This window comes from Natrix helvetica (assembly GCF_964273705.1).
Source record: "Natrix helvetica genome assembly, chromosome: 1".
In the NCBI taxonomy this organism is placed as follows: Eukaryota; Metazoa; Chordata; class Lepidosauria; order Squamata; family Natricidae; genus Natrix; species Natrix helvetica.
The window spans coordinates 197,291,225-197,434,093 of NC_138548.1; the positions used below are offsets into that span (position 1 = coordinate 197,291,225).

General features: G+C 42.5%; 8 protein-coding genes across 15 annotated transcripts in view; 4 read left to right on the forward strand and 4 right to left on the reverse strand.

The window, feature by feature from the left end:
* Nucleotides 1–340: 340 nt before the first annotated feature.
* AVPR2 (arginine vasopressin receptor 2) lies at nt 341–8,092 on the forward strand (the record flags this gene model as incomplete). The annotated part of the gene is made up of 3 exons (XM_081958125.1): nt 341–352; nt 2,861–3,716; nt 7,890–8,092. 3 exons carry the CDS (start codon nt 341–343, stop codon nt 8,090–8,092), a joined length of 1,071 nt encoding a protein of 356 aa, XP_081814251.1.
* A 4,096-nt stretch (nt 8,093–12,188) lies between these two features.
* On the forward strand, nt 12,189–19,051 carry LOC309383659 (caveolin-2-like). Its single transcript, XM_081936456.1, has 3 exons — nt 12,189–12,839; nt 13,504–13,691; nt 17,415–19,051. The coding sequence occupies exons 1-3, from the start codon at nt 12,690–12,692 to the stop codon at nt 17,563–17,565; spliced, it is 489 nt and encodes a 162-aa protein (XP_081792582.1). The 5' UTR covers nt 12,189–12,689; the 3' UTR covers nt 17,566–19,051.
* A 5,315-nt stretch (nt 19,052–24,366) lies between these two features.
* LOC309385001 (caveolin-3-like) lies at nt 24,367–30,192 on the forward strand. Its single transcript, XM_081939023.1, has 2 exons — nt 24,367–24,576; nt 28,510–30,192. Exons 1-2 carry the CDS (start codon nt 24,448–24,450, stop codon nt 28,858–28,860), a joined length of 480 nt encoding a protein of 159 aa, XP_081795149.1. The 5' UTR covers nt 24,367–24,447; the 3' UTR covers nt 28,861–30,192.
* Nucleotides 29,999–76,006, reverse strand: ARHGAP4 (Rho GTPase activating protein 4). The gene is made up of 23 exons (XM_081939022.1): nt 75,327–76,006; nt 58,922–59,117; nt 56,586–56,748; nt 54,023–54,085; nt 52,617–52,808; nt 49,943–50,071; nt 48,706–48,927; nt 48,511–48,612; nt 48,019–48,213; nt 46,195–46,279; nt 45,054–45,081; nt 44,773–44,860; nt 40,430–40,490; nt 40,194–40,271; nt 39,779–39,913; nt 37,869–37,974; nt 37,477–37,707; nt 36,389–36,465; nt 34,829–34,976; nt 32,834–32,920; nt 32,518–32,661; nt 31,560–31,653; nt 29,999–31,470 (listed from the first exon to the last, which is right to left on the reverse strand). Exons 1-23 carry the CDS (start codon nt 75,391–75,393, stop codon nt 31,258–31,260), a joined length of 2,904 nt encoding a protein of 967 aa, XP_081795148.1. The 5' UTR covers nt 75,394–76,006; the 3' UTR covers nt 29,999–31,257.
* A 13,709-nt stretch (nt 76,007–89,715) lies between these two features.
* On the reverse strand, nt 89,716–99,017 carry NUDT16 (nudix hydrolase 16). 4 transcript variants are annotated; one of them, XM_081935888.1, is made up of 4 exons: nt 98,550–99,017; nt 93,106–93,378; nt 91,609–91,653; nt 89,716–90,169 (listed from the first exon to the last, which is right to left on the reverse strand). In XM_081935888.1, the coding sequence occupies exons 1-4, from the start codon at nt 98,688–98,690 to the stop codon at nt 90,077–90,079; spliced, it is 552 nt and encodes a 183-aa protein (XP_081792014.1). In that variant the 5' UTR covers nt 98,691–99,017; the 3' UTR covers nt 89,716–90,076. The 4 variants fall into 4 exon arrangements, 3 of the variants coding, with proteins under 3 accessions (XP_081792014.1, XP_081792015.1, XP_081792013.1); XR_014173834.1 differs by having other exon boundaries at nt 90,065–90,169; nt 91,609–92,575; XM_081935889.1 differs by having other exon boundaries at nt 89,716–92,132.
* Nucleotides 99,018–101,956: 2,939 nt separating this feature from the next.
* NAA10 (N-alpha-acetyltransferase 10, NatA catalytic subunit) lies at nt 101,957–114,427 on the reverse strand. 2 transcript variants are annotated; one of them, XM_081945611.1, is made up of 8 exons: nt 114,264–114,427; nt 113,291–113,389; nt 109,554–109,612; nt 107,738–107,783; nt 106,982–107,097; nt 104,905–104,949; nt 103,961–104,045; nt 101,957–102,316 (listed from the first exon to the last, which is right to left on the reverse strand). In XM_081945611.1, exons 1-8 carry the CDS (start codon nt 114,282–114,284, stop codon nt 102,065–102,067), a joined length of 723 nt encoding a protein of 240 aa, XP_081801737.1. In that variant the 5' UTR covers nt 114,285–114,427; the 3' UTR covers nt 101,957–102,064. The 2 variants fall into 2 exon arrangements, with proteins under 2 accessions (XP_081801737.1, XP_081801738.1); XM_081945612.1 differs by having other exon boundaries at nt 114,315–114,347.
* Nucleotides 114,428–118,850: 4,423 nt separating this feature from the next.
* Nucleotides 118,851–140,583, reverse strand: RENBP (renin binding protein). 3 transcript variants are annotated; one of them, XM_081955011.1, is made up of 12 exons: nt 140,257–140,583; nt 132,043–132,204; nt 131,138–131,213; nt 129,528–129,603; nt 127,183–127,355; nt 126,173–126,397; nt 126,009–126,090; nt 124,463–124,638; nt 124,225–124,356; nt 122,134–122,224; nt 120,548–121,228; nt 118,851–119,297 (listed from the first exon to the last, which is right to left on the reverse strand). In XM_081955011.1, the coding sequence occupies exons 2-11, from the start codon at nt 132,144–132,146 to the stop codon at nt 121,143–121,145; spliced, it is 1,221 nt and encodes a 406-aa protein (XP_081811137.1). In that variant the 5' UTR covers nt 132,147–132,204; nt 140,257–140,583; the 3' UTR covers nt 118,851–119,297; nt 120,548–121,142. The 3 variants fall into 3 exon arrangements, with proteins under 3 accessions (XP_081811137.1, XP_081811138.1, XP_081811136.1); XM_081955012.1 differs by lacking the exon at nt 140,257–140,583 and adding an exon at nt 132,878–132,925; XM_081955010.1 differs by lacking the exon at nt 140,257–140,583 and having other exon boundaries at nt 132,043–132,316.
* LOC309393139 (ras-related protein Rab-7a-like) overlaps nt 135,281–142,869 on the forward strand; it is an 8,937-nt gene continuing 1,348 nt past the window's right edge. The window contains exons 1-4 of one of the 2 annotated variants that reach the window (XM_081955030.1): nt 135,281–135,675; nt 135,865–135,930; nt 139,888–140,014; nt 142,636–142,854. In XM_081955030.1, the coding sequence (XP_081811156.1) occupies nt 135,884–135,930; nt 139,888–140,014; nt 142,636–142,854 (393 nt within the window). In that variant the 5' untranslated portion in view covers nt 135,281–135,675; nt 135,865–135,883. The remainder of the gene's footprint in view (nt 135,676–135,864; nt 135,931–139,887; nt 140,015–142,635; nt 142,855–142,869) is intronic. The other variant, XM_081955029.1, reaches the window with a different exon arrangement.

A 142,869-nucleotide genomic window follows, 5' to 3' on the forward strand; every position in this document is an offset into this window, starting at 1 on the left:
GCATCCAGTCAAGTCAGCAAATTAACTTCTACCAGCAGAGTTGCCTGAAGGTGGGGAAAAGACAGTGTTCTCTTACTCCCACCCCCTTTTTTCCAGGGTCCCTCCTCCTTGATTTTGATTATTGAAAGCTCTACATTTCACTGTATCTCATTAAGAAGAAGGTGAAGCAACTTCTTCACTAAGATCGAGGAGAAAATTCCTGGTTTCCTTCAGATTTCTTCCTTGCCTCTCTGAGCAGGCCAGTTGCTCTCTTTTGCCCTGAGTGCGATCTGCAAGCAAACTGGCAGCTGGTAGAGTAAGGTTTATTGGTTGAAGCCACTTGCCGGCTGATGCTCCAATTATGAATGACAAGGTAAGGGTTTGAGTATGGAAAACCTAATATCAAGGAAGCAGGCTTAAACCTGGACTTTAAATGTTGCCCTCCGCCTGTCTGTTCCCTTCCTGTACCCTTCCTCAAATGCTGACTTAAATTAGCATTAAGTGGCAGTTAGAACAGCTAATCAGACTTGCCTCCGGAAATCGTGGATGGTACAACACTGGAAATTTTTAAGAAGAGATTGGACAACCATTTGTCTGAAATGGTATGGTGCAGTGTTGGCAAAGGGAAGATGATCTTCTGGTTTCTGGCATGCGCACCTGCCAGCTACTCTTCTCGTGCGCATGCTCGCTAGAAACCGGAAGACCAGGTGGCCGGTCTGCATGAATGCGTGGGAAAACAGAAGATTATCTTCCTGGCCAGTGGTGTGTTCTGGCTGCCGCTGCTGCCGGTTCGCTCAGGCACATGCCACGGGCATTGTGCTTGATGCGTGCTGTGAGCGCATGCGCAGTGCAACAAAAATTGCTCTTCGCATGTGCAGAAGGCAAAAACAAGATGGTAGCGCCTATGGTGCCACCAAGAGAACCAGTTCGGGGGCGTGGCAAGCCTGGGTCGCTGCCAGTTCCAGCCACCCAGGTTGCCAAAGTACTACCAGTTCGGCCGAACCAGTCCAAATCTGTAGGAACCCACCTCTGTTTCTGGCGCTCGCATAAGCACCAGGCGGCTGCTCTTCTGATTTCTGGGGCTCCCACACACGTGACAACCAGCTGGCCAGCGCACTGAAACTCAGAAGAGCAACGGGCGACCATTCGCATGCCTGGAGAGATGGCTTTGCTTGCCACTTCCAGCACGCGTGTCATAGGTTCACTATCACAGGTACCGTGTTTTCTCCTTGAGTTGGGTGCTAGACTAGAAGACCTCCAAGGTACCTTCCAACTCTGTTGTTCTGTTATTCTGAGTTTCCTTCTGCTCTTTTTCAATCCTCACAAAGCAACCCAAAATTATTGTGGATCAAAACTGAATGGAGTTCATAGCTTTTCAATATAATAATAATAATAATAATAATAATAATAATAATAATAATAATAATAATAATAATAATAATAATAATAATAATAATAATAATTTTATTTGATTAGCCGCAACCCTCTCCCGAAGGACTCGGGGCGGCGTACAATCAAAACAAATAAAAATACACATAAGACAAACATATATACAAAAAGAACAGAGACATATACATATGTGCATGGAGGAGAGTTGACTTATAAGTGAAAGACAGTTAAAAACACAATTTAAAATCCCCTTAAATAAAATTACTAAATTAAAAAACCCATCAGGAGCGATACGAAGTTATGGTTGAGCCAGGCCAGCTATTTGGAAAAGGTGGGTCTTGAGCTTGACACGGAAGGAGCGGAGGTCAGTAGTGGTCCTAATATCCGGGGGGAGGTCATTCCACAGGGCTGGGCCCGCCACATAGAAGGCTCTGCTCCTAGGCGCCGCCCCATGGCACTGTCTGGTGGACGGCACCTGGAGAAGTCCCTCTCTGTGCGAGCGGATGGGTCGTAGGGATGTATGGGGTATAACATACACTTTGGTTTATCCAGCTCTGCTCCATGCCATTTTCTTCATTTTGGCAGATTTATTCAGGATGGGTGGAGAGATCGTGCTGTTACTGTTGTTAAAAGATCCAACTGTTAGAAATGTACCAAACACCGTAGAAGATTCCTATCTACCTTCTGCCATCTTTGAGATAGATGCTTTGAAAGAAGAGCAGTGAGACTTCAAGGAAACAGCTTAATTCAGAGTTTTTCAAACAGTGTTGTGTATAATGCTACAGTTCGGTGAAAAAGTGATGAGATTTTGTGAGAGACTAAAGGCAGGAAGAAAAAGAAGAGGTTCACTTGAAAACTGCCAATTTTCTGTCACTTTAGCCTTGCCTCTTCATCAGGGGTTCTGAGATTTTTTTCCCTCATTAACAGGTTCCATGGCTTGAAAAAAATCTGAATTCCTTCTCTCCACCCCCCAACAATTCTATCTGTTGCATTTACCTATTTATTATAGCGATGCAAATGGCTAATATAAACCAAATTGCCAAACCTTTGCTATGAAGGACTGAAATCAGTATACCGGCACCAAAACATAATTAATTACAGATGTTGGCCCAAAATCTGAAAATCAAAATTCTTCAAAGGCAATTAAATAATTGTGGTTTCAGCTAATCTGAAAAGATGCCCAGGCAGTTGCCAGACCCCCTACTGTCGAGATGCCACCAATAAGTTACCACAAGTGTAAAAAAAAGGATCTCCTATGCACAGTTCTTTCTGTACTACATTACCATACACATGCTTTTAAAAGCAGAGGATAGCACAGGTAGTTCTCAACTTGCAATTATAATTAAGACCAGAACTTCTGTCAGTAAGCAAGGCAATCATTAAGTCAGCCATACCTGATTTTATGACGTATTTTTCCTGTGGGATTGGAGAAAGTTGGTAAAATGGGGATATACTGATCTGACCGTTTTTTCCCCCCTTGTGCCTTCCATAGGATCAAATGCCAAACGCTTCCTCTGTGCTCCTGGAATCCACTCCCAATGCTTCGTACCCTCCATCCGATGACCGTGATGATGCTTTGGCTCAGGCTGAAATTGCCATTTTGGCTTCTATCTTCCTGCTGGCCACTCTGAGCAATGCCCTGGTGCTTGGAGTTCTGTTCCGCCAGGGTCGCCGGGCCAGCCCAATGCATCGATTCATCCAACACCTCTGCCTGGCCGATATGACGGTGGCCCTCTTCCAAGTCCTCCCTCAGCTCATTTGGGACATCACTGATCGCTTCCAAGGCCCAGATATCTTATGCCGTGCCATCACTTACATGCAGGTGGTCGGCATGTTTGCCTCATCCTACGTTATTGTGGCCATGACCTATGATCGCTACCGTGCCATTTGCCAGCCCATGCTGGCTTTTCGGAGTGGAACAACCTCACGGCATCGACCCGTGCTATTGGCATGGATAGCATCCTTCCTTCTCAGCCTCCCACAGCTTTTCATCTTCTCCAAAACAGAACTGCCTAATGGAGCCCATGAGTGCTGGGCAGTCTTTGCTGAACCCTGGGGAGCCCGGGCCTACATCACCTGGATGTCTCTGATGGTCTTCCTCCTTCCCACCTTCTTCATTGCCACCTGCCAAGGCATGATCTTCTGCGAGGTCTATCACAGCCTGCGTTTGGGGCCAGAAGCAGCCCTGGCTCGTAGGGGGAGCCAACAAGGGGCCTCTCCTATATCTGGTGCTGTAGCTAAGACTCTTAAGATGACACTGGTTATCGTGCTCATCTATGTATTCTGCTGGGCCCCCTTCTTCCTTGTACAACTGTGGGCTGTTTGGGATCCTCAAGCACCCACTGAAGGTAGGTGTGACACAGCATTCAGTAATAGCACTTTAACAAGATTGTAACCCAGATTCCCCCAACCTGGTGGCTTTTGCCCGGTTGATCAGGAGGAATGATGGAACATTGTCCAACTCATTTGCCGGATACTGGATTAAGGAAGGCTCTTTTATCCAATTAAACAGTTTAGGAAAAAAGAGGGCCCTTCTCTTTTTGCTAATTCTCATGGCAGTTGTTATGAACAGGACCTTCCTTCCTCCCTTCCCTTCCCTTCCCTTCCTAGAGTAATGCATCCATTACTTTGATGTTTCCCTCATTTTATTACTACAGTAGTAACAACTTAATGAGAGAGAGAGAGGAAGGCTGACCTAGAGGCATCCAGTCTAATCCAATACTTTAACTACAACTCTCAAACATATTCTGCTGGAATGTTGAGGCTAATGTCTGTCTGTCTGTCTGTCTGTCTGTCTGTCTATGATATTATTTTCACCCCTGATACTATTGTGGTTCCTCTGACATTTTTTTTTTTAGTTTTATAGAAATAAATATATTTTATATCAATATATACATTAGGCAAGAACATCATGAGGTAAATCTTAACAGCATAGAGCAGGGGTGTCAAACTGATGGCCCACGGGCCAAATCCAGCCTGCAGGGTGCTTAGATCTGGCCCGTGGGGCTGGACTGGAAATAGCAAAGGACCAACCCATGATGCCTCTGCTAGCGAAAATGGGGTGTTGCTTGGTCTTTTTTTTTTTTTTGAATATTTTTATTTTTACATAAACACAAACAAACACAACACAAAGAATCCTCTTTCTTTACATACTACAGAAAGTCTGTCAATTGGTTATAAAAAGCTTTTGGGCATCTCTTCCACAGTCATCACCTATAATTCATATCAAATCATATATTTTAAATCAAATATATTTATAGATATCACTATAATCATACCTCAATTTTCATTTGACTATAATTGTTTTAATGTCCTTTTTCATAGAATATTACAAAGTTTAAAACATAACCGCATAATGGCATTTCGTTAGCTATTTCCAATATCATCCAATAACATTAAATCCTTATGACCTATTCTAAATAAAAATCAATAATATTTAGTAACCAAGTTTCTAGTCCTCCTTTCCAAATCCGTTTACAATTTATATCCAATTTCTTTTATTAAGCCAATACATATATATACATTATTATCATTATTATCAATCATTTATTTGACTATGTCCATTATCATAACATTTTTTGACCTAATACTCAGTTTTAGATTTAATTTAATTTTTTATTATTAGCTTTTATGTCATAACAAAATTTCTAATCTTCCTTTCATAGTCACCATTTACCATTCATATCCAATTAATTCTTATCAAACCACTACATATGTTTACATTATCATTGTCAATTATTTATTTAACCATATCCATTATCACTTTATTTTTTACATAATGCTCTAAATTTAACTAATTTTTTGTTATAAACTTTCATATAACAACCTGTATCTTTCCAGTAATAATGCAATCTTACGCCTTTTGCCACTTGTGGAATTAATCTTATGATTATTTCCTTAATATTTGTGCGGATGTCTCTTCGCAGCTCATTGCTTATTACATCTCTTATGTAAACTCGATACCCTCCATCTGTTTCTTTAATCAGCATATCTTTGGTAATCAACAGTGCTTCTGATAAGATTTCTCTCCTTAAATCCATCAATTCTTCTCTTTTTTCTTCTTCTACACCTTGCCATCTGGGGTAGAAATCCTGGCCATCTAGCTCCCCTTTCCATATTCCACTCTCTCCATTTCCAACCACACTCCATTCACCGTAGATGTCAACAAAGTTCTTGTCTTTGTGCTCGTTTTTCTCTTCTGTTTTTAGGACTCTAGCCTCCACTTTTTCCAATTGAAATTCTCCATCATATTTTGCTGTTATATGCTCTATATTTTCCAGTTTCTCCTCAATTCTCTCTGATACTTCTAGTAATTTTTGAATTCCAAACATTATCTCTTGCAATATTAAAGTTTCTTTTTGATGTTGATATTGTGCCATTCTTTCAAATAGTAAACACTGCCACTTTGGCTTTCAAAGCTTTCTATTAGATTAACCACAAATTCATTTATAATCTCTTACAATAAGACCTTGTTTTCACTTTTCTCCAGCTGGCAATAAGGTTCAAAAGAACACCTGCATAAACATTCCGTGCTCTTCTTATCACTCTCTGTAAACAAGCTGCAAGGTCTTAAAGCGCAAAATCGAAATGATCAAAGAAAGAAGTGAAAGTACAATGTTTCCAAGGCTCAAACCTCCAGCCTCCGAGTGGCAGTGTTGCTTCCTTTCCCCATAATGTTACAAACCTCTTTGTACTCCTTTTGTATCTTTTTTGTATTCCAGGTTTAAAAGAAGTAAAATTCTTAAATGAGGCAAAATAGAAAAAAGAAAAAAAATTCATATAGAAATAAAAAAAGAGTTTCAATCCATAGGTTACAAAAATAAAAAAGTAGAAGAAAAACTAATCCGTTCACTTTAAAAAGCTTTGCGCAAATTCTATCCATAAAATAGCATTTAAAAAGAAAGATAACACACTGCCCAATGCAATCCAATGTAGCTTAATTTCGCTGCTTATTTCTTCTTCTTTTTTTTATAACAAAGTTTTATTGGTTTTTTTAATTTTCACAAAGGGAAAAGATACGGGAAAGGTTACAAATTTTGGCAGCTGCGAAATACGGTAGATGCACACCCCCTCCAAACTCATAAATTCAATATTAAGTAATAACATGTAGTCAGTGTGGTAAATTCAATTGGTAATTTCGATCAATTTATATCAAATGACTTTTCTTACTCATTTATGTGATCTGAGCTTTCTTGTTGTCGCCCCATCTCCCCCCGCTGGCAGAGCTCCGGCCCCTCCCGTGTCTTGTATGTCTGTTGAAGAATCATCTGGTTTTTCTAGGAGCAGTTTATTTTTCTCCATAAAGGCTTGCGCCTCTATGGGTGTATTAATCCTAACTCTTGTCTCCTCCCAGAATATTAACATACCTTCAGGCATCAACCATCTAAACCACACCCCCTTCTGGTATAATTTATTCGCCAATTGCGAATATTGTTTTCTTTTTTCCCTCACTTTCTTGGGGATCTGTTTCAGAATGGTTATCTCCTTATCTTTATATGTCAAGATATAAATCCATTCAGGATTTCGTCTCTTTTACTTTTCCTAAGAAATTTAATGTGCACCTCCCTGGGGACATTGTGTGTTCTAGCATAGGCTGAATTTACTCTATAAGCCAGGTCTATTTCCCACCCCAGCTGCTTATTTCTTCTGTTCTCAAATTTAATTTAGCTTTAAGTTTTTGGGGGGCAACTCTTTTAAAACAGTAAAATTTCCTCATCAGCTGTACACACTTTCTCTTTCTGTTTCCTTCCGTTTCAGAGCTGTCCCAACTTCATCAGCCTGTGGCTGCGCTTTTGTCGCTGGCTAGAAGAACTTCTCTTGGATCAATCAGGGACTTTGCGGGGTCCCTGAGATCAGTAAGACATATTGCTCCTGATCACCATCTCTGCAGGAAGATTTAGGTCCATAAGGACCGTCCAGTGGCAAAAGTATCGACTGCGATCTCAGGACTTTGAGATTGCAGGTCGTGTCGTCGTGATGTCAGTTCCTCCTCTCGTTCCTCTGACACTTTGTTTCCTGGTTTGACTACCTACTAGAGATGTTGATATAATTGTCCAGCTCTCCCTTCATAATTTGCTTGCCACTTCCCTGATCCTGTTGTCTTCTTAGTCTACAATCCAATACAATCAAATAATCATGCAAAACTATCTGAATTAATTCAGCAGAACATGGAACCAAGCACCAATCAATCAATGCAACAAATGAATGCAGTGAATCATGCCTTTTACTGTGTGTTTTGACTACATTATTATAATTTATACATTCTATTCTATCATTTATATATTGTTTTATATCAATTCACGTTACATTTCCATATGGAAAGAGCTGAAGTTAAGCAAGAGCTGGGTTGAATGGCCAATTTCGACTAGAGCAAACTCTCATGTGAAGTTCTTCTTTTAACCCCAAGCACAGTTTTTAGTTCCTCAGTGATGCTGGGCCTGCCTTTACTGAATAAGTTGTAAGATAAGTTTTAACGTCTGTTGATAACCCCGGTAGTTCATCATCCCTATTATTTACTCTAGATCCAGCTTTCACCCTCCTGATGCTCGTTGCCAGCCTCAACAGCTGCACAAACCCCTGGGTCTATGCCACATTCAGCAACAGCATCTCAAGTGAACTGCGCCGAATCTTCTGCCCCAGGTGGGCCCACCGGCAAGTCAGCTCCCTGTATGAAGACTCCATTCTCACAGGCAGCTTCTCACTGGGCCGAGACACTGTTTCCTGAGACAACAGCTTGCAGGCAGAAAGGCAGGTGTGAAGGGCACTCCTGCAGAATGGCTGACTCTCAGCAAACAGCAGGTTGCCTAAGGCTGCCTCTCAGTTCAGCAGCACACATTTCTGCCCAACAATGCTAAGTGAAGGGAACCTGTGTCAGAAAGGACTGCAGCACCAGCAAGACACAGCTTCTGAATGGATTATTGTCTGCCAAAGAGTGAATTCCTTGATAATCTGCTACAGGGGCAGCACTGGGAAATTATTTCCTTTTCCAATCTCAAATTTCCTCTGTAATGTTTTGGCTTTGAGGTAGCACGAAGTTTGAATCATTGTAAACATTGGTTTATGGTTTAGTATTACATGCCAACCTGGCTATTGTTATTTGATTAAGAAATCACAGTTTTATCATTGCTTAGTGTATTGTGTGCAGCCAGCAGTATTTGTAAAAAAATGGAGGCTGTGCCCTACCATGAAACAAATTAAGGTGTTTGTTCCAACCTCAGAGCTCCATTGAAGAGGGCAGACAGCCTATATGCCAAATATGCCATTATGGGGATTGCCTTGGCTTCAATATATTTTATGAGAAGTCTTTCCTACTGGCCTATGGCTGTGTTGATTGGAGCTAGCAGATGCCATGGGAATGTATCTGCCTCTTGATATAATTCAATACTAACCAGTGAGTGAGTAAGATCAAAAACTACAATGTCACTGCTTTTATTGTTCTTTGCACTGCTATTATACAGTTGCAGGGGGGATGGTCCATTCATTTTTGCACTGCACCCACACAATGGTAAACAAGGGGTGGGGGGGGGATATAATCAGCTGGTCACAAAGCCTGCTACTGATCAGGGCTAAGAGGGAATGGCTGGCACAAGGCTGGCACCTAAGACTACTTCCATGCCTAAAGAAGAATTATAATCTGGATTCTAATTCCATGTCACCATGCTCAGCGTTGCTATCTGAAATAGAATTTGAACACTTCACAAGCTAAAGTAAAATGATTTGGATTCCAAAATCATAGAACAGATTCAGAGTCATCAATTACATGAGGTGAGATCACTCATGTTAGCCGGAAAGTGTAGGGGCTAAATAAAGAGGTGGTTTTTCGAAATTCTCCATTGTAATTAGGTCACGGAGGTACTTGGAAACAAGTGGGTAGAGCCAATGTTTCATAAATTGCAAGGCTTTTTCAGCTGTTTCTCTTTGAAACCACAACATAGCAGCAAGTATACTATGGGGCATTTTCCATACTTAAAACAGCCTCATCCTCTCATTGGGAGGGAGAACAAGGTAAGAAATGTCCAACTGAAAGTTTTGTAGGCAGTGGCCGCTCCCGAGGGCAGGGCAGCTGCCTTCTGGAGAAAACATGCAAGAAAAACTTCACAGGACAGGTTCAATAAAAAAATCACATGGCTTCCTGCCGAGAAGGAAGGCACCAGGATGAACCTAATGCTCAGAGGGTGCCTGAATGATGGCGCTAGGTCTTTCAAAATAGATTCTCTATAGCAGAGGAACTGTATGGTTTTTTTTCCCATCTTTAGATCCCTTTAGAATAGTTTATTGATCCCTTTAAACCCAAATAAATTATTTTAAAATGTTTTCCTGTAGCCCTTTCTTAAAGAGTTGAGGGATTCTGCAGAATCCATTAAATACTCAATTCCTCCCATGCTGGCCTCAGGGCATAATTTCAGTGTATTGTGTGACTATATGCAGTGGGAATAAATTAAATCTATGTACTTCTCCATTTTCAGTTTATGGCAACTTCAGCCTAGTCTCACAACAGACGTGTGGGTAGAAGATGGGGTCTTAAGCAGCCTCAAGTCACTGCCCCATAACATTTCTTCTCTTCTGAAGCTCTTCTTCAAAAGTTCATTCAAAGGGTGTACCAGTAGTTGAGCAAAGTCAAAGCTTCAAATTAAACACCAAATCAATCCAATTAAAAAAGTCAGTTCAGTTCAGAAAAGTTACATGGTACATGCAATCATATGAACCAATCTGGAAGCATCGGAGTCAATCTGATGCTTTGAATCAAATCACAAATTGCCAAAGCAAATATGCATGTAAGGCTAGAACAAAGCATGATTTGGTTTACTTGATTTCATAACATTGCTAGAGGGAAATAGATCTCCAGAATAGTTTTAAGTCATATGGCAAAAATATTATCATATCCTGATCTTATCATAATATTAATCCTTCCTCCAAGCAGTCCATTAGCTTGCTTAGGAAGTAACTGAACTCAAGTCTATGTTGCGTGCGATTTCATAAATAACATTTCTGCATATTACAAGTGGTAGTGGGGTCCCACATTCCCGCAAGTAAATAAGTGTATTTATTGTCCTTATTTATTTAAAACATTATCTAAGAGTTTAAGCTGACACAGAGGTCTACCCTTATTTTACTGTTATAACAACAACACAGTGAGATAGGTTGTGTTAAAGGAAAACTAACTGGCCCACATTGTAAGAACAAGTACAGGATCAGTCTTTAGATTACAAGAAGTAAATGGTTTATTCAATATAAAATGATGCTTTGTTAAATTTCCAAACTAATAGAAAATCCTGGATGAATTGTTCTGTTTAAAAGTTTATTAATGAAAGAAAGTATCTGGGGTACATTTGTGTGCAGACACATATACACAGACACATGTACACATATACATAGAACGAAAGAGAAAGAGAGACAAGAGATTCATAACCAATCAATGGCTTTGGGAAGCTAATATTGAGAATGCCAAAATGTTATAAATACAATGGATCAATTTTAGAAACTGAAGGTTTAGGTGTATTAATGCTTGCTGTTATGAATAACTGAATACCTATTGTCTTACTTCATGTTTATAGTGTTATTGTCTAAATATTTCTCCTCTTCCTGAATCTCCATTTGTAAGAGGAGTGAAAAATAGTTAATGGCTGATGTGTGGAATTATATATGTATATTTACATTTATTGCAATATATACATAGATTGCATGTATGGGAAATTCCACCCACCAGAAGAATGAAATATTTGGGGAGATATTAAAAAAGCATAATATTTCCCCTGAAGGAAAAATGATAAAATCTTAAGGGAGGCAGAAACCAGCCACAATATCCCTGGTCGAAGCAGAAACTGAGGAGGCCAGCTTTTAGAAATGCAGATTTGGCAATCCGTTCAAAAAGACTGGGTCAGACAGAAATTAAGATAAGCAACAAACAAAAGATTGACAAAATTAGCTCAAACACCTAGGATTTGCATTTCTCCTTTTGCCTATAGAGCCAGTCATGACCCCTACATGACACCATAAGAATCTAGAAGGTATAAAAATCCACCCACTCTCAACTTCATTTTGTCAGCTACCCAGAACCACAATCCCTGGTGGTTCTGTTCATCAATAAATGGATTTTTCTTTCCAACAGCCTCCAGCCTCCATTTTATTTCCAGTGGCTTTCTCCCTTGGAACAGAACCAGATGGATTTTCCTTCCGACACATGTATATACACTAAAGAGCCATAACTAACTACAGCTTCCTTGCACATGAACAACATAGTTTAAACATCATAGTAGCATATTTGTATGTAGCTTAGCACAGGGGTCCCCAACCCCCGGGCTGCAACCCTTTATCAGGTTTTGAACCATTCAGAACCAGGTTGCAAAAGTGGTGGGTGAGTGCGCTTGTACTTGCGTGAACAGTAGACAAGTACATGCACAAGCACTCCATTTGTGTGAGTGGTGAGCGTGCATGCCTTCTGCTCGTGCAAACGGAGCTGCACGCATGTGTGTGCTTGCCCATTGCTTGCATGGAACCATCCCCTCTTCCCCACCCCCTGACCAGGCTGCAAAGCCAGAAAGGTTGGGGAGCTCTGGCTTAGCATATTGTACAGGCCTAAGCATTCTAGCTTTAAGCCATAAAGTATGGTTTAGCACATTCTGTAAACTTGGCCAATTGTAGTTTATTTAATAAACTAAGACTTTGCACCGTGCATGAATCCAGATAATGTGCAAACTACTATATTCCTAATTATTACTATGTGGATTTCAGCAGTTTCTGCATAAAAACATCTTTTTTCACTTCTGCATTACTCTGTAAATCTATGAGGAGTTCAGTGGCCATTAGATGGCGCCCCACATTGATGAAACCACTTGGTTGCATCAGCATAATTATTCTGCCTTGGCGTTCTTCTGCTGTAGTCCATGGAACCCCATCCTAATCCCAGTTGTAAGAATAGCCTGGCTTCGTGTATATTTAGCTGGACTTCTTTCCTCCCCCCATTTCCGTCTCCCAGCAAAGGATCACTGGGACAGTGGCATATTTATAACCCTTGTCCCTATACCCGTGGCTTGCCCCATAGCTGAAAATACCAGGTGGGGGTGTGTAATTGCCAAGATCCACCCTCCTTGACTGGCCTTTCCTTCCAATCTATGTTGGCTGAAGCTGAGAATAGAACTGGAGTCAGATTCCTGTATAGAAATAAAGACAGTGTGAGGAGACACGATAGACCGACAGGGAGGATAATTTCAGAATAAGACATAGTGTTGTAAAAAGGGAAAGTGTTACAGATTCATGTGTTAGGAGGTACTTGACAGCATCCCTGGATCCGATAGATTGAGAAGCCTTGAGCTACTCTCAAGATGATCAGTGATAAATACTTGGTGGAGTATAAATTGGATCCAGAAGATCCTCATTTGCAAGAACCAGGAACTATGCTTCTGCAATCCACTGTCGACATACCACCCAAAACTGATCCCCGAGATCCACATGGGATCAACCAGCATCTAAAGGTAAGAAGGGGAACCAAGGAATAACCATGTTTGGCTGTCCAAGATGTAAGAACACCTCTGGAAAAAGCCATGCCATCCAGCAAGGGAGCTATGTCCTCTTATAATACTCAGTCTCCTCCCACTTTTGAAAGTAAGCAGCCTTACTTATGTTTCCCTACTTCAGTCCCAAATGTTGTGTCTTTCCCCATTGATTTCCTTATAATATGTCTCAAAGTCCATCAGTAGTCAGTCATTCTTTCTCTTCATACACACACACACACACTCCTGCATTTATGGGGAAACCTCAGAAAGGAGGAGGAATATTTGACATAATGAACAGAGAAAGGAATGGAATGTATTAGTAATTTACCTCATAACTAGCAGTCCAGGCTGCTAATGTTCAGGAACAAGAGAGTAAAAGAAATGCCACCATAATGAACTTTTTAATAAATTAGGGCTGGGCTTTTGTATTGCAGTTGCCTAAATGCTCTACTTATTCTTGCATTAAAATTCCTTAATGTCTGTGTATTTCTTGCTTCATGGGTTATCTCCGGCAGAACAGAGCTTGACAATACTGTGTCCACACATAGAGATAACCAGAGTCCAGGTTCTTTGCTCTGCCTAATCTAATTTAATCTGTCCAGTGAGGAAGCCTTACTAACCAGATTCCCATTCTTCTTGTTAGCTGGAATTCTCCGACATCCTTGCAGAACCTTCCTCATTCCGTACCTTTGATCGGATTTGGACCTGGAGTGACATCACCTTTGAGAGCTCCCGCCTTTGGTGCTACCGTATTATCTCACTGCTCTGTGCTGTGCCAGTCTCTTTATGCTCAGGCTTTCTCTTTGCCTGCCTGGGCTGCCTCCATATCTGGTGAGCATCTTCTTTTGGCTTTGTCTCCTAACATCACTTGAACCTACTGGAACTCCCAGCCAACTTGTGCTCCTGGTTGGTTTAAAAACAAAGGAACCTCTTAATCATCAGTAGGAGAACTATCAACCATTGCAATAGGCAATAGGTAGTTTTCAGGTTACTTGCATCCCTATAGGTAATTATCTCTGTATAACTTTCTGGTCCATGATTACCTTGACAATGGCTTACTAAACTAATCCAGTCACCTTGGTTTGTACACGGACAGGCAAACAGCAGAACTGGCTGATTTTGGCTGATCTTTAAAAAAGATAAGCAGGGACAAATCTGGTGACGACTTGAATAGGAGACTTTTAGGAATCCAATGCCGGGAACTCAAATGGGTAGCAAAAAAATAAATCCCTGAAGAAGGTAATAGGAATCTACTTATAAACTGATTTAAAAAAAACAAACAATCTGTATATGTTGATATAATGAAGATGAATTTTTTGTAGACTTTTTATTTTGTCTAGGTTCATATAACACACCAAATCATAAAACAACCTCACTAGGTGCTTATACAACCCAGCAAGCCATCAATAGCCAACCACATCTGCACTGTGTGAACCCAATGCCAAAAAGGGGCCTTGAAAGATCAATTCCTGACTGCCACCAATCTTCCTTCTATCACATGCTACCTTAGAGAATATTTGGTGTATCATAAATGACACGTTGCAATCACAAAGAGGAAAGTTTTGGACTTCATCTACATCAGGGGTGTCAAAGTCCCGACCCACGGGCCACGTGCTCGCCACGCCTATGCCTGGTTTAGCAAAGGGGGAGGGGGAGTCCTGATACATCATGTGACACTGCCATGACTACGTGAGTTTGACACCCCTGATCTACATCATCTTTCCCTAACCCAGTCCATCAAAAGCAGATTATGGATGGCTGATCTACATGCCATGGAAACTCTGAGTCCGATTTTTCTTTTTTTCCTGCATTATTGTATTTCTCTGACCACATCCTCCCCACACCTGAGACCTCATACCAGCAGAGCTGACATAATAGAGCTGCCAGAGTTGGGCTGCAAGATCTAGATGGCCAATAGATGCACCAGAGAAAGCCATACTCATTAGTATCTGGACTTTTGCAGTCTACATCTTGGTAAGAGAGAAAACACATTTTGTATGGGAACAAGTTCTCCTGCAGGTTGTAGAATGAACCTACAATGTGGGAGAGTTTTGCAGCAAAATGGAAAGCACATCTTTTGAATTTTTTCTGAAGAAAATAATTTCAGTTATTGGGGGAGCAGTTAGAAACTTGGCAGGACTCCATTGGCCATAGAAATCTTCACAGCACATGGACATTGTACATTGTGTATGGGGCTCCAAACCTTCTCACTTATAAGCAAACATTATAGTGGCCTTCCCATGTCTCTCTTTGGTAGACGTAAATCCAATGGAAAGCAACAGCAGAACCCAACTATTGACTCCAGTGCCCTCTGTTGGACAGGAGGAGGACATGGGAGAAGGAATATGCCAGGGAGTGGGAGATAAGGCAGCCACTGGACCACTGGGGAGGGTATGCAAATAGGGACTATGGGAGAACAGCAGCAGGGGTTAAAACTACGTCACATACTAGGAGAAAAATCAGTTGGCTAGTTTATGGCTGAGTGTATTGTATGAACCTAGACACCTGGTTAACAAACTATGGTTCAATTAAAGATAGATTACTAAAGTTGGTAAATACAGTGGTGACAAAGAAAGGGGGCCATTCAGGGTGCTGAAGCAAATGAGGAAGCCCAAGATATCCCCACCCCTTTAAAAATGCCTACATTATGCCTTAAAGCTAGCCCCATTCTTTTCCCCATTCTGTGGAGGGAGGGAAGGGAAGAGGGAAAGAGGGAGAGAGAGAGACAACTATTATTTTCAGCTAGGGGTAGTGTTCACTTACCTTCCCTATTGGTTCACAAATGTGAGTGCGCACACGCCACCTCCACGCATATGCTTTTGGCGAAAAAAGGGCCTAAATCCGATGCTGTAGAGCCGGGGCAATGGGCAGAGCCACCTGTGATTTCTGCTACCCGTTCGGGCAAACCAGTCTGAACTGGTAGAATATCACCTCTGCTTTCAGCCCATAGGAATCCATAGCAAGATAAAGATCTCTTCACTGAAAGTTAGGGATCATAATTTACTATGTTGGCCCTGTGCATGGTGGTTGATGGGTGTTTTTTACTCTCCCAGTTTAAGGTTGAAAGCACATGGGTCTTCCTACTACTACTCCAGGAACGTAACTGCTACACCATGCTGGCATGGGCATGCACACAAATATATGTATAACATTATCTTGGACTGAATTGTGAATGCATTTGGTATAAACTTGAAATGTTTGTCACCATTTCCCTTAAGTAGAGGATTTTGTCACTGGAGGGAAGACAAGGAGTAGCTGCTGTGTAATTAAGGCATTCTGAGGAATTAGGCTATTACAAAAGAAGAAATGAGTCAGCAACAGGGCTAATCTCAATGTCTGCTTTGCATTTTTCCAGAATGCTTTACAACTCTTATGGTAGTTGCCATAAGAATAATGCAAACATTCAGAGTATCCAGGGAAAATAGCAACTCCAAAGTTGTCACTAAAGTTAAGTCACAAAAAGAATCATAATCCTGAAACAATTTATATTTAGTAATATAAATTGAGTAATTATGTGGGATAAAATATATCTGTTTGCTCTGGACAGAAAACCCCATTGTATGAAGAAAACAGGAATTTTAGAAGGAAAATTATAAACAAACCTTTATGATAACATAAGCATTTATTAGAATTGAAAAAATATGAAAACGATACAAATCAAAATAAAAATGTTACGGTTGTATGAAGTACAAAATAAATTTAGCACTAGTACTAAATACTAGTACTAAAATGTTATATAATGGAAAAAATGTCCAAAACAATTTAGAGGGTAGCCTTAACTGATCTATTTGGTTAATCTAAGTAGAGTTTGGTAAGAAGACAAGATGGCCCTTCTCGGTTGTCACTCTCAAACTTGAGCATTCTTGTCAAAGGATGTCAGGGCCAGCTCCTTCCTTGTTATCCACTTTTTTATTTTTATTAATCCTGCCTTTGTCTTATAAATAACTGAAGGTGGTGAATATACCTAATACTCCTTTCTCCTCCTATTTTCTCTACAACAATCCTATGGGTTGGCTGAGAGAGAGGCACTGGCCTGAAGTAACCCAGCTGGCTTTCATGGCTAAGGCAGGATTTGAACTCTCTAGCTTGGTGCCTGAACCACTAGATCAGGGGTGTCAAACCTGCAGCCCACGTGCTGGCCATGCCCATGCCCGGTTTAGGAATGGGGGAGAGGAGTTGCAATACATCACATGATGATGCCGTGGTGACGCAAGTTTGATATCCCTGCATTAGATCAAACAAGCTCCATAATGTTAATTGTATGAGTTCATTCATTGAATTACCAACAAATCTTTAAGGATGTTTTCATAGAATTTTCATTGTTTGGACCATATGTCTTATTTTTGTGTTCTCTTTTACATTTTTCATTTTAATGAAAATGAAAATTTTTCATTATAATTGTTGTTAGCTATCTGATACATTGCAGAAAAGCAGGATATAGATTCAGTTAAACAACTGATTGTCTCACTGAAGTGTAAATTAAGGAAGAATAGGGAAGATTTGTCTTGACGGCCAACCTTTTAAAATTATCCCTCCTCCTTCTTCCCACAACAGGTGTGTGATGCCTTGCATCCAGCTGTGTACAATGGCCATGCCTCCAGTTCGTACCCTCTGGGCTAGCATCCTGGATGTTTTGATAGCCCCTCTTTTCACTAGCCTGGGACGCTGCTGCAGTGCCATCTACCTTACAGTAACTCAAAAGTGATACAGGGATATTCTTCCATCGAGATCCATACTGCACTGACTTCTCATTACACAACCAACTGAATACGTTAAATTTCCAGGAGGCCTGACCAAGGAACTTTTTAAATTTTGAAATATGGGACTGGAGTGATGGTGGGGAATGACAGGCAAAAATAATGGAAAGGGAGCTATTGTGTATTCAGCGAAGGTAATAATGACTGAGGCAATCTCCGCAATCAACAGCTTGTTTAATCATTAACAACTTTAGGCAAACAGAACAGAACCTCCCCGGTTTGACAGTTATTTATATGGTAGCTATCAAACCGGCAACCAATTAAAACCTTGCCTTTCTCCCGCCAACTACGCCGGAGCGTCTCAGCCAATGAGGGCAACCATGGGTGTTGATTGACACCTCACAGTTGCCATGGCACAGACACAACAGGAGCCCTTTGGAGAATGAATGGCAGGGTAGACTCCCAAATGTTCCTTTCCCACTTTTCTTCTCCAAACCCCTCTTACTTTGCCCAGATTTGCAAACAGGACTTCAGAACGAGGCTTTCTTTACTCTTTCCATGTGGAGATTAAAATGGGCGAGCCCTTTCTCCAAGCCCACATGCATGTCCTTTTGTAAGACAGAAGTAGGCTATGTGGTTCTTATGGCATAAAAACTCTTTGTACTGTATATCTGAGAAATCCTCCCTTAGCAATCACCTTATTTTGTCAACAACAACCCCGCCCCCATTCTTCTAATTCAAAAAATGGGAATGGGAAGTGGGCAAAGCAAAGCACCTCCCTTAGCACTGCCTTTATTCCTCCAGGACTCACACAGGCATTGTGAGAAAGTAAATATAGCGAGAGCTTTCAGGCCACATCTTTCTTTGAAGTATGCCCCTTCCCCCCCTCCAAAAAAAAGTCAAAATCCAACAGGTATGGGAAACAATATTTTGTGAAGCTAGAGAAGATGATTAGGAAATAGCTTCCCCAGTTTGCTCTCTGATAAAATGGTATTTTGTGCTACAGTACAGTATGCCAACAATAGCAGCCATTTTGTGGCCAGCCAAAGCCTTCTCTGCTCCACGTTCCACTATTTCTCAGTGTCCAAAAATTCTTTCTAAATTCTCCCAAGATTTGACTTGTATCCAATCCTCAGTTCTTATCCCTCAGTGACTCTCCATGTCACACATATCCACAATTAGGAAAAGATCAGGATAGCAGATAGGCAATAGCTCTCCAACTGTTAGGCCATTCTGAACCTAATGTCCTCTTACCAGTTGTCATCCCACCACTTCTGGAGGCCATCAGATGGGGTAAATTCCACTAATGAGACGTATTATAGGAGTGGGGTTTGCAAAGGAAATGCCTCCAAACCCAGGATGCCTCCGACAGAACAAATTGTCATGGAAAAATGATTCACTTCAGCCCTCTCCTACTAGAAATAACTGAAATTAATATTATGTGAAACCCCCACCCTTGTAGAATGAACAACAATAAACTGTTGCTTAGTTTCCCTTCTGCCTGCTTTGTCTTGTGGTAAACACTCATATTCCATGGCACAAAGACACCTCATTAACTGTTGCTACAATTCATCTACACAGGGGCAGCTTATATTCCCATTTCACTGTTTTGGTTCAAAGTAATATTTTTCCTTTTCTCCTTTCGTTATTGTGGGAACAGCCTATCACTTGTGGGCACTGGGCCTTGCCTTTCATGGTCATTTGGCTTGGGGCTAGTGGAGAGATCAGGTACCCAGTTCCACTGGGACATCCGATAAGACCTTTCAGGCGTTATGTACTTCCCAGATGGACCTGAGCCTTGCGTTCTTCTGGAACAGTATTTGACCTGTTTGTATACAATATACTTAGTGATCTTTCAAAAGAGCAATAGATCTAAGTCAGGGGTGGGTTCCTGCCAGTTCTAACCTCTTCTATAGAAGAGGTTACACAAATCTACAGCGCCGTTTAGAACCGGTTCCAGCTCGCTCCCCCTGCCCGTCTGCATATCATCAAGATGAAGAGTGAGAGGAGGAATTCTGGGAGTTGAAGTCCACAAGTCTTAAAGCTGTCAAGTTCGAACACCCCTGGGGTTTTTTTTCTAAAGGGTTAGGGGTGCAAGGGTCTTCTAACTTGATAGCTTTAAGACTTGCGTGCTTCAAATGCCAGAGTTTCTGAGCCAACATTTTGGTTGCTAAGCAAGAGTGTTGTTAAGTGAGTTTCACCACATTTTACAAGTTGGCCACGCCCACCCAGTCACATGGCTGGCAAGCCACGCCCACCCAGTCACATGGCCAGCAAGCCACTCCCACCCAGTCACATGGCCAGCAAACCACTCCCACGAAGCAGGCCACGCTTACAGAAGAGGTTCTAAAAAATTTGACTTTAAAACACAAAATTAACTCTCTCTTCATGGAGGTCAATGTACCGAGAAAGAGTTGAGTTTTGCCAACTGTGCAAGATAAATGCTTTCTACAGGCAGTCCTCACTTACCAACCACTCATTCAGTGACCAAAGTTACGACGGGGCTGAAAATTGAGACTTATGACTAATCATTGAAGTCACAGCCATTGCAGTATCTTCATGGCCAGGTGATTGTGATTCAGACGCTTGGTGACTGGCTCACGTTTATAACAGTCAGCGCATCCCACAGCCATGCGATCACCATCTGAAACCTTCACAGCTGGATTCCGACAAAGTCAATAGAGAAACCAGCAAGAAGCTGCAAGCTGAAGGCATATAACATTGCACTTAATGACCCGTGGTGATTCACTTAACAACTGCAGGCAGAATTGACAGGACCAACTAAATTGGTGTGGTCGCATATCATCATGTTTAACAACTGCACCGCCTAACAACAGAGTTGTCAGTTTCTATTCTGGTCAGTCAGTGACTACCATCACTACTGCTTTTATTACCTGGGGGACACCCTCTTGCCTATGCCAGCAGCATTTCTACTGTTCACCAGAATACTTCTGGAAACTGCTGGTGGCAGCTGCACGTTGCTTAGCTGCCATTCATTTACATAAAACAACTACCTACAGTATTTGAGATCTAGGGTGAAACTGACCAGAATCCTGCCAATTTCCTGTCATAGCTTAAATGACAGATCACAGATGCAGTGAAAGGGAGAGGTCTGGATGGGACAATCCTCAGTGCTCCTGGCAGCCCCTGTGCTGTGCCTGGGACCTGTCACTCAGTTGTTTCTGAATGCACTTCTACTAAATGTATAGCCAACAATAGCCCGGCTGACAAATTAGGAAGAATGGAGTGAGTTTTCCTGATATACCATATAATCAATTTTTGTTTCAGTCTGAACTCCACCTCTGCACACCACAATTTGCCTGCCAAGTAATTGGGACATAGGTTTCCTGGACTTCCAAGATAAGCCATGTAACCATGTTGAGATACAGTTCAGTGACCCAACTCAGGACACCTTCACTTCAGCAACCGATCATTCAGGCAACCTGAAAGGGGCTAAATCCCTCAGACCAGGTATCCCTCCTCTCCACACCAAGACCACATCATCACACATTAAGTAATACAGTTAAGGCTAGTTATTCCATGGGCTGACAACTAAGGGAGGAAGAGGAAATGAAGCCAGGATAGTCCTCAAATTTTTGCCCTTAGATTGTCCTGCAATGCAGCTGCCAAGAATTTTTCTTCACAGGTAGTCCTCAATTTATAACCATTCTTTCAGCTACCATTTGACATTGTTATAGCACTGAAAAAAGTGAGTTACAACTGGTCCTTGAAGTTATGACCATTGAAGCGCCACAAGCACACACACCTCCACATTCACATGATCAAAATTTGGGTGCCTGGGCCGCCACGTACAACTGCTGAGGCACTTCAGCTCCCCTCACTCACCTATCTTCCCCCCATTTGTGGCTTTTTGGCCGCCCTGCACATTCCTTTAAAGTAGAATAAAATATGAATTAAAATATAAGAATGAAGACGTGGCATAAAAGGGACAGTTAGAAGCTTGCTTAAAGGGACAGGGAAATGTCATCAGCCTCTAACCACAAGACGTTCCAGCCAACGTCCCTATGTCAAAAGTCCAAAACCACAAGGTTCAAATAAAGACACGTAATCCATACCTGTGTCCCAAGAACAAAAGGAGAAGTAAGACCCCCATCTACTTATAAGGCTTTTCTCCCAAAATAACCAATAAGAAATGAGTTAAGTATTTCCGTGTTGTGCTGCTTTTGAGAATGTATAAGAACGCGTGCTTCGATAATGAAGGTTGTTCAGAATTTCCAATGCTAGCTACGTGTTAGCTTTCTGAACCTGGCTGCCAAATAAACTTTTCCTGTATCCTGAGAAGTCTAAGCCTGTCTTTTTCTGCAACAATTCGGCAGCAGTGACAGGGCTGGGGCTGAAATAGTTCATGGCAGTAGAATTATTTATGCAAAATGCAGGAGGGTACTTGCCCATTTACATGTGCCTTAGATTTAGTGACTGCCTCTGTTCTTTGCCTAATACCAGCCAATCTGACAGAAACATACAAATACATCTGATACATGATAAGACCACTCCTTAACATGTCCCATTTCTTCTGCCTACTGCCCTGGGGATGGTACAGCCTACAGCTGCTGGTGCCCATCACGACAGTGTCTCCTAAAGCTCTGGCTGGCAGCAAAGTAGCTGTGTGCACTCATGCAGCAGAGATTATGTTACAGGCACATATTTCTCTTTCTCAAGCATGGCACTAGGCTGGCAGGAGGCCATAGTGGTGCTGATGCCAGAGTCAGCTGCACACGGGGGACACCCAGCTGGGATTTTTCTCTTGCCACCCTGACAGAGGAGTCCTGTACCCTCTCTAGAAATGACCAGTGGCTGCTAAACGTAACTACAGTACATAGGGATGTAAGTTACAGCTGTACTTATTTAAAGTGCCAATGCTTTATTTAATGTGGGTGTCAGGGATTGTATCATCTCTTCACACCTAAGAGACTTTTTAAACAAATGGCAGGGCTAGGTGAGGGGAAAGGCTTTGACAATTATCTGTTGTGTTTGTAATTAGCTGTTGTGTTTGTTTCTCACTGTACCTATTCTAAGTGAAATTAGTCTGTTTGAAAGTTCCTTACCTTAACCTCTCCCTTCTACTCTCTCCCCCTTCAAGAAGTATTTAAAACATTGCCTTTTATGTGTTTCTTCAAAAATCTAGCTTTTGCTTCAAATATACTGTATCTGTTAGCATTCATTTATGGCTGAGCTAAGCTCATACTCCAAGATAATTATATCATGATATGTACTAGCTGTTTCTATAACAACAAGCCTATCTAATTATCACCAGAGGGTGCATATTGTTAATGCTTCTACTAACAGGGATGATTTGTGAATGATCATCCAGCAGGAATGCTTGTGGCTGTCAGTCAGCTCTCTGCACACTACTCTATATTGCTTCCCAGGGGAGGGGAGGGGTTCTGTCTACAACTATAGAGGCTGCATTCATACAACTTATTTCAACCGTCACCCTTTTCTTAGTTTGCATCCAACACTGATCCATAAAGTAACCATATTGGTTGGATTCACACAATCCACTGAAACAGAAACCTATACTAATCAATGTTAACATTAATCAAATTTGACATGTTGTATCAGTGCAGCTACAAGGTATTTACCAGACCTGGCTAAACAAGTGATGTAAGCAATTAATGAATGCCTGGAGGAGGAAGGGGTTAAATAACTTACTCCATCATATTCACCCAATTTTGTGAGGTTTGATTGAAGCCTAAGCCTCCCTCAACTGGATGCTACACTTTCTTATGAACCATGAGTACAATCCTTATGAAAATCTTATAGCAATAGTTGGGCTGAATAAACTTCTTCACATCCTTCCATTTTTCATTTACTCACTTGTAAGTAAGTAATAGCTAAGGAATGTTTCTTCAACTTGAACTGAATCCATTTATGAAGGACAGTATCACTGAACTCACAGGGTACTTTTTACTAATGAAGGAGAGTATCCGTAGCTCAGGGTTGAAATGAGGGGTTAGCACTCATGGTGATATCTAGCTTGTGAAATGGAACACCTGCAAGAAAACAACCATGGCCAGAGAGCACCAAGGACCTCTGAGAGAACTCCACCCCCCATTACAACACCCAGATGATGATCTAAATGCTTTTGCTATTTATCTTCAGCCTGTAGAAATGGAAAATATTTAAACAGAACTTCTGGATAGAGATATCCCATTTTCAGCTATTGTTATCTTTTTGTCATTTTGATCTCCAAACAGAATCTGCCCTAGGGCTGGTGTAAAAAGAGCCTTTTTTGGAAACAAAGCCGTAACATAGTACACATTAATAAGACATGTATTGATGCCTGCCTTGGTGCCTGTGCTTATCTTGCTCTTATCTCAAGTCACTGAATATTGTTTGTTGCAGATTTGTGCAGAGCTTCAGAAACCCCTTTGAGTAGTGACAATAGCGCTGCAACACAAATACATTCGTGTCTTTGAAAAAAATGAATTTATATTCCCAATTTCATCTCTGAAAATCTGTTTGTGTCCTTTCAAAGAACCTAATTATTTTTCCTCCAGCTGACTATTATTTATTAATGAGATGTACACAATCCAGACTGCGAGACAGGTAAACCAATTCATTTACATTTCATTTCAAAAAATCTGATTTATCTACCAAGTTCTATAATTATATGTAGTGAGCTGATTACCTAGACTGTTAATTATTCAACTAGCTAAAAAACAACGGAGTCTTGATTGAAAGGGAGGTGTATTCTGGTTCCAATGGGGACTATTTCTATCTATGAACTGCTGTCAAGAGTTATCAAGAGGGAAAAGGGAGGGGGGCAGCAATAGGGGAGAGGCCATTCTTCCCTGACGGTCAGAGACAACTGGTGGCTGCTTTACAGAGAGAAAGACAGATCCTGAATAGGAAACAGGCCCAGAGCTATGGCCCAACAAGAAGAACAAGAAGTAGTAGATGTGATTCTGGAGAAGATCGACTCCCGGGACCCTCTCACCAAAGAGATTGATTTGGTGGAAAGAGACCCCAAGCAGATCAACCAAGAGGTGGTCAAGGTGAGCAAATCTCCCAGGGCAGGGGACAAAAAAATGCTGGTGGCAGCAGCATAGAACGATTATTTTCGCAAAGTTCCCTTCAGATTGAAAAGAAGCAAGGAGTCAGCCTCACTAGATAGACCAGATCAGGAAATCAATCAGTTCCACGGGGAGGCTAACACTTCTGTATTTTTGTTGAGACTGGGTATAATCACAGAATCTGGCAAGTTTGATTGTGCTGTGCCTCCTCCTCCTCCTCCTTGTACTTCAGTGAATCAGAGACAGGTCTGCCTGAGCCCCTTCCTAAATGTTATCTTGTGGGTCTGGATTTAACAAAGAATAACAGAATAAATACTTGGCCCCCTTTCCCTGGATAATAGGGGTTCCTGCATATTTTCTCCCAACTCGTCTTCCCTACCCTCCTTCAACAAAAATATAAACTACATAAGGTGAATGCATGGTATAGAGAGAACGTTCCTGGAAAGGTTGTTGGGATTGTTGTTGGGATTGATTGCATATATCACTCTAGATACAGAGGAAATAAACAGAGGGGTGCTTCCACTCCTCCAAGCTAAGAATTGTATCCTTCACACATTGAACTGCATAAATCTATGCTCTCTCCCTTCCCCCCCCCACCTCCAAAAAGAGTGGTTGCTTCCCAAGGAATGCATTATTTTTAAAAGCTAGTTTGTGGTTTAGTTTTACGGTTTTAATTCATTGCTTTTAGAATTTAGCACATTGTATGAACTCTGGGTATTGAGCTGTATTATAATCATATTGAGTAAAATCAAGCTGGCCACAGTGAAATGGAGGAATAGGAAAAGTAGCAATGACAAAGGTAGCAAGGGATGAAAGGTAATCAGGAGCAGCCACATTGAGTCCTCAGGGCTTCCTAGGTGGGCTTCAGACTTTTTTTTTTAATGGAAACATTTTCTTGAAAGCCAAGTCACAAAGGAACTTGCTTGCCAGGCAATGTCTGATTTTGGAAATGTTAGAAATATTTGAGGGGGGGGGGGAGTAGAAAAGATAGTGTTTGGAATGGAACCGAGAGAGAAAAGAGGATGAGATGTCTAGGCAAAAAGGTGTGGGTTTTGCACTTTTGGCTGGGGCTCTCACAAGAATGTCTCTGAAGAGCCCAGCTTGCTTCAGATCAACTCCAAGGTCCGGCACTCTTCACTCAACTTGGACGCTTGGAGGAAGCCCAGAAACAAAACAGTGCAATAGCCCCCTCTAGTGGCAGATGACAAAGGCAGTCTTGTGGAAAAGGAAACATCCAATTTATATGTTAGTGGCTAAGTAGAACGGCATTATTTTTCTTGCAATCCTTAATAAAAGGCATTATTAATAAATACAGGCATGAATAATTAAAAAAACAACGAATAAAATCACAAGAAGGGCAACTTTTTAAAAAGAAATTCGTACTCAACTGCATTTCCCCCAGCATTTCTTCCAAGCATCACAGAAGCAGGACCTTTAGCAATTGGTAGCAATCAATGCCATTGAGAAGCAAGAATGGAGCAGAGGGAATGGCCTTCACTATGTTTAGCATGTTTAACTGAGGGTCACCATTCCACTCTCCACTAACATAATTACTGTAATTAGTTTTAAGAAAAAACTGGGTCCTTGATCTCTTCCTCTTTTTAGGGAATATATTTATTGCCATTATACTGAAAACTGAATTAGATTCACATCTTTATACAGATAATGCTATAATTTCTGTGTGTTTCTCATTAGGCCAAGATAATGTGGCTTACCCCAAATTGATCTTCAAAGTAGCTTCTTTTAGAGAAGCTGGGCTATGACTTTATTATCCCCCAGCCCCCAGAGTACTTGCTCTATCCTAGTCTCAGTGTAAGGCAGCGGTTCTCAATCTTAGCAACTGTAAGGTATGCAGACTTCGCTTCCCAGAATTAGCCAGCCAGCCAGCCATGCTGAATTCTGGGAGTTTAAGTCCACACATCTAAAAGTCACTAGGTTGAGAAAACCTGGTGTAAGGTATCTTTTTCATTGGTTGGGCTACAGTCCAAGCTCTTCAAATGAAGGATTTCAAAAACACTCCGTCAGGCATAAACATCTGATCATGCCACGCTGAAAAATAAGCTGGCCAATATTCCATCTCTATTAGTGCCTTTGGGCTTATATAGGCATTTTTAGAAAATAGAAACAGCTGGTCTCTGTAATTTACTGGGTTTTTTTTTGTCCAAAAAGAAAAAAGAAATAACAACCAACCCATTATGATCAACTACGAGTGACAATGGGAAGTTTATTAGGATCTAGAGAAAGATGCATAGTAATCCCAGGCTCCTTGTTTCTTAGGAACAATTGTTACATTTCACACCTACAAAATCACCATTTTGTGAATAGGCAACAGTCCTGTGGCAGCCATTTTGTGAGGCGGACAAAAACATGCTCTCAAAATACCAAACAGGTTCAAACAGACTGGTTTCCTTTTAGACCATTCTCTCCTTGAAATTTTTTTAAGGAGCCTGTAAAAGTAGCTCCCACTGCAAATAAAAGCTTAAACACAAGAATTCTTGTAGTATTATATGCAACAATTACCTTTTTAATGATTAATGTTCTGCAAGCACACTAAATAGCTAAAGGGGGGGGGGGAGAGAAACAGGACCTTCGTCCCCATACCTTCCTTTTTCTCTGGGTATCAAATGGCAGTTTTTTACTTCCTAAAGTTAATCAAGGCCAAAGGAAAAGAATGTAGTTCTCTCTAATTCAATGTTTTGCTGATTAGCTCACTTTGCAAGAAAGCTAACAAGGTTCTAAAAAGGATTATGGAGTAAAGATAACATTAAAAAATGACACTTGGGAAGGGATAATCAACCTAAGACTAATCATATACCATAGCAGTGTTCTAATTCAGTGTTTCTCAACCTCAGCAATTTTTAAGCTGTGTGGATTTCAACTCCCCATGCTGGCCGAGGTAATTCTGGGAGTTTAAATCTACATAGTTTAAAGCTACTGAGGTTGGGAAATTCTGTTCTAATCCTCTGCACACTGGGAGAAGAGTTGAACTCTGCTCCTAGAAGCTTTTAACTTGGATTTTTTGCTTATAATGCAAAACCACTTCTAGCCCATCCTTCTTGATAAAACCAGGATATTCACCAACAATTAAAAACAATGCATAATTTAAACCATCACAGTGACTCCAATTTGTCCTTGATCATGCTTAATTTCCAAAGAATTAAATATTTTGGTTCTTGAGACAAATAATGAATCCATCCCCTGCCTGCCCTGATTTTGCAATTCTTTCAGTGAGGCCTGTTCTGGAAAACTTTCTTGAGACATGGTGCTCCTGGGAAATCACCCCCTGCTGAGGCCGTCACTCACCTGCTCTTTACTCCAGAAGGGGCAATTCCAAAATTCATATTTCAATAGTGACAGCTCCAAAAGGCGAGGAGGTTGCTCTGAAGATTGGAGGCTGGGATTGTCTAAATATAGTGTGTAAGAAAGTTATGCAAATTAACTGCTTTCTTCCTGGTAATTTTTCCCTGTTTATTAGTTATGGAAATGTGTAGAATCCTAGTAATGATATACGCCCCCCCCTTAAATGCATGATTGCAATTTGAATACCAGGTGGTATTCCATCCATTCAAGAATTACAGACTGCAAGTAAACACATATAGCAGAACTGGAGCAGACGTTTTCATAAGGAAAATAATTCTTTGAAAGCTCAGCTCAGTACAGAGAAAAGCAGACAAAGTGGAGGTTAACTCTTTCTTCAATCACAGCAACCTTTCGCCAACAAGTTTAATACAGGTTTTCACCAGACGTAAATTCTGAATATGTTTAGGAACTCAGATTCAGGGAAAAGAGTAACAGCCCCCACCCCGTGAAATCTTTGTTCCAAATCGTACCCACTAGATTTGTTTACGCACACACACACTCCTGACTGAAACAAAAGCTTTGGCCAACTCACAACCTCTCTTCCTACCTTACCAGGTAGACTTTGAAGATGTGATCGCTGAGCCAGAGGGAACCCACAGCTTTGATGGAGTGTGGAAGGCCAGCAACACTACCTTTACTGTCAGCAAGTACTGGTGCTACCGGATTCTATCGGGGGTGCTGGGCCTGCCCCTTGCCTTGCTCTGGGGCTTCCTCTTTGCCTGTGTTTCTTTCTGCCACATCTGGGGGGCCATGCCTTGCATCAAGAGCTACTTCATAGAGGTGCAGTGCTGCGGGCGCTGCTATGCCTTGTGCATACGTACCTTCTGCGACCCTCTCTTTGAAGCAGTAGGAAAAGTTTGCAGTGATGTCCGCGTGGCCCTGCGCAAGGAACATGCAAAGGACTGAGGCCTCTCCTTTGGATCAGGACAGGATTCTGGCTTCATTTTCCCTCCGCTTGACCCATTCAGATGGGACAGTAGCTCAGCTGGAATCCTGAGTCAGTTGACTGATGGGCGGAAACAATCTGGCTGATGGATCTTTACCTTGAATTCCTTGCCCCTAAGAAATTACTCCATCTCTTTTTGATTAAGGTGGGAAAATCAAACAAACAAACAAAAAAAACCCTGTACTCAAAATCAGTGTTCCTCAACCTTGGCAGCTTTAAGGTGTCTGGACTTCAGTTCCCAGAATTCCCCAGCCAGCCGGCCATACTCCAACTCCAAGAAGTCCACACATCTTAAAGTTGCAAGCTTGAGAAACGCTGCTCTAAATTCCCCCCTCCCCATCCACCTCTCTCTCTCTCCCTCCCTCTCTCACATACCCACATACACGTATCACAACATAGTGGCAAGTTCTTCTATACAAGTCCACTTGTGAAATAAGTAACTGTGCAGGAGAACTGCTGTAAAAGTTTTGTACAGCAAGGCTTTCTAGCAGCAGAAGAGGACAATTTGCCACGGCCAACTTACTGCAGCCAACTTGCCATGCCATGACTTGTGGGTCATTTCAGCATCATAGCCCCCACATTCTGGCACATGCTAAATATGCCACAATTACAGTGTCCAGAATCTCCCAGCAGCCTGGCTGCAGGATGTTTTGAGTTGCTATTCCCACAGTACATTGAGGCAGCCAATGGGATTAGAGCCATCATATCCGGGATACAAAATTCTAATACTGCCTTAAATTGGAACAAGATGATATATTGTCCTAGGAAGCCATTTCAGAGATGCTCTGAGTACAGCACTAAAGCCTTACATCTCAATCTCTCTCTCTTTTGACACTCACTACATTACGGTTTCAGCCAACCCATTTCATGTCATCACTATGGTAGCTTTCTTTGAAATCAGTTTGTGGACACAACATTACTCAATCAGTGCTGCTCTTTCTTAAACCTTAATGCCAATTGCTACTTTGAAACAAAAACGGACAATTTTCTAAAATTATAAAAGATATTTTGCATTTTATGACAATAAAACCCAAGCAAATCCTTCAGTGTCTTGTTTATTCTTTATAAAATCCTGACTGGCAGGCGCTTTCTGTGGAGAGTTTATAAATCCAGTTTATTGCAAGAGACAGAAATCAACAGACTGTATAGAAAGATCATAGTACAGTCATTTTTGTTAATGATAAGCTAATACCAGGGCTGTACATATGCTGTAATTCGCAAGAAAGTCACAGGATGCGGCATTGGGCACAGAATTCTGCTTCCTGAGAATGTGAAAAAAATTGTATATATAATTTTATATATATATATATAAAAGAGCAGGTTTCTAGCCCTTATGTCTATAAAGTGATGCTGAAAAGTGTGGTTTTAATTTCCTGCTGAAAGTTTGGAACCATGAGGGTGCCATAAGTCAGATTTCCAGTTGTCAGATTGGCAACATAAATTATGGAAAAGAATCTCTACAAGTTTAAGTTGCATACTTTACACAGGTTGCAGAATTCAGCTTGACTTTACACAGCATTTTAAAGCACAGAGTACATGCAGCCCTGATTAATACTGAGCAGTAAAGACAAAATATGATGATGAAGTAGAAGGTGGGGGAGGGGGGGCAGACAAACTGGACCTGGGATGATGAGGGAAAAATTGGCACGTGGGTCCCCACCACAAATATGTCCCCTTACCTATTGCCCCAATGTAGGAGGGTGATGCGTGCAGGGTTGGATGAGGCTGTACCAAGTAGCATGTGTGGAAAGTTTTAAATTCAGACAAATGTTTAAAGCAACAAGAGATACATTGCCGGGGTTGAGAGTCGAGGAAGGAAGGAAAGGTGGTGAGGGCTAGTGTGAAGCACGTCAGGAAGAGAATAACACACGTACAAAACAATGCCCGCCCTTTCAACCTCTGGCACCATAACTCACTAGACATGATTCCCTTCCCAAGGCCAAGAACAGAGTCCAGGAATCTTGGCACATTCCCTCCCCCATGCATCCCTTCCACATGAAGATCCAAGTGCAAACTGTGACAAAGGAACAACTGGTCTGGGTGTTGGGTCCAGGACCATCCTGATGGGAGCTGTATGTTTTAGTCCCAGTCACATCCACAACATGAAATCTTTCAGATGCACCTCCAGTGCAGGAAGACGTCCAACAGCAAATGCATCTTCAACATTTGGCTTGGAAGTCGGAACACAAATGCTGATAATCTTACATCACCCCCCCTTCCCACCCCCCACCAGGAGAGAGCAAGACACAACTGCCCTGAGTTGGTATCCGGAACAGAAAGGAAGAGGAGAAGGAGGAGGGTAGCCACAGTATTGGGCAAGTCACACTGGGGGTGCTTTTCCCCATGTTGAGTTTGACTCACTCTCCATTTCCCAAAGACTTGAAGACCCCTTTGCCCCGCAGAAGCGCCCTGTTTGAAGAGGCTGGCTTGGCAGGGGCCATACCCTTCTTAGCCAAAGAATTGCTCTTTGGGGGTTCAGAATGATTGGGAGGGTCACAAATCCCTGTGTGCTTCAGAGTAGTTTTCCCAAGAAGTTCTTTGAACACAGAATCCATATTCCTGGCAACCTCCTATCAATGGAAAAAGAGAAAATATGATGAAGGGAGCAAGACAGGGGGGAAAAATTAGAAAGGGGAGGAAAAAATGAGCAGGCTCTTACCCGGTCTACCTCTACCCGTTTCTCCACTGGTCCCTGTCTCTCAAAATTATTGCCAGCCCAGGTGCGTGGAGAAACTTCGTTCCAGCGGTCTGGCCTTGGGGAACACAAAGAGCACCAAAGAGTTTATGAAACCTAAGACTGCATATGGACTTCTTAATTGTATCATTAATATTTTATCCTGTGTGTTTTTTTCAGTTATCCGTCCCTCTTAATTATCTTAGTTTATATTATGTTAGCACTTTCCAAGTGCTGGTTGAATAGGACATTTGATAGAGGAGAAAATGCCCTGCGGAGAGCTTTGCTAACTATCAAGCACCTGTTGGGAAAGACTATGGAAAGCACACATTTCAGTAACAGAGCAGTGATCAACATCAGGCATCATGTCCATTTGTTCTCTCCATTCCTCTGCCAACCCTATTCTGTCTGTATTGACAACATTCTCTTGCAATGCCACTTCAGCTAATGTTTTTTCTAGCCAGACTATGTATCATGAAAAACACTCAGCTGCATTAACAAGAACATATCACCTGCCTCTGCTTTATAATGCTTGTCTTGCTTGCTTTCTTATTTATTTATTTATTTACTTATTATAAGGGAGCGTTCCGAATTGGATGCTCTGCTTCCTTGCAGTCATATCTACCTACCTACCCACCTATCTATTATTTTCAAAGCATTTGAAATGGGAGTCCTGTGATTTGTTATAACAGAGCACTCAAAATTAGAATCTCCGCATTTAAGTATATCCCAAACCACAAAGATATTGTCTATTTTTCTCCTGTCCCATCTAATGCAGATGCTTCTTTTGGACTCTACCAAAGCAGAAATGAAATACTTCCCAAATATTATTTGGCATTGTCTAGGACTAGGTAATATAAGAGCCACCTCTAAATGTGCCTCCCACCTAATTAATCCAGCACATGCCAACGCACATTTGTGCCCTCCCCTTCAACACTCTCACCGCTCAACAGGATGAAAAGTTTTGGCCTGGGTTGCTTGTAGGATGGGAAAGGGCAGGCGGCCCCCATCCATGAACGGTGATGCCAACTTGCGAATGGGGCTGCTTCCTCCACGCTGGCGACTCACATCTGAATTGACACGCAGTCTAAAATATGAGAAGGGGGGGGGGGGGAAGAGAGAGAACATCTGCTTAAGAGACAGATCCAGTCCCAAGACAAGCCCTCTTTGCAGCAGGCAACAAATCATAAAGGTAGTATCAGTGACCATCACACAGCGCTGAGAATTTGGATGAGATCTACCTGCCACACTTCTCCTACCTGCTGGTGGGTTCAGGGAGCGGTTCCTCCAGAGATGGTCCAGTATCAATCTCTAACCTGGAACTGCGGGTATTAGATTGTTTTTCACTGCAAAAGAAGCAACCAAGGAACCAAGAAAGTTGTTAGAGGGGTTGATGTCTCCTCCCTCACACCTTCTTCCACAGTCTTCTTTTGAAAAGATCTTGGAGGACACTTAATCATTTGACATAAAAAGGCAGTCCCCGAAAGTGTTTCCCCAAAAATATGACATGTACTGAAACTAAGGCTATGCCACATTTTTCGGGTGGGCAAAAATATAAGCCCTCCCCTGAAAATAAGCCCCCTGGACAACCCCACCCCCTCCGGACAGGCAGAGCAATGCTCACCAACCTAGCGGTATCCCGAAGGCGCCAAGCCATGGGAGCTGGGGGGGCAAAGGTGCTCACGTTGCTTGGCGCCTTCGGGATAACACTAGGTTGGGAAGTGGTGCTCTGCCTGGCCGGAGGGCGGAGTTGCCAAGCTGTTGCGCTCTTGTGAGCGGGCTCCCGAAGAGCCAGGCACAGCCTCAGGGGCGAACGGCTGTGTTGAGCTGTCGCAGCAGCGCAACACAGCAGGCATGAGGTGACCACGCTCATGAGCAGCCGCCCGGCAAACCCCCTATCCAGCCGGGCAGAGAGCCATTCACTGACCTAGGGGGTATCCCTACGGCACCAAGCCACGTGGCACTCTGCCCGCCCCCCAGCTCCCGCGGCTTGGCACATTCGGGATACCGCCTAGGTCAGTGCATGGCGCTCTGCCAGCTGGAGAGGGGGTTGCCAGGTGGCTGTTCGTGAGTATGGTCACCTCATGGCTGCTGTGTTGTGCTGCTGCGACAGCGTAACACAGCTGTTCGCCCCTGAGGCTGTGCCTGGCTCTTCGGGAGCCCGCACGCAAGAGAGCAACCCCCCAGCCACCCCAAAACAATTAGCCCTCCTCTGAAAATAAGGCCCAAGCCATATTTTGTGGGTCAAAAGAAAATAAGACCCTGTGTTATTTTCAGGGAAACACAGTATCATTTGAATTTTTAAACTACAAAAGGTGAAAGAGAATGTTAGTGTAAAAAAAAAGTGAATAGATTGGCCTCTAAGAATGACCTTTCTCAGACTTTGCTATATGGAAGAGAACTGAGATGGTAGGAGAAACCTACAGCATAAACAAGTTAAATACAGTAGGAAGTGCATTGTTAGTGTGAAAGAACCCTGAAATGGTTAGGGCATATATAGAGAAAGAATAAAAATCAAATCACCAGACAAATATATGAAGAACCATGAACAGTTTGAGAGGATGTGGAATAAATTTATGGTAGATGACGTGTTGAGCTCTTCAGAAAAGAGCGACAAGAATTTTAAAGAACAAAAGGCAAAGGGTGCATAAAGAGGTGAATCAACAGGAGACAAGAACAGTTTGCAAGAATAAAAACATATGAATTATAGTATGAACTGTGTTTCTGTAAGCTATAATTAGTTCCATTTCTTTTCCTTCTCTCTTTTCTGTCACTTTAATTTCCTTCTCTGTTCTCCTGTAGTTGTGCTTTGCAAATTGTTACTTACCTGAAAGGGAATATCATGTAGAATTTATAAATCAAATGCATTCCCACGACCACTTCCACTGCAATTGTCTTTAGCAATCTTTTCTCCAGACCCCAAGAAGACCCCTAAACATATCCACATCAACACAAATCCACAATCCTTGGTCACTCACATGTATGGAAGCATTTGGTTTCTATTTAACTGACACTGTTGGGTTAGTTCTATCTCCTCCTCTCAGTCCAGATTGGGAACGGGGCTTCTTGGACATTATTTTACTTTCATTCTGGGATAGTTTCAACTAAAGCATGCAATATGCAGCAAAGCCTCCCTTTTATGTGCTAAATATGAAGATTTCCCCAGCAATCTTGCATCTTTCCAAAACTACCCTGGTCTGCTTGCATTCATGACTACTACTTTCCCCTTGACTGGCAATACAATGGCCACTCACCTGTCTGGTAAGACAATGGGTGGTACTAATCCTCGGTTACCACCACGTTCACCTCGTCGCCAGCCAACTGGGATTCCTCGCACAAACCGCTCTTCAGGTTGAGCTATGGGACCAGAGCGGGGCACAGCTTCCGATTGGGAATCGCCTTCTGAGAGGGCAAGAAAATGAATAATTCGTAAGTCAACAAGCCCTTCCCCAACCCACCTGCAGAACAACACCTCAAATGTCAGTCAGAAAACATGTTTCTGCAACTCCACAGGGGAAAAGGTAATGAAGGTTTATTTTCAGCAGTGTCTACATGAGTAGTTGTATCCTATCTTAAGGATGTCCACACTCTGTTCTTGTTGGAATCATTGGATCTAGCATATAAAGGATGCTTGTGTGTGGAGACGATGGACAGAAACATGCAGGTAGTCCCCAATTTACGATGGCTGCTTGGAGACCATTCAAAGTTATGATGGACATGAAAAAGGGGAGTTATGTCCCAAATCCAAAGTTTCAATGGTCGCCAACCTCTGCAATCATATGACTGCACATTAGAGGTTGTCAATACAGCTACAGCTGCCGTAGCAAACAATAGGTTTGCTTAATGAATTCATTTGATAACCACTGCATTAACGACTGCTTAAAAAAAAAGCTCATAAAATCAGGTCGGTCACAAGACTGACCTGTTTTACAATCGTTAAAACAGCTTGCGAAGCTGAAGCACCATCTGCATTTAAATATTGTATTGTCAAATAGAAGACTGAAGCTTATTGAAAAAGCTTGTAAAATGGTCATCATTATCATAAGTAGGGAATGGAATTCATAGGAAAATCATTATTTTTATGAATATCAATGTCACACTATTGACGCAGCCAGGGGACGGTTGGGCCACGATGCATATTTTTCTTCTCTGGAGGATCTATGGGATGAGTGTGCCAGCCAAGTTCATTAGGGCATGGGAGGAGCAGGAACAACTTTTGTCTCCTAAAATAAAGTGCAGACTGTGACATGCTTGTTCCATAAAAAGAAACAGATATGAACCAACATCCCAAAGTATCTAGTCATACTTATTCTTGCACAGACTGTCTTTAATTCTACTGCATGGCCAGATGATACTCCAATAAAAATATGGAGCCCAGAAACCCAATTTGTATATATCAGAAATCCATAGCATGTCCGCTAAGAGTCACATTTAAAGCATATCTAAAGGAGAAAGTTCAGTGTTGCTCCCAGCATCCCTCACCATTTACCATGTTTAACTAATCAGGGACTAATCAGTTCCAACAGTGAAAAACAGACCCTGATCCAGGACACAGACTCATGTACTCCACTTTAATTCATGTCTGTATTTAGATAGATGGCTTCTTATATCGTCTTCCTCCAAGAAGCTCCACTACAGACTCCCTACCACTGCTTCCCTTCTTCCTTTAGCACTGAAAAGAAACAGTGCTATGGCCCTTAATCTAACTATTCTTGCAATCCCCCCACCCCCATGTGGAGGGTAGTATCATGTAGGACAAGCAGGACAAGACAAAAGAGGTCTCAGAACTTCCTCTTACATACACACACACTCACCATCCTCACTTGCTGGAGTTTCTGGGGTCCCCTCAGTCTCAGGCTCTTCTGCTGTAGTCTCCAGGGGCAAGACATCACTGTCGAAAGAGAGACAAGAGACAAAGAATGAGAGCCAAGGATTGTTTTCACATGGCAGCCTTAAATAAGTGACTTCCAGGTTGCTCGGAGGGTCGTTTTAAGCGCTCCGAAGGCGTCAGGGAAGCCTCCAGATGGTCCCTGAAGCCTTCGGAATGCTTAAAACGACCCTCCGAGCAACCTGGAAGTCACTTCCGGTTTGCTTGGAGGGTGGTTTTAAGCGTTCCGAAGGCTTCAGGGAAGCCTCCGGACAGTCCCTGAAGCCTCCGGGGGGGGCCGGGGGGGGGCTCTTTTTGCCCTCCCCAGGCTCCTATAAAGCCTCTGGAGCCTGGGGAAGGTGAAAAATAGCTTTTAAAAAGGTGAACTCAGCTGGCCAGCGCGCGCATGCGCGCTGGCAAGCTGACAGGGCAGCGCCTCGCGTGCCCTGACAAATGGCTCCGCGTGCCACTTGTGGCACGCATGCCATAGGTTCGCTATCACTGTTCTAAGCCATTCATAGCAAGCAAACCCCCTGATTTCTAACTTCAATCAAAGAGAACACAATTTCATCTATTGCAGTGGCTCTACTAGACTGATCTCTTAGTAGAAAGAACACAATTTCAGACTGAGGCCAGCCCAAGCATCTGATGAAAGGTTCAGGTATAACACGGGGTGGGCAACTCAGCAGGACAAGCACATGTCATCCAAACAGATGCGAAGGCATTCTTGAATGGGAATATGATGCCTCTCTGTTACCTTTGAACAAAGGGCATCAAATCTTGCCAGAGTGAGTACCCTTGGGGCAGACAGCGCACTTTGGACCAAAGTTGAACTAAGCAAGCTTAACATACTGATGTAGATGCAGATCTTTAACTAACTTGGTTCAGCATGGATGTGATCCCAGCTGCCGCACCGCCATGGAAGACTGACAGGCACGATATGCAAAACCAGCACTGCATAAGCAATATCTGCACACACCCCTGGCTGCTTTGTCCCCAGTTTAGAGAATCCTCCTCCTCTACTCCTTCTCATACCAGTATTCCTCTTCGGCCAGAGCCATGACTTTTTCATATTGGGGCCCAGGCAGCTGATTAGCTCCAGGAAAGATGGCTTCATGATGGATGATCAGGCACTTTACCACCTCATTGATGTGAGGCTGCACCGACACGGCATCCTGGCCTGCAGGTACCGTCACCAGAGTGGGGCCGAAGCAGACAGCTAGGTTGTGGGGGTCCATCATATTCTCATCACTGTACTGAGATAAACTGCAGGAAGAACAGGGGTGGGGGAAGGCAATGGAGTTCCCTTAGCCCAGGGGTGTCCAAAAGTTCCCAAGTTTGGACACCCCTGCCTTAGCCAAAGAAAGCTCTCCCCATGGAAATCCTAAGGAGCGGGTTTACTTGCCACACCGTGCCCGAATACTCACTGGTTGAGGAAAGCAAAAAGGTACCGCAGAACCACCAACACTACAGATGGAAGCTGGGAAATGAGAGCCCGGAGGTGTGAGATGCGATCAGCTAAAGGCTCCAGATCTGGAAAGCAACGGATGGCAGTGTGAGATAGAGGACCATGCATTGGATGGATCAGTGCTTCTGCATCCCCACAACTAGTTAATTCTCATCTTTGGGTATTATAATTCATAACCACTTTGTGCTCAAAAGGAACAGTGGAAAATGATTTATACAGTTAGTGCATTATTGGTGCATGAAGCATTCAACATGTTATTCATTTGTTTATGTTTCATATTTTTAAATCACCCATCTTCCTCTGTGTTAAGCCATACTACTCTTCAGAAGTTGACTGTTTCAGTTAATAAATCAACAACAGTTGTCATTTAGCAATTGAGAATAGTGACTTCTCCATCTTGCCCTGCAAGAGTTTTAGCAGCACCTAAATCTCCCCTTGTCAGTTCCCATACCTGTTGCCCCCAAATAAACTCTAACCTGCACAAGGGTCAAGGATCTGTATTTTGCTGGCATTTCCTGTTCTGAGAAATACACGAACAGAAATCAGCCCAATTAAGTTACCTGGCTGCTCCCTCTGCTTGGAAAACCAGAAAACCAGATGCAAACAGTCTGGGAGCTGTGGGGGAAGTGGTGTGTGGAGACCCTCTAAACTTCCAGAAAAATAAGGGAAGGGATGAAAATATCAGCCTTACTCCACTCCTAAAGGACAGGGCTTCTTGATTCCTTGCCAGCTAGGGATAGGTAGAAACAACTGAGCTGGGGAAATGTGACGAATGAAACATGTCTTTAGATCTCTTTCCTAGTGACATTCCTAATGACAGATCATTTTACCAATGATTTCCTCTTTGCTATAGAAAGTGGACCATAAAAATAACTTACATATTACAGGCTATCCCTTCTCTAAGCCTAATACACCCCTTTAAAACGTCACGGGAGTGGGGGGAAGGTATCTCATTCTCAATTTTAAATGCCTATAAATTTTTTTTTTTAATGTTTCACTTTTATTCCATTTTTCAATATATGTGGCCTCTACACGACTAGCTGTATAAATACAAGCATACATGCACACTGATACCATTCAAATTCTATAAAGTGTGCATAAAGTTACCGTATATTCAACCAATGGATGAATAAAACAAATTATCAATACATTACTGTAATTATTTAAAATACTGCATTTGTTTCTAATTAGCACAAGATTCTTGCTTTATTACAAGCTGAATAAATGAATTATAGGTAGTGATTACTGACACAATTGGGACCAGCAACCCCACTGCCAAGTGATATAATATGACCCCATTGCACTTATGTCAGTTATTAAGCAAAGTACCCACAGTCACAAAGCACAATATGACATGACCAAGACCTTCTGCCGGCTTCCTCATTTTGTTCGTTAGAAGTCAGTTGTGAAAGTTGCAAATGGTGACCCATTGACCGAGGGACTCTGTGATCGTTGGAAATTTGTGCTGGCTTGCAAAGCACCCAAATTACACTCACATGACCTCAGAGACAAGGTACAGCCACAGGTTCAAGGACCAGTCATGAGTTTACTTTTTTCAGTGCCATCATAACTTCAAAAGGTTGCTAAACAAGGTAGTTGGTAAGTAAGAAGTGTTTGCATTTATATTGAAGCTGGTGGAGATGTCACACTATATCCCATTTTTTCTTACCTCTTGATTCTCTTGTAAAAAAAATAAATGGGTTCTTTTTTTTTAAAAAAAAGGATATATGTAAGAGAGATGGAGAGGAAGTTCACATGTAAAATATTAACTCTTTGATTTTGTAAGAAATGGCTTGTATATATCAATGAATGCATAAACATTTGTATTTGCTGCAACAACAACACGGAGGAAGAGGCAAATATACTTACGGGCTGTGGCCAGCAGCTCAGGAACAATATCATAAGGAAAAAGAGGCTTCTCCAGTCCCCGAAAGTACAATTTCAGCACTCCAGCCACTGAATCCAAGTCATGCTGTACATAGCTATCTGATAAGGGGTCCTCACCTGGTGGAGAAAAATTAAACTTGCAACCACAGGTAAAAGATGGGGTCCAATCCCAGGCTAGCTATGAAAAGGTCTAAACGACTTTGAATGTGTTGGCCGATGCCAACGCTGAAGGCTGCTGCAATGGGATCTGAAGACCAATATCTGTTTTGGTTATAATTTCTGGAATGTCAATGCGTAAGAGGTATTTGATGTACCTCCTGCTTCTACGGCATTCTAGAAATGCCCTGGCAAGCTTAAGAAAACCTTTTAAACGCCCCCCCCCCCCCCGACTGCTCACCTTTCTCAAAGGCATTCCTGATCTCTGCTACTTGTGCTTGAGAGCCAGGCACACGAAAAACACCTTCATGCTGGAGGCCTGAGCAAAGAAGTGGGTGTGGGGGGGGAGAAATACCAAGGGGTATTTTCAGTGAAGAACTCATGGTCTTCACAGTTCAACTCCCAGCAAGGTGACCAAATACGGGCACAAGGGAAGAGGAAGGAAGGAAAGGGGGGATGAGCACAGGCCAGTCTTACCATGGAGATTGATGAAGCGGATGCAACTTTCCACCACAAGGGGCACCGCTTGGCCTGAGGCCTGGAGTTACAGGAAGGAAAGCAGAAGGTCACAAGATAGCATTCTCACAACACACCCAGGACTGCTGGGGACTAGGTTCCTAGCTGTCGTGATTGGGCCTGTTCATTAATTAATGGCATCTTTATTCTGATCTAGCAGATAGAGCAAAATGAAATGCTGCAGCAGTTATAGCTAAAACTCTGATTAGGAAGTTGCCTGCTCATCTTATCTTATAACTCAAATGGGCTACTTGTAGTTAGATGAATCGCTTCCTCAGAGTCAAACTTTTATCTGCACGAGGGGCAAGAATATAGTACCTTAGGACAGTTGTAACAATTGCTGTACTATAATGCAATCTACAGTAACTCACTGCTGTAACTAGTGAATTGCTGTAACGACTGAAATAATGTGGGAAAAGATGAATAAAAATCACTGGGTGCATTTATCAGTAGCTTATTTTATATGTGCCTCTTCTCCACACTGTTGATGCTCTGCAGACATGGGAGGTTTTGGAAACAAGACAAAAAGCTTTGGTTGTCAACAGCAGAAACAGAATGAGTGTGATCACCATTAACAATGATCCCTCTTATTGTTAAACTGGATTTTGGGGCAACTGTTAACTAATTCAGTGGGTACTACTTGGCAAAGAAACGAGGACCTTCCAATGTACAATAGCCAAGCTTGGGCTTTTGAAGAGAAGAGTGTGACTGAGCCCCTGACAATGAATGAGAAGTCCATCTTGGGCAAATAAAACTGAGACAAGAAACTTTTTAAAAGTACATGTCTTTTCTCTTTTTTTTTGTCAGGTGCATCAAATTTTACAGGACAATTGTGAAGGTGAGAGCCACTTTGGGGTAGTGGTTCAGGCATCAGGCTAGAATCCGAGACGCTCTGAATTTTATTCCTGCCTTGCCCATGAAGCAGCTGACCTTGGGTCAGTCCTCCTCTCTCAGCCCTAGGAAAAAGGCAAAGGCAAGCCACTCCTGAAAAATCTTGCCAAGAAAACTTCAGGGGCTTGCCCAGGCAGTCGCCAGGGGTCAAGACTGCCTGGAAAGCAGAAGAAAAAAACATGTGAAGATAAAATGAAGTAGGAAAAGGAGAGGGAAAAAACCGCCAGATACCTTACTCTGGCCATTCTTGGGAAAAGAGTGGATCCTATGCAAGGAATTGCATAATTAGCCCATCACATTTCCATTCTTCAGGAGAGAGCTTCAAAGCTTTAGATAAATCATTTTAATTTCTCCTCTAAAAACTGCAGAACAAACTGTTTGGTCCACATATTCAATTTTACTTAGTATAGAAACCTAAAGCAATCCTAATTTTGCCCTAGCTAAGAAAATTTCTACACATTGTCCAGAATTGCAAAATCAAAAGAAAAAACCCAACTTCCTCTCAGTTTCACTTTTTGCACAAATATGGCAATGAGTGAGGGGGAAGGGGGGCAAAAAAGAAATTAGAGAGAGAACCTGGACTTTCCCTAGTTAGACAAGCATTGTAGATCATAAAGAAAGTAAAAGCATCTTGAAGAGAGCTCACCCCACCCTACCCTACTTCCGGTACCTACATTTATACATTTTTCTCAGTACTATTATGAAAGCAGTTTTCTACCATCTCTTTCTAGGCTGATGTCTTGATTTCCCAGCGTAGCCTGTATGCTTGAACTGAGTCTCCTTCTACAGCAGGAGTGACAACTCCTGATGACTGTGCCGGTGTGTCATTTTGTCTCTGTGCCTCATTTGGGGATCAAAAGAGATGTGACTGTAGGGTCATTACCACATCATCAGAGATGAAGGGACAAAATGTCCACTTCTCTTCCCCATGTTTTTTTTTTTACTAATAAGCAACAAAATTGCTAGAGAGACTTTCAACAACTTTCAACATCTCACTCCTTAAAACTTCTGCAAATGAGGGGAAATATACAATCATTGCAGATGGAATTTTAAAAACGGGGTGCCTTTATCATAGGGAAGCTTTAAAATGCTTATTTAAAGCCTGAAACACCTCCAACTTCATCAAACTGGGGAAACCCATTTGAAGGTTTTGGCTCCAGGCACTTGGGAAACAAAACCGAAGAGCTAGAAAGGCATGGGGATTCCACATGTGGCTTGCAAAATGCTCAGCCCTATCTTCTCATGTATACAATGGAAAAAGCAGTCTACCTTTATGAGCAAAATGACTCAGGGTGTTAAATATTAAGGCACATTCACAGAAAAAAATATTAAGGCACATAGCACAGAAAAAAATGGGCAGGGGGAATAATGGGCAAAGTCTCTCTTTTTTGCGGTTTTAATACAGTAATATCCAACAATGAAACAGCAAAATAAGACATCTAGTATAGTCTAGAAGTAGAAAGTGTCTCATTTTAGCACTGAAAACCACCCCTTCACCCACATACATACCCTCTCTGTGTGCTGTGTATGACTGCAAAAAAACCTGGTAAAGCCCAGTGATTTCCTGTTGCATGCTGGGGTTTGAGTTTACCACATTTCTAACACGTGAATAAATTGTGGGTGGAATCCAAATGTAATATGGTGAGAGTGGATCCATTGAAACCAAAGAAATATTAAATTAATTGAGAAGAATTCAAATCTCTATGAATTCAACAGATCACTTTCAGCATGATGTATGTCTAGAACAAACCCCAAATCTCTCTCTTCAATCTGTTTATGAAAACTAAAGTGTAAACCATAAACCATAAAATTAAACAAATCTGCATAAGCTATTAGTGGTGTGCGAATGAAACAATTCTGATCGTCTGTAGGCAAATGGTTAGAAGAGGTATTGCCTACAAAAAGAAGCAAAAAGGAACAACTAGTTTTTCTTAGCTAGGATCTGTTACCTACAGTTATCAAATAAATTCCTGTAAAGAGTGAATGAATTAATTTGCTTAATTATGGACAAATTTGAAGCAATCAAAAGCTTTTAGTCCAATCGCATTAGCATATTTTAATATCCTTATTCTAATGATATAAAACAGGTGTGTCAAACTCACTACGTCGTCGTGTGACATTTCGCAACTTTTTTCCCCTTCGCTAAAACGGGGGTGGATGTAGCCAGCACGTGACACATTTGGTTTGCAGGCCACAAGTTTGACACCCCTGCTATAAAACAAATTCTGCAGAACCTTTTTTCACACATCGTTTGACTGGAAAGGTATCATTTCTTTTCAAATGTAATCAATACTCTATTTTATTGTTAACTTATGGGTGTAGCTCCTGGTCACTGACTGGCTGGCTAGGCAGGAAATTTTGGTTCAACTTACTTGGCTCAGGTCCCCAGAGTTATCCCTAAATTATCATCTTAAAATTCAAAAGAAGCAAAGGACTCCAGGCTGTGATCCACAGGGTCCACAAGAAGTTATGATGACAGCAAAATGATGACACACACATGACAAATGCTGCAATGATATTTGTTGTCAACACGCATGTGTGTTGTAAGATCTGTGTGATTATGTCATCATGCTCTATCTGCCCCTTTGCCCCTATGGAGGCTCATGCCAGAGCACTATTTCTTGGAAGATAATGTTGCAACCATACAGCAAAAGCAACGAGCACTTCCCAGAAAGTAGCCGGGACACAAATTCAAAGCTTTCCTATACAGAACTAAATTTTTATAGCCTTTTAATGGATTGAAAGAGACCATCAGACAATGCATAGTATATGGCTAAAACATGCAATCATGTCTTATTTCGAGAACACATCAAGATCTCCCAGTGACAAGTGAACATTTTTAAAAAAAAGATGGAATAGTGCATGTGCAGAAATACAAACAAGATAGCACTGCATGCACACATAGGCAGGTACATACAGAAATGTAGTATTAAATATTCTGATGTGCAAAGCATGCTTCATGCAAGGTTAGCACTTTATAATCCCACAAAGACTTGCAGACACACTCATACATAAATATATATATATAAGTGAGTGAGTACACAAACACTCAAAATCATGGTGTGTGTGTTTTTTTTAATGAGAAAGTACAGTCCATCACACAAGCAGTCTATGTACCCTTCCATGCCCCTTAGGTTGGCAGGCCTCCCCACCCACCGAGTCAGGCTACCGTTTCCCACCGCCAGTCCTGTACCTGCTTCCGTGCCTGCAGCCTCCGCCTCCTTGGGCAGCAGGGACAGGAGAGACAGAGTGAGCAGACATGTTACAAGCAAAGGGAGCAGCAAAAGCCATTGGGGAGAGCCAGAGGCAAAAGCTGGGCCAGAACAGTGCAGAGTAATCACACTAGGCAAAGGGCAAGAAAGCAAGACTAGGAGCTGGGCAGGAGGGGAGCAGCTGAGGGCAGCAGCCGGTACCTCCAAGAAGGCCTGTAGGTCACCCTCGAAGAGCTGGTGATGACAGCGCGAGGGAGGGCGGGACCGCCGGATGCGCTGGGACTGTGGCCTGGAACCAACATTTTTGTGGTGTGGGGAGGAAGGCAGATGTCAGAGCGTCCCCCACCCAAACTGGAACGGTGTCCTCCCCAGAATTCTGCTTGGATTCTCCACTGCAGAGTAGGCCTGAGGAATTCTTACAAGGGAACCACCACCACCAACTGAATCTGCAATTTTCATTAATCCCAGGATTCCTTTTTTACCTGGCTAATTCTCTATCCACCGCAGCACCTGGGAAAGCAAGAAGAAAGAACAAAAGGAGACAAAGAAGTTAAATTTGGAGTCTTAATGGCTTTATTCATGCCTCTGATTTAGAGTAAAATCAGAGAGCTTGTTGCTTGTTGAAGATCAGCTTGTTGCTTCCACAATAAGAATCTCATTGGAATGAACTCACTGATACAGATTGCTTTCTCACTGGGCCCAAGCTTAGCAAGAATCTGGTTTTGGCCAGAAACCAGAGTTGCATCAATTGACAGAAATTGTGAAACTTCTTTCCCTGCTTTCCAAGAAGAAGGTTCAATTGGCAAGCACTTGTCCTTTATTTATTTATTTATTTATTTATTTATTTATTTTTAATTGCTTTTAAAATAATGCCCCCCCCAAAAAAGGGGGGAGTACATAGATGCTTTTTGAGAAAATGTAAAAAATACAACAAAGGGAAAAAGAAAAAAAATGTGTATCATTTTAATAGTGAATTCTATATATACTTAATTTACTGCAGATATTAATATATATTTCAAACACATTTATATAATTTTCCGCTCTTATCCTACTCACCAAACCAATTTCATCTCTCTCAATATATATATAAGGTTTTAAAAATAATAGTTTCAATAAAGAACATAACTTATATTTGATCAAGTAAATATGACAAAGGAAAGCCATACAGGAGAGAATCACAGACTTTGTCACTCAAAGAGCTATCAGTATTCAGGATTCAAAACAAACACTGTGTGTCTGTAAGAGTGTGTGTGTGTGTGTGTGTAATACAGAAGGGAATGCAACTCCCCAATAGACTGTTGCTTCTTCCCTTAAGTGAAAACAACTAAACAATTCTCACCACAGAGAACCTTGGGATCAGAAATTCTCTCAAAAGAGTACCAAGGCAAACTTTTTCAGCAACCTGTAATTTTGAGGGTGTTCTGGGAGAAAGCATGGCAAAGTGATTTATTCTTTTAGATATTATGAGGTGTTTCTCAAGTCCTTAGAAGCTGGATGGATAGATGGGTGCGTGAGTGAGTGGGTGGGTGGATGGATGGATGGACGGACGGACAAATATAATAAATACCAATAATAGGCTCCCAATCAAAGAGTACAGATATTGTCTATTCCTTCACACCTCACCTTTCTCTATCGCTTCCTTCATCTGGTCATGCTTTGCTTGCAGTTTTGTTTGAATGCTTCGTCCAGAGAGATATTCTTTGAATTTCTGTGCAAGAGATAGCATAAAATCTGTTATCAAAGATTGGGCTGAGTGGGACAAGTTTCTCTATTTACTGATCAAATCCAAGACATCTTATTGAAGCTTTCAACAAACTGGAACCATACCAGGAAGACTGAATGGGAGAGAACCTATCTTTCATCCTTCACAAATGTTTAGTGTCTTGTTGCATCTAGCCAGCTATTTAAAATCCAAGAAAGCGACCTGGTCACTTTTCTACTTTACTTCGATAATTGGGAAGACTAAATCATCAAGTTCAAAAGTAGGAGGCATTCCACTATTGAACAAGAGTCAGAAACTGGTTTTTTTCTCAAATCAATCTTCTATCACTTTATTTTTAAACTCCAGGTCTCTATAGTATCTAATCAGGTCGGAGGTTCTCATTCTACAGCAGATTCATATTTTGTGTTTCTCCACTTTGAGAGTCAAAATGCAAAGCCACTGTCAGATCCCTAAAAGCGATACTGCCCTTCCATTGGGAGGAGGGGGATCTTGGAGTCGATTTATTAACATTGCCTGTGACAACTGAGATTTCACAACTGGTTTCCTGGTGCCGAAGCGCCTTGAGATCCCCTCACCTTTTGGGGAATGTTTATGATGGCCATGTGGGACAGTTCACTTTAATGTCTAAAGGAAGATAGCCATGGGAATGTATGCTTATCCAGTTCTCAGGGCAGCCTGGTAAAGCAACCACCTTCACACTTGTGTATTGGCTAAAATCTGCATTCTGACTAATGGGAGGGGTCTCTACCACTTTAATTCTAGTTGTCTTGCCTCGGGGGATTCAGATGTTGCTTTGCACTGATCGTTTTCACTTCTACTTAGTAAAAGGTTCCATTTGAAATACTTTATTTCAAGAGTCTTCACTTTCTTAAGCTAGAAGGAGAGGCAATCCTTACAGCCACCTTCTTTTTGTCTAGGTTTCTAAAATGGGGCTGAAGGAAGGGTCTCTGGCAAAAGGTCTTGCTCAGAACAATGCTGAAGCAGGGATTAGTTCAGAGCAGTGACGTGCGGTGAGGTTCATGGCTGGTGAGGCTGGTGACGTCATCAGGAAGGCGGGGAATGGGACCACGTGTGCTGGAGGCTCAGGCTGCCTCAGCCTCCAGCACACATGATCCCATTCCCCGCCTTCCTGAGCGTGCTCCACCGGTTCGCGCTCCACAGTCCTCGAAAGCGCCTGGGGAACGACGAGAACCTTCCTGCCTCTGTTGGACTTTGCGCGCTCCTCGAGGAGCGCGCGAAATCCAGCAGAGGCAGGAAGGTTCTCATCGTTCCCCAGGCGCTTTCGTGCCTTCGTCATCCGGGAGCGCCGACATTTCTGCCTCCGCCCTCCGCAGCTCCCGGGCGCGCCCGGACGGATGTATATAATATTATAATATTATATATATATAGTATATAATATTATATACTATTATTTCATGAAGAGAGGTGAGGCTTTGCCTCCCCTGCCTCCCCTGACCGTACATCCCTGGTTCAGAGTAACATTCTATCAGTGATTTCATAGAGAAATTGTTGTAAAGAAGAGACCTACCAATAGCGAAGGTGACCTCATGCTGTCTTATATAAATAGGAGGAGGGTGAGTTATCATAAACAAGTTCTAGTGAAATCTAAATTAATTAAAATAAAAAATAACTATCTAAATGTATTGGGTTATGGTATCCTCGTCTTTATGACCGCATATTAAGGGTGCATCAAGTTTAATTCTTTTAGGTATCTAGGATACTACCATGATATAGAAGCTTTCTGTATCCTGCTGGTTGGCCCGGCGTTTTGCCAAAGCCTGCTTCCCACCAGCATCAGAACCTGTGGACTTGAGTGACTCTGTAGACTGGCAGCCTTGAAAGGCATCGAGTGCTTCTGGCTCCTCTGCTGTCAAAAGATCTATCAGGCTTTGCAGGGTGGCCTTCAGAGTCTTGTTGACCTGTGAAAGAAAATAGAAATTTCTATACCAAGAGATCTCTGCAGTAGAAAGGTCTTCCTAAGAGCCCAGCTAGATTCTGATGAATCCTAGGAATTCCTCTCTAGCACTAAGGGAATGGGGAAGGCATCTGCAGGACAGTCAGTGGCAGGAAGAAGTGCCAGAATCCCCACCCCACCCCCAGCACTTCTCCTTTGCAGTTCCTAAAATTAACGAAACTGATTTTTGAAATTGAAATTAATTCCTGCCCATCCCCCCCCCCCCCCCCTCAATTGCACCTCACCCTCTATTGGTACCTACTTCATCTGTCTCCAGGGTGATGGAATTGAGGCGAGACTGGATGTGCTGGAAACGGGAAACTAGTTCATTTCTCAATGGACCCTCAGCCCGGACTTCAGATACCTGAAGATAAGAAAAATTACAGAAAAGAAATAATAAGGGCCAGCCTGAGCAGAGAGCAAAAAATGTAGAAGAAGCAGCCAGGAATCCTCTCACCTCATCACCTTCATGAGGCTGGTAGTCAAAAGACAGAGGAGGGCAATAGGCTGCAGGGTTGGCCTCCATCATCCTGGACTTATCTCCCAGGGGATCCAAAGCATCAACCACCCCTTCAATGGCGCACAAGCCCTGTTGCCAAGATGCTTGGGCCCGTGATTCTGCAGCTAGGTAGGTCCTCAGTACTTTGCCCAGCGACAGGTGGAAGCCAAGGTCAAAACACTGGAATCATATGATAAAGATATCATTAGTTATCAGATGAGCCTGATGGGGTTCCACGGTTGACCGATCCCCACTATCTTTTCCAATAGCTGCACAATGACCCAACAATCACAACTTTTGTTGTTGGTGCATCTTTTCTATGACATGCAAATGACCATCTGCTATAAATGCAGGTCAAATTAGGAAATTGGTAATAGTGTAGAAAGAAAGCCACGATAAAAGTGTGCAGTAGATTCTGCAAGAAAGGAAATAAATTCTGCAGGATTTGGAATTTTGTGATTGTTAAGGTTAGAAATTTATAACGTTTCATGGTTTAGGAACACAGGAAAAAAGACACCCAAGTAGAATGCCCTTGAAGCTTCATAGCAGAAATTTACATTTTAATTAGGACAATTATATCCTTGTGCAGCGAAGAGTTACGCAAAACTCCAACTCTTTGTTGTCACCTAACAGTCATCTAAAATGTTATAACTGAGATATGGTAAACTTATTTCAGTTGGTTAGCAGAAATTACTCCAGTATCTTTTTCAAGGTTTTCATTCTCATGGAGGGCTAAACTTATATCATTTTTAAATGGAGAATGCCCCCATTAAAAATAGCTGTTAAAATATGGCAGGCACGGTCTTTTAAAAAAAATATCAAGTTACAGGAAACTAGCTAACTTCTCTGCACTGTATCTTTTAAAACAGTGGTCTCCAAACTTTCTGGCACAGAGTCTTGATTCCAGTTTTAATACTGATGCGTACTCTCTCCTTTTCCCAAAATTTTTTGGAACTATAGTTCTGTGAAAAGAGTGAATGAAACCTATGAGCAATTTCAACATTCCCACCATACAGAAGGTCGCAGGATACTTTAGACAAGCCATGAAGATGCACTGGAAGACCAGTATACATTTGATATATACATGGACTCGTGCCCTTACATAAACAGTGACAGAAGGAATTCATATAGGCAACCATTGACATTTTAGTGCAAACCCCTATGTTGCTGATGGGCATGGAGAGAATTGACTCACATCTAGCAGGTCGGCAACATCGCGTACGTAGTAGTTGCTCATGGCAGAGTTAGCGGTATGTAGATTCAACAAATAATCATTCCGAGCCTTGGCACATTTCAGCTTGCTTTCCAGGAATTTAGACTGTCTCTGTGAAGATCAAGAAATCGTTATGTTAAAATTCCAGACTGTCCTTCCTTCTTCCCTCCATTTCCCTCCGCTTAGTACTTTTGCAAACATCTTTTTTCCTGATAAATAATGGCAACAATTGCTCATAAAGGGAACAACCTCCTTCCTAGCCTGATTCCAGTAGACGTTGTATGATAAATCACTGAGCAAGAAGGAAGAAGAAAATCATCTCTGAAATCATTGAAGAAAACAGCCGAAGGAACTGTTCAGCAACTTTATTCGATAGGCAGCTGGGGAGTGACAGCTAACTATTTCTTCCTTCCCATTAATCCCCTTGATTATACTTTTTTTCTCCTAGCATTTTACTTTCCCATAACTTTTGCATAACAAGAAAAATCTGGTAGGTTCAGAATAAAATTCTATTGCAGGGGATCTTCCCTAAGCATTTTTTAAACCGATGGATATATTTGAAATATTGAGGATACACCGGAGGCACCAGAGTTGTCATTTAGTAAGGAAATTATATAAATTGATTGAAAAAATGTGGGAAGAGCGGTATTCACAAGTATCCTGCTGGGGTTCCAGATCTGCTATATATAGTTCATACAGTTTGACTTACAACCACAATGGAGGCCAAAATTTTGACTGCAAGGCATTGTGATCGTAAGTCAAGGCACTACGTAACTTGATTTTATGATTGTTTTATGATCATTAGAGAGACACTGCAATCGTTAAGCAAATCTAACATATCCAATGCGTGGGTTTTTTTGCCATTTTCTGCTGGTTTCACACGACTGCAGGATGCCACCGCCGGTTGTAAATGCAAGGCGGATGTCAAATGCCTGAAATAGCACTTAGCAATAGAAATAGCAGTTAGATTTATATACCGCTTCGTAGTGCTTTACAGCCCTCTCTAAGCGGTTTACAGAGTCAGCATATTGCACCCCAACAATCTGGGTCCTCATTTTACCCACTTCGGAAGGATGAGTCAACCTAGAGCCTGGTGAGATTCAATCTGCCAAACTGCTGGAAGCTGGTGATCAGCAGAAGTAGCCTGCGGTAGTGCACTCTAACCACTGTGCCACCACGGCTCTTGCAGTCCCATGACCACAGAAAGGAGTGTGTGGCAGTCATAACTTCAAGGACAGTTCATAGGTAGCTTTTTTGAAATCTATCTTCAAATGGTTGTTAAGCAACTGGTTGCAAGTTGAGGAATACCTATCCTATTTCCTGCAATGCAGGACTCCTCTCTGAGTAGGAACAGTGCAAACACCCTGTCTGCCTTGCACTACCCCAACAATTCCATTGTTTCCATTGTTAAAAGGGCAAGTTTTGAGGCCTAAAAATCAGACCAAGATAAATCACTTCAGAATTTTTTCTATCTACAACATTTAAGCTGTACAATTCAATTGAAAAACAAACTGAAACATTTTGGGGGGAAATAACAATAAAAAACATACAATAGGAACTAAAGATAGTAAGTGCTATCTAAATGGATTCAAGGAATATAATCTAGGCCAATCTGTAATCAGCTCAAGAAGGAAAGCTACAAAGATACAACGAGAACTTCATTTAGATGCAAGACATTAAGACTGATATATTCTCCATGACTACAAGGAAGACGAACCTTTAGGATTTTCTTCCAGATTTCTAAGGGGCATAAAGGGAATTCTGGCAAACTCAATAGGCTGGTATCTGTGTGAGCTCAGTTTGACATTCTAAAACGATTAATGGATTTACGTGAATGTTAGAACAACAGTGTGTTTAGGAGGGGAGCCTTGTAACCTATGCTAGTGTTCCTTAAAGACAATTGCTTTCGGTTTTATTGTTTAGAAACAGCCTTGTCAGATGGAACCAACCTGCCTCCACCAAGGTCACAAAAGTTTCATATCAGCCCACCAGCAGCAAAAAAAAAAAAAAAGAACCAAAAAAAAGGAAGTGGTTTGTGGTCTGAACTTACTGGCTCAAATCATTGCAAGGTAATAAATGGTCATAGATTTTGGTTGTCCTCAACTGCCAGCCAATCTGTGTTCTCTCAAAACCTTCCCCCTTCTGTGGGGAGATTCTCTGATGCACCTTTGAAAAGGAGCCTCTGGTCATCTCTTGCTCCCTACACCTGCTCCAAATCTGAAGCTGGAATGAAAAGCTCCATGAGCTGCCTCTTCCAAAGGACAATACACTGAAGACCTCTCTTCCCCAAACCTCTCCAGCTCAAAATGGGAAGGGAAGATTAGGATTTATGGGCTGCACTCATATTTCCACATTTCTCACCCAATATACTGAGCCAAAAAGAAACCGAATGTGTTCATAAAACACACAAACCCACAAAAAAACCTGAAGAGTCAATAGAAACAAGTTTATGTTATGCAAATGGCTTTTGTCCTGACCCAATTAAGCATGCTGTGTGAACAGGATGATAGCCCCACAGCTTTAAACCAAACGTATTTACTCCAATATAAGTCCTTCTATATTCAGTGAACAGTACTAGCATCTTTACCAAAAGACCCAGCCACATTTTGATCTATGATCAAAATTTCCAACACTCCCACCCCCATCTTCTAGCTACCTTTTCCAGGAGGCGCTCCACCTTCCGAAGTGAAGCGCGACGAGGGGTTTTGTCAAGTCCAGCCCCACCCGGGGATCCACTAGGATCTGAATGTTTTCCGCCACTGCGCTTCTCCTCTTGCCGTTCAGCCTCGCGCAGCTTCGCCTCGGCATTCAGGCAATCAACGCGGTACGTCTGGTATGACTTCATAGCCTAACAAATAGACAAAAGCTGATCGGCTCAAAGTTGCCAAACTTTGTTAAGAAAGAAGGACAAATCTTAATCATTAGAGGATTAAATAAGCAGAATTTTAGCCAAATAATAAAATGTAGCTACAAAAAAGGCAAAGATGGTTTTAGATGACCTCTTCAGAAGTATACATTTCAAATCATGAGAAGAAACTATTCAGCTCTATTGAATTCTGCTTTCATCTGACCCCATTTCAAGTACTGTGTCCATTTTGGGGCACCACAAATAAAGAAGATTCATAAAAATTGAAACTGGCTCAAAGAAAGGCAATCAAGGTGATTGGGGACTAGAAACTAAGCATTGAGAAGAAAGATTTAAGGAGGTTCGGTCTTTTAGTCTCCAGAAAAAACAAGGGAGGGTGGATATAACAGCACTCTTTAAAAGTATGAAAGGAGGCCACAAAGAAGGAGGCCAGGCTTGTACTTTCTCATTCCAGAAAACAGAATATGAAATTATGGGTTTAAATGTCAAGAAAACTGATTTTCCAACTAAATTATCAGAAAATCCTTCCTGAGCACTTGGACAGGAACATCAGTTGCCTAGAGAGATGGCGGTGTTCAAGCCAACACTAAACAGCCATCTGTTGGGAATACTTCGAGTATATCTGCTCTGAGCAAAGAGTTGGACTTGATGGCCCCTTCCATCCCCAATGCATAGTCTGAGAAAAGGGGCATGTCAGTCTTAGAATAAACACAAAGACTCTTCTAAGTCTACTATTGTAAAATGACTGAGTCATTATATTATTGCCATTTGCCCTATCCTGTTAGAGCAGGGGTGTCAAACTCGATTTCATTGAGGGTCACATCAAAGTTGTGTTTGATCTCAGTGGGGCTGGGGAGGGGGGCGTGGCCAGAGTGGGCATGGTCAGCTCGACGCCACTCGTGTCAGGAGCACCTATGGAGGCCTGAGTAGTCTGTCAGCAAAAATGGGCTTGCGAGCTCCATTTTTGGCTGTGATGGCCTCCTGGAACCCACTGCCAGTGAAAACGATGCTCCATTTTCGCTAGCAGAGGCACCACGGGCTGGTCCTTTGAGGTTTCCAGGGTGGCCCAATGGGCCAGATCTAAGAACCCCACAGGACAGATCTGCCCCCCTCCCCAGCCTTGAGTTTGATACCCCTGTGTTAGAGACTAAATGAGATGACAAATGCAGGTTGGGGACCCTTTCCTTCCCACTTACCATCTGCAACTCTGAAATTGCCTTCAGGAGCTCATCCTGCATCTGCTGTTCCATCTCTTTGCTCTGACCAGGGAGGAAAAGGGAGGAAAGATTAAGATAGGCTGCACATAGTCTACTCAGCTATAGGGGAAAACAGAGATTGTTATTGCAGCAGGCTGAGAATCTCAGATTTGATTTTTAAGAAAAAAAGTATTTAATCCTTGTTGTTACGGAAATATAGTTGCAATCCAGCAAGCAATGCTTAAGAATAATCATAAACATGGCAGTGGTTAACAAGGATTTCCAGTGACCAAAGGATAGGGCTTCAAATGCTCAGGCAGTTCTTGGCTTCCATCCAATGACACAAAGGATTTGCATAAGCAGCCTACACATGCTTTAAAAAAAAAACATAAAGGCCAATTCAGACTCTCACTGCATAAAATTACAGACTATCCTGGCAAGAAATGGTTGAATTCAAGTGAATTCAGATGTAATAGGAAAACATTATTTCCTGTTTTGTGATGGTGCATGTCTAACATAAAAGAAGTAAGGTCTTAAAAAACACCGTATTTTGGGGACTATAAGACGCACTGGACTGACTATAAGATGCACCTAAATTTACAGGAGGAAAACAAGAAAAAATAGTTTTTGGCCTTTGCGCATCGCATTTTCAACCTCCCCGGCCCCCAGAGGCACTCTGCAGTGCTCCGCCTGCCCCATTTTCACCAAAAATGCGCAGAGGGCTTGGGAGCCCAAAACTGGGTCCATTTTTGGGCTCCCAAGCCCTCCCTGCATCGTGTTTTTGCCTTCCCAGGCCCCCAGAAGCACTCTGCAGTGCTCCACATGGGTTGTTTTTTTTTTTTTTTTTTTGCCAAAAATGGGCCCGTTTTTGGCCTGCAGAGTGCTTCTGGGGGCCAGGTAGGGTAAAAACGTAACACATGGAGGGCTTGGGAGCCCCAAAACGGGCATGTTTTTTGGCAGAAATGAGACGTGCAGAGCCTTGCAGAGTGCTTCTGGGGGCCGGGGAGGGTGAAAATGTGACGCACCATAAAGACCTGTATTCGGTCTATAAGATGCACCTAAATTTTCACCCACGTTTAGGGAGAGGAGGGGGGAAGGTGCGTCTTATACTACAAAAAATACGGTAACTTAGCACCACCCCCACCCCCACCAAACCTTTGGTTTTGCATACTTCCTATGGTCAGAGAACTGTAAATTGTTGACAACGGAAGGTAAAATGTCCAATGTCCTCCTTACAGTTCTTCGAGTCAATTTTTAACTCCTGGTAACTGCCTGCACAAGTCCTTGCAGTTTATTTGGCAAGATTTTGGAAGTGGTTCGCCATTGCCTACTTCTGAGGGAGAGTAAAAGTCAAAAGCTGGTTTTGAACCTCAGGTGGGAATGGAACACTCAGTTTCCCGGTTTCTAAGCTAATGCCTTAACCACTACATCAAACTGGTTCTGTTTTCACAGCACCTGTATCTGTAAAATAGAATTCTAGTATCTCTTGTATAAAGCATTTGTAACTTCCAGGATAAATTGTTGAATATAATGTAGGGCCACACAAATCGGTTTTCTGGCCTGATTTACCTAGCAGGGCTAATGCCTTCTTAACAATCCCACTAGATCGACCCAGGATTGCAGATAGACATAACTGAATCATGTAAGAGGACAGATCTCTTTTGTGGTACACTTGATGGGAGCATTTGAGCCTGGCCTCTCAATTTTCTTCTCTTTGAGTGTTCTTAATTATAATGTTCTCATATAGGGAGGCAAATATTTGGCTTAAGGCCGCAAGTGCTGAACCACCTTATACTTTTTAAATGGCAAATGTTCATTTACTGTCCTTCTCACCTTCTTTGCCTTGTAGGTAAGACTTAAATAATTAAAAAAATCATGAGACCTTGACAAAGGGAAGGCTTGCAAACTGTGAATTTGTGAGCACATTGTTTTCAGATCAGGATCATTCTAGAAGGTAGTTTAGTGTAAGAGCTCCAAATAAAAACTTGGTAATTATTGTGCATGACTTTTAACCTTTGGTGAGCAAGATATAAAACTCAGAGGAAATTACAAGTAGAATGGAGGCTGCATACAGAGATCACAAGGAGATACTAAATAGAAATAGCACATTGGGTTCAGAGTATAGAATTAGAGCCCATTCTTCATGCCTCTCATACACAACACCCATCACACTTGGTGCTGGTAATTCACAACCATATTCCCGCTCACCAAGCACTGCTCTGCCAGGTAAGAACTGGATCTAAGAAAGCATTTCCCATGATTACGTAGCAGTCACAGAAACATTAGCCAACTTCTGAACTGATCAGGAGACGACTAGGGAAAATATTCTTATACAGATGCTAGAGAGCCATAAAAACTCTTCATTTTGTCCATTTTCCCTTTTCAATCAGGAATAATAACTGGCTGATGGCAAAGGGTGATTCCAGCAAGGGCAAGGCAAAAGGACAGTATAGGCTACAAAGAAGAGGCCTTTGTTCAAGCCCTGTACAAAGTCTAACTTTGATAGACACATCAAGGTGACGTGAGGATAGAATCCACCTTGGTCTTACTCCAAAGCACTTACTTTCCGGGCCAATCGCCCGACATCCTCGCTGATGTGCACCAACCGAAGCACCAAATGCCCTGTGTAGATTTCACTCAGTGCTCCATGATCCCGGCTTGCCTGCCGCGTCTGATTGAGGATTGTATACCAGCAATTCAAAGGTGAAGGGAGATTCTGGTCCTTCCTGCATGTAAAGAAGGAAGCCCTTTAATCTTTGACTGCAGGAGCAACACACTTAGCGTCTGCATCCTTAGCTTTTATCATCTTTTATCGCTCTTCCTTATTTGCGATATGTTGGTTTTATTGTTCTCCACCATTTTACTCCAAGGAAGTAATGAGTACCTGAAACTGGTCTTGGCCAAGTCTGGTAATGTGCTGGATGAAGGCCAACTGTCTTAAGTTAACTATCACCACCCACAAGGTGGAAAAACTGCAGGAAGTAACTCAGCTCTGGAATTGTGATTAGCCTATTCTAGATCAGTTTGCATTGCCTCTGAAAGAGGAGGTCTGCGGGGTGAGGGAAATCCAAAGCTGCCTCTCCTTGGTGGTAACACTGGCAAGGAGTTTGTTTGCACAACCACATTTAGTGTGCCAACTGCGACCATTCCTAAGCCATTTGGACCTAGTTCGCAGCATGGTTATAGCCTAACATGACTGCTATGTTGTGTTCCACCCATTTACACCACAGATACCTTAAGATGAAAGTACTGCATACACACAAAAAATCAAACATGGCTGATAATTGTTACTAAACTTAGTAACAAAATTTAGGGATTTTTCACTTTTCCTGCTGCTCAACTTCTATGTTCAAATCAATTATCAGAACTCTGCATCTACATGTTTTTTCCTCACAAGAAGGAGAGCTGCTGTTTGTGTGCTGACATTGCACTGGTACATCAAACCAAGCATTGCTGGTGAGGTAACCTACTCATTCCCCCCCCCCCCTTTCTATTCAATTGTGTCTGATTCGTGGAGACTTCCTGGATCAGTCCCTGCAGTTTTCTTAGCAAGATTTTTCAGGAGTGGTTTGCCATTGCCTGCTTCCTAGAGATGAGAGAAAGTGACTGGCCCAAGGCCATCCAGGTGGCTTTTATACCTAAGGCAGGAATAGAACTCAAGATCTCTCTGTTTCTATCCTGGTGCCTTAACACTAGACCAAACTGCCTTTCAACCTAGACATAACATAAAGCATTTATATCCTCCAGGATAAATTGTTGAATATAATATAGGGTCAGTGTCACACAATTTAGTTGCAGATGATGTCATCAACCATCCTGATATATTCAGACTTAACTCCCAGCATCAGACCTTCCATCAGTAACCCACCTTTCCTTCATCTGCCATCCCACCAGTTGTTTTCTCCACTGCTGGCCACCTCCAGAAATATTTTTTAAAAAATAAAGTGTCACTCACCGGGCTTTCTTGCCTAAGGTAGGCAAATGAATACAGATTAATATTATATAATGTGGACCTTTCCATTTGGAAATCCTTCTTATATATTATGATGTTCCAATCAATTATACCATCCTTATGTTAAAGTATTAATCAATGTTTTATTCTGTATTTGTACTGCCCTTAGCTACAAGCATCTGCTTCAATCTGTTCTCCTGAATAGTACCCTTCAAGGATCCAGGGATATTTTTGTAGGGTTTTTTTAAAATAAATCTTTGCTTTCATATGCTGTTACATAAAATATAAGTCAATGTTGTTGTACTTTCAATTTTCTTTATGAAATATTCCTAACAGAAGGGTCCACAATACCTGATAGAATAAAAGTCAACCCCAGGAGTTTTCTATCAGTAGTATGACACTGATTCACAGGATATGAAACATGCTCCACTAAAACTGAGCTGCGGTATTGACTGAAGAATGGGTAAAAGGTCAAAGGGATTATGTGCATCCCATATCTCTAGCTCTCCCAAGAGATTGGAAGGCTGGGAAAGATTAATCAGTTTTCTAACAAAAAGGAGAAGGGGTGGGGATGAGGCACTGAGAGGAAACTGGGCTAATAAAGAACATTCCAACAGCGGTTGCCTCCAAGTGCAGGATTACTGGTTACCAACGGATGAACTTTCTACTTCTTCCTGTATAGTTACTTGCTGTAATGCCTCTTAGATATAATAAGATATATATATATAATCGCCACTGCACTGACTTACACACAAAATGGACGCCAGTAAAAACCTTGCCAGGAAAGCTCCCAGGGTCAAACTCTTGACACTTACTGTTCAATAATGTCTCTAACCCTTTTTTTTCAGCTTCTTCCCACGCAATCATCACCCTCAAGTTATCTCTGTGGAAGGTCCCTTCTCAACACCCGTTCACCCTTCCCCACTGAAGAATTAAAAGACTCTAACCTGAAATTCTGATGCTCCTTGGAGCCACGTATCTTAGCCGAGAAACGTTCCGACAATTTCTCCAGTCCTCTGGAATATTCTTGTTCCACTTCAGCCTTCCGGCGCAGGAAGTCAGCCACATCTTGGAGCAACTGTTGTCGACTCTCTGCCTGAGAGTCAAGACCTCGGACTTGCTCCCCCATTTGCCAGCGCATTTCTGAAAGAGAAGCACAGATTATAGTAGAGAGGAAGGTTTGGAGAAAAAAAATCATCTCCGGTGGAACCGGTAGTAAAAAAAATTGGCAACCCACCACTGTCAGGGGAGGCAGTTTTCGCCCTCCCAGAGGCTCGAGGAAAGCCTCCGAAGCCTGGAAAAGGCGAAAATGGTCCCCCCCACCCCAGGGTCCAGGAGGCAACTAGCCCACGCCCACCATGGCAACCTACCACCCAACAATCAGGCAGAGAACCTGTTGCTGAAATTTTTGAAGCCCATCCCTGCCTCAGGCAATGCCTAGCTAGAACAAAATCTTTCCTCCTGACTCAGACACGCAGAGAAGATCTGTTAAAGATTTCTCCTTCAAGAGACATAACTGAGAAAGCAGACCTTCTCTTTCACAGCCTCATTCTTTGGTACCTTCTCGCCATGGAGTTATGTGATTCTTGAAATGTTTGCATTTCACAGAGAGATGATGAACTCTATTTCTGCAAGCCATTATTCCAAACTGATTGTAAGACCAGAATTATGTGATTATGACTTGATCATTTTATTATAAGTTTGTATTATGGTTGGTTGCACAATCAGTCAGATATTGAGACTGGGATCTGGTTATTTTATTTACCTATTGAATTATTATTACTATAATAGCTGCAATTATTTTCCTTGCTTTGTTTTATTATATTCACAAGGTTTTTGCCACCCAGCGTCCACTAGGATAAAGGTTGGATATAAGCACTGCTAAACAAATAATGCTTTTAGGAAAAGCTGAAAGAAGGACCATCGCAACATGATGTCCCATTCAGCTTGTCTCTCTATCAAAGAAGTTATTTGTCTAGTTTCAAAAGCAAAGGATGCATTTATAATCTTGCTTTTAGACTGAGAGTAATCGTCTTTTGTGGTCATACTAAGTAGATATTGAACTACCGTAGTAAATGAACCACTCAGTATTTTTAATACCATGGTGTAAACTTTTAAAATGTATATGATCTGTTCATCAATTTTACTACTTAAAAAGGAAAGGCAATATAAATATAAATAGAAGGGTGAATTTGTAGCACAGAGGGAACACACCATTCAGTATTATTTTCATTCAGCTTCTGTTATAAATTGATATCAGTTTTTACAGCTCAAAGTTACTTATGGCAGGAATAAACACAGGTAGTCCTCGACTCACAATGGTCCATTTTGTGACTGTTCAAAGTACAGTGGCATTGAAAAAAGTGAGTAATGACTGTTTTTCACACTTACAACCATTGTGGCTCCATAGTCACATGACAAAAATTTGGCTGCTTGGCAACTGGTTCATATTTATGATGGTTGCAATATTTCAGGGTCACGTGATCAGCTTTTTCGACTTTCCGATAAGCAAAGTCAATGGGGAAGCCAGGTTCACTTAACAACCATGTCACTAACTTAACAACTGCAGTGATTCACTTAACAACTGTGGCAAGAAAGGAGATAAAATGAAGAACAATTCACTTAACAAATGTCTCACTTAGCAACATAAATTTCGAGCTCAATTGTGGTTGTAAGTTGAGGACTACTTGTACATCTGAAAAAACTATTGTGTGCTTCCGCAATAATTCATTTCCATTCAACTTGACATCTATGTAATATCTATTTGACCAAAAACCAAGAATATATTCATTGATTTTTCAGTCATTTTATTCACTGGAAAGTTAAATAATGAAACACCCCAGATAGGAAATACTTCCAAGTCTGTTAACAAAAATAAACTAAATATAAATCAAACATTTTCACTTTACATCAGTATGCAAACCCAGTTATCTCCTGACAAGTACTCTATAATTAAGATCTTCAAAAACATGACGTAAGAGTCTTAAGACTTTTTAGAGTATATTTTTAGAGACAACATTGAGATATTTTTTTAAAAATGCTGTCAGTTTCACAACTCCCTTCAAGAAGAAAATTCACAAGGAAGCAACAGATTACAGCTGGGAAGAAAAAGAATCAGTGAATAATTGCAAGAAGACCCCCTCCCTCTTTGTTTTGGGGACCCTGATTTCCCAATTGTAGTTTATACCAAGGGATTTATATAAGAGAGGGATTGGGATATATTTCTTAGTAGCATGAAAAATGTTCTCTGGATATACTTAGGGATTCTCTACTATTGTTGTCTTGTATACAAGAAAGAGATAAGTCCTGACGTATGTTATTTCCTGAAGGAGGGTAAAGAACTATAATAAACATTTGATCCATTACAGAAATAATCCTGCATTTCCTATCTGCAAACTGAAGAGATTAACAAAACAGCAGACACCTTACAGCAGAATTGCAGATGCTCTTCTGGCACCCATAAATTCCACAGAGTTTAGCAGTTAGGTAAGAGGAGTCTCTGCCCGCATGTTATGGATCATCAGAGCTCATAAACAGAAGGTCTGATAATGAGAGAGAGAGAGAAATTATACACGACAAGAGTGCTTCTTCGCAGACAGCTATCTTAAAAACTCTCATAAGAAACTACAAGCATAATAAATTAGGCACCGTACCTAACAATACCTTGAGACCTACAGACACAGGTGCCCAAGACCAAATTCTGGCTACCTTCAGGAGTCAAGAGGTATCTGGACACAGCAAACACACAAATAAGGAGAAGGGAAGAACACATTCAGAAATTAGCAAAATTGATCCCTAAGAGAAGCTTCTATTGGTATCTTCCAAGGCATGGGGCTTTCAAAGCCAAGCTGAACCAATTAAGTACCATAGGCTCAATTCCTGCTAGGGAAAAACATGCTGTAGAAATGCTACCAAGTTTCCGCTGGATGGATGAACTATACTGTGTTCTGCCAGACCACATAGAGCAGGTAGATAAGCTAACGTCTGGCAAAGACCAGACAATGTCCAGGAGTCCTTTTACCATAGCACCCACACTCTTTCACAACAACCACAATCAAGTCAGTCTTCTCTACTTCCAGTGAATGGTGAGGCTGGGACATGAGGACTTTCAGGTCATATCATTTCCTCTTTTCTTTGCAAACTTTTCTCAATATTCAGGGACAAATTTTGATACTGGTTGCAGAAACTCGTAGCTGCATTTCCGCAGGCAAGGAATCCATCTCACATCTTTTTTGTCACCAACAGCAATAATCACCAGAACACTCCTAGATTCTTCATCGTCTTTGGCAATTCATTGGTCTAGGAAGTCTCCTCTCCAGAGGTGGTAGTCAGCAGGTTCTCACCAGTTCTGGAGAACTAGTAGCGGAAATTTTGAGTAGTCCGGAGAACTGGTAAATACTACCTCTGACTGGCCCCACCCCCATCTATTCTCTGCCTCCCGAGTCCCAGCTGATCGGGAGGAAATTGGGATTTCACAGTATCCTTCCCCTGCCACGCCCACCACACCATGCCACGCCCACCAAACCACACCCACACACCGGTAGTAAAAAAAAATGAATCCCACCATTGCTCCTCTCCCCTTACATGCTACGAGATAAGCAATTACTCTATTCAAAATACCATGCTTTCCATGGAGCCACTGGGATCGACCCTTAGTTGCTTCATGAGGGAGACAGACTGAAATCTTGACTCATACAGTGCCATATATGATCTCCCTTGAGTTGCCTCAGGAATGGGATTCTGAGTAGGAGAAGAATTAGGATGAAAGTAGGGCATCCTACTCTATTCTTGGTTTATGTGATGATATGAAAGTGGTATAAACACCACTATCAGTCTATGTGAAGCAGTAAATGAGGTGGGGAGCAGTTGAGAGCCAGACTTTTTAGAGCAAAGATTGAAATTATGTCAGCAGCCAAGAACTGCCCAGCTTTTAAGATCAAGCAGCACATGGCAAAGCGTCCATTAAATTGTAGGGCAAGATTAGGACTATTTCACCATGCAAAAACAGAGGATATTAATTTATGCTACATGGGGGAGAATCCTCTCTCCAACTTTCCTAGTGTGGGGCCTTATGCTGGACCTGTAACTGTGAACTACTCTTGGTCTTTTGCCTGGCCATGATGAGTCAGTTTCCTATCTCCTGTTGTATAGAGTTGTTAAACTACTTATGCAAAAGTGAGGGAGGGTATTTCTTTTCTTCCCACTAGTTAGACTTACTCTTCCATTTCTAACCCCTTTGTCCCAACTGGTATTTTGTTTGTTTACAAATGCAGGGTTACTGGAGGGCAATGCTGCATCAAGGGCACATGGTACTTAGCTGACATTGATAGCACCACTTCCCACCAATGGGAAGTTCTGTATGTTTAGAATGATTCGGCAGGCAGGCTGGCATTGATCCCCCCTAAGCTTAGGTATCCTAGGTCAGTGTCTGCTCATCTTTATATTCATCTTTATTCTTTAGGCAACCTTCTCTGGGGAGACGTTTTGTGCCATTGTTACTGTGAAAGTCCGAAATCTGGTGAATGTCGACATTCACCGGTGAATGTCGACATTCACATAGTCGCTTGGTGTATGTCCTTATCCTCTCGACACCCTTACCCTAATACCCTTACCCTAATACCTCGGCTCCTCGCTTCCTTTTAAGCGTCTTCTGTTCGCGGAGTTCTTTTTTTTTTAAACCTGCGATCCTGCGCGGTTAGAACGCCGCGAATTGAAAAGCAAAAGTAAAGCATTACGCTGACTCGTTATATATGTCACAGTGAAAGACCGAAATTGGTATGTGTCGACATTCACCGGTGAATGTCGACATTCACCAACATTCACCGGTGAATGTCGACATTCACCAATTTCGGTCTTTCACGGTGACACCATCAGTCTGTGGTATGATTGTGACAATGCAGAAATGATTCCTATGAAGACTTAGTCTTTGAGAGTGATTTTATATCTAACTTATTTCTAAAAAAATATATCACAATCTCATACAGCATAGACAAACCTCTTAAACGAAACATGTAAATGATTTCATGACATTATGTGCTAAAAGTATTCTAAACATAAAAGTGAACATGATGAATCTTTTTTTCTTGTAGATGATGAGCAATTTATTTGCAAAAAAAAAAAAAAGCCCTCAATTTCCTGCAATCAACCAAGCTGAAATGACAGACTTAATTGGTTGCCTTCCCTTTTGTCATCATAGCAACAAATAAAGCTCTCAAAATAAATGCTTTTTGTCCTTCATTTACTGCAACACACATCTAGGAATCTTTCCTTTAAGTCAAAATCCATGATGTTGTAAGATCATTTCATCTGCTTCCAAAATGAAGAAATGAACTAATGTTATATCAGTTCAAAGAATTCATCCTATTGTAAAGCAGCAATAAATTCTACCAATGCAACTATTACTTAATAAATCAGTCGTGTAGTGTCTTTAGTTTTATGCAACTAACACATGTCTGTTCACAAATTAACCACATCATCTATGACATCTAGAGTAATGGCCCCCAACCTTCTGGGGCACCAGGGACCAGTTCTGTGGGGAGGTTTTCCCACGGACCAGAGGGGACATGGTTTTATATGCTGCCTGCATTTGGTGGATGGGGCTTCACTTGTTTGCGCTGTGGAGAAGAGCCACTCTGTGCAGGAGACTCCTTAGTGCTAGACTCAGGTCAGCACGAGTCACAGTCCCATTCCCCTCCTTCCTGAGCCAACATGAAGGGGACCGTGGCTCACGCTGACCTAAGTCTAGCGCTGAGGAGTCTCCTGCACAGCGTGGCTCTTCTCCACAGCGCAGCGGAAGGAGTTGTTGTCCCCGCCACCATGATCCTAGGGTATTTTGCTTGCATGCGCAAGAAAGAGATGAAAGAGAAAAGGGGAGAAAGAGAGAAAGATAGAGAGAAATGAAAGAGAGCTGGAAGGAGAGAATGTGAGAGATGGAAAAGAGAGGGAAACAAATTAGTGAGAGAAGGGAGAGAGGGAGAGAGAAATGAAAGGGAGCTGAAGGGAGAGAATGAGAGAGAGAGAAAAGAGAGGGAAACAAATCAGCGCTAAAAGCGACCACCGTCCTCCCTCCCTTCCTCTCCACACCTTCCCCCCTGAAAGCTTTTTCCCAAATAATACCAGCAGCCATTTCATCTCCACCAAAGTAGATACATATACGCATGCGTGTAAACAAAAAAATAAAATAAAATAAAAAATGGCAGAAATGGAGAAAGGAGTGAGACTTCCAGAAAATAAAAGAAGCAGGAAGCTGGCTCATCCTGTAAAAAGGGAAATCAATGAAGAGATGAAGGTACATCTCTGCGCTCCCCCTTTATTGTCACTGTATTGCAAGCAAGAAGGGAAGAAAAAGGGAAGAGTTGAGTCACAGGAAGAACGAGCACTCTCTACTATGAGGCAGGAGAACTGCGTGCCTCACCTACCTCAGGACTTTTTAGGCTTTTAACCCTCGCTTAACTCTGCTCGAGCGATCATAAAACACCTAAAAAGTCAGACTAGATGAGGCATGCAGTTCTCCTGCCTCATAGTAGAGGGTGCTTTTTTAGAGGCTTTTTTAAACAGCTAGGCAGTCATTCACGGTGAGGCAGCAGCTAGCTAGCCTCACCTCAGCACTCGCCTTTTCCCTTTTACATTTTTTTTCTTTTCATGATGAGGGCGGTGAGGCTGTGCCTCCCCTGCCTCCCCTGACTGCACGTCAATGATCCAATGCCTTGGAATTTTTTGTATCCTTCTCCTCACTGATACCTTCCAACAATGAGATGGCTTTCATGCTTTGTTAGCTCTTTGCAGACCATGTCTTTTGCTGTAAATGTCAGAAATGTCAGAAAAATCCTACAAGAACAGCTGAACTTTATATGGGCTTGATCAGAGTCACATTAATTGTGTGCTACTATTTAACATCAGTTTGAATGTGATTGGTTAATTCTGAACACAGCTACTTCCCTACTTATAAAAGGATGTGCGCACTGAACCACGTTATTGCATGTTTGTATTGTTATTCTTTCCACTAATGATTTTAGTTTGTTTTTCAACTGACCTGTGCAACCTATATGTTATATTAAATATACAAAAAATTCTGGAGTGATTCATCTTGGTCTGATTTTTTTTATATTTCACAAACCTGCATTTTAACAGGATTGTGTAAACTTTTTATATCTACTGTAAGGTGGACTACAGCCCCCCTTAATCTCATGCCAAGACTATTTCTCATAAATTATTAATAAGATAACTTTCTTAGGAAACATAAGTTTTAATCATTACTATCACATTTCTGCATGTTGCTTTCTATCTATAGCTCTCCCTCCGAATTTGGTATACAGGTAGTCCCTTGAGTTACTACCACAGTTGAGCCCATAATTTTGTTGCTAAGTGAAACATTTGTTAAGTGAGTTTGCCCCATTTTATGACTATGCTTGCCATAGTAGTTAATGAATCACTGTGGTTGTTAAGTTAGTAACATGGCTATTAAGTGAATCTGGCTTCCCCATTGACTTTGCTTGTCCGAAGGTTGCAAAATGTGATCACATGATCCCAGACACTGCAACCGTCATAAATATGAGGCAGTTGCCAATTTTGATTACGTGACCATGGGGACTCTACAACAGTCATAAGTCACTTTTTTCAGTGTTGTTGTGACTTTGAATGGTCACTAAATGAACTATTCTAAGTTGATACTACCTGTGCTAGTATCAGGTAAGAAACCATAAACCTGTACAGTATTCTAATAAGGCTAGTAATTCACTTAATAACATCTATGAAAACAAAATGCAAAGGTAAAATAAAAGCAGAATCAGGCTGGATTTGATGCAGAGAGGCACAACTTGCATTAAGATCTCACTACTGCAATCAAAGCTATCCAAAAGCCACACCTTGGAGCAAAATTGCATATATAGTTATTAAATTACATAACAATGCTGACTGCTGAATACTGCTTCTCAATTATTCTAGCAAGCATGAATGTATAATTAAGTATCATGATAAGAGGCCTAGATCTACATAAAGAGAAACCATGGCTTCAAAACCTATGCAAAAAGGAATCCCATTCTTACTGAACAATCATTCCTATAAATTAGAAAAGAATGTCTATGCCCTTTTCATGTCATGCTCATAGTTTGTCACTGGCATGGGCATATTATTGCAAAAATTAGTATTCTGTGTTCAGATGCCCTTGCATATACTCAACTATCATATATAAGAAAAAGTACTTTAACCATTTCAAAAATCTTCCATTTTGGGGGAGGGGGGCGTTCAAAGAAATTCAGAGAGAGGCATTAAGAGTCCCATAGCCTGTCATGATCTCTTTGACAACTCTACTGGCTGATGAACAGAAGAGAAGGTAAACCAAGTTGCATGCAATGGCACAATGCTAAATGGAGCTCACACTGATTTCATGTATCTTTACACTGAAATAGTCTTGTAAACAATTCATCTGAAGAGCTAGAGTAACAATTAACAGGGAACAGGAGGTAGGCAGATAGGCAGATAGGGATGGAGGGAGAGAGATTAGAAAGAAGATGATAGATAATAGATGATAGATAGGCAGATAGAGATATAAATAGTGTGTGTGTGTGTAATACACCCACACTTCCTTTTTTCACTTGCAAAATATGACCTATACAATATATAGTGAATTCAGAAAATATCCAGATCCCCTTCACTTTTGTCAATTTTGTTGTGCTGCAACCTGATTCTACAGTTGGTGAAATACATTTCCTCTCATTAACTTAGTACCCTACTATGTCAAAGTGAAAATAGAATTTTAGAAATGTCTGTAAATTTATTAAAAAGAAAAAAAACTGAAATATCACATTGGCGTAAGTATTCAGACCTTTCACTCAGTACTTTGTTGAAGCACCTTTGGCAGCAATTACAGCCTCAAGTCTTTTTTGGGTATGACACGATACACTTTGCACACTGGATTGGGGGATTTTATGCCATTCTTCCTTGAAAATCCCCTCAAGCTCACTCAGGTTGGATGGCAACCATCAGTGTATGGCCATTTTCAGGTCCCTCCAGAGATGTTCAATAGGGTTCAAGACAGGGCTCTGGCTGGGCCACTCCAGGACATTCACAGAGTTCTCCCTAACTCACTCCTGTGTAATCTTGGCTGTGTACTTAGGATCATTTGTCATGTTGGAATGTGAACCTTCGGCGAAGTCTGAAGTCCCGAGCACTGTGGAACAGATTTTCATTGTGAATATCCCCTGTATTTACTCTATTCAGCTTTCCCTCCCTTTTTTGCACTGGGGAGAGGCTTCTGTAGCCACTCTGCCACAAAACCCAGATCGGTGAGGGGCTGCAGTGATGGTTGTTCTTCTGGAACTCTGTCCCATCTCCACATAAGATCTCTGGAGTTCGGTCAGAGTGACCATCGGGTTCTTGGTCATTTCTCTTACTCAGGCTCTTCTCCCCCGACTGCTCAGTTTGACCGGGCGACCAACTCTTGGAAGAGTCCTGGTTGTGCCATTTGAGAATTATGGAGGCTTCAGTGCAGTAGAAATTTTACTGTAGCCTTCCCCAGATCTGTGCCTTGCAATAATCCTGTCTCTGAGCTCCTCAGGCAATTTCTTTGACCTCGTGGCTTTTTCTCTGCTACAGTATGCATTGTCAGCTGTGTGGCCTTCTATAGAGAGGTGTGTGCCTTTTCAAATACAATACAATACAATACAATAGCAGAGTTGAAAGGGATCTTGGAGGTCTTCTAGTCCAAACCCCTGCCTAGGCAGGAAACCCTATACCGTTTCAGACAAATGGCTATCCAACATCTTCTTAAAGACTTCCAGTGTTGGGGCATTCACAACTTCTGAAGGCAAGCTGTTCCACTGATTAAGACTCCCTCTTCTTTGAAATATTGGAACACTGCTATCATGTCTCCCGTAGTCCTTTTTTTCATTAAACTAGACATACCCAGTTCCTGCAACCGTTCTTCATATGTTTTAGCCTCCAGTCCCCTAATCATCTTTGTTGCTCTTCTCTGCACTCTTTCTAGAGTCTCCACATCTTTTTTACATTGTGGCGACCAAAACTGAATGCAGTATTCCAAGTGTGCCCAATCAAATAATGTCCAATCAATTTAATTTACCACAGATCGACTCCAATCAAGCTATAGAAACATGTCAGCAACAATCAAGAGAAATGTGGGGGCACTGGAGCTAAATTTCAAGTGTACTTATGCCAATGTAATATTTCAGTTTTTCCTTTTTAATACATTTACAGCCATTTCTAGAATTCTGTTTTCACTGTGTCATTATGGGGTACTGAGTGTAGATTAATGAGAAAAAAATGAATTTCAACAACTATAGAATCAGGCTGCAGTATAACAAAATTTACAAAAGTGAAGGGGTCTGAATACTTTCTGAATGCACTGGACATGTGGAAGCATCAGCAGGCAGAGTGATGGATTGCCCTACAAGAGACATGGTCATATGCTGTAAATATTCCAGAAAAGTGTAGGAACAATGTAAGCAATGGTATTGAGTGCAAAATTCAGCTTCTAGTCCTTTGAAAGTATGAGATTATACTTGAAAATGTGTGAGAAGCCAATGCCTGCTGAAATTGCAGGTCAGCTTAGACGCTAGATATTATCAAATCAGACGTGGGTTGCTACCGGTTCGGCCCGGTTCAGTCGAACCAGTAGTGGCGGCGGTGAGAGGCTCTGCCCACCCGCTCTGACGAGCACGAGCAAACCAGTAGTAAACCAGTTAGCAACCCACCACTCTATCAAATGATATGGGAATTACATTTCTGAGCAATGTGTTTTGCATCTACCCTTGATATCACAAGGTATGTGTGCACATATTGGTTGACTGAATAAATTTATATGTCACCCGTCTCACCCAAATTTATGAAATTTGGAAGGTTGCTGGGTGATATACAGCATTAAAAATACTAGAATCCAAAATAATGGGAAGAGAATAATATATGTCCAGGAAGAAATGTTTCCCGATTCAGCAGGAACAGGTTTCATGTTAACAGAAGATGTAAAAATGAACTTTAAAAAATAAATTAAAATTAAAAATTTCTATTCAAATTAAAATGAATTCCTTCCACCAACACTCAGCCTAGAATTTAAAAAAACATGATCCATATCAGATCCCAGGGTGCTGGAAGTCCATTGCTTAATGGGATGGGGGCATTAAGAAAGGAGCCAGCAAATAAGGAGGCGGGAACGGACGGACGGACACACACACACACACACACACACACACACACACACATGACACATCTGCTTTATCTACCAGCTTTATCAACAGAAACAAGAAGAGTAAAGAGACACAGAAATGGGTAAAGCCCCTCCCCCACCCCTCAGCACAAAAGCCTCTGAAAAATCAGAACTGACAACTTGGAAGCTATACTCAATGGGGAGAGAAAACTCAGTTGGGAACACGGAGAAGGGGGAATTAGTTGACTGGAGAGAAAAAGGAAGTCAGTGATATCAGGCCATTCCCCACCCCCTACCCCCATGCAAAGCCTTGATTCAGCAACAGGGTAAGAGCACAAAGCCAAGGATAAGGGAAAGAAGGACAGAATAAGAAAGCCTCTAAGGAAGTATTTGCTTCAATCCAGTGGGCCTTAGAGAAGGCTATGAAAATAATCTATATTAATCGCACTAACAGATACTAGAGTCAGGCATTCAAGAGTCTATAAATAATCTGATTTATAACATGGCTCAAATCTTCGCCTGAACACAGCTGCAGGAAGTTCTCGGCATATGACTGCAAGTGGGACTGGAATTTCCATTGTAAGTCATTACGATTGTAAGTCAAGTCAGATCCAATTTTATGACAATTTTTCTGCAGTTGTTGTTAAGTGAATTCAGTTTCCCCAAGGGGTGTATTTTGCCAGAAATCAGCAGAAAAGGTAACAAGCTATGATCATGTGACTGAAGGAAGTTGCAGCTGGTAGCAAATGTGAGCCAATTGCCAAGCACCCAAAATGTAATAATGTGACCCCAGGGATCTTGTGACAGCAGGGTGGATTCCTGCCAGTTCTAACCTCTTCTATAGAAGAGGTTCCACAAATCTACAGTGCTGTTTAGAACCGGTTCCAGCTCCCTCCCCCCGCCCATCCTCACATCATCAAGATGAAGAGCGAGAGGAGGAATTCTGGGAGTTGAAGTCTACAAGTCTTTAAGCTGTCAAGTTTGAACACCCCTGGGTTTTTTTTCTAAAGGATTAGGGGTGCAAGGGTCTTGTAACTTGACAACTTTAAGACTTGCGTGCTTCAAATGCCAGAGTTTCTGAGCCAACATTTTGGTTGCTAAGCAAGTGCGTTGTTAAGTGAGTTTCACCCCATTATACAAGTTGGCCATGCCCACCTAGTCACATGGCTGGCAAGCCACTCCCACCCGGTCACATGGCCAGCAAGCCACTCCCCCAAACAGGCCACACCTCCAGAAGAGGTTCTAAAAAAATTTGAAACCCACCACTGTGTGACAGTCATAAGTCACTTTTTCTGAAGTCATCTTACTTTGAACAGACATTAAACGAACAGGCATAAGTCAAGGACTACTTGTAATACTATATTCCTCTCATGCAAACTGTCTTGTTCTTTAGAAAGTAGTTTGCTTAAAAAAGAATGACTTAGTGATGCAATTGCAAGTATCTTATTTATTAAGATATACCTGCCTTCAAATTTGTATGGTGGTTCAAACAGATTATGCTACCCTATTGACTCTCCAGATAATCTGGCATCCAAAACTCATGTCCCTCAGAGCAAATTCTAATTCACTAAAGTTCTCCTTCCACTACCTAACCTCATGCCTTCTAGATGTGTTGCACTACATCTTCCATAATTCCCAGTCAATATGGACAAACATTGTCCTATTAGGAACTGTTGGAGATGTAATCTAGCACACTCAAAGGACAGTATGCCCTACCATTGCAGCTTAGCTAGCTTCATCTTATACCTTGAGTTAACTTGCTTTGGTCCCAACCATTTTACAGTACTGGCAAAAGCAGAAGAGCAAATATGGCCTCTATCCTTAATGAAAGTACAGAACCCCCCCCCCCCCCCCCAGGTGAAGTTATTAAAGCAGAACATTCCACAAGTGCTTCTCCCTCCGGTAGTAAAAGTACCTTTGTAATAATAAATTAAATAACCCTTCTGTTCCTTTCCATTGAATGAATGGCCTGAAACAACAACCTCATTCTACATCATGGGAAAACCAAGCATATCCTACGTTTGGATCTATCTGACATCTGGTCTAAAGCTAAACTACTTGGGTTCAAAGGGTCTGCATTCAATGCGCCACTGCATGAATTTGTATTGCTGTGGCCACTTTTCTAAAATGGCTAAGAAGGAGATTCGTAACCAGACCCAAAGTAGCACATCTAAAATTGAAAAAGTCAGCTTGTATTCAGCCACTGCCTCTAGTTTCCAAGAATGTAAACTAGTAAAGCCCCCTTCTACCACCCCAGCTTCTCTTTTAAAAGAAAAGAAAAAAAGAGCAGCAAAATTGCCACATTTTTAAATAAAGCAGTGGACACCAAACACCTACTTTTTTACTTGTAAAGAATGCTGTTCTTGGAGATAAATATGATATGAGAGCATTTTGTTTTGTCACTACCGTCTCCCACGCAAGAGAACTTTTGAAAATGTCAAGTGAGGTACTAAGCTTGAGGGAACACAATGGAGATGCTCTTTGGCATGTTGGAACCCATGGCCACCACACCGGCTATTCCTACCCCGGGGGCATGCCATCTGTAACACCAAAGTCAACATATCAGCAAAATCCACTGAACTAAGTCCCATGATAAAAGCATCCCCAAAACCTCCTCAGGGGCTATTTTCCACACTCAAAAGCTCCTACACAGATCTTCCTAAGTGCTTCTGAAGTAGATGAATCACCTTTTGCTTCAGGGAAGAATAGATCAGAATCACAGAGTTGGAATGGACATTGGAGGTCATCTAGTCAACCCCCCTGCTCAAGCAGGAGACCCTATACCATTTCAGACAAATAGCTGCCCAGTTTTTTTAAAAAGCCTCCAGTGATGGACCAACAACAACTTCTGAAGGCAACCCATTCCACTGGTTAATAGTTCTCACTATTAGGAAATTTCTCCTAAATTCTAGGTTGCTTTTCTCCTTGATTAGTTTCCATCCATTGCTTCTTGCCTTGCCTTCTGGTGCATTGGAAAATAGGCTGACTTTCCCTTCTTTGTGGCAGCCCCTCAAATGTTGAAACATTGCTATCATGTCATTCAGTCTTTCTTTTCACTAGACTAGACATACCCAATTTCTGCAAATGCTCTTTATATTTCAGCCTCCAGTCACCTAATCATCTTTGTTGCTTTTCTCTGCAATTTTTCCAAAATCTCAACATCTTATTTATATTGTAGTGACCTAAACTGGATGCAGTATTCCAAGTGTGGTCTTACTAAGGCTTTATAAAGTGGTACCAACACTTCACATGATCTTGATTCTATCCCTGTTAATGCAGCCTAGGATTGTATTGGCTTTTTTGGCAGCTGCAGCACATATTTAAGTGATTGTCCATTAGGACTCCGAGATTCTTTTCACAGTTACTGCCATTGCCTTCTTTTAGCAGCAACCCAGGAAAAGGAAAGAAAGCATAAATTCATTTGTGTCTAAATATATTTGTGTTCTATTTCTCCTTTATGCGTAGTAGTGTGTATCTAGTCTTGTATGGCTTAGGAGGAGCATTGTAGTGAGCAAGGTAGTAGGACTTCTGGGAAAGAAAATTAAGCTTAGCAATGGGCAGAGATACCCCAACAATAAAGCAAACCTGTGTGTTTTCAGGTGCCAAGTAATCGAGGCTATACATAGTAAGGTAGCTTAATGGATGTACAGTTTTATAGCCTGTTCCCCTGATGCATAATATATATTACTTATTCAAATCAAAATATGATAAGTCCACCCTGTTGCATTTAGAGGATTTCCTGCTGGAACCCCCTGTTCAGTGGGACCCCAGGTGTCTGCCACAAAGCCCTACCTCAAAGCCATCAATTGTGCTTTGCCACTGATAAGAGAGAGAGGTCTACTTCACAACGTAATATCCATTGAGTAATATCCTATGCAAATTGCATTAAAACGGAACACTATCCTCTCGGAACACTATCCTCTCGTAGAGCTGCTCCTTACTGAAACTGAGCTTATACGCCCATGCACACACCCAGTTGTCTAGATGATGGTGTTCCCCAAGTGGGGCCACTCTCCTTTCTTCCTCAAACATCAAAATGCCTTAGATTTTGTGTGTCGATTGGTTAAATTATAGTAAAGTCTGTGAACCCAGACTGCTGGACCAAAGCCTTCTGGTATTCGGTGGAAGCTTCTGTTATACACAAGCCAAGGCATGTTCAGAAAGATGCCATGAGCTGGGGCGGGGGGGGGGGGGAGGGGGGGGAGGAAGAGGGAGAGGGAGAGAAGCTGCAGATGAATGGGGCAGAGGCAGAATTATTGCTGGTTGATCAGTCACAACAGAGAGGAAGTTGAACAACCGGAACCTTGAAGAGGGGATGTTGCATTATAATCAACAGCTTTGCTGAAGGGTGTCTTCAGATGGGAAGTGGAAATGAATATTTTACAGAGGAGAGGTTGCTGGGAATCAAGACTCCGGGGTTCTTTTCTTTTTCTGTCAATCTGGTGTATTTCTTTTTTTTTTCCCACTAAGGAGCCTCACATTATATCCTGAACCAATAACCACACATCTTTTATCTGTGAGACCATGTTCATGTCCATGCTCCTGGAACATCAAAAAAAAAAAACCCAAAACACCCCAGTATTGTAGCTTTTGCTTCGTTTTTTTTACCACCTCTAGCAATAATATTATCTGGGTTGAAAAATCTGGGTCACATTTTTCTAGGGGCGGGGAGGGGTGGCGGGACAACGCATTCGTCTGCCAGCAATAAAAAACGCAGCCGCAATGGATCCCCGCAAGGAGGATGATCCTTGACAAGGCAGTCATCCCAGTGGGAATGGGGCTCCGGGCTCCAGCAGACGGTGCCCTGAATCACCCGGGCCTACATGCTCACAGGCAGAGGGGGGAAGTGAGAGGGCCACCACGCCGTTGTTACTGCGGTTATCACCTGCAAAAGCATGAAGACATCCAGCTCCGGAGGGCCGCTTCTGCCGCCCCCTCCCCCGCTCCCCATTCCCTGGCTACGATAGCGCAGTGGCGCTCCCGAAGCACGCCCCCCCCCCAGTACCCGTCCACACAGTGCATCCCTATCCCCTCATACGCAACCCGCCCCTTTCGCCCGCTGCAGGCAACTGAGCAGCCCCCCACTTCGTCCTCCGGTCCCCGTGTTCTTGACTCTCCACCTCGTGCAGCCCCACCCACTCCAGCAGCCGCCCCACTGGGCGCCCCCTCCCGTCCCCCCGCAACCCCGAGCTCACCTTTCACTTGGGTCTCGTATTCGGCCAGGCTGCCTCGCTCGCGGCGCGCTTTCCCCGGCGCGTTCATCTCGACGGGTTGTGGCAGGGCGCAGCAGGGCCGCCGCCGCTCGCCTGCAAGATGCGCACGGGAGATGCGGCGCGGTGTGCCGCGCTCCTGGGCGAGGCACCGCCCCCTTCTGGTTGCCTTCCCCACAGGAGAAGCTGGGGCTGGAGCGGATGGATTAACCCGCTGCTTTCCGGCTTCCCCTCCTCTCCTCTCCGTGCCAGCCACTATCAGCCCCCCGGTGCCAGGCGCTATAGTCCAGGGTTGGAGCCAAAGGCTTTGTGTCACTCTCTCCAGCGCTCGGACTGCACAGAAATCAACAGCAACCGAAGAAACGCCAACGGCGACTGTTGCACCACCAGATTGCACCCTCCTCTGCGAATTGCGTTGGCGTAACTACAGTACACCACCTCCTCCTCCTCCTCCTCCTCCTCCTCCTCCTGCGTCGCCCATTTCCAAGCAAATAAGATGGTCGTGAGTTGCCGCTGAGAAATTACACCTTTCCCTTCATCGCTTATTTTTCAAAGAAAAACAACAGCACATTAGTCATACGGAGTTGGGGCTGTAACTTGGGATAAAGCCACATGCTCAATGGAAGATCTTTGGTGCTTCATGTTGCAAGAGGACAGGCACAGACGATTGTATCTGCAAGAGTGAGCAAAACTGTTGTGCTTGTATCAGTGCACTGACCGAACAGGAGGAGTAACAGGAAAAGCATGATATAAGAACTATCTGTTATGGCTCTGCACTATTTGTGAACCAGGCTACCATGGCTTGCTCCATAAATCATAGTGTATCAATCTTGGCTTTTGATGAAAATAAGGCTCAAAGTTATTGCATTCTGTTAAATTTTGCCTTCCCAGGGAAGGGGAACTAAACCACTTAAAACAAGTGTCAAAATAGAATAAGATTCCTTTTTTCACACACACTTTTCTCTCAAGTCTCCTTCTTTTGATTCAAGCTGCATAAATGATTAAATATCTCCAGAAATCCCTTCACTGAATGCAGGGCCGGATTTAGATGAAAAAAGGCCCTAGGCTATTCCACTTATGGGGCCCTTTCACCTCCCATTTTTAAGTTTGTAAATTACATGAGAGATAATAAAATACATCATTACTGTGATATATATCAATATATTAAATGAAACATGTTGTAATTGGTACTAACTTTTATAAAAAATGTGGCACGGATAATAAATAAAAATAAAAGGCCACTCTTGATCTTGAGGCCCTAGGCTGAAGCCTAGTTAGCCTATAGGAAAATCCCGCCCTGACTGAATGCCTTTGTGGCATAGATTAGAGGTGAATGGGGCTGGAGCTGGAAATCAGGCTTCTTTATGTCTGCCCTTTAAATAAACCCATTTCATTGTATTGGAAGATACTGTTTTCTCTCCTGGAAGATAATTTCTCTCTTGGAAAATAAAAGGAATGGGAAGCACATAATGCGTTTTGCCTCAGGCAATGAAATTTCTCCAGCCAACTGAAGGCAGAAGTATTTAGCTGAAGTAGATTATCATTAGGCCAGAGATGGACATCCTGGTGCTCTTGGCCAACATGTGCATGTAGATACTATCTTGGCATTCATCCAGCAATCTCACTCACCTAATTTTTGATAGGCTCCTTGAATCATAAATAAATGAAATGGCAGAATGCCAGACTTCAAATTCATTTTCATTTCTAAGAACATCTCTGGGATCCACATGGGCCTCAAAGGCAATTGGTTAAAATGAGTCATGGCTGCAGCCTTTTTTGAAATTTGCAAATATGTGCAAGGGTGACAGAAGGCATCTAGGAGCCAGGAAGCTAGTTTGGGGTACATCAGTCTTCTGTGACTGATCATGTGGACCGCATCAGAAAAAAGGACATTTTCCAGTAGAGTGGAGGGAGGGGTCACTGAAGGGTTATTACAGCCTGATTGGTCCATTTGACTGAGAGAAAACTTCTTAGCCTTCGGCTTCTCCCGTTGGCTCCCAGTTTCCTCTCAGTCAAGAAGGTCCAAAGACTAAATTTTGGTTCCCAGAGTGATTGTGAGTACAAAATTCGAGATTTATTTGGTCAATTGGATATTCTAAATCAAACTAAAAGTACTAGAATCAAAATAGAGCTGTGCCCAATAGGACAAGCCATCGCGGTCCTAAATAGGCAGGGAGAGCAGCGCGGAGCGTCGCTCTTTCCATCCAACTCCCTGCGGGCCTTTTTTTTTTTCCCTCGACTGATCCTGGTGACTCGGGCGTGCCGGGGGGCTTACAGCTCACAAATCCTCCCCCGAGACGATTTGCTTGCCTTAAAGCCGCAGCGCCGGCGGCCTTTTGCCGCGCGTGAAGACCGGCAGCTTCTAAACGCGACCGCGCCGCCTCTACCGGGTCGGCAGTGCCCTCGGCGGCGGCGCGCGAACGAGACCGGAGCGCCAGCGGCTCTTGCCGGGCGTGAAGACCGGCGGAGATCGTACACGAGCCACGATCCTTTGTTTTAAAAGCGGCAAGCCTAACAAACTGCTGGGGAGACAAGCGGCAAACTCGCGCGCCATTTTAACGGCCGCTTGAGGAGAAAGACATTAATTTCCAACCGGCGGCCATTTTGAACACGTGTCGGGCCTAGCTCTCCAGGCCTAGCCAGCTCCCACCAGCATTCAAGGCCCAAGCTGAGCGCTCCCACCAGCAAGAGGCTTCTGGCTGCGACTACTCTACACTCCTCTTTCATCAAGACACGTGAGTGGGGCGATGGCAGCGAGATCCGAGGCCGCTCAAACGGCGGCTCCCCAGGCCCAAGAAGATAAGTCAGGCCCCACTGCCCCAGCTAGGCCTCGAGTTTCCAGGCCTTCTGCGGAGGATCGACCCTCCAGAGCCCTACAAAGGGACGAGCTTAGGCGTTCCAGGGCGATTGAAAAGGCCATTGAGAGGGCGGAGAAGAAGAAGGCCAGGGATCCCAGGCCTAGATCTAGATCCCCCAGATCTGAGGCCCCGTGTCATTCCCCTTCTGTCAACAGGGGGTTCAGCCCTTCTTCTCCCTCTTCCTCTTCATGCAGATCAGTTAGGAGTGAAGGACGGGGGGCTTCACCCCCACCCCCAACCTCCCCTGGGACAGGGGGCTTGGATAGGGATGACCCATTAGAGGGCCCTTCTGCAGGCACCTCCCAGGGTAGGAGGTCCCACAGGGATTCGATCCCCCACGACTATGATTCTGACTATGATGAGGAGGATCTAGAACACCTCCCTGAGAATCTAAAACGATTAATCTCTGCAGCCATTTCCAGGGGAATAGCTCAAAGAGACAGACCTTCCCGGCATAGTAGGATTACTCCCTTCAGCAGGGCCAGGTCTAGAACTTCTTCTCCTTCCCTCAGGAGCGAGGTCTCCTCTAGGGAGGAGGCCCGTCGTCAAGACGACTGGGGTTTCTCTGAGGAAGAGGATGCGGCCACTGATCAGCCCACCTCCTCCAACCTATTCATCCAGGCCATGTTTAAGCCACTACTGAAAAAGGCTAGGAGAACCACCAAGGTGGGCACGGGGGACCCCACAGTGCCCCCGCCCAGAGACCCGGATATGGTGATGTTTTCAAACACGGCCACCAATAAAGAGGAGATCCCTGCCCCTCCGCTGTTCTTGGAGGTGGCCACCAGTCAGTGGGCGAGGCCTTCAAATTTTTCTCCCCCTGGCAGCAATGACAGGCGGGCTTATAACATGGAAAAGGCCTTCTTACAGGCCATCCAATTACCGGCCATAGATCAACCGATAGCTGCCCTGGTCTCATCTTCCCCGGTGGTCTCGGGGGATGCGGCAGATAAGCTTAAGCCGGGAGATAAGAGGGCGGAGCTCACCTTGCGGAAAAATTACAAGGCTTCCGCATGGGCAATGCGGGCGGCGGCCGCCGCCTCGTATTTTAATCGCACAACCGTTATGTGGCTCCGCCAACTCCAGGATCGTATCCCGATCCAGGATGATCGCATCCATCAGGTTTTAACCAAGATTATGGCGGCCTGCCAGTATTCGGCCGACGCTACCCTGGATGCTATGCGATTCGGCTCCAGCGCCTTAGCTACCTCTGTGGCCGCACGCCGGCTCCTTTGGCTTAGAAATTGGCAGATCGATAATAAAGCCAAATGGGATTTAATAGCTGCCCCTTTTGCGGGTCCCAATCTCTTTGGGTCTGCTCTAGACCCGATCTTGGTGGAGAATAAAGACAAGAAAAAGGTGATGCCCACCTCCACCAAGAAGGCCGAAACACGCAGTCACCCGTATCGCAGGCCTTCCTTCAGGAGTTATGACAGGGACCAGGAGCCCCGTTTCCAGCAGTACAGACAGGATAGGCAATACAACAGACAGAATTTTCAGGATCGCTCCAGGTACCAGTCCCAATCCAAACGGCCCTTTCGTGGGGGGGGCGGCCGCCCCTTCCGCAGAGGGAAATGTCTCGAACCCGAGTCATCCCATAGGCGGCCGCCTGGCACTGTATGCGGACAAGTGGGACCAGATCACATCAGACGGGTGGGTCCGAGCGACCATTCGCCACGGCCTAAGGCTAGAGTTCCTCTCCTATCCTCCGAGACGCTTCAAAGTGTTTTCCCCGTCCCGGGATCCGGAACGCCGTCGTCTCATGGACCTCGCCGTCTCACACCTTCTGGAAATCAGAGCGGTGGAGGTCGTTCCGGAACCGGAGAAGGGGCGGGGCTACTATTCAAATCTATTTGTAGTCCCAAAGACCTTGGGGGGTTGGAGGGCGATCCTCGACCTGAAGCGCCTGAATCAGTATCTAGTCTACAGGCGCTTCAAGATGGCCTCCCTAAAGTCAATCCTGCAGGGCATTCGAAAGGGGGATTACATGGCCTCGGTAGATTTGACGGAGGCCTATCTTCACATCCCCATCCTCCGGGCTCACCGTCAATTCCTGCGATTCTCCCACAAAGGCCGACACTATCAGTACCGGGCCCTCCCATTCGGCCTGGCTTCGGCCCCTCGGACGTTCACCAAGGTCCTGGCGGCACTGGCGGCTTACCTGAGAGCCATTCCGGTGAGACTCCAGTGCTACTTGGACGACATCCTGGTGCAGGCAGGGTCCCTTCCCAGAGCCAAAGCAGACCTCCAGCTGACCATCCAATGGCTCCAGACACTAGGATTCTCAGTAAACTTTCCCAAGAGTCACCTATCCCCGTCCAGACAGATTCTGCATCTAGGGACAGTAATCGATTCCGAGTCAGGGAGGGTTCGCCTATCCCCAGACCGTCTGACCAGTCTGAGACAATTGATCACGTCCATCAGGACAAAAAGGTCCGTTTCCACCCTGACCTTATCCCGACTCCTGGGGAAGATGGTATCCTGTATAGGGATAGTTCCCTGGGCCCGTCTACATCTGCGTCCCCTCCAGTGGGCCTTGATACCAGCCCAAAGGAGAATGTTGAGCAACTCTCTGTGACCGCTTCGCTTAACGCCGGAAGTGAGATGCTCGCTCAAGTGGTGGATGTCCCCGGCATTGCGACAGGGGGCCTCAATTTGGGAGCCAGAGAGAGTACAAGTCACGACGGACGCGAGCCTTTACGGCTGGGGGGCCGTGATGGGGTACGACATGGCCCAGGGACGTTGGACTGCCTCGGACCTCAGACACAATATAAATTGGCTCGAGCTCAAGGCCGCGAGACTGGCCCTCCGGACTTTCCACCGCCATCTGCAGGGGCGACACGTCCTCCTGCTTACGGACAATGTAGCGACGAAAGCTCATGTCAACCGTCAAGGGGGGACTCACTCCCGAGCCCTGTGGCGGGAGGCACAGACATTAGGCCTATGGGCGGAGAGACACTTGGCCTCAATTGCAGCGGAACATATATCGGGGGAATCCAACCACCAGGCAGACTGGTTGAGCCGGGCGACTCTGGACAACGGTGAGTGGCAGCTGGTCCCAGAGTTGTTTCGGAAGATTTGCCTCAGATTCGGCAACCCCCTTGTAGACCTGTTTGCCTCCCCCGGCAACGCACAACTGCCGAGATTTTTCACCAGATTCAAGACTCCAGCAGCAGAAGGAGCGGATGCTCTCAGAGCCCGGTGGCCTCCGGGTCTCCTCTATGCCTTTCCCCCCCTTCCCCTCATCCCCAGAACCATTCGGAAGGTAGTCACAGAGAGGGCTCACGTCATTCTATTAGCCCCATATTGGCCGAGGAGACCATGGTTCGCAGACCTGGTCCAGCTCTCGGTCACAGACCCCTGGAGGATTCCGCCAGAGGAGGTCGTCCTGTGTCAGGGGGTCTTACTTCACCCAGAGCCACAGTGGCTGCATCTGACCGCGTGGCTATTGAGAGGGGATTACTGAAGGGGAGGAAGTTGTCGTCAGGGGTCATAGCCACCTTGGAGGCAGCTAGGAGATCGTCCACAATTAGAATCTATAACGCCACCTGGACGGCTTTCGCGAAGTGGTGTAGCCCCAGGGGGGTGGATCCAGCTAGGGCCACAGTTCCAGACGTGTTAGAGTTTCTCCAAAAAGGGCTAGAGGACGGGTTGTCCCATAATACACTTAGGCGACAGGTAGCGGCCCTGTCCACTATATTGGGAGGAGAGGGCTCCTCTACCCTCTCGCGCTCTCCATTGGTGAAGAGGTTCCTTAAAGGGGCGGCCAACATTCGTCCGCCCCCCGTTCATAGGTTCCCTACCTGGGATCTTACCCTCGTCCTGAAGGCACTGACGGGTTCTCCCTTTGAGCCGCTCAGGTCGGTCCACATGCGTCTCCTCTCACTTAAGGTAGTATTTTTAGTGGCCATTACATCGGCCAGGCGTATTTCTGAATTGGGGGCCCTTTCTGTTCGAAGTGACCTTTGCATGATTCACCAGGACAGGGTGGTCCTGCGTTTGGATCCTTCGTTCATCCCGAAGGTTAACACTCTGTTTCATAGGGCCCAGGAAATTGTCCTACCAAATTTTTGCCCCAATCCAACAAGGGAGAGAGAGCAGGCGTGGCATCGACTGGATGTACGCAGGGCCCTCCGTATTTATCTGAGACGGACGGAGGGCATTCGTAGGACAGAGGCGCTGTTTGTCTCGTTCCATCCGAGTTCCCTAGGGAAAAAGGTCTCGTCTTCAACTATTGGGAGGTGGATCAGGTTAGCCATTGTTGAGGCTTACGGAGCCTCAGGAAAATCCCCCCCTTCGGGGATTACAGCTCACTCCACTCGTAGTGCAGCCTCCTCAGCGGCCTGGGCCACAAGGGCGCCCTTCGAGGACATCTGTCGCGCGGCCACCTGGGCCTCCCCTACTCCCTTCATAAGAAACTATCGCCTGGACACTTATGCCTCGGCTGAGGCGTCCTTTGGGCGGAGGGTTCTCCAGCGGGTGGCGGCCGATCCTCCCCCTGGGACCCAGTCTTCCCTCCCTGGGACGTAGCGTGGGTATGTCCCTTCAGTGACCCCTCCCTCCACTCTACTGGAAAAAGAATGTTGGTCTTACCTGAACGTTTTTTTCTGGAGAGTGGAGGGAGGGGTCACTTTCCCGCCCTAGGTAGATAGACAGGGTCCGGGAGGGGCAGGATCGGGTGGCCCTGGGCGGCTTTCCCTTGTCTTCTTACATCATACAGACGCTGACCGTGACATCGCGGAAACTGGGAGCCAACGGGAGAAGCCGAAGGCTAAGAAGTTTTCTCTCAGTCAAATGGACCAATCAGGCTGTAATAACCCTTCAGTGACCCCTCCCTCCGCTCTCCCGAAAAAAACGTTCAGGTAAGACCAACGTTCTTTTTCCCTCAGCATTTTATGAAAATAGTCGCAAGAGGGTCTCTTAATTCCAACTGTGGCCCCCAAGATTTCCTGTTCTTCATTTAATATGCATATTTTGTGTTACTCCAATGGAAGATGGGACAAACAAAAAAGATCAGGGGATGAATTCCTCTTTATGAAACCATAAAGTTCATCACTCTATTTAGAAATATTTCTGTGTTCACCAAAATAAATGTTCTGGTCAAAATAGAAAATAGAAGTAATAAACTAAATACAGTAAAGAGAAGGGCTGCTATATTTAATATATAACGGCAAAACCAGTAACTATCTTTAAATAGTTAATAGCTAGCCTAGACCAAAACAGGCAGCTTCTCTCTTTCAAAAGCTATTCTGCCTCGATGGAATAAGCAAGATCAGACCAGCCAGAAAGAACATTTATTTATGCAGTCTTGGTACAAGTCATCTTTACCTTAAAGGCTCTGTGCAAAAAAAAAACCCCAGGGCATAAAACAAAGTATAAGTGATATGGTGTCAACACTCAGGAGGGCTTGCATTCACAGGCCACTGCTAATTATATATGGAGTTTGGTGCTTGGAGCCTTCTTGCAGTGTTTTAACTCACACAAGATTCAAATGTACTTAGCTCAGTCACTAAATAATATTTGAAAGGTCAAATATGTAAGGCAAATTATAGTTAGAACATAACTTGTCTTGCCCATTTAAAAGCAGAGTCCTTTTTTCATTCAAAAGTATTTTTTTTTGTAAAAGAACAAGAAGTGCAGAGCTTTGTCTGAATCAGATTCAAATCAAGCATGTAAAGGAAAATTAAAATGAGCTGTGCCAGTAAAATGTTCCACATTTCCTGTCTTGTCTTCTATGACACACACCCCCCCCCTTGATCTCTTTTGCTAGGATCATCTATAGCTAGCAAGAATAAGATTGAAGCTGGTGCCTCCGGTGAAAAAATGGGATTTCCCAGCACAGAAAGCCACTTTGCTTTAAATTCTATACTCTGTGCTGGTCCACTGCAAACACCCCCGCCCACTTGGAGGAAGCTGAACAGGCACTTTCAAAGCTGGGATTATGTGGCCTCCGCTTGCAAAACCACATGCCTAAATAACATTGGGGGGGGGAGACGGAGGGGGGGAGTTCTTGATATATAAAGATGGACAGAAGGACCATTCAGAGAGCCCTATTTTCACACTCCTCAAGGGGCCAGAGCAGAAGGAAGGAAAGGAGAAAAATATGCTGCAGCTGAACTGCAACATCAGGCCTTGGGTTCAGGAACTAAGAGGCATTGCAAACCAACCACAGCCAACGTTTGAGAAAAATGAGGAAGTTGAAAAGAGAGAACACAAGTCAAGTTTGAAATAAGTTTCACTTTTTAGGCTAGATGTTTCCTGTCCCTCTTCCCTGGCATCAGGCACAAGCCCCTTAAGGGGGGTTGCTTAAGAAACATCAGTGCAAGGGGCAAGCAAACAGAACCACTCCTGAAAAGGCCCAAGTAGATACTTTATTGGTGAACACCTGTGTTACAAAAATCTCACCTGACTGTCTGCCTTTTCTTGGAAAGCAGAAGATTTTACCTCAGACTCCAAACTGGGATACCTCTTTAGTCCCTCTAGAGCAGAGGTATCCAAACTTGGGAACTTTTAAGACTTGTGGACTTCAAGTCTTAAAGTTCCCAAGTTTGGATACCTCTGCTCTAGAGGGCCCTCTCTCCTTCAGCCAATGATTCCACCATATCTGGGGAACTGTTCTTATAATCATGACATGAATACAGACTTTCTTCAAAAAAAAAGTAGGATGGGTTGAAACTTTTTTTTTGAACCCTGACCACAAAGGATGAAACCAGAGGAACCCATGGCAAGGTTTCTCAACCTTGGCAACTTTAAGATGTGGGTACTTCAATTTTCAGAGTTCTCTAGCCTGCATGGGAATAAAACACTGCTCAACATTGCTGAATACCCAGCAGTCTAGCTGGCATGTAGAATGCAGTGAGTTGTAACTTGCCTCATCAGGAGGGTCACGGGTGCCTTCCCTGACTCATTTAGAAATTTCTTGCCACCATATTTAATCCAGCAGTGCCAAATACTTAAAATATCAGTAAATACCCAGCTTTATTTTGTCCAGGGCTAATCAAGTTTCCTTCCCCCCCCCCCCCCCATGGCTTGGAAATGTGGGAGAACTAGAGAGAAAGCAGGTTGGAAACAACTTTCCTTACTTTTCGCATCACTGTTCATACTGCAATTGTGATTAATGAATGCATATTTTGGGATAGATGCATTAATCTGGATAGGGGAGCTGCCTAGCAGTAGTGGGATTCCAAAAATTTTAGTACCGGTTCTGTGGCATGGCTTCATGGGCATGGCAGGGGAAGGATACTGTGAAATCTCCATTCCCACCCCACTCCAGGAGAAAGTTACTGCAAAATCCCCATTCCCTCCTGATCAGCTGGGACTCGGGAGGCAGAGAATAGATGGGGGCAGGGACGGTCAGAGGTGGTATTTCCTGGTTCTCTGAACTACTCAAAATTTCCGCTACCGGTTCTCCAGAACTGGTCAGAACATGCCGAATACCATCTCTAAGATGCAGGATCAAATCCTTACTTAATCAAAAAGCTGTCATTTCAGTTAGCTCACATGATTGCAGTGAGTTAAAAGTGGGGGTGGGGGTGGGGGTTTAGCTGTAAGCATCCAGAGGAAATTTAGATTATAAATACTAAGGTAGCTACATTATTATTAACATCCTTATGCCTAATATTCCTTCTTTTTTTACTTTTCTTGTTTTATATTTTTTATTGCTTTTAATCATTTTAATCAGCCGATTATGTAAATTTGATAAATATCAAAACAAACATGGAATTCTTCAAGTACTAGACTTTTATTTCTGAAAGAAAAAGGTTTCTAGAACATACAAAACTACTACTGAAATCCAGCAGCATTTGCACATTCTAGTTCTTGCAACACAAGTTGCATTAAACATTTTGAAAGTGAAATGCAGTCACTGAACAAAACACCAGGGACATGCACTTAAAACCATCATTAGCTGCTGGTTCCACCTGCCCACTTACCCCCTCCAGCAGGAAAGCAGAATAAAAACTAGTGTAAGCAGGGCAAAAAAACCCCATTGAATTGAAAAATGAGTTTTAGTAAACTGATCCCTTTCAGTAATACTCCAGTCAGGACTGTTGAATTGTTCATTTTCAACAATGCCAGAGTTTTGTTGCTGGAGATGTTGTGGGTCCAAAATCAAAGCGTGCAAGCAGCAACTCTATATTCAGCATTAATTATCCACTTAGACATCTGGTAAAATTTTACCTAGCTATTTCAAATGGAAGACAGATGTAAATTAACATTCAAAGGATGATATCCAAAGGCTTAGCTTTGATTATTATATAGTGTTTTGCTAGTCCACAAAATGTCTAGGAATGATGTGTTTATTATAAAATACGTGTATATTTGTTCCCATTTATTTCAATCTCATATTTTAACAAATATTATAAAACAACATGATGAAATAAGGTATCCATTACAAATATAAACCTTTCGGAAAGAAGTCACTCAGAAACACAATGTAAGAAAAAATATTTTTAAAAAGGACTCATTTTTTAAAAAGGAATGATGAAATAAAAGTGAGGCCTTTAGATTCCAAAATTACAAGCCTCGCTTATTCCCTGATGAGATCTAAGCTGGAGATGAAAAAAAGGGATTTTGGCATCATAGAGGGCTGCTTAGTGAAATGTCATCCTAATCTGTAGTTGCTAAAATGGCTAATTTATACCTGCAACAATCAGTATTAATTAGAACTACCAATATAACAATTCTGTCATGTGGCTCTAAGGTGAAATTGTATTTGGGAATAATGTGGATACTTTTGATTATCCCACTTTAAAAATGACATTACAGAGGTTATGATTAGAAGGCTAGAGCACTTCCTCCTCAAGGAACACTTAGGTTTTTAGCTTGGAATGAAGGAGGTTAAGCAGACAGGACAGAAAATCATGCACAATACGCATAATATGGGGAGGAAGTAGGTTCCCCCTCCTTCTCTGACAATGTCAGGTCATCCACTGAAACAAGGTGCAAACAGGTTGAAGACTGGCTGAGGGTCTATTGCACAGTGAAACCAGTGAATTCACTACTGGTAGTTATGGTAATGGCAGTCAGTTTGGATAGTTCGAAAGGGGGACAGGTTCATGGAGAACCAATAACTACTAATATTGCAGGTTATTTGCCAGATCCTAAATCAAAGCCACCATCCATCAACATTGGTCGTTGGGATCAACAATGGAAGGGACTTTCATTCTCCAGTCCAGGTTTGTGAGCCTAATAATAATAATAATAATAATAATAATAATAATAATAATAATAATAATAATAATAATAATAATAATAATAATAATAATAATAATAATAATAATAATAATAATAATAATAATAATAAATTTATTTCTTAGCCGCACCCTCTCCCGAAGGACTCGGGGCGGCGTACAATAAAACACATAAAAAACAATATGGACAATACACACACAGAATAAACGAACACGTGTACATGGAGGAGGTATGAAGATAAGAAAAGACAGTTAAAACATAGTTTAAAATCCCCTAATAAAAGTCTAAAAGTCACAAAAATTAAAAAACCCGTCAGGAGCAGTGTGAACGAACTATGGTTGAGCCAGGCCAGCTACTTGAAATAGGTGCGTCTTGAGCTTTATCCGGAAGGCGCGGAGGTCAGAGGTAGTCCTAATATCCGGGGGAAGGTCATTCCACAGGGCTGGGCCCGCAACAGAGAAGGCTCTACTCCTAGACGCCGCCCCCCGACATTGTCTGGTGGACGGCACCTGGAGGAGTCCCTCTCTGTGCGAGCGAATTGGTCGCAGGGATGTATGGGGCAGGATACGATCCCGCAAGTAGCTAGGTCCTGAGCCATGGAGCGCTTTAAAGATCGTTATCAAGACCTTGAAACGCACCCGGTAGACCACAGGGAGCCAGTGCAGCTCGCGCAGGAAAGGTGTCACATGGGAGTACCTTGTACTCCCCATAATTACCCGCGCGGCCGCGTTCTGGACCAACTGTAGTCTACGAGTGCATTTCAAGGGAAGCCCCATGTAGAGAGCGTTACAGTAGTCCAGGTGAGACATCACCAGCGCATGAGTGACTGTGCGCAAGGCATCCCGGTCCAATAGGGGGCGCAATTGGCGCACCAGGCGAACCTGGTGGAACGCCCCCCTTGCCACGGCTGTCACATGGTCATCCATGGACAGCCAAGCATCAAGGAGGACGCCCAAATTGCGCGCCCGCTCCACCGGGGCAAGTTGAACGCCCCCGATGGCCAGAGATGGAATTAACTGGTTGAACCGGGGGGCCGGAACCCACAGCCACTCCGTCTTGGAGGGGTTTAGCTTGAGTCGGTTGTCATCCATCCAGACCCGTACGGCTTCCACACACCGGGACATCGTTTCGACGGCCTCGTTGGGGTGGTTCGGGGTGGAAATGTACAGCTGAGTATCATCAGCGTACAGATGGTATCCCACCCCGAAACCACGGATGATCTCACCCAGCGGCTTCATATATGTGTTGAACAGGAGCGGCGAGAGGACCGACCCCTGTGGCACCCCACAGGTAAGGGGGCACAGAGTCGACCTCTGCTCCCCTGTCAACACACGTTGCGTCCGGCCGGAAAGGTAGGAGCCGAACCACCGTAAAACGGTGCCCCCGACCCCCAACCCCTCCAGTCGGCGCAACAAGATACCATGGTCGATGGTATCAAAAGCCGCCGAGAGGTCTAATAGGACCAGGATAGAGGAACAACCCCTATCTCTGGCCCTCCAGAGATCATCCACCAACGCGACCAAGGCCGTCTCCGTGCTGTGCCCAGGGCGGAAGCCGGACTGGCGCGGGTCTAGATAATCATTTTCCTCCAGATGTCGTGGAAACTGATAAGCCACCACATTCTCTACAACCTTCGCCAGAAAGGGAAGGTTGGAGACGGGACGATAATTGGCCATCAATTGAGTCAGGTCCATGGCTGTCATGGAGGCCATGAACTCCCGAACCCCCTCGGATGCTTCTCCCACCGATGGCAGGTTAAAGTCCCCCATCACTAAAAGTTTGGGGGTCTCAACCGCCACCGATGCGATCAGCTCGAGGAGTTCGGGCAGGACTGCTGATGTATAGCGAGGAGCCAGGTATACTATCAGCAGGCCCAACTGTCTCCCAGGGCCCCATTTCACAACAAGGGATTCACATCCGGATGTCTGTGGCACAGTGGACTCCCTCGGCTCTAAGTCCTCCCGGATAATCACTGCTACCCCACCGCCCCTTCCCTGGGCCCGGGGCTGGTGAAATGCTCGATAACCTGGCGGGCACATTTCCACGAGGGGTAAACCTCCCTCGTGGCCCAACCAGGTCTCCGTTATTCCCGCGAGGTCCGGCTCCCCCTCCGAGATTAGGTCGTGAATGAGGGGGGCCTTGTTAACAATGGACCTCGCATTGCATAGCACCAGCCTCAGGCCCTGGGTCTGGAGCTCCTGACCACCTAGCATGCGGGGGTTGGTACAAGCGACCGGGTGTAACCAGCACCCACGGTCTCCCAACCGACTGCGAATTTTCAATCTGTCCTCGTATCTGCCCCTCCCTACGACCGTTGGAAGTGCATCCAGCCAGCTACCATGTAACATAGAATCAAAGGTGGGATTCAGCAGGTTCTGACCAGTTCTGGAGAACTGGTAGTGGAAATTTTGAGTAGTTCAGAGAACTGGGAAATGCCACCTCTCACTGGCCCCGCCCCCATTTATTCTCTGCCTCCCGAGTCCCAGCTGATCAGGAAGGAATGGGGATTTTGCAAAAACCTTCCCCTGGAGTAGGGAGGGAATGGAGATTTTACAGTATCCTTCCCCTGCCACACCCACCAAGCCACGCCCACCAAGCCAAACCAAGCCCACCAAGCCACAGCCATAGAACCGGTAGTAAAAAAAATTGAATACCACCACTGCACAGAATGCAAGATTAGATGGGTTAATGACATGATGTATTATGACATGTTTGTGCAGGACAGAAGCCATTGTAGAAAAGAGCCAATTCATTGCCACTGGAGGTGTAGCCTGTATGCTGCAACAGAGAAACCCAGATTCATCATTAAGATCATATGTCTTCAAGGCTAGGATAACTGAAGATTTATTTATTCATTCATTTGATTTATACATCTACCCATCACACGTATATGTACATGATTCTTTAGGCTGCAAAGAATGCAACATTTTGAAGCTGTCCAGCCTTTAAAAAGAAAATTGTGCAAATTGTAAAGAAGTCACAGCATCTATACAATATTAGACTAACATCAGTATCATTAATTCTGTTTCATTTACTCTTTCCACTCATCATAGCAGATAAAGGTGCTGGCCTCTGAACAGAATATCTTTTCTCTCATATACTCCCATCCTGGTTTGAAGATTTCTCCCAATACATACATAAGTAACTGCATCACACTATACCCTGTTGAGGTTCAGTAATAATAGGTAAAGCAAAGAAAAGAACTCAGAAACGGTAAGAAAAAGAAATGAAAAGCACGAGTTAAGAGGAGACAGTTATACCTGATGTTTGCTAACACCATTCGTTATTCCTCACCATATCTCTACAAATTATCATTGCTTCAACCATCTTCATACTCTGCTTCATACAATGCCTTTTGTTCTTTTAAGATTTAGCCGTTTTGAATTGTATTTATTTGACTTGTATCCCATCTCTCAGTCTGGATTTTGGTGACATTAACAGCTCTCTACTCTCAGCTTTCCCAACCATCTTGTGAAGTAAGTCAAGCTGGGAGAAAGTGACTGGCCCTAAACCACCAGTGGCTGAAGTTGGACCAGAAACTGATTATCTCTGCTCCTAGTCCAATGCCATAACCACCACAACACCTCAGCTCTCAAGCCCAGTTTTACCCCCCGAGCATCTCATACTGTTCTGTGTGAAGTAAGATTCCTAGTCTAAAGACTACTTTGAAAGCCAAGATACAGCTGTCCATGTTCTACTGATTAGATGGTACATGCAGAATATAAACATCACTTCCATTTCCCAGGTTCCTTTGCCACGCTGGTCCTTAATGGAATGCTGAGCTCAGCAGAGTGACCAAATCGCCCTCCCACACTCGTTCATGCCTAGGCCTTGAAATCTGTACAGTATCACTGTTTCCAAGCAATAAATTGCATTCCTAATCTGAATACAGATAGTCCTCGATTTACTAGCCATTCATTTAGTAACCATTCAAAGTATCAATGGCACTGAAAAAAGGGATTTATGAAAGTTTTTCCACTTAGGATCATTGCAACATCCCTGTAGTCATGTGATCAAAATTAGGCCCTTTAACTGGCATGTGTTTATGACGGTTAAAGTGTCCCAACATCATGTGATCACCTTTTTCCACCTTTTGACAGACAAAGCCAGATTTATTTACCAACCATGTTGGTAACTTAACAACTCAAATGATTCACTTAACCATGGCAAGAAAGGATGCAAAATGTAGGCAAAATTCACTTAACTGTTTTGCTTACCAATGGAACTTTTGGGTTCAATAGGGGTTGTAATTCAAGGACTACCTCTATAAAAATATAAACAGTACAATGATTTGGATGACGTCACATTTCTGCTTTTCCTAATTTCCACATCTATGTCAGTATATCCCAAGAATTGGAAAAAAGAAGGGGAATGAAACAGAAAACCTGTTTCCAGTGGTGACTTGCCATTTCCTTATGAGCTAATTAAAAATGTATGAGTCAAGAGTCACACAAAAGTGTCACAACCGTTCTTTAAGCACTGATAAAAAAATAAAGGAAATCTGTCAATGAAATAATGAAGTAATGATCCATCAACAGATATGTGCAGTTGGCTTTTACAGAGAAAGTAAATGCAACTTCCATGAAGTTCAGAATGTTCTCAATAACAAAATACATTTAGAGTAAATGTTGGAAAACAGAAGATGAGGTAGATCAGAGACATTTTTGCAAGGCTGTTTTTTGATTGGAAGAACTCTGGATGCCTACAAGCAGGATGTAGGAAGGCAGGTCACAAACGTGTTCTGTGAAGATAAGAATAGTCAAAATGGCTTCAGTCTTTCAGTTACCTACCTCTAGGTGAGAGATGCAATCAACGTGTTTTTAAATACGCAACAACCTGATCCTTGGAATCCACATTCAGACTCCCAACCCTTGCACCAAGCTATTCAGCAACAATGTCTGGGTAGAAGACTGGAGTGAGGACCATATCTTCCTTGCAGTTGCCTGTTCCTAAAGTTTGAAATTATTTCAGGATTACAGCAACCAAAGTCAACGAGGCTCAATGTCTCTTTTGAGAGATCCTGATAGCCTTTTGAAGTTGTTCAGCTGGCATGAGTTGGAGAGTGTCCAAGGCATGAATGAGCTGCTCCCGGGCATTGCCAATAAAAGTATTGCTGAGGAACATTGGGAGGCCCCCAACATCATCACGTAGAATATAGAGGGGGACGCGGATGAGACCCATCACCTGAACCATTAGAGGGTAGAAAAATCAGGTTAAAATAGACAGGGAAGCTTGTCCTCATTCTGCTCCCCCCCCCCCCACTACTTCATTCAAGACACCCAACTTCACAATGTGTGGGTTTACCACAAAGCTACAAAGCTTTGAAAATGCTCGATGTCTAATACTGGTGTTCAATTTTCACTTCATTTGTTTTTGTTCTAAATGTTTTAGCTGATACAACTACCAAAATACGCTCACAGGCATTTGAACAAGACTTGATAAAATCTTAGCAAAGGTCACAATGTTCAGAGTGGGCTTACAAAATACTATTCAGCTTTCTACACACACCCGATTAGTATCACCAGAATATTGTGTAAAAAATAACTTTAAAAATGGGTGTGAATTATTGTTAAGAAATATTAAGATTTTATCAAGAAAAATAGGACAATTTGTCAACTTTGCCCAGAGAGCAATTGTCTGGGAGCAATTGTTTTTATACTGGCTCCCAACAACTCTCTTAATTTCCCGCTTCCCTTGCCTTGCCCCTTACGCACCTCAAATCCATGGTCTTTTGCCTGAATAGCCCCTTCCTCTACCATTCGGAACTCTTCCAAGCTAAGCTGCTTGGCATAGAAATGCATCACCACTCTCTGTGGCTGCTCAGAAGCATGGGAGCTCAAGTAGTCTTTCTCAGCCAGGTGGAGGGAGGCAGCCCCAGGGCCCAACTCTTCACACAGTTCTCGATTTAGTCCCTCTTCCAAGGAAATATCCCGAGGATCCACAAACCCACCTGGAAATCCCAGCCGACCATCAAACCTCATCTGCATCTGGAAGAGAAGAGATTCAGACTGAGAGTGCTATGCAATCACCCTTAGTCTACAGATGTAGGGATCCCTTTGGTTTGGCTCCGGTCTACCCTTCTCACTGTATTCTTTCTATCAGGGGTGGGATCCTACCAGTTTAACAACCAGTTTTCTGAGAGTGCGCTTCTGTCCTCACCTTTCCAAACCCCTTCCTTCAGTTTCCCCCTCCAAAAGTTATGGAGCTGGAGGAAGCAGCCTGCATTGTCTTCCTTTGACTGGCAGTTTCATCACTCAATCAATACAAAGCCTCCTTATTTGTGGGTGGGGAAGCCTCCAAATAAACAATACAATACAATACAATACAATAGTAGAGTTGGAAGGGACCTTGGAGGTCTTCTAGTCCAACCCCCTGCCTAGGCAGGAAACCCTATACCGTTTCAGACAAATAGCTATCCAACATCTTCTTAAAGACTTCCAGTGTTGGGGCATTCACAACTTCTGGAGGCAAGCTGTTCCACTGATTAATTGTTCTCACTGTCAGGAAATTTCTCCTCAGTTCTAAGTTGCTTCTCTCCTTGATTAGTTTCCACCCATTGCTTCTTGTTCTACCCTCAGGTGCCTTGGAGAATAGTTTGACTCCCTCTTCTTTGTGGCAACCCCTGAGATATTGGAACAATGCTATCATGTCTCCCCTAGTCCTTCTTTCTCTTAAGCTAAACATACCCAGTTCCTGCAACCGTTCTTCATATGTTTTAGTCTCCAGTCCTCTAATCATCTTTGTTGCTCTTCTCTGCACTCTTTCTAGAGTCTCCACATCTTTTTTACATCGTGGCGACCAGAACTGAATGCAGTATTCCAAGTGTGGCCTTACCAAGGCATTATAAAGTGGTATTAACACTTCACGTGATCTTGATTCTATCCCTCTGTTGATGCAGCCTAGAACTGTGTTGGCTTTTTTGGCAGCTGCTGCACACTGCTGGCTCATATTTAAATGGTTGTCCACTAGGACTCCAAGATCCCTTTCACAGTTACTACTACTGAGTAAGGTATCACCTATACTGTACCTGTGCATTCCGTTTTTGTTGCCTAAATGTAGAACCTTACTCTTTTCACCATTGAATTTCATTTTATTAGATAGTGCCCAATGTTCAAGTTTGTCAAGATCCTTCTGTATCTTAAGCCTATCTTCTGGAGTGTTGGCTATTCCTGCCAGCTTGGTATCATCTGCAAATTTGATGAGTTCCCCATTTATTCCCTCATCCAAATCATTGATGAAGATGTTGAAGAGTACTGGGCCTAAAACAGAGCCTTGGGGTACTCCACTACATACTTCCCTCCATGTAGATGCAGTTCCATTGAGAACTACACGTTGAGTGCGGTTGGTCAGCCAGTTACCAATCCATCTGGTGGTGATGCTGTCTAACCCACATTCTTCTACTTTATCTAGTATCTATCAGACATATATTTGTTCACTTCTTCTCTATCCCTGCGACCAATCCGCTCTCACAGAGGGTCTCCTCCGGGTACCTTCCGCTAAACAGTGCGGGCAGGCGGTGCCTAGGAGTAGGGCCTTCTCTGTGATGGGCCCAACCCTCTGGAACGACCTCCCCCCCCCCCCCGATATTAGAACCACCTCTGATCTCCGCTCCTTCCGCAAGAAACTCAAGACCCACCTGTTTCGAGTAGCTGGTCTGGCCTAATTATAATTATAATCGTAATTGTATTTAACATCTATTACTAACTTTCCTGGATGGCTTTTTAAATTTTATATTGGGGTTTTAAACGGGTTTTAAAATTGTTTTAAATTATTTAAATTGGTTTTGGGGTTTTATATACAGACAGTATGTGTGTGTTGTTTTTGTTCTATGTCTTATGTTATGTTCTGTTGTTTTGATCATGAACGGTCTGTACACCGCCCTGAGTCCCTACGGGGAGAGGGGGCGGTCTATAAATTAAATAAACCTTAAACCTTAAACCTTATCCAGGGACACCTTCTGCATCATTTTCCTGGGTAAAAACCAAGGGTTAAATCCACTTACCTTTGCTACCGGTTCAGTAGCAATGTGAGCGTGTGCCACCTCCGCACATGGAATGGACCTCTGTGCACATTCACAGAGTGTCAAAATGACATCTGGCAGGTGGGCGGAGCTTGCTACCAAGCGCAGCTGGCAAGCAAGTAAGCGAACAGCGAGGTAAGAGAACAGCGAGGGGGGAGGAATCCTCTGTGCCACATGATTTAGATTTCTAGCTAATATAAATTGCATAGCACAGCTGATCGTCGGAAAAACTGATTCGCCCGAACCGGTAGCATGGTTACTTTTTTTTTTTACTACTGGTTCGGGTGAACAGCTGGCATCTGTCAGGCCTGCATTCATATTCCTTTTAGGATCTTTGGCCTGCCACACTCTCTCTTATTTCTCTCTCTTATTTTACTATGCTGCTTCATTAGTGGGGTAATTGGGAGGGGGAATAGTAAGGAGTAGAATTGTAGAATGTGTTGTTGTCAAAATAAAACATTCCTTTCTAGAAGCCCAAGGTCATCCTTTGTCTCCGCACCTCTGCACCTGACCGGAACTAGATGGGTGGAAATGCCATTGGACGATGTTATGAACTTGTGGGTGTGGGGGCAAGATCTTGAACTTTCAACTGGGTGGAAACCCCAGGAAGCTTTCAGATTCGGGTTTCCCACAGATGTGCCAACATGTCTCTCTTAATAAATTGGAAGTTTGAGGAAAGCTATGCCTTGGACTCTGATTTAATTTTGGATGATATTTGGAACACTAACAGCATCTTTGCTACTGGTTTGGGCGAACCGGTCCAAATCAGTAGCATTTCAACCCTGGTAAAAACATGAACATTGCATTCCCACTACAGCCACATTTTCAGGATTTAGGCGTGGTCAAATTTAGCCAAATACCTACATCAAAAATATAATCCTTGGCGTTAGATATAATAAAACTGCATATACGCATACTGTATATTTATATACTGTTTATGCACACACACACAGTTTCTGAAGCTGAATTAGCATATTTAACTCCAAAATATTTCTAAGGATTTTGGAACTATTGTACAGACTGTAAAAAGCGATAAGGTGTCCTCCCATAATATTACCTACACTTATTGTGAGCCCTTTACAAAAGATAGTATGCCCAAGAGATCCAACAAACATGCCCAAGAGATCCAGAGGCTCACTAACTCCATACTTCAGAAGTGTTATCCCCTTTTAAAATAAAATCTCTCAACCTGAAAAGGGGCTACCAGACCTCTGAGTTTTGGCTACCATGGACTGATACGGTTCTCCTCTTTTCATAACTTCAAACTGTTAAACTACACTACTCTTCCTGAACTAAAAATTAAGATGAATATGAAATAGGCTATGCCAGAAATCTTACACTACAATACCACTTTTGCCAAGAACTTCCTTGGTTAGGATATGCAACTTTTTTCTGGCCAAGTAGATGTTTGACCACTGAAAAGGCCACTGGGGATTATACTATAAGAACTGGGAAAAATTAAGATAAAACCAAACTGAGCTTAATTTTAATGAAAAGTGACAAATAAAGTACAGAATTAATGATAACATACATTCCCTATATTTGACCATGTTCACTTTCAATCACATTAGAATATAACACACAATTTGGAAACCTCTGGGGCTCTGGGGTTTTACCCCTTTGCACCTCTGCCTCATTTCAGCAACATAAGAGTTATCCTCACTTTACCTTACTCTTGAGATAATTACATCCAAACAATGTCCGTGAAACAATTGTTCTAAACTTTGGAAAAGGCAACATAAATTAATTAATATACCTGAACAGTTTTCGATCGGTGTGTGCTACCTGCTCTAACATATGCTGGTGAAACATGGACACTAACCTCACAATCGATAGAAAAGCTATGAGTGTCACAAAGAGCCATGGAAAGATACATGCTCGGCATTACAAGGTAAGATAGAAAGACCTGCACATGGATTAGAGAAGAAATGAAAGTATATGATATCATCAAGAGTGTAAAAGAATAGAAATAGAAATGGGCTGATCACATAGCAAGAAGAACTGATGGCAGGTGGACCAAGAATGGACCCCACTTGATAAAATGCATCCATGAAAAAGACCTAAAACAAGATGGATTGGCAACATCAGCAAGTTTTGCAGGCCCAATTGGCAAAAGAAAGTTCAGGACCACAAGGGTTGGAAGCATGCAGAAGATGCAAAGATGCCTTTACCCTGCAGTGGATAGACAATGGCTAAAATGATGTTGATGATGATGATACCCGAATAGATCAGGCAGGGCTTGACATGGTAAGATATAGGCCCAGAGTTTGTAAAGCTGTCACACCACTTAGCTTCTTCTCAGTACAGGTAGTCTTCGACTCACAACAGTTCGTTTAATGACCGTTCAAAGTTACAGCGGCACTGAAAAAAAGTGACTCATGACTGTTTTTCACACTTACGACCATTGCAGCATCCCCATTGTCACATGATCAAAATTTAGAACGGACAACTGGTTCATATTTATGACCGTTGCAGTGTTCCAGGGTCATGTGATCCCCTTTTGCAAACTTCTGATAAGCAAAATCAATGGGAAAGCCACATTCACTTAACAACCGTGTTATTAATTTATTAAATTAAACAATTTAATAACGCAGTGATTCACTTAACAACTGTGGCAAGAAAAGTCATAAAATGGAGCAAAACTCACTTAAATGACTCACTTAGCAACAGAAATTTTGGGTTCAATTGTGGTTGTTAGTCAAGGGCTACATGTACTACAGTTACAAAAATCAAAACAACCATTAGATGGAAACAAACAAATGTAGAAAATCTCGACTGGTTGCTGCCATCTCCTAATCCTCCGGATTCCTGCAGCCCAGATCTATTAGCAACACAACAGTCAATGCCAAGTGTACACACTCTAGTAAAAACTGTCCATCCCGTTCCAGATTTTCTATATTTTCTCACAACTTATTCAGATCAAGTATTTGTCTTCAGAGCGTTCACATACCTGGAACAGATTTTATCAACAGTTTACCAAGTACTGGTAACAAATACTGGAACAAGTAATCCATTAGAGATAAACATCAATTCCTAACGTTTTAAACCTAATATGCTCTCCCCTTTTTCTTTCCCTACTCAGGAGATTCCAGACCTCCCCCCCCCCGCCCCCCAACGTTGGTTAAAATCAATCCTCACCAACACTGCGAAACGCAACGGGATCTTGCCAAAAAGCCGACCGGGGTTGGGCGCATATAAAAGGGCATGACAAGCGTGCTTCCAGTCGGGTGGCCTGAGGCTCTGCGCTTCGGCCTTAGTTAGAGCCCGAAGTTCAGTCATCTCTCCCGGCTGTAGAGCCCTGAACCGTAAACCTTGAAGTCGCAGCCTTTTTTTTAGGATCCCCCTCCACCAGCGCCAGACGGGGGGAGGGGGGGATCCCGAGCGAGCCGGCTGCCGATAGACTTTAAGAGCGAATCCCCCCTGCAGCCAATCAGATATTGAGAAGGAAGAGCCCGTGGAACGCTGAGCTACCGTTCGGTAGCCTTTCCGGCCGTTTTACATTGTTGGTCAAAAGAGGGCGCGTCAAGCCAACCTTTGGTGCGGCCACACTGGGAGGAGAATCTCGCCGTTTAATTTCCTCCCTCTCGGTTATCTCTGATCCACCATTTTGCCTTGAAGGTGCAAAACCGAAGCGCGCCCTTGATATCTGAGTCAGAGGCGTAACTAAGCAACGTTGGGTTGTTTATGGGTTAGGCTTAACATCAGAAGGGGCATTTCTTTTTTTCAATTCCAGGCCTATTTCGACCTTCTTCTGAAAAATCCCCATGCTCAGCAAGGGTACTCCATGCAAGATCTGGGACTGTTTTGTGCTCCCGAGTTTTCACTGTTAGGAAAATAGATCTCTTGAATTGGAATTTAGGCAGCGATTATTACTAGATTTCCAGGTGTGAAGTGCTCCAAGGCAACTCCATTCAAATGAAATCACACTAGTTTCATCTGTAAACATCCACCTGTTTTGTAAGAAAACCTGGAATTATTTATAAAATAGTTGAGTAGCAAATGTACCCTTACATTTCATGTGAAAATGTATCACTGAAAATAAGAATATTTGCAAATTAGCATTTTTAAAGAATAATCAAGATAAGATTCTCTGGGAAGAAGAGTGAGTTGGAATACAGGGGAATAAGCACCACTGAATTCTGTAGGTAACTATGACTTCCCTGTGTAAAGGATTTCAACACATTATCAAAAAGAATTTGTTCAGATCTCTGGAAAAGATTATACCAGCTATCAATCAACTTTTCTTCAAAGGCCATCTTTGTTCCTCTACAAGTAGCTTAAGGCAGCATGCAGGACCTAGCTTTCCTTTTTTTAAATTTCATTTCATAGAATTTAGGACCTCCAGTAGGCAGAATCTGTTTCATACCTTTCCTGAAGCCTCTGGGCTCTCATGACCTATATATTATTTGGAGTTGTGAGACGGTACAAATGTTTTATGTGCTCCCTTGCCTCTATCGCAATGATTGAACTAAGTTTTGAATGGATTCAATTTCAGCTACTTTCTTTTCCTTTTTCTTATGACATCACTGCTTTTCCAAATTACTGTAAATGCTTAGCATTGTTCCTTTTTCCAAATCTTTGTATCTCTTTTCCAAAGACGAGGCTAATCTCCAAGGTCCTTCTCAAGCATGTATTCCTATCCAGATTTTGAATAGTTATTAGAAAACATGTCTAGCCCTCTCTGCTTTGGGGGAGGGGTGTTCTTTCTTTTTGTTGGTGGTCCTTTTGTCAGTCCTGACTTCTGGAGGCTGTGGACAAATCCTAGAGCAGGGTCCCCAACCCTCCGACCACCTCTGGGCCTTGAAAATTTTGGAACCAGGCCCCAGAAGTCATGGGCGACCGTGCATGCATACCCATTGTGGGTAACACTGGGCAATTGTGGGTGCTCCATTTGCTCGAGTGGCAGGTAGGCTCAAATGAAGCTATGCACACACACACACAACCATCTCCTCCCGCCTCCCGCTCCTCCAGGAACCCAAAAAGGTTCAGGAACTCTGCCCTACAGTTCACTTGCGAGATTTCAGAAGTGGTTTATCATTGCCTACTTCCTAGGGTAATGAGAGAGCGACTGGCTGAAGGTCACTCAGCCGGTTTTGTGTCTTAACAGGACTAGAACTCATGGTCTCCTGGTTTCTAGCCTGATGTTTGAGTAATTTAATGATGTAATATTAATATTTTCTTTCTTCCTGTTTTATATACTCCAAAGCTGTTGTAACAAAGGATTGAGCAGTTAAGGAACGACAATAGCAGAGTCATTACACTTACTTGGATTGGTAAGAGTGAGGACACTGGTATGTACTGAGAATGCAACACAACCCTCCTGAACCCTCACCATGTGCTGAATAGTATGTGACTGGCCCAACTCCATCTCCAGTTTGGTAGCACTAAAGTTTGCTGTAGCTATTTTGTTTAGAAAAAACGGCACATTTGTATTTTCTGGTTCTAAGTTCTTTTCTTTTAAACTGAATGCATGTTTTGGTAATTGATGAATGGGGAAGTCACCTTGATTTCATCTCCCAAAATTAAAGCAAACAGAACATTTCAGGTGAGTACTTCTCAATTTTGTGTGTCCAGTTATTCTTGGCTCGATTTAAACAAAAGCCCTCTTTTGTGTCAAGAAACACATTTAAGTTTACAAACGTTCTATTTCATGTATTGCTTATACAGGTAGTCCTCGACTTACAACAGTTAATTTAGTTACAACAGCACTGAAAGCAGTGACGTACGACCACTTTTCACACTTATGACCATTGTAGCATCCCCAAGATCATGTGATCAAAATGTAGAAGTTTGGCAACTGACTCATATCTATCATGGTTGCAGTGTCGTAGGGGATGTGATCCCCTTTTGCAACCTTCTGATAAGCAAAGTCAATGGGGAAGCCAGATTCATTTAACAAACATGTTACTAACTCAACAACTGCAAGAATTTACTTAACAACTGGAGCAAGAAAAGTCATAAAATGGAGTAAAATTCACTTTAAAATATTTCACTTAGTGACAGAAATTTGGGGTTCAATTGTGGTCGTAAATTGAGGATCACCTGCAGTAAGTTTTAACGTGAACAAGTTTTAGAGATTTATCTTTTGACTGGCTACACTACTTCCAAATCCCATCTGTGGGATGTATACAAAGCTGATCTCCCACTCACCTTACAGTAAGCACTGACCCGTCCTTTAGATTTCTAGTTGCAATATGGGATTAAGCAGACACAGTACCTTTCATCCCATTTCTTGCAATGTTTTTTACCCACTGCCCAGCATGCTGCTGAAATCTTTTCCACTGGTGAAAGGGGCACACACTAAGATGGCAGAAGAATTTGCACAAGTCCTTTTTCACTCACTTCTGCAAGAGTTTCCCAATTTATTACATTTGTTTGCTACCCTCCCGCCATGAAGAGACTCTGGTGATAAATGGCAATAACTTCTATGAAAGGTGGCAACCGTTGACTAGAAGCATCAATTAACTAGAAGGGGATAGAGAATGAGCCAAGACACACCCACAGCTTTCAAGGCAACTTCTTCTCCACAAGACACAACACAGACACCTAGTTCCAAAAGTTTTATTTCCAATCCATCTGTAGCGGTCCAACCCCTGGCCAAGGACAACACAAGTCCAATCGCTGGAAAGTGAAGAGCGCAGCCAAAGACCTTGCTAGGAGGCAGAGTCGGAGGCTTCTGAGCTGTCCTTGACATCTGTGCTCTCTGTAGCCTCACTGACCTCACTGACGTCCTTGCTGTCTCCACTGTCTTCAGCTCCAGGTCCGGTGCCCACAAGGGTCCCTGGGCATCTGTCATCCCGGCAACAGTCACTCACATGGTTAGTCTTGTGATCACTTCCCTTGTTCTCAATGGAGCCCAGCACAGAATGCTTTCCCTTCTCTTTCAATTCCACCTGCCTCCGCAGCTGTGAGGAAGAGAGGCTTGTTTTGAGTATTCTATCCAAGGATGGCATTAGAGAGGTATGATTATACAGTTGTTAGACACATGGAATCAGCAACACAAAATACATCCACATTGTTAATCTCATGTTGCCTCCAAGGGTAATCCTGTTATGGTATACTTCGGGATAAACAGAATGCCAAAACCTAAGCAGCCATGGGGACTGATTTCAATGTTATTTCTCCCTGTTCACAATTCTATAGCCGGTCTTTTCACAGAAAAGTATGGTAAAAGGATTCCAAAGAATTTGATGATGAATGCGCAGATGTGCTGGTCTGAAGTCAATTGTTTGGCCGTAGCCAAATTAAGGAAGGCAAAAGAAACAGGATTCCACCCACCCACCCCTCAAAAACTAAGATGAAACTCTGTGTATGATTCTGCTTGTTTAATTAAGGTACTGTAGACCACAAATGTTTATGCCACAATAATTTTGTTAGCCTTCAAGGTGCCACATGTCTCTTTGTTCTTTTAGGTTCAAAGTCAAGACTAACTTTGCCTGGTATTAAGAAGTATGTTTAAGAAATCCCAAGGCTTTCTAAGCTATACAGCAAAGTTGAAAAAAAAATCCACTAAAAAAGTAGTTCTCGACTTATAGCTATTTGTTTAGTGATCGTTCAAAGTTACAATGGCACTGAAAAAAATGACTTATGACTGTTTTCACACAACCGCTGCAGCATCCCCATGGTCATGTGATCAAAATTCAGACGCTTGACAACTGATTTATGACAGTTGCAGGGTCCTGGCATGATGTGATCACCTTTTGTAACTTTCTGACAAGCAAAGTGAATGAGGAAGCCAGATTTACTTAACAACTGTGTCAGTGTTACAAACTTAATAACTGTAGTGATTCACTTAACAACTCTGGCAAAAAAGTCATAAAATGGGGCAAAACTCATTTAGCAACTGTCTTGTTTAACAACATAAATTTTGGACTCAATTGTGGTCATAAGTCAAGGATCACCTGTACTATTATTAGCAAACAACCTGCACAATTTTTTTCCCTTTAGTCAACAGGAATCAAAATCAATTCAAGAGTGTCTTTATCCATTTTTATAAACCAACAAGGCATTTCCAGAATATATTAATTATTGCCTCAGTTATTAAGTGAATCACTGCACATGATAAGTTAGTAACCCGCTTGTTAAGTGAATCTGGCTTCCCCATTGACTTTGCTTGTCAGAAGGTTGCAAAAGGTGATCACGTGACCATGGGACACAGTAACAGTCATAAACATGAACCACTTGCCAAGCATCTGAATTTTGATCCCATGATTATGGGGATGCTGCAAAGGTCGTAACTGAAAAACAGTCATAAGTCACTTTTTTCAGTGTCGTAACTTTGAACGGTTACTAAACAAACTGTTGTAAGTTGAGGATTACCTGTATTTGGGCTGTCATAACGGCAAATGTAGTTAAGCATTTGTTTTGATTTTTTAATGAAGCTTTTGTTCCTGCCAGGAGGCAGGCAGGCTGGCTACCCATCCGTTTCTGCACAAGTGGTGATTCTGAACTGTGTGGTAGGGCCACAGTAGCTGGCAACGGCAGTTTCAGACTTAAGATAACAAGGTCACGTTCTCCAGCATGTTTCCACCAACAGAATCTCTGCTCACCTCATCTGCCATCTGTGTTAAATCACGCTTCATAGCATATGCATCCTCCCCATCAGCATAGTATTTAGGCTCCACTTCACTGATCCTGTGGGAAAGAACAAGCATGTTTCCTCTTTTGAAAAAATAAAAGCAAGTCTTCACAATCTCCTCTACTCTGCTCACAGCCGGAACAACAGAATACAGAAAAATATAAGCTGCAAAGCCACAGGTTTATACCCATGTACTTAAATACAATGTGATATTCTTACAAGAACTGCTTCTAGTAATAGAACATTCTGGGCTAGACTACAGGATTGTTTTAAGTATTACCGAGAGAAAGCAATTATATGTTTGGAATATTCAAAACAAAAATTATTAGACAATAATCTGAGAAGATTTACAGATGTTCAGAAGGCAAGTATTTTCAGGCAGTGAGAAAAAATATCTGGCAGGTTTTAGGATGATGCTGATTTTAAAAGTTGCTCCTTGTTTGTGTAACATTTTCTTAGTACTAAAAAAAACCCTAGGTTTTAGAAATCCAGGTACCTTAATCCATACAATTCTAGTTAGTAAAGTAGTACAAAACAAACAAAGCTGTGTACTGAGACATACATACAGGAGATCAGTTGCTAGCATATTGCCCAAATAAAATATTCAGCTAGGCAAGACCTTTGCATTGGAACAACCATGTTAAAAACACAGAATATCTCCTATCTGAATATGTACTGGATTACATCTCTTGTAATTCCCATCCCATGTACTCCAACGTACCCTCATTCATTCCAGGGAAAGCAACAAGGAGCTCACAAGCCTGTAAAGTAGTTAGTCTGAGGGACTCTCACCCCTTCAGAGCCACTCAAGTGTCTTTTGCAATCCAGTTAAAAGATCAAAAGATTAATTTCCAACAATGTGATAACATCAAACAACTCTTTCATCATGCCCCCTTCCATCCTTGTGGTACTCACTGAAAATTGAGCGTGTTGGAATAGAGGTGTAATGCAGCTCGGTTACTGAAAGATGGAAGAGAGAAAATGCAAGTTATGTAAATCAAGAGAAATGACAAAATTGTACTGATCCCAGTTTTTGGATTGGGACCATCATGAACCTGAAATCATCCACAGAAACTAAAGGCAAGGACATGCAAGACCCATAAAATGGGTCCTATCCATTATTTCTTTTTACTGCTGTTATTAAAATTGGAAATTGCTGCTCAGATGAGACAACAGTGAAAATGGAGATGGTTTTAAAAGAGAACTAGCATTTACACAGAATTGGTCCAATAGCTACTAGTCATGAAGCTTACTATTTCCTCAATCATAGGAAACATACCTTAAATGTAAGCTGCTTAGAAGCTAACTAGTGCCTTCCTATCCCTGCTATTAAGCTTCCCAGCTTCACCTGCATACAGTGTGTAACCCAAAATGCTGGACTGGATGGGTCCTGGCATAATCCAGCAGAGTTTTACTTATGTAATAGAGGCAAAATTTTCCACATGTCTGTCCACCAATTCCCAACTCTTTTTCCTCTTTTACAGCCACACCTAAGGAGAACAGAGCTCTTTCAATGCATATCAACCTTTTGGTGGCCATTACATTTATATCCAACTTAGGTATCAAGAGCCACAATTGGAAATTCATTGTGAAGCCGATCAGAGCATGCCAAGAATAAGTACTGAACCCATGTAATTCAAATTCTCACTGATAATAGAAACTGCACTGAGTTGAAAACAACACAGTTTTTGTTTGTTTTGTTTGTTTTTATTGGATTTATATGCCGCCCTTCTCCCAAAGGACTCAGGGCAGCGTACAACATTAAAAAACACACATCCCGAAAGTTAAAAAGAAATTAAATATATATCCAAAAAAAAACAAATCGAATTTATAGAACAATACATTTAAAAAATGAGTTAAAACTAACAGGCCAGGCCGGCTTGCTGGAAAAGCCAACTTTTTAGGGCGCGTCGGAAGGACCGGAGGTCAGGGATTATGCAAAGCTCCGGGGGCAGCTCATTCCAGAGGGAAGGCACTCCCAGAGAAGGCTCTCCCCCTGGGGGTCACCAGCCGACACTGTCTGGCCGACGGCACCCTGAGAAGGCCAACTCTGTGGGATCGTACTGAACGGTGGGAGGCTACTGGTGGCAGTAGGTGGTCTCGCAGGCACCCTGGGCCTAAGCCATGGAGCGCTTTAAAGGTCATAATTAATACCTTGAATCGCACCCGGAAACCAACCGGCAACCAGTGCAGGCCGCCTAAAAGGGGTGTAACATGGGAGCACCTAGGTACCCCCATGACAACCCGCGCGACCGCATTCTGGACCAGCTGAAGCCTCCGGGTGCTCTTCAAGGGCAGCCCCATGTAGAGAGCATTGCAGTAGTCCAGGTGAGAAAGGACGAGGGCATGAGTGACTGTGCACAAAGCATCCCGATCCAGGAAGGGGCGCAACTGATGTACCAGGCAAACCTGGTAAAAGGCCCCCCTGGTCACGGCCGTCAGGTGTTCTTCTAAACTAAGCCGCGTATCCAGGAGGACTCCCAGATTGCAAGCCTTCTCTGAGGGGGCTAAAATTTCTCCCCCTATCACCAAAGATGGAACAAGGTGTACAAATCAGGATGACGGAAACCGCAGCCACTCAGTCTTGGAGGGATTGAGCTTGAGCCTGTTCCTCCCCATCCAGATCCGCACAGCCTCCAGTGGTAAAAGACAGCTGTCCCCTGAAGACCATGGATGAGAGACTGCAGACAATGTTACTTACAAAGTTATGCACATTGGTTTGTCCAGACATGTCTCTCCATAAATACTGAATTTGTGTAGATAGCCTTTTCTCACATTATCCAATTTGACAATGTGCAAATGAACAGAATATGTGGATTTTGTGTGAATCATTCATTCTACAATCTTCAGGTGTTGGGAGAGGTGATGAAAAATGGAAGGCCTACCTTTCTTAACATAACCAAGCTTACAATTATATGGTAACAATGGTAAGTTTAGGCTTGCCTTTTTAAAGAAGGATACTGCAAATCTGACATGGGACGGGAAAACTCACCTTTTGCGAACATGCAGTGAGACATACTTAGCACTGAAGTTCTCAATCATGGCTCGGGAAGCCTGGTCCATCAGCTTTTGAGCCAGCCCTAAGCGACGATGGGACCGCTTGACTGCCTATCAAAGAGGGACAGCAATGAATATTATTATTTAATTTTAGATTTTCACGGGTGTAGGTATGCTAGTCTTGTTGTATTCGGGTCTTTTCCCATGTAAGTTTGAGATTGTCTTGGCAATGTTTCGGCGAGGTCCCACTCGCCATCTTCAGGTTGGTGTTTTCGGCTTCGTGTTTGTGCGAGTAAAGCGTGGTCGGAGCTGCCGTCTCCCCCACCAAGATTTATAGAGAGAAGGCAGCTCTGACCACGCTTTACTCGCACAAACACGAAGCCGAAAACACCAACCTGAAGATGGCGAGTGGGACCTCGCCGAAACGTTGCCAAGACACATTATTTACCAAAGTGGTCCAAATGGGTACTAACTTGATTATCAGCAATTAAACAACTTCTTTCTGTGCAATGGTACTCTCAGAATTGCAAAGAAAAATGACCCTCAGTCATTACTCAACAGTGAGTCAAGCCTCAAGTACCAGCTCTCAGGACTATCTCTGCAACTTTTCATAATTTCTTTTGAAGGATCCACCTCCCAATTTGAGTTTGATCGTAACAGGACAATGCAATGCTTTCTATTTAATTTAAATACCTGACCTGTTTTAGGGTTAAAACGCAGAGGGGAGTGGGGGGAGGCAAAGAAACATTACCAGAGATGTGATGTGTCCATGGGGGACATCATCGGGGTCTTCCTCCCTAGAAATAGTAGTAAAAATTAGCTCAGTTTCAACCACAAACAAATTGCAGACATAACTATATGTATCTTTTTAAAACATGTATTTCCCAATCCGGTAGTCTTTTTATTTATAAAACAGTAACCTCCCTCATTATGATGGAAAGTGTAGCACTACACAACTGAAAAACTCCAATTTGGCAAGGCTGCTTTAGATTGTATATGAAACCAAAAATCAAATAACCCCCCATATGGCTGCTGAGAGACAGGCCCCTCAGAACATAAAAGCAGCAATATCGAAGACTCATTTATTTCAGCATTCTGTTTCCACTGTGGCCAAACCACCGTCAATAGGAATCTCTCAAGCAGGCTATGAGGCCACCAGCACCCTTCCATTTGTGGTCTCCAGCAAATGATACTGAAATATATCCTGCCTTTGATGCTAGGGGTCTTATACAGCCAGGTTCACTAGTAAGCCTTGAAAATCTTATCCTCCATGAATCAAACCTCATACTGTATCTTGAAGGAACACAATTCATCGCCTGAATTGTCCTCTTTTTGTACTCATCTGTATCTTTCAGCTCAAAGCACACATAGAAAGAGTCAAACACACACATGGTTTATCAAAGCACAGGTTCAGATGAAGCTAACAGCAATTCCTAGATGCCTGATTCAAGAGCATCTAGGTAAAACAAAGCTGTGTTTAAATTAGAAGCTGGGACCTTACTCTGTACTTTTTTCTGCCTCGGGAGCTTCACATTACAAGAGCAATTATAAGATTTCAGCTATTTCATCTAAAAGGGAGCTCTTAGGATTTTTTTTAACAACTAAGAGCAGCTTCTTTGATTCTTTCATCTCCTAAATTATACCAAAGTTATACTTTTAATTATATCCTATGACAATTCGCTTGTGAAATGAGGATATAGTTCCCTGTAGCTTCTTCCAGTCCTTTGTCAATATAATAATAGAAGATCCAGCATGTCAATCCAAATCTTTATGATTAAAGTTGAAAGAAAGATTGAAATATCTCTAAACAAAGAAGCCAAATACTCCCATACACTTAATCTACTGATTGTATTATTTAAAAAACAAAAACAATCCACAAAATGCAACAAAAAGCTAGAAATTGCATTTGCTTGTATTGTTCCCACAATCCTACACACTGATACTATCTAGCCTGGTAAAGAAACAGCTGCTGGAAAACAACCAAGCCCAAATAATATAAAAACCTAATACAAAAAAAGAAAAAATATTTTCAAATGTAGAAGGGGAAAAAAATCTTCAAAAAGATAGTAAAAAAACATTTCCCCTTTATTCCTAGCAAGTATATTCAACATTTAACAACTTATCAGTGCCTCCTAGAATACAGTCAAATACATTTTCATTTCACATCTCACTCCATTTTCTATAAACTCTATAAATTATTCTCTAAATCTTCAGCTCTCCTTATTAATCAACAAAGATCTAGTAAACTGTAATGAGTGTCGTAGAATACCTGGGGATTGTTTAAAAAACCCACAAATGTAACTGTTTTGTGATCTTCCTGTAATCTACCCTTGCAATCCTGCAATATCTCATTCATTCTTAAAATCCATTCTATCTTCAAGCTCATGACTAATCATCAGTAAGAAGAAAATGAGGTTATGCAGCTTTAGAATTTAAATATACAAACACAAATATACACAATGTATGATAAAATCATAGCTTGAAACCTGCTGCAGCATAAAAGATTGCAAACATGTTTATCTGTAGTGCGCACTCATTAAAATCATCCAATCAGGGCACATACTCACATTTTAGCTAGCACATAGCCCACAATCTTGCCATTCTCATCTTCAGCAATGTAGGAGAGCTGGAGAGAGGAATGAGGAGATTAGACACACAAGGCCTTGGAAAAGAATGCAGAAACCAAAGGGATTCATCCAAATTACTGCTTTTTCCTAGAGAAGTCAAACTAGTCAGCTTAAAATTTGACTTTTTTAGACTACTAGTTAACCTGATAGCAACAGGGAGAAAGCAGAACTATTTAACTCATTGTTTGCATCTGTCTTTACACAAAGGGATAAAACAGTCCAACCTATCAAAAACAGCACCACAAAAATCAGATTAGGAACACAAATTGAAATAGGGAAGAAAATGGTAAGTGAGCATCTGTCTACCCTAGATGAGTTCAAATCACCAGGACCGGACAGATTACACTCCAGGGTTCTGAAGGAACTGGCAGACAAGATCTCTGAACCACTGAACTATATCTTTCAAAGATCCTGGAGCACCGGGGAACTGCCAGAGGACTGGAAAAGAGCTGATGTGGTTCCCATCTTCAAAAAAGGAAAAAAAAATAGATCCAGGAAACTATAGACCTATCAGCCTGATCTCAATACAAGGAAAGATTCTGGAAAAGATAATCAAGCAACGAATTAGAATTTGTTTACCTAGAAGTAAACAAAGTAATAGCCAAAAGCCAACATGGATTTATCAAAAACAGATCATGCCAGACTAAGTAAGGCATTTGATAAGGTAGACCATAACCTACTACTAGACAAAGTAGAAGAATGTGGGTTAGACAGCATCACCACCAGATGGATTCGTAACTGGCTGACCAACCACGCTCAACGTGTAGTCCTCAATGGAACTGCATCTACGTGGAGGGAAGTATGCAGTGGAGTACCCCAAGGCTCTGTTTTAGGCCCAGTACTCTTCAACATCTTCATCAATGATTTGGATGAGGAAATAAATGGAGAACTCATCAAATTTGCAGATGACACCAAGCTGGCAGAAATAGCCAACATTCCAGAAGATAGGCTAAAGATACAAAAGGATCTTGACAAACTTGAACATTGGGCACTATCTAATAAAATGAAATTCAATGGTGAAAAGAGTAAGGTTCTACATTTAGGCAAGAAAAACGAAATGCACAGGTACAGTATAGTTGGTACCTTGCTCAATAGTAGTAACTGTGAGAGGGATCTTGGAGTCCTAGTGGACAACCATTTAAATATGAGCCAGCAGTGTGCCAAAAAAGCCAACACAGTTCTAAGCTACATAAACAGAGGGATAAAATCAAGATCACGTGAAGTGTTAATACCACTTTATAATGCCTTGATAAGGCCACACTTGGAATCTTGCATTCAGTTTTGGTCCCCACGATGTAGAAAAGATGTGGAGACTCTAGAAAGAGGGCAGAGAAGAGCAACAAAGATGATTAGGGGACTGGAGACTAAAACATATGAAGAACGGTTGCAGGAACTGGGTATGTCTAGTTTAATGAAAAGAAGGACTAGGGGAGACATGATAGCAGTATTCCAATATCTCAGGGGTTGCCACAAAGAAGAGGGAGTATTCTCCAAGGCACTTGAGGGTAGAACAAGAAGCAATGGGTGGAAAATGATCAAGGAGAGAAGTAACTTAGAACTGAGGAGAAATTTCCTGACAGTTAGAACAACTAATCAGTGGAACAACTTGCCTCCAGAAGTTGTGAATGCCCCAACACTGGAAGTCTTTAAGAAGATGTTGGATAGACATTTGTCTGAAACGGTATAGGGTTTCCTGCCTAGGCAGGGGGTTGGACTAGAAGACCTTCAAGGTCCCTTCCAACTCTGCTATTGTATTGTATTGATATACTTGCTAAATAATAATATATTTTATGCATATATATTATTACATTTGTAGTCTTTCATAAAATTAGTTCACTTGAAATTCCTTTCTGTCAACTGTTCCCATATCACTAAAGGTACAGCTAGCTAAACAAAAGAACAATTTCCAAGGTTAAAATACGAAGTAATTGTGTTTATGATCAAAGAGCCAAGAGGAATTCTAAGGATTCAGAATGAAGTATTACTATCAATAAAATATGCTACACAGCTTACTGAAAACAATGGCCATCTGAAAATTGGAACAGACATGGCAGATTGAGGCTGAGGGAGGACACATATATACTTGGAAAGCCCGGATCAGACTGGTTTTCTGAAGAGGCATCACCTTGCTACAGGTAGTCCTCAAAATTTATGTTGCTAAGTGAAACAGTTACCGTATTTTTCGGAGTATAAGACACACCTTTTTTCCTCAAAAAAGAGGCTGAAAATCAGGGTGTGTCTTATACATCGAATATAGCATTTTTGCCTCCTGAAGCCCCGCCCCTTCACCAAATTGGCTGTGCATAGCCTTATGAGGCTTTCAGAGAGCTCCTGGGAGCTGAGGAGGGCAGAAATGAGAAGCAAATGGGCCGTTTTTTGCCCCCCCCCCCAGCAGCACTCTATAAGCCTCCATAAGGCTATGCATGCAATTTTTTTGACAAAAAACGGGCCTGTTTTCGCGAAAAACAGGCCGTTTTTCAGAGGTTTGCAGAGTGCAAAACCTTTTTTTTTTTCCTTTTGGAAAGCTCTTTAACTGATGAAAATTACATTGATCAAGAGCTGTGCCAGCAGAAACAAAGTCTTAAGATTTGTCAGTGATTTCCTTCTCCAGCACATGGATAAATAAACCTGGAAACATCTACCTACCTACCTACACACTCTCTCCCTACCTACCTACTACATTTCTCTCTTTCTTTCTCTCTATCCCTCTACTTACCTACCTACCTACACACACTTTTTCTCTATATATATATATATCCCTCTACCTACCTACCTACCTACTCTCTCTCTCCCAACCTTCTGCATTTCTCTCTCTCCCTCTCCCTCCCTCCCTACTCTCTCTCTCTCCCTACCTATCTACTGTATCCCTCTACCTACCTACCTACCTACCTACTTACTCTTATTCTCTCTCCCTTTCTACTATATTTCTCTCTTTCTATTTCTCTGTCTATCCCTCTACCTACATCCCTACACACTCACTCTCCCTCCCTCCCTACTGTATTTCTCTCTCTCTCTCTCTCTCTCTCTATTTCTCTCTCTCTCTATCCCTTTATCTACCTACCTAACTACTCGCTCTACCTACCTACCTACTGTATTTCTCTTTCTTTCTCTCCCTCTCTCTCCCTCTATCTACCTACCTACTTTTTTAAAAAAATTGCCTCTTCAAAACCTTGGTGCATCTTATACTCAGGTGTGTCTTATACTCCGAAAAATACAGTAAGTGAATTTTGCCCCATTTTACAACATTTTTGCTGCAGTTCTTAAGCGAATCACTGCAGTTGTTAAGTGAATCTGGTTCCCCCATTGACTTTGCTGGTCAGAAGATTGCAAGTGATCACATGACCCCAAGATACTGCAACAATCATAAATTTGAGTGAATTGCCACGTATAGGAATTTTGATCATATGATCATGGGGATGCTACAATGGTCATTAAGTGTGAAAAACAATCATAAATCACTTTTTTCAGTGCCATTGTAACTTTGGTCACTAAACAATCTGTTGTAAGTCAAGGACTATCTGTACTGTATCAGTTCCCAATGCCAAATCAAAAAAGACAAGACGAAGGAAAATACGGTGTAGAAGAAACTTGCACCAGACCCCTTTGAGATCAGGCTCAAACCTTAGCTTTCAATATTCTTCACAAATGAGTAGGGATATAAATGTAAAAGGAATCACCTGTGGCCACGAGAGTCCGTGATAAAAATAGTATTTCATCTGATAATTCTCTGGCAAGCAAAGGAGATTGCAATGTTGCATGTTCATCAGGTCCTCGGGCTGATAGTGAAAAAAGGAATAAAAATTGAGACAGGAAAAAAAAGAGGCAGCAATTCATTCCCACAAGAGGAGCCTGCTCATGGTGAAATAAATGACTGGATTTTCTGCAATCAAAGGCAACGTAGGACAGTGCCAAAAAGTGGGCCATTCAGCAAGGTGTGTCTGTCTATTTCAGGCCTTGTTTTTTTAAGCACAACACAGTGCTGACTTTAGGAACAGAAACTTGCCCATTGATTAAAATCATCTTTTTGGATCAAACTGACTTTAATAATGGCTGTCACTAGCTACCAACTGTTAACAGCCAAATAATAATAATAAAAAGAAATGTGCATGCTATATACCAAACACTGCCTATTTTATCCAGCATCTAATTTGGGTCAGGAGATATCCAGGCGCCAGATAACACACATGAGTTGCAGGCAAGTCCTAAATCATGAAGATATACTGCTCCTAACAAGTTTCCACCACACTGATCCTCACAGCTATCACCTCCTCCTGCGGGGCTCATTTTAGGCTCCTTCCCTGAGACCAGATTGTTGGTCACCACCAACGCAGAATCTGGGTAGGCCTACCAAGCAGAAGAACCGACTTTAAAATGTTCAATTAATATCCCACAACAATCTGGAACTGACCGGCTGAAGTCCCTTCAGCAAGAAATGCGCAGCGACCATTAAGAGAAACAAAAGAGCTCCCACTCTTTAATCTTCATTAACTAGGGAGGGGGAAGGATTAAACAATAGCCTTCTCTACGTAGCCTTTACCTCAAAGAAAAAGGCTGACGCCTTTTCCCGCTTTCGCCCCAGAGCACCTCCTGAACAACACCCCACCCCCACACGCCTCCCCACCCCCCCTTCTGCCAGCCCCAGACTCGAACCCGCGCATTCCGGATATTCATAGTGACAGCAGCGACCCTTCCTCGGCTCACGCGCTAGCTACGATCATCAAGGTACGTTGCCCCGAGAAAAAGACGTGAGTAGGTGGGGGGGGGGGAGAGAACGTGCTCATCTCCGCTACTCAGCCAATACCGGGTCAGAGACGGAAAGGCCACTAGCCAATCCCGACAAATAGTCTGATAATTGTACCACCCTCTTCTCCAATTAAGAAAAATCTGACTAGGGAAGGTTTCTTCAGTATCCAATCAGAGCTTGCCTAGAACTGGTCATGCTGACCAATGAGTACTCGGCTTACTTTTCTCTTCTCTCCCTCCACCCCCCCCCCCCGTGGAATCGTTTTTTTAATTCATCTATGATTCTATTCGATTGGTTCTTCGCTCATGACCAGGTTAGGAAGGTCTTGCATTGTCCCCGCCCCTTTGGACTCAAGAAAACAAATGAGGGGGGGGGAGAGAGATTCATTCCTCTCAGAAGTGCTTTCATTGATTATCAGTTCAACCAATCCTTGGCAACCAGAAATTAGGGAAAGTAGCAGTGAAAAAGTGAGGCTATGCATTTGTGAGTGGTTAAATTCAGAAATGAATTTAGAGACGCACTCAATCGACCAAAGAAAGGGGTGTAATCTAAGTAAATGAGAAATCTAAGACATTGCTGCTTTTTAAAAAGAATATGCTTGAAATTATGTCAAGAAGCTCCTTGGTGACTCTGGGCAGACATTACCTTTCTCAGCCCAAGCTGTCTCACAGGGTAGTGGGGGGAAATTGGAGGGGAAAGTAGTGTATACACACCAGGTTGTGTTCTTGAATGAAGGATAGAAGTTGAAATAACTTCACAATTCGAATTCTCTAAAGGTGACAATCTTGAGCCTCAGATCCTTTTGCAAAAAGGATATAATGAGTCTCTCTAGCCCAGCCTCCCTGAGTCTGGCATCTTGTCAATATATTTGCTTGAGCTGCATTGGGTGCTGGTTTGCTTCTGGGTCCAATTCAAGGTTTCGTTATGAGCTTTGAAACTCTGTGTGCAAAGGGCCAGGTTACCTGCAGAGCCTACTTCACTCTATTGCATTGGCCCATCTCAGCTGGTCAGACATCCTGTGGACCCCATCAATTATACAATTTCAGCTGACAGAGTCCAGGAAGAGAGGCTTCTCTGCCATTGCCCCAATCATTTGGAACATTCTCCCTCAAGGGTTGAAACAGGCCCCCACTGTCCTGCCCTTCCAGAAAAGACCAGTTTACCAACTAGGTAGCTTAGGGCCCCCAGAGCTGCATGCAACCATGGGGCTGGTTAATCCCTTGAAGACCACCACCCCGCCTTTTAATTCTGAATTTTAAATACTTTATTTGTGTTTTGGTACTGTCCATGGGGTTTTCATGGCAAAGATACTGAAGTGGGTTGCCATTTTCCTCTTTCTCCGTGGATCACATTTTGTCAGAGCTTTCTGATAAGACCTGTTCTTCTTGGGTGGCCCTGCACGGCATAACCTATATCTTCATTGAGCTATGCAAGACAAATCTAGACAGCGTACTAAAAAGCGGAGACATCACCCTACCAACAAAAGTGTGTATAGTCAAAGCTATGGTTTTCCCAGTTGCAATGTATGGCTGTGAAAGTTGGACCATAAGAAAGGCTGAACGCCAAAGAATTTAGTTCTTTGAACGATGGTGCTGGAGAAGACTCCTGCGAGTCCCTTGGACTGCAAGGCGATCAAACTGGTCAGTTCTAGAGGAGATCAACCCTGACTGCTCTTTAGAAGGCCAGATCCTGAAGATGAAACTCAAATATTTTGGCCACCTAATGAGAAGGAAGGACTCACTGGAGAAGAGCCTAATGCTGGGAACGATTGAAGGCAAAAGAAGAACAGGACGACAGAGAATGAGGTGGCTGGATGCAGTCACCAAAGCAGTAGGTGTGAGCTTAAAGGAACTCCAGAAGATGGTAAAGGACAAGAAGGCCTGGAGGAATGTTGTCCATGGGGTTGTGATGGGTCGGACATGACTTTGAATCTGTGTGAATTAGATGGGCAGTTTCTAAATGCGGGGGAGGGGGGAGAGAGAGATGCAACTTTCTTCATTTGATAGCATTTAGCTCTACCTTCCATTCTTTCTGCATAACTAAACACCTGTAAAATATAAAATTTGTTTTATTTTCTCTGGGCAGTTTCAGTATTTAATTTTGGAACTGGCAAGGAGGAGGTTATCTGAAAGGCTTAAATAGTTACACTACATTCTCATATGCTAAAGTACATTAGATAATTCCATCTGACAACTTGGTTGAAGCAATTGTCATATTTAGCAAAGTGTTAACATTGCAAATTAAGGCTTTTATGCTACAAATGGAGGGTTCTAGTATTGACAACCATCACAAGACATGCAAGTATACTGTGAACCGATTTTTGTGGCAGAGATTAAAAAGTGCACTCAGGGAAGAGTGTGGGGTCTTTGGAATGATAATTTTAAAAGTTAATAATTTATAAGCAGTTACAGTGTGAACACACTAGGAGTTACAAGGAGAGGAAGTTTCCCCCCCCCCCAATCTATGAGTGAGGCAGGATTATTACCATATATAATAGAAGATGCATCTGGAAGCTTTGCTGCTATCAATAGCTGTCTGTTTTCTTTAGGCTTGAAAAGAACAATTTCTTTTAAAAATGCAAGATGTTCCTAGGGAGTTAGTACAGTACACATTTTATAGGCCTGTTTAGAAACGCTTGTTGAATAAGAGTGTAAATTTGATCAATAGCAATAGTTCCTTCTGTTTCCAGAAGATGGCAATCATGTGGAGACTGTTCGACTATAATGAATAGCAGCTATTCTACCACAGCAGCAGCACGCACTGCAGTTAGATTACTTGCAAGTTCTGAACTTGGGGAAGAGCATGGTAGAGACTATAAATGAGCCTTGCTTGATGGTGTGACAGCCGAATGACCCTTTATGTGCCGGGTTGCAATTCAGTTTAACCAAATCATCATATTTGTGTGCACTGAAAATACCTGCAAAATATCAACCATCCAAATTCAAAGGCAGAGTGGATGCCCCTTATACATATCAAGATGTGTGTAGACAGGTTTCTCACAAATGACCAGCTTAATTTGTATGCTCCCCTCCCTGGTTTCCAAGAAGAAAGATTCCTTGAATGTTTAAAATTCATTTCATATGCAGTTCCTTTATTTTGGGAAGCAGTAGGTAATAAAGCAACTACCAGACTTTGTTTTTCAAAATTTAATTTTTATTATTAGAGATAAATCACAAACTTTGCAATGTGATAGTTTTCCCCCCCAAAGGAAAAAAAATGCTGTTTAATGAGACTGAAGCCCTAAATTTAAAAGATTACATATTAAGAAGTTAAAATCGAAGGAAATTTCCCAATTACAGATATCCTACCACTGTCATACATTTAGACTATGATTTTAGCAAGTCATCCTGAGGCTTAGAACTTTTCCTTTCTCCTCAATTTATAGTATCAGATCAAAACTGTTGTGAAGATTGCAGCAAAATATGTCTGAAGTACTCTGAAAACTTGAATTTGCCAAATAAATGAGAAATTATCTTGCTTATAAATGCATTAAACAAGCCAAGTTCATTAATGAACACCCTACACGGATTTTAGATAAAAAAGAAAAGCTGCTGAAGTTTCTCTAACCATTTTGTCAGTAAGATCTGTCTAATTCAAGCAAGGGGATCAGTGCTGGAAATTCCGTGGCCCTCTATGTCATCATGCCATGTTACCATTGGCTGTACCTACTGAAGGGCCACAGGTTTACCTCTTCAGTCAATCTTTTTATGTACAGAGTTAAGCAACCTTAATATGAAGCAAAATAAAATTTAAAGCTGGAACCAAATGCATGCTGTCTCTTTCTTCCCAATGAATCTGCCTAAAAAGCGGAGGCAATAAAAAACATGGCACTGCAAGCACAGAAAAACAGATCTTACCTCTTGCTTTCCACCCTTACCAATCATTCCTCAAAATGAGGTGTTAAAAGATGAAATCCAACCTAGACGTTTATTTATATTTCTACATCTTCTATTTAGTTAAGGACTTCTACGGAATCATCTCTGCATCAGGCTAAAACCAAGAGAACGTAAGGTCCAGTCCTGTCTCAGGCACAAACCCAGCTGGGTGATCCTGGGCCAGTCATTCTTTCTCAGCTCTAGCAAGAAAGCAAAGGCAAACCACTTCTGAAAAACCTTGCCAAGAAAACTGTAGGGACCTGTCAAGTCAGTCTTCGAGAATCAGATTCAATTGACAGAAGGAAAAAAGATGTGCATACATAGGTATACACACACAAACACGCATTCAAAGTGAGACAAACAAGAAGATCCCTACCTACAACCTTTTTTATCACTGGTCTGGAGGCGTCCATGCATGGGTAGCGGTGCATGCAGACAGACAGCTCAACTCACGCAAGTGGAAGGCATGCATGCACATCTCAACTTGCAGTTGAGCTATGTGTGCGTGTATGCCAGCCTACTGCTCACACAGGCCAAGCCACAAAGGTTGGGGAGTGCTGTTTTAGAACACTATTTTAAATTGCCTCAGAATTAAATTTGGAAGCAAGTCAATCAAAATGTTGTTTCGTTTTATTTTTTTAATGTTATTTCTTATTAAAAAGGTACAGTGGTTAAGGTGCTGGACTAGAATTGGGAGATGGTGAATTCTGATCTTCCTTTAGCTACCATACCTGGCAAGTCCTCTCAGCCAAATCCACCTAGTAGCTTGGTTAAGGAAGAAGCACTATGTATAGCTAATCCTCAAGTTACAACCACTCATTTAACAACTGCTCAAAATTATGACAGTGCTGAAAAAAAGGGACTTACAACCACTCCTCACACTTATGACTTGATGTAGCATCATGTGATCAACCCAGCATCCCAGAATCACATGATTGCATTTGCAACTTTCCCAGGAAGCTTTGAAAAAGAAAAGTCAATAGAAGAAGCTGACTTTGCTTAATGACAACAGGATTTCATTAATGACCATGGCAAAAAGAAACATACCAAATCAGGCATAACTCACTTACCGTATTTATCGGCGTATAACACGCACAGGCGTATAACACGCACCTTCATTTTAAGAGGGAAATTTCAGGAAAAAAAATTAAATTTCAAATAAAGAACTTTGAAGCAAAATAAGGGTAGCTCAGAACTTTTTTTTATTAATATTATTACCACTTATAAGGTAAATAATGTAAAAGGACAGTAAAAGCAACTATGAACACTGCTGCTTTCACTGCTACTATCTTCCACCCTCCCTTCCTCCTTCCCTTCCTTCCTGCCTCCCTTCCAGTTCCCTCCTTCCTCTTTCCTCCTGCCTGCCTGCCTTCTTTCCCTCCTGCTTATCTATGCTTCCTTCCTTCCTTGCACCTCCCTCCCTTCTGCCTGCCTGCCTTCTTTCCTCTTTCCCTATCCTCTTATCCTTCCTTTCTCCCTCCCTCCTTCCCTGCCTCCCTTCCAGTTCCATCCTTCCCTCCTTCCTTTTTTTATTAACTTTTAGTCGGGAGTCCGGGGAGAGGAGAGATGGCTCATCCATTCTCTCCTCCTCTCACCCACACCCCCGCTGTCTAAAGCGCTTCCTTTCGCCCGCCCGAGCTCTTCCGCGGGCGAAAGAAAGCGTTTTAGTCGGGTGTCGGGGAGAGGAGAGACGGCTCATCCATTCTCTCCTCCTCTCGCCCACACCCCGCTGAGTAGCGCTCCGCGATCCTTTTCTGTGCGCCTGGCGTTTAGATAGATAGCCGGATGTTTTAAACGCCAGGCGCACAGAAAAGCAGCTGCTTTTGGGGCGAAGCGCTCCGCAATCCTTTTCTGTGCGCCTGGCGTTTAAAACATCTGGCTATCTATCTAAACGCCAGGCGCACAGAAAAGGATCGCGGAGCGCTTCGCCCCAACAGCAGCTGCTTTTCTGTGCGCCTGGCATTTAAAACATCCGGCTATCTATCTAAACGTCAGGCGCACAGAAAAGGATCGCGGAGCGCTTCGCCCCAACAGCAGCTGCTTTTCTGTGCGCCTGGCGTTTAAAACATCCGGCTATCTATCTAAACGGCTGCTGTTGGGGCGAAGCGCTCCGCGATCCTTTTCTGTGTGCCTGGCGTTTAGATAGATAGCCGGATGTTTTAAACGCCAGGCGCACAGAAAAGCAGCTGCTTTTGGGGCGAAGCGCTCCGCGATCCTTTTCTGTGCGCCTGGCGTATATCGGCGTATAACACGCATACATCATTTGCCCCCTATTTTTCGGGGGGGGAAAGTGCGTGTTATACGCCGATAAATACGGTAAATACAATGCTTAGTGATGAACGTTCTAGTCCAATTGTAAGTTGAGGTATTTATGCCACACTAAGCACACTAAAATAAAAGTGGGATATTTGTTTTTGAGAACATTTTGTGTCTTTTTACTGCACAGATCTAAATTGAAATGGCACATATTTGGCACTGACCAGTAAGTCAGTAAATCATGATCAGGGAGAGAAAGCAGAGATTAAAAAATATTTTCCCACCCCAATAGAAAATGCAAATAATTTTTACCTTTAACCATCTATCTGCTCTTTTAAGCAGTGTATAAATGTGGCTCTATAGCAGTCCGCAGATTTATTCATAATGGTGTTGCCAAATTTAATCAGATCACAGATAAAAAAATAACCAACCAGTTTAAATCTGAAGTGAGAAATGATAGGGGACTTCCTTTTTCTAAAGTATCTAAAACAAAAAATCACAAGTAAAAATAGATGTTTGGCTTCTAAAATGAGATATGGGTGGCTTTGCGGGGTGAGTTTTAAAACGATCAGAAAAGATCACTTTTATAATTAGACTCTCCTGAGGGCAGAAAATGTAGAAAATGCAGCCTTTTACAAAAGTAAAAAGAACATTTCATTTCTGAATGGCGGATTTTGTTTCCAGCAAGGATTTCAGAATTTCTTCACACATATAGAGAGCACGAGGAACATGGAAACAACCTGCAAAGAAAAAAAAGAAAGGGATTATTTTTAAAATACTAAAAACCTCATATACCTGGCCCCGTCTGGTTTTTGTATATTCTCCAAAGCTCCTTTCATCACTAAAGTACTGCCAAAATCAAAAAAACGCTTTCCTCTTATGGGACCCATAAGATCAATAAAACTATAAATGTGTCGGAACAAAAAAGGCAGACCAGGCCAAGAAATAATGCCATATATAGGTCATATTGTAACAACCATAGTAACAGAATCTTGAAAGTCTGCTTTCCGAAACTATTTTGCTCCAATGTCCTGTTTAAAGATGAAATGTGGAAAGCAAAATGGTACCTTCCCATTCAAGACCAAGTGATGGTTCTTTAATTAACTGCCCTTGGTGTAAGGGAGGGAGGAGTGAATGGAATCCCAGGAAGAGATCTGCCAGGATAAGATTTTGTCTTATTGATGGACAATCTACAACAGGACTCTTCCATGAAGGAAGCGCAAACAGAGATAAGGAAATCAATTATGACTGAAGAGAATATCTGTACCTCAGAGATGAATTGTGGGATTCTTGGTGTTCTCAAGCGTAGTTATTTGCTTACAGACACTTCATTATTCTACTAGGTAACATTATCAGTGCAAGTCTCAGCCCCTCCCCCATCAACTTATATGCATATATGTCTTACATATATTGCAGGGAAAGGTGAAGTACTCTTGCTTAATTACTTTTTGCATTCTATTGTGGAGTTCACATTTTATTTTATTTTATTTTTATGGTTCTATAGTTGAGTTCACAAGTTATTTTATTTCTGCTGATTTCCCATTTACACAGCTACCTTTAGGATAAAGGCACCTCCCCACCATATTATGTTATGTTATGTTATCTTATATTATTATACGTATTATATTATATTTATTTATTTTACCTTTAAATGGCCCTCCTTTGATTGTGAGAGCCACCTTTCCTTCCTGGCTCAGATACCCAAACCATTCTCCCGCTAGTCCCGGATCACGGAACTAAGGAATAAACAAACACGATAGCAATTATGCTACGTAACATGGAACAACCAAAGAGCAGGACAGAAGTGGAGAACAGGATGCTGGACTAGGATAAAGGAGAACTAAAGTACAGTGGATACTAATGCAAGTAATCCTTAACTTGAAACCATTTTTAATGAGCCTATGAAGTTACAATTGCACTGAAAAAAAGTGACTATTTTTCACACTTGCAACGGTTGCCGCATCCCCACGGTGACATGATCAAAATCTGGATGCTTGGCAATTTATTCAGGATGCTTGCATTGCCCTGGGGTCATGTGCCTTTTGTGATCTTCTGACAAGCAAAGTCAATGGGAAAACCAGATTCACTCAACAATCATATTACTAAATTAACAACTGCAGGATTCAATTAACAACTGTGGCAAGGAAGGTTATAAAAGGGGGGGATTCATTTAACAACCGTTTTGCATAGTAAAATACATTTTGGACTCAATTGAAGTCATAAGTCAACGACTACTAGTATATTATCTATGAACACTGTGAAGATAACATACAATTATTTCATATAGGCTGTCAATTCCGGATATATTACAAGGGCACACAAATAGGAGCCACACTTTCAAAAATGATTGTTCCCCAATTCCTGCACTCTATATCATAATTATTATTATTTTGCATATACAGAAATGTTTGTCGTCTTTGTTTAACAGTGCAAGTCTAATGTGGAGAGTAATAAAACAAACATGCACATCCAGTAGATAGTAGACATCTAAGTTGTATCTTATGATTTAGAATGAATGTATTTTATGATGATTATGATCATGATTTATCACTTGTTGTTTGTATGTACAATGAAGCTTATGCACTGCAGACACATTCCTTCCTTGGCCAATTATACTTGGCTAATGAAGAATTCTACTCTACTCGTATTTGTGATCAACTAATAATATTGCTATGGTGTGAAAGGATTTGTTCTGTTACAAACAGCAACAGGACAATGAACCAGCATCCTGTTGTTGTCCCCAGTATCTATTTAGCAATCCTTCCAGAATTTATGAATACTAACCCTTCATGGTTCTTTGTGCTATGAGCAGGAAGGATGTGAGAAAGCATGAAACAGCTAAAGATAATGGAAGAAATTATGATAGGAATTGTCTAGCACAATCTGGAGGATTCCTAATAACTTCAAGGTCTATGCAAAACACATTTAAGGCTTCTAGTAACAAAAATAATGGTGGTGAAAAACAAGCTACATTTGGAATAAAAGCCAAAGCACACAATTTCTATTTTGATTATGTGATGGTGAAAATAAAGCTAGACTAGCACAGGAGTTCAAATTCTCACTAGTGATAGAACCTCACATAGTAATAATGGGCCATCTTCTCTCTTCCAGCTCAATTGTCCTGAAAGAGGGAGTTGTTGTAGGGAAAAATGAGAGAAGAAAGTGCTTTGTGTGTTATCAAAGTTCAGAAGTTCTGAAGGAAAAACAGGCTGTCTAAACAGCTAAAAAAATAAAGAAATAACATCTCATTTTTATCAAATACATGTTGACATTCTTCCAGGTACTAAGCAAACAATTTATGCTCATACAAAACCATATTCAGTCTCTCAAAGCTAATATTGCTTATGAAACATTAATAGCAATTTCCCAAGGATTCATGAAGTGTTTTCATGAAATGAAATTGCAGAGCATTTTCTACCTTTATACAATACAATACAATAGCAGAGTTGGAAGGGACCTTGGAGGTCTTCTAGTCCAACCCCGCCTAGGCAGGAAACCCTATACCGTTTCAGACAAATGGCTATCCAACATCTTCTTAAACACTTCCAGTGTTGGGGCATTCACAACTTCTGGAGGCAAGTTGTTCCACTGATTAACTGTTCTAACTGTCAGGAAATTTCTCCTCAGTTCTAAGTTATCTCTTATTTCCCCATCTCTTTCCTAACTAACTCAAATACATCTATTTTCCGACGCTAAACAGATTCCATGATTCCCAGCTTTCAGTCCTCAAAGGTACCTTAGCAAAGGTATAATTGGCCACCTGGTGAAATAGCTCCAGAAGCTCTTGGTCTTGAGTTTCAGCAAAACCCATCAGGAATGCAACCATGGCCTCCGTGTGTGGCCACCAAAGTTTCATTCTCCACTCTAGCTGCAGAAAAGGGTGAAAGAAAAATAGAAAAAAAGGGTCCCTAATGTTTTTAGGGAGGGGTGGGATTTTCAGTTTTGTGGTGAAAATAAGACTTTATGGTCCATACCTGAGTGGGGCAGAAACCATCAACATCTTGGAAGGCAAAGAGTCCCCCATGTTCAGGATCCCAGCCTGAACGGAATGCCTGTTTCATGAATTTGTCCACTGCTTGGGACTGGAGGCCTGAGTTAAGCTGGCGCATGGCACAACGGAGCAAGAACCAGCCTGCTTCAATTGCATGACCTCAAGATGAAAATGAACAGGAAGGAACAAACCAAATCATTCAGAACATCTAGCTCCTAATTACAGTCAATTCATAAATTAGTACTAGACAAACTGTGCCCCACTTGGTCATTCGTTTCAGAGATATTTCCTTACCAAAACAGAAAAACAGAAAGACCAAGAGTAGGCAAAAAAAAGCAGTGGGAATAGGAGCAGCTTCCAACTTCCTGCCAGCTTCCCCATTAGGTTTTCTTGGAGGAATCTGATCAGAAATTTCCTTTTTTCCTCCTTTCCCTTCCCTTCCCAGCAGGGAGATAATTGGTGCGGGGGCTGGATGAGGGAGGGATTGCAAGACTGGCTAGGAAATCTTCAAGGAAAGTTGAAAATGAAGATCATGTGACAGCCAGTAGCACTGAAGCAGCCACAACTTTTCCAAATTTCATTCCCTTGGGAGACATTGACCCTGAATTTTGGATACATTCTGTAATTTAGCCCATATGAGGTACCTTGGTTCAAAATGTGTTGTCCTATGATGCACCACTTTCAAGTTGAAGGTCAGGACAAGAGTTTTAACAATACTGCATTTTTATGGACAGAGAGCTCCGATGTCATTCCTGAGATCTATTGGAGCCAGTCCCCCAGCTTAGGAGTTACAACCCAATGTACTCCCACCCAGTGGTGGGATTCAAAACTTTTTACTCCCGGTTCTGTGGGCAAGGTGTGGCAGGGGAAGGATACTGTAAAATCTCCATTCCCATCCCACTCCAGGAGAAAGTTACTGCAAAATCCCCATTTCCTCCCAATCAGCTGGGACTCGGGAGACAGAGAATAGATGGGAGCGGGACCAGACAGAGGTGGTATTTACCGTTTCTCCAGAACTACTCAACATTTCTGCTACCGGTTCTCCAGAATTGGTCAGAACCTGCTGAATACCACCTTAGCTCCTACCACAGCTGGGACCGCTGTGGCTTTTTCCCCCCACATCCTCTCTGATTCTTCCTTCAGACTTGGTACTTCTTCACCTTCTTATACTTCTTCCTGATATTTCTGTCACTTAGTAACATCTATCATTACTGCTATCTTCTGATCGTTCTCTACTATATGCAATATTTCTGTATATAGTAGTTCAATATTAATGCAATATCGGGTTTTCAATTCAGTTGTATAGAATGTGAAGGATCTGTTTGTTTTATTTTTATAGTTATAATGTACACTGAAGATGGCATTTAATTTCATTGTACGAGGTGCAATGACAATAAAGTAAACTACTATAAGAATATATAGTGAATGTGTTTTGTAAATGTGAATGTGTTTTATAAAATCATATATACATTCTATATATTTCAAATTAGAGAATGCAAAAGCATCCTGGCCTCTGAGTCACTTTTTACCAGGATTCTGCTGTCTTCCCAAACACCCTGGCAATTCCTTGCCATCTTCAGAAACATTCTCCAAAACTGCAGCACCATTCCTCTACAAGAAAATAAGATGGCTGGTAATGTATTATAGGTGAGGCAAACTTGTTTATGGAGAGGGAAGCTGACCATTTCTTTACCTGGAGGTGACTCAGAATTTTTTGAGCAGACCAGTTGTCCAAGTCCTTGAAGCGGTTTGCAACCTCCACATCTCCTTCTGACAGCTGATCCACTAAGTTGAGGAGCATCATGGGGACAGCCATAGAGTCATGTGGGACAGCGCCTGCCAGCTGTGGACAACCCAACTCAGAGGAATCCTCTCTCACCCAGTGCACAATGGCTTCCATCATTGAAAGGGCCTCCCTCTGCCAATAGGAATACCATTATAACCACAGTTTTATCTTTTAAGTATAGATTTTCTATTCCTGAGTTCCCTTCAAACCCCAGAGTAAACAAGAGCTTAATTCTACAGGCATGGGATTGGACCTCATAGCATAGAGGTTGCTGAGCAACATGTGGTTTGAATCTGTGTGGGCTCAGAAGAGCATACGTAGGGTTACCACATTTTATTCACTTCAGGAGCTTTTTGTTTATATTGGAATGGAGTGGGACAATGTTGGCATCTGCCCAGCTATTCATCTATGGGAGAAATTAAGTCCTGTAGCTCTCCTTACAAACCACTACTTGTAAAACCAAGAAATCCATTATTCCTGCAAGACGTCATTTCAGTCTTCTGACAGGCCATTTCCCATAGAGATCATTGTGGATATTCTTTCCCAGATTCTATCAGTAGAACCCTCGTATCCATAGAGACAGGAAGACCATCTCTAACTGCAGCATCATGAGGTAAAGCGGGTCTACCCAATTTATACCACTTTATTTATATGCATTAGAAGTTGTGCCTGGTTTCAGGAAAGGGCGCTAATCAGAGCGAAGTAAAATAAACAAGTTTGAAGGCCAGGTTGTTCTCCAGCAGCCTTTCCCAAGCTGGTTCTCTCCAGATATATTAGATTATAATGGAGCCAATTTTCACTAGCCCCAACCAGAGATCTGATCGCTAAAAGTAGGCCAAGAGCACTGGAGGGTGCCAAATGGGAAACAGTTTTAAGAAAGTTACAGGAACTTTGATTTTCAGCTCTCACAGTCTGACCTGATAATGAGATTCCCCAGTAGCTCGACCAAGTTCATCCAACCCAAGAACAAAAAAACACTCGCTAAAAATGGTACGCTGGATTTTCACAGGCCGGCCATCACGGGTCAGGACAAACGCACATTTCTGGGAAGGTGGAGCCACTCGTGCATGTCTCAGCAGGAATTCCCCTCCTTGAGAAAAGAAATGGAACTAGATAGTGGCATCTCACTCCTAATTCTTTTAGTTTGTGCCCAGAAAATGAGCTCAACCCATCCCTTCCCCTTTTTATAAATGCATTTCTTATGAAACTCTTCACAGAAAGCTAGCATGCCATGAAGGCCAAGTGAGTGAGCTGCAATCCAGAAATACCCTGTTTCCCCAAAAATAAGACCTCCCCAGATAATAAGTCCAATTGAGCTTTTGAGCGCATGCGCTAAAATAAGCCCTCCCCTGAAAATAAGCCCTCCCAAAAATATTGCAACACAGCAACAGCCATGAGGCGACCACACTCGCTGCCTCCTGCACCTCAAAAATAATAAGGCCAAGCATTTATTTCAGAGGTACAAAGAAAATAAGATATTGTCTTATTTTCAGGAAAACACGGTAGCTTAACAAAAGTCTTCAGCATTATATTACAACTTCTCATGTACTTTGTTTAGTTATTTTTATACCACCTTTATTACTTTTGCAAAAAGCTCAAGGCCGCAAACACTTCTCTCTCCTATTTTCCTCACAAGAGCAGCTTTGTGGGGGTGGGTTGGACTGAGATAGAGTGAGTGGCCCAAAGTCACCCAGCTGGCTTTCACGGCTAAGATGGGACTTGAGCTCAGGGTCTCCTGTTTTTAAGTCTGGTGCCTTATCCACTAGATCAAACTGAGCCTACAGTTTGTCTCCTCAAAACAGTTCAACTATAAAGGTTTACCTTCAGGGTTGTTCCTTGGCTTACTTAATAAATGTAAACACCAAATGTTATTACTATCCAGTTTATGGTATTTCACAGAATCCCAGAATGTAGAGTTGAAAGAGAGCACATGGATCATCTATTTCAACCTTCTGCAATGTGTAGGAAAGCCAAGTACACCATCCTCACCTACCTCTTCCTTAAAACCCTCAAAGATGACGAACCCACAATCTACTGTCAGGAACTTTTTCCCCCTTTACATTTAAATGAAATCTAGTTTCAACTTATATGCAATATACCTGGTCCTAGTGCCCATGGAAAATAATTCTTGATCATCTTCCCTACATTTTCCCTTTTATGTGCCTATAATATCTTCCCTCATTTGTCTTTTCTACAGAGTGAACATCCCTAGGTCCTTTAGCCTGTCCTTATAGGGCATGATCCTCAAATCCATGTATCATTTTTGTTATTCTCCTCTAAATCTTTTCTAACTTATGAATACCTAACTGGAAATGCAGATACCCCAAATCAAATACAGCACTCCAGATCAGGTTTCACCAGTGCCAAGAAAAATGAACCCATTTTTTTTCAAATAAAAGGCATGAATAGCCTGGGGGGGTGGGGGCTTGCAGAGTGCTCCTGGGGGTGGGGTGGGCCAAAAACGAGCAAAAATGGCCCGTTTTTTTGTCAAAAAAAATGCATGCATAGCCTTATGGAAGCTTATAGAGTGTTGCTGGGGGCTGGGGGGGGGGGGGAAACGGTCCATTTTTTGCTCATTTCTGCCCTCCCCAGCCCCAGGAGCTTTCTGAAAATCTCCATAAGGGTATGCACAACCATTTTGGTGAAGGGGGCAAGGCTTCGGGAGGCAAAAAATGCTATATTCGATGTATAAGACACACCCAGATTTTCAGCCTCTTTTTTGAGGAAAAAAGGTGCGTCTTATACTCCGAAAAATAAGGTATTTATCAAAAAGCAAATGAGGTATTTTCTCATGTCATCACATCTCCTTAAAACTTTTGGGATATGCTGAACCATCGAAGTCAGGGGTGTCAAACTCGTGGCGTCAAACATGTGAGGTATCATGACTTTTTTCCACTTCGCTAAACTGGGCATGGGTGTGGCCAGCGTGTGACGTATGCAACCCATGGGCTGTGGGTTTGACACCCCTTATTTAAATACTCCCTTTTTCCTTGTTTGTGAACACACTTCCAAACAAAGCACACAGTTGCAATCTCCAAATTTTTCATTTAAAAAAAAATGCTTTATGGTAATCCATTAGCATTATTATCAACAAGAGTTAAGCTTGAGGGTGGCACTTTGCTTTGGAAAATGTTACCTTTTTACTTTATTTTCATTAACATACACTAAAATTGGTGGGTCAAAGGAAGTTGGCTGTGTGTTCTCTTGAAGCCCTAGGCTTATGCTGATAACAAAAACACAAGCACACAGCAAGGAAAGTTACCTGCTTTTGCTGCCTGTAGGAGTTCTGGACGCTGGAATCTTGGTACTTTTCGATACAACCGACTATACATCCATACCTTGGAGGAAAAAGATTGCAAAAATCCAACTGAGTTTTCTGGTATGGGTCATGACCCACCATCTAACCAAATGTGGTAAATCTTTTTCTTGCCAAGAGCCCATCTTTTGGATGAACAAGGAAACAGCTGGGCCTGCAGCCCAACCTGAACAAAGTTTACAGGATTGCTCAACTCTCTCATCTACCCTATGACATTTTTCCCTTCCAGGGTTAATGCCTGCCTCCTGTTTAGTGCTAAGAATGATGTCAGGATGTGCTTGTTCATAATTATTGACTAACCAGCCCTGTATTTAACTTCCAAAGTAGATATGGGGTACCTGTGACCCTCTAGACACTGCTAATTACAATTTCTTAATGGCAGGGATTGTTGGAACGTGTTGTTCATCAATATCTGGAGGGCTACCAGTACTTTCCCCCTATTCTAAACAAATATGTGAAAGCTCAAGACAGAAATGCTACATTAAATATTTTCCCGCGTATCAGCATTCCCACAATCTGCTAAATATCTTACCCTGCTTTGTGTGTTTAATCAAAATCTTAGGTTTACCCATGCCACCCAAAAGCCCACAACAGTCATCAACCTAGGTTTATACAAATCAAAATGTGTAATTTATAATAAGCTTTTAAAATCAAAATTATGGCTACTCCATGTTGAAAGAATATGGTATATCTATAAGACTGATGGCAAACCTTTTTTGGCTCCCGTGCCAAAAGTGGGGGGAGCATGGGGGGGTGTCGTGCGCCAACATGCCATACCCATAATGCTATGCGCAACACTCACTCCCCTGCACGCGCATGCGCACACGACCAACAACCCACCCACCCCTTTTGCTGTGGTTTTTTCACCCTCCCCAGGCCTAGCAAGGGTGAAAACAGCCTCACCTGCTCTCCCGGACGTCCTTCGGAGGCCTCAGGAATTTCCCTGAAGACTCTGGAGGGTGAAAAATGACCCTATGAACAAACCGGAATTTCAGGAACGGACTTCCGGTTTGTCTGTAGGACCATTTTTCGCCCTCCGGAACCTTCAGGGAAGCCTCCTGAAGCCTCCGGAGGGCGAAAAACAGTCATACAAGCAAACCAGAAGTCCATTCCTGAACTTCTGGTTTGCCCGTAGGGCCGGTCTTTTGCCCGGAGGACGAAAAATGGCCTCAAAAGAAGGCCAAAGTCAGCTGGCCAGTGCGCACATGCCCTGACAAATGGCTCCGCATGCCACCTGTGACACGCATGCCATAGGTTCGCCATCAAGGATTTATAACTTTGGTTATAAGAGCCAAACATATTTAGAAGAATTAGCAAATGCTCCTACTTTTTGCCTTAAACTATTTTTTGTATGTACTTGAATCTTTTTATCTTTTTTATTCCATCCCTTCCAAATGAATCATGAAGCCAGGATTCAAAAATTCCCAAGGCTCACCTTTTCTTGACTTATACTAAATCAATCTCATCTGACTAAGAAATCTCATCTGACAGATCAGTTGCTTCAGTTTACTTTCCCAACTTTCAATGGGGATAAAAACAGAAAATCTAAAAGTTACCTGTCGACCTTGCAACCATACATATTTCAGATCATCATAAACTTTTCCAGTCTGGTCAAGACATGTAAAGAATCCTCTGGAAAAATAAAAGAGGAAGCAGCATTTAGAAACAGAAAGAGACTGAAGGTTTCCAGAAGTATTGTACTACAACTCCCAGAATTCCTAGCTAGTAATTTAAATATCTCTGAGAAAGAAAGAACTAAACAGCAATTCCCAGAAATCGCATTAACGGGGTAATTAGCAATGATTTTCCAAACGAAGGGACCTGTAGCTGGCTTCTTCAAGTAGCAAGAGAAATAAATTATTTTAGTAAATTCTGGATACTATTGAGAAGGAGAAAGAGCTGAGCCACATATATGTCACCATTTTGCTTCTCCATGTTTTGCTTAAGAAACCATCTTTAGTGATGTTCATAAAAAAAGCCCACTAATCACAAGGAAAATATAAATTAAGCTTAGCATGAGCGATGTGTGAATCCAACCACAGCCAGATGTTATATCATACATCATGAATCCAGAGTATGCTGGATATTAATGCCTATTATTCCCAAGTAATAATCGGGAATTGCTAAAAACTAAGAGGTAGAAGCCTACAGTGGTTGGACTATATAGGAACTCCTCGCCTTAAAAAGGGGTTTTTTTTTTTTTTGCATCCCTTCCATTTTAACAGTGTTTGCTTAAAAACAGCAACAGTAGCAAGCATACGGTTCCTATTCCTTTCAAATTTGCGTTTTAAATAATTTAATAGTAGGTTATATTCGCATCACTCCTGATCATCTGGACTACCATTTACTCAACTCGTCTGCGAATTCACATAATCATGCCCTGTATTATAAACCAACCGCATCGCCTTGGCTTGCACTGCACACAAAACCGAAGAGCTGCCTTTTACAGATTGAAACTCACCCATATTCCTTATCATGGGAGTGCCGAAGCCAAAAATCCACCACCGAGTCCAGTTCTTGAGAGATCCGTCCCTGCCAGCTGTGCAGCGTTTTCTGCCAGTCCATTTCTGCTGCTTGGTCTAATTTAGCTCCGACAAATCCAGAGATCTAATTGTTGTTACCGCTGGTGAAGCAAATCGAGGTATCAGCACATTTTTCTAAGTGACCCAAGTTATTTTTTTAAAATCTAGCTAAAATTTTGCAACCAATTAGTGAGTCGCTGATCATATGATTGCTTGAGTCACCTGATCCTAGTCCAAAGGAGTGTGGGGAAGAGTTGATTTGGTGTTTCTTTTGCCTAGAATCATTTTTAACCCTAAAATTGCTGCAAATTGCTCCCCAGCTTGGCAGAAAAATAACAAAAAACAAGATAACTGCTATCTTGCACTTTTAATTCCCGGGGCCGCTGATGTATATAAAACTTCCCCTTCTAAAATCTGCAGAACTATTAGTCGATTCTTTGCGTATAGCATTTCAAAGCACTTCGGTAATCCGTACAGAGCAACTGATTATCTAACATAGAGACAAATCAGAGAAACAGCGATTTATTTAAGCCAACCGCGGGCAATGAAGATTTATTCCACTGATTCGCCGCCGCGATTCCTTGTGTATAAATCAACAAAGCGTTTTCCACTCCGAATGATTGAGTAATGGTGACAGCCGGCAGTGATCCCCCCCCCCCGTCTAAAATTAAACTGGAGAAAACAACAAAGATGGTCGAGAAACAAGGGCAGATTTGTGGAGGGTATCTGCGCAGAGATCTCCCTCCCTCCCTCTCTCTCTTTGCCTTCCTGAACCTTTACGCAGCTGTGTTCCGCTGTGGGCTTGAGCTGTGCGGAAAAACAATGTATCGTATTCATCTGAATATATATATATCCTAGATTTAAAGTGAGCCTACCTCTCCCAAGTAAATATATGGGGGAATCATCCCGACTAAGCCAATAGTGTCGGGGCAGGTAGAATTCCTCCTCACATTAAAAATGCAAAAAACAGTATTTTCCTTTGTATATAGGCACACGAAAGCCAAAAAACCCCCAACCCAACACAGAAAGCACTTTTGTACCGGAAGTTAAATATAGTTTGCACATGCACCACAACGCATGATAGATGCATTTATGGGTTCAATTTTGTTATGCTTTTGTGGTATGGAGAGTCGGAACATCTCATATTCTTTCTTTTTGAAAGACATGCATATATTTCTTAGGATGGGAAATAAATTTCCCATGCCTACTCTATACAATTCAAGCCACCTCCCTTTTATTTACTCACTATTTAATAAACAATATAACATTTAAAAGGCATTTTAATTTATAAAACCTATGGGAATAAAAGTATCGCTTATAACTTATAACTTAGAGTTATATTCTTTTAGAAAAGTCCAATATGTTTCAAATGTATGCTTGGGCATTTCTGTAGTAGAAAGAAAAGGCTTCAGCTTTAGCATTCTAAATTGTTCAAAAGTTTTTACAAGCACGATTCTGTTACAATGCTTACAACAATCCTGTAGAGTAAACTATTATTACTAAGACAGAGAAGGGCCAGGTAAGCTATTAGCTATGAAGGGAATCTGTTAAAGGCATCTCATATTGAAGCTTTCCTTTGGAACAGCCTTCCCAGCAGCATACCAAGCACGCTAGCTCAGAAAAAAAGGCTGCTAAGGAAGAATTGCATACAGGTAGTCCTCAACTTATAACTATAATTAAGCCCAAAATTTCTGTTGCTAGGCAAGACAGTTGTTAAATAAATTTTGCCCCATTTTACAACTTATCTTGCAACAGTTGTTAAGTGAATCACTGTGGTTGTTAAGTTAGTAACACAGTTGTTAAGTAAATCTGGTTTTCCCATTGACTGCTTGTGAGAAGGTTGTAAAAGGGGACTATATCACCCCAGGACAACTCTCATAAATATGAGTTATTTGCTAAGCATCTGAATTTTGATCACACAACCATGGGGATGCTACAATAAATCATAAAAATGCTTGTAAGTCACTTTTTTCAGTGCCATTGTAGCTTTGAATGGTCACTAAATGAACTGTTGTAAGTTGATGACTACCTGTTCTGAATGTTCATCTTCCTATCCTTACCCCATTCCTGGAAATTAATATGCACCGGTAAACTCAATCATGGTTCATTGCTTTTTCTTGATAATCCAAATGAATGGCCCAAGGCAACTTCTTCCATTAACCCAATGGGGAGCCAAGGCAATCCAAGGTTTTGCTGCCCTTGGCTTTATGCATAGTAGGAGACAACATGGATAGCACTTCCTTCAGATCAAGCAGCTTCTTACCATCCTTTGCTGCACCCTGATTTAGGAGTGTAGTTCTTGGTTCTCCAAGGAAGAGATTTTCAAACAAGTGGCCAGGAGGCCGTCATTCCTGGCCCTGAAAATCTGCTTAATGTCTCAGTTGGCCCAATGGCACACTATTTAGAACACAGATTGGTTCTGCCAAGTGACCAAAGGAAATACAGGTGGTCCTTGACTTACAACAATTGAGCCCAAAATGTATGTTGCTAAATGATAAATGTATTGAGTTTTGCCCCATTTTATAAGGGACGTGGTGGCTCAGTGGCTAAGATGCTGAGCTTGTCAATCAGAAAGTTTGGCAGTTCGAATCCCTAGAGCTGTGTACTGGAGTGAGCTCCTGTTACTTATCCCAGCTTCTGGCAACCTAGCAGTTCAAAAGCATGTAAAAATGCAAGTAGAAAAATGGGGAGCACCTTTCACAGTGATCCGTGTGCCTTTTGCGTTTAGTCATGCCGGCCACATGACCACGGAGGAGTCTCTGAACAGTGCTGACTCTTCGGCTTTGAAATGGAGATGAGCACCGCCCCCTAGAGTCGGGAACGACTAGCACATACTGTATGTGCAAGGGGAACCTTTATCTTCACCTATGACTTTTCTTGCCATGTTTGTTAAGTGAATCAGTGCAATTGCTAAGTTAGCAACACCGTTGTTAAGCGAATCTGGCTTTCCCGTTGACTCTGCTTGCCAGATGGTCACAAAAGGTGATCACATCACCCCCGGACACAGCAACCATCATAAAGATGAACCAGTTGTCAAGCATCTAAATCACATGACCATGGGGATGCTGCAACAGCTGTAACTGTGAAAAATGACCCTGTCCCTTTTCTTTCCAGTGCCGTTGTAACTTTGAACGGTCACTGTTGTAAGTCGAGGACTACCTGTAGTCTGCACATGCTCAGGAGCTATTTAAACATTCTTCCCTCTCTCAGAGCTCCATGAGTAAGTCCTGATACTGAAGCCTGGAAGCAGGTTTTGACCAGCCTTGAATTCTGCCTCTCTAGCAGACAGGAAGATCCAAGCGGATTCCCCCTTTGGCCAATTGCTCCTTGCAGGCTATCGGCTGCTGGGAGAAACGGGGGAATGCTCTTTTGCCGCCGAAGGAGAAACCCCGGGAATTTCGTCAGGGAGCCGCTGGTCAGCACCGAGTCCCAGCAGCGGCAGGCGTGGCTGGTTGCGCGCGCTCGCAAGCACCTTCCCTTGCTCCTGTGAGGAAACTGTGAGGAACGACCTCCTTTGGCAGTACCTTCCCTCCCTCCCTCGGAGATTCAGCAACGGAAAGGGGGCTCTCGGAGTAAGAGAACCGCCACGAAGGAAGGGAGGGGGCTGAAATAAACTGGGCTTTAAAATAAGTTTTCCTCTAGGCTACCGATTTCTCGCTGCCGTCGAAAGACGGGCTACCGGATTCCAGGGGGGAAAAAACACCCCACTCCCGGACCAGGTGAGGTAGCAACGCCTAAGCCCCCAACTTCTCTCTTTTCAGGTTCTGGCGGAGACGTCCCATGTTCAGACGTTCACACCTCAAAATCCTGCTTATTGGGAATTCAGGGTAAGCCACCGACAGCACGAAGCTTTTTTTGTGGGGGAAGGCGCACGGACATCACTCCCCCACCCCCCCCCCCGCCTGGAAAGAGAAAAGTCCGGAGAGCACACAGGAACCGGACGCCCAGGCTGTATTTGCTGAGTGGGTGTGTAGCCTGAAGTAAAGGCACCTGCTGCCTCTCAGAGGGAAGCCGCAGCTCTGGAAGCTGGAGAGGGAAGGGGGAGGCTGAGTAAAGTGAAGTGAAGTGGATCTGAAGACTGAGGGAACTAGAGGTTGTCTTTTACAGGTAGTCCTCGACTTACAACCAGTAGTGGGATTCAAATAATTTAACAATGGTTCTCTGCCCTAATGATTTCTTCCAATAACCACTTCACCAAACTGCTCAGAAAGTTAACAACAGGTTCTCCCGAAGTGGTGCAAACTGGATGAATCCCTCCACTGTTTACAACAGTACCTTTAGTGACTGTTCAAAGTTACAACAGCACTGAAAAAAGTAACTATGACAGTTTTTCACACTTAACAACCATGGCGGCATCCCAATGGTCACATGAGCAAAATTCAGACACTTTTGGCAACTGACTATAACAGGGTTCAACTTTTGTGACCTCCTTCCAAGGAAAGTCAATGGGGAAGCCAGATTCATTTAACAACCTTGTTACTAACTTAATGATTGCAGTGATTCACTTAATGGTGGCATGTAAAGTCATACAACGGGGCAAAATTCACTGAACAAATGTTTTCACTTGGCAACAAAAATGTGGGGATCCATTGTGGTCATAAGTAGAGGGCTACCTGTATATGCTCATAACATTGTCTTCCTCTCATGCCAAACCCTAGCTGAGGCAGGTTAAAATAGACTTTTGTCAGATTGAGCAAAACAGGGGTGCACCTGATAATTCTGTCTGTCCATGGACACAGGACACAGCCCCCAAACTCAGAAAGAAGTGTTTTGAGTGGACAGAGGAGGAAAACGACAAGACCCACGGAAGTAGAACAAACGTAGTAGATCGGGTGGCAGATGAAGAAAAGATGGTTGCTGATGGCAGGGGTTAAAGTTGAACTCTTGGTTGATGACATCATCTACAACTAAATTTCTGTGATCCCACGTTGTATTTAACCATTCATCCCAGAGGATACAAATGCTTCATGTTATGACTAAGTTGAGGGCCAGTTTGGTCTAGTGCAGGGGTGTCAAACTTGTTGCCTGCGGGCTGGATGCGTCACATGCTGGCCACCCCCATACTTGGTTTAGCGAAGGGCAATAAAAGTCACAATATGTCACATGACGACACTGTAACGATGCAAGTTTGACCACCCTGGTCTAGTGGTTAAGGCACCAGGCTGAAAACCTGGGGACCGTTTTAGTCCTGCTTTAGGCATGAAAGCTAGCTGGGCGACTTTAGACTAGTCATTCTCTCATAGCCAAACCTACCTCAGGTTTGTTGTTGTGGGGAAAAATAGGAGTACTAAGGTGGATGATAGAAAAACTGATGGGTCCCTGGACAGGCACCATGCAGGGGGGAAAGGGAGCAAGGCAACCCAACCTGGCATTATTCTCCCTTTGAGTTCTTTCTGGAATAGAAGAGGAGCAACTAAAATGATCTCACCTGCAGTGCTCATGAGGATTCATCCTTTCCAAGTAACACATTTTATTAAAAGGCATACACTTTTGTGAGCTATAGCTCACTTCATCAGATGCATAGAATGGTTAGACTGCTGTAGGATTTAAAGTGGAATGAGGAAGGAAGTGGGAAGTTGGATTATGGAGATACAAGGTGAGACAAATTGTAAGTATCTCATCAATTAACTGCTGTATTGGGTTAAAAAAACCTTTGCATTTGTTGAAACTTTGGGAAATAGCCCAAAATCTTTTGATGTGAAGTTAGCAATCTCTTGCTCAATTGTGCTGTTCAAAATTTCTTTTTCTTAGAATGCTTGTAGTGAGATTTCTAATGAGTGTTCTGGGAGGCTGAAATAATCATCTGGTACTTCGTTCATCAACAGAATTAATGAATACAGCATGACATCAGGACTCAAAGTTGTATTCATTAATTCTTTTGCACAGTTTGCCCTATGTGTTATTGGAGATGTGGAATTGTACCAATTGACTCTGTCTAAATGAAGGGAGGAATCCCATGAGTTGAAAATATTATATACTTGGCAATTCTTATCAGCCCCATATGACATGGTAACCCACCAGAAATGATGAGAATATAGTTAAGAGCATATAGAGGGTATCGTATTGGTGAAAGCAGAGAGGTTTCAGTTTTTCATAACAAATATGACAGTGAAAGGGAAGAATTTTCAGGAATACTAGTCTACAACTCTGCAGCAATGCCAAATGTTTTAAAAGATTCCATGAATCTCCTCTCATCTGTTACAAAATTAGGCAAAAATTTGTTGTCTTGCAGTTCTACAGACCTATGAATTTTGCTGTATAACTTTTATCCCCTTGTTCCTTTTTATCTTCTCCCATTTAGGATTTGAAAGGCTACTTCCTTCTCTTATATCACTTATCAAACATCTTTCAAAGAAAATTTTGGTTTACTCCTTAGGAATTATATTGGCATTCTTCCTTGAATCTTTGAGCTCAGCTTATGTAGGTACACGCTGCTCTTTGTACAAATCAGGGTGTGCTGTGTTTAAGCTCCCTAATGTTTGGAGGATTTTATTTGGAGGATTGAATTAAATTACATACTTGTTTCTAGCAGTAGCAGAAAGTTGTTTTGAAGAATGCCAAGAATCTAAAGACCAGCTCAAATAGCTATAGTGATGCTTTGGAGAGTTATGGTATCCCAGTGAAGAGATGAGAATATGCAAAATTCATCATTACAATAAAAACCCTCAAATTTGGTGTATGTGTGGTGGGACTATAATCTGAATTATCAAAAGTCCATGCTGGAAATCCTACCACTGTTTGAGAAAGCTAAAGTGGAACACGCTTATACATAATTATGTCCCTCTACTATTGGACTAGACTAGAGCATAATAGTATACTGAAAGTGCAAGACTGTAACTACTTATCTGTGACTAAGAGACTGATTTTAATTAAACTTACTTCAAAGAAGAATTAAATTTAAAATTTTACTAATCATACAGGCAAATAACTCTCTTGGATGCTAAATTTCCTTGAAATCCTAATCTTCCTTATAAGTGGTTAAAGTGGCATTTTAAAATGAGTTGATTTCTGAAAAAAACTATCTCCAAGAGCATTTCTTGCACTAATTTGACTGGACCATATCCCTTTTTTAGCAGAAAGTTTGCAATATTGCTAAAAGAGGTATTGGTATGTATTTGGTACTGTTCATCATGAAGGTATCACAATGTAACAAGAAAACATAGATGTATTATAAAATCTTTTTGTTTTGGTGGGACAGGAAGAAACATAGTTAAAATTATGTTTAATGCTTCATTCTCAGAGAAAGCAGTAGTAATTTCTTTTAATAATGATATTTCCTTTTCAAGCGTACGTTTTAAATTATTCATAATTTCACAAAACCTGCTTTTCAACTAAGCTTTCTGAATAGAATTGGTTTTTTTCTTCTGCATCTGATTTTCCTATTGTAATTTGGCTGTTGCAATGTAACACACCGTACATCTTTCTTAATAAACTAAAAAAAAATCTTTTTTCAGATAAGTGCCGTATTCTATCTAAAATAGCGGCCCCTAATCTTTTGAGCAGCGCCGACCAATTCTGTAGAGAACAATTGGCTTAATGTTGCTCATTGGTTAACTGGGGGTGTCAGTAAGTTCAGTAGGATATTCAGCCTTTCTCCCCACTGGGCCTAGCTCAATGGGCCACAATTGCTGTGATTGTAGCGCTCTTGAATCTCCATGCAACACAGCTTGCGAGTGTGGGAAATAATGTTCTTCCTTGATACTAACCAGTCATCTGTTGATTAATGGGAGGATGGGTAACTGGTCTGCTTTCAAAATCTGATGCCAGTGTTGCCTTCTCCACAGGGTGGGCAAGTCTGCCCTGATGAACCAGTATGTTAACAACCGCTTCAGTAGCCGCTTCAGAGCCACCATTGGAGCAGACTTTCTCAGCAAAGAAGTACGCATTGATGGCCGCACTCTGATAGTGCAGGTAGGCCTGATACAAGGCAGACTACTGACTAACCTTTGACACGCCTTGATCAATGTTAATGTTCTCTTCCCATCACTGAATAAGCCAACTTTGGTGTTACTAAGGCTATCTTTTGAATGAAACACTATATAGTCAAAAGAGAATCTTGTATATAACCCCTCACACACACACAAAATGGTATCAGCAAGCCAGACTAAATATTAAAAAATAAGAGTAAGAAGAAATGCAAGTAAAAAACTCACGTAGTTTTGGGGGAAGGGGAATGAACCCACGACAATCCAGTAATTAACCAGGTATTCAGTGTGCTCACCATAGTCACTGTTGAACTGTGGATGGCAGAATATTTAAAAGTTAAAGCTCAACTTTTTTGTTGATTTGTGAACTCGGAAGCTCCACATTAAATATTTTTGTGGAAAGATTCCACTTGTCTCAACTTGTAGGACAAAAAGAAAATGTGCTGTATACGTATGACTCTGACCTTCATCAGAACAGGCATGTACAGGTGAAACTCGAAAAATTAGAATATCGTGCAAAAGTTCATTTATTTCAGTAATGCAACTTAAAAGGTGAAACTAATGTATGAGCTAAGACTCATTACATGCAAAGCAAGATAGCTCAAGCCGTGATTTGTCATAATTGTGATGATTATGGCGTACAGCTCATTGAAAACCCCAAATCCACCATCTCAGAAAATTAGAATATTACATGCAATCAATAAAACTAGGATTGTACATAGAACAATATCGGACCTCTGAAAAGGATAAGCATGCATTATGTGCTCAGTACTTGGTTTGGGCCCCTTATGCAGCAATTACTGCCTCAATGTGGCGTGGCATGGAAGCTATCAGCCTGTGGCACTGCTGAAGTGTTATGGAAGACCAGGATGCTTCAATAGCGGCCTTCATCTCTTCTGCATTGTTCAGTCTCATGTCTCTCATCTTTCTCTTGGCAATGCCCCATAGATTCTCTATGGGGTTCAGGTCAGGCGAGTTTGGTGGCCAATCAGGCGCTGTAATCCCACGGTCATTGAACCAGGTTTTGGTGCTTTTGGCAGTGTGGGCAGCTGGAAAATGAAGTCAGCATCCCCATAAAGCTCATCTTTGGAAGGAAGCATGAAGTGCTCCAAAATCTCCTGGTAGACGGCTGCATTGACCCTGGTCTTAATGAAGCACAGTGGTCCAAAGTCCTGTTGCTCAGTGGTCCAAAGTCCTCTTTTCTGATGAGAGCAACTTTTGCATCTCATTTGGAAACCAAGGACGCAGAGTATGGAGGAAGAATGGAGAGGCCAATCAAGCACAGTAATCCCAGGGTCATTGAAGCAGGTTTTAGTGCTTTTGGCAAAAGTTGCTCTTATCAAAAAAGGACTTTGGGCCACTGTGCTTCCATGGCTGATAGCTTCCATGCCACGCCACATTGAGGCAGTAATTGCTGCAAAAGAGGCCCAAACCAAGTACTGAGCACATAATGCATGCTTATACTTTTCAGAGGTCCGATATTGTTCTATGTACAATCCTTGTTTTATTGATTGCATGTAATATTCTAATTTTCTGAGATGGTGGATTTGGGGTTTTCATGAGCTGTACGCCATAATCATCACAATTATGACAAATCACGGCTTGAGCTATCTTGCTTTGCATGTAATGAGTCTTATCTCATATATTACTTTCACCTTTTAAGTTGCATTACTGAAATAAATGAACTTTTGCACGATATTCTAATTTTTCGAGTTTCACCTGTATATTATCAGAACAGACATCCATATTTTATCAGATACCTCTAATATACAAAAGGGTCCTCCCTATAGCATTGTTTTGCCATTAGAAATATTCTTCAACTGCTAGATGTACTGTAGATATAGAAATGATAGTAAACCTACTTGCTTCCTGCTTCCTTCATTTTCTTATTTCTATAGCTATACACTATGGCAATCTCAAATAAGCGACAATCCAATTCTTGGAAACTTCAGCTTTAGTATCTAAACTAGCTTAGCTGGCTATGCTGACTGTGGCACATGGAAGTTATGGTATACCACCTTGGAAGATGGGTCTACTTAAAAGTGCTTATAGTTTACACCAAGGGCTTTACAGCTGTCAAAACAAAGGAAGCAGTTCAAGCAAAGCTTTCATTACATGTGTTGTAACCATTATCTGAGCTAACATTAGCAATTGCCACATGCCAAATTTTATCACTAAATATCAAAACTTGGAACCACAAGCTAACATTTCACTCATTTTTAAAAATATAAAGAAAGCTAGAGCACTCGAAAAGAGTGTAACATTCCTAAACTAAATATATCACCAGCTAATTGTTTTGAGGTGCAGCTTAGGGGTGTCAAACTCATGTTGTCACATGGTGTATCCCCCTTCACTAAACGGGTGTAGTCATGATCAGAGCAATGCATCCAGCATCCTGGGGGCCACGAGTTTGATAGCCCTGGTCTAGCTTGAGCAGTCTAAGTGTATGGGGCCTTTCAAAAAAACTTTTCATTCTGCACTAAAATATTTATGGCAAAGAAAATTTAGCTCATCCTGTAATGATGCACTTTCTCATCTTGCCCAACCAAATTCCTCAATATTTGAGCAATCAGATCTCTCTCTCTCTCTCTTTATCCCTACCTCAAGATCTGGGATACAGCTGGTACAGAGAGGTTCCATGCTCTGGGGACGGCCCTTTATCGGGGATCCGACTGCTGCCTGCTCGTCTTTGATGTCACATCTGTCTATTCTTTTCAAGCCCTTGAGAAGTGGCACAAGCAGCTCTTGCTGCAGATTGAGCCAGAGGAAGAACCCACTTTTCCCATTGCCATCATTGGAAACAAGACTGACCTGGAGAACCGTGAGGTACATACCGAACAC

Excerpts from the sequence above, each read along its gene's own strand:
- LOC309383659 (XM_081936456.1), top strand. The coding sequence starts at position 12,690 with ATGATCAGTGATAAATACTTGGTGGAGTATAAATTGGATCCAGAAGAT. Across the intron at positions 12,840-13,503 it reads GGATCAACCAGCATCTAAAG|CTGGAATTCTCCGACATCCT; the intron begins GTAAGAAGGGGA and ends TCTTCTTGTTAG. Across the intron at positions 13,692-17,414 it reads CTGGGCTGCCTCCATATCTG|GTGTGTGATGCCTTGCATCC; the intron begins GTGAGCATCTTC and ends TTCCCACAACAG.
- LOC309385001 (XM_081939023.1), top strand. The coding sequence starts at position 24,448 with ATGGCCCAACAAGAAGAACAAGAAGTAGTAGATGTGATTCTGGAGAAG. Across the intron at positions 24,577-28,509 it reads TCAACCAAGAGGTGGTCAAG|GTAGACTTTGAAGATGTGAT; the intron begins GTGAGCAAATCT and ends CTACCTTACCAG.
- ARHGAP4 (XM_081939022.1), bottom strand. The coding sequence starts at position 75,393 with ATGAACGCGCCGGGGAAAGCGCGCCGCGAGCGAGGCAGCCTGGCCGAA. Across the intron at positions 39,914-40,193 it reads CAGGAATGCCTTTGAGAAAG|GTGAGGACCCCTTATCAGAT; the intron begins GTGAGCAGTCGG and ends TTTCTCCACCAG. Across the intron at positions 31,654-32,517 it reads ACTTTTCATCCTGTTGAGCG|GCCAGACCGCTGGAACGAAG; the intron begins GTGAGAGTGTTG and ends GTGTTCCCCAAG.
- NUDT16 (XM_081935887.1), bottom strand. The coding sequence starts at position 98,690 with ATGACTGAACTTCGGGCTCTAACTAAGGCCGAAGCGCAGAGCCTCAGG. Across the intron at positions 93,379-98,549 it reads CGTTGCGTTTCGCAGTGTTG|ATGCAGATGAGGTTTGATGG; the intron begins GTGAGGATTGAT and ends CTTCTCTTCCAG. Across the intron at positions 92,576-93,105 it reads CAAAAGACCATGGATTTGAG|GTGATGGGTCTCATCCGCGT; the intron begins GTGCGTAAGGGG and ends CTAATGGTTCAG.
- NAA10 (XM_081945611.1), bottom strand. The coding sequence starts at position 114,284 with ATGAATATCCGGAATGCGCGG. Across the intron at positions 113,390-114,263 it reads TGAATATCCGGAATGCGCGG|CCCGAGGACCTGATGAACAT; the intron begins GTTCGAGTCTGG and ends TTTCACTATCAG. Across the intron at positions 104,046-104,904 it reads TCCAACACGCTCAATTTTCA|GATCAGTGAAGTGGAGCCTA; the intron begins GTGAGTACCACA and ends TCTTTCCCACAG.
- RENBP (XM_081955011.1), bottom strand. The coding sequence starts at position 132,146 with ATGGACTGGCAGAAAACGCTGCACAGCTGGCAGGGACGGATCTCTCAA. Across the intron at positions 126,398-127,182 it reads CTGGGGAATCTCATTATCAG|AGGGAGGCCCTTTCAATGAT; the intron begins GTCAGACTGTGA and ends TCCTATTGGCAG. Across the intron at positions 124,357-124,462 it reads ATGGTTTCTGCCCCACTCAG|CTAGAGTGGAGAATGAAACT; the intron begins GTATGGACCATA and ends CCTTTTCTGCAG.